The sequence below is a fragment of the Hordeum vulgare genome, chromosome 3H (genome assembly GCF_904849725.1).
Source record: "Hordeum vulgare subsp. vulgare chromosome 3H, MorexV3_pseudomolecules_assembly, whole genome shotgun sequence".
Lineage (NCBI taxonomy): Eukaryota > Viridiplantae > Streptophyta > Magnoliopsida > Poales > Poaceae > Hordeum > Hordeum vulgare.
This window is the reverse complement of record NC_058520.1, coordinates 578,703,746-578,847,924: the sequence shown is the minus strand read 5'-3', so window position 1 is coordinate 578,847,924 and position 144,179 is coordinate 578,703,746. Positions and strand designations below refer to the sequence as shown.

General features: G+C 42.1%; 4 protein-coding genes and 1 pseudogene across 4 annotated transcripts; all 5 read right to left on the bottom strand.

Annotated features, from left to right (window-relative positions):
• Positions 1 to 34,686: 34,686 nt before the first annotated feature.
• On the bottom strand, positions 34,687 to 35,610 carry LOC123440730. Its single transcript, XM_045117277.1, has one exon. It carries the CDS (start codon positions 35,450 to 35,452, stop codon positions 34,847 to 34,849), a length of 606 nt encoding a protein of 201 aa, XP_044973212.1. The 5' UTR covers positions 35,453 to 35,610; the 3' UTR covers positions 34,687 to 34,846.
• An 8,300-nt stretch (positions 35,611 to 43,910) lies between these two features.
• On the bottom strand, positions 43,911 to 44,724 carry LOC123440729. The gene has a single exon (XM_045117276.1). The coding sequence runs from the start codon at positions 44,564 to 44,566 to the stop codon at positions 43,961 to 43,963; it is 606 nt and encodes a 201-aa protein (XP_044973211.1). The 5' UTR covers positions 44,567 to 44,724; the 3' UTR covers positions 43,911 to 43,960.
• Positions 44,725 to 55,686: 10,962 nt separating this feature from the next.
• Positions 55,687 to 56,610, bottom strand: LOC123440728. Its single transcript, XM_045117275.1, has one exon. The coding sequence runs from the start codon at positions 56,450 to 56,452 to the stop codon at positions 55,847 to 55,849; it is 606 nt and encodes a 201-aa protein (XP_044973210.1). The 5' UTR covers positions 56,453 to 56,610; the 3' UTR covers positions 55,687 to 55,846.
• A 6,809-nt stretch (positions 56,611 to 63,419) lies between these two features.
• Positions 63,420 to 64,343, bottom strand: LOC123440727. The gene has a single exon (XM_045117273.1). It carries the CDS (start codon positions 64,183 to 64,185, stop codon positions 63,580 to 63,582), a length of 606 nt encoding a protein of 201 aa, XP_044973208.1. The 5' UTR covers positions 64,186 to 64,343; the 3' UTR covers positions 63,420 to 63,579.
• Positions 64,344 to 71,167: 6,824 nt separating this feature from the next.
• On the bottom strand, positions 71,168 to 72,070 carry LOC123440726 (annotated as a pseudogene).
• Positions 72,071 to 144,179: the final 72,109 nt, after the last annotated feature.

The window sequence follows — 144,179 nt, the reverse complement described above, 5'->3', positions numbered from 1 at the left end:
CCTATTTTTGATGAACTGCTACTTTACTCTACCGCACTTTAAACTGTTTAGTATAGGTGCAGCAGTAATCCCCTTTGCCCATTTTGTTGGGGAACGTTGTATGGGAAACAAAAAAATTCATACGCACACGAAGACCTATCATGGTGATGTTCATCTAAGAGAGGGAGATCGAATCAACATACCCTTGTAGATCGTTAAGCGGAAGCGTTAATAAACGCGGTTAATGTAGTGGTACGTCTTCACGATCCATCCCACGAACCGTCCCACGATCCGTCTCATGATTCGTCCCTCGATTCGTCCTGATCAAGTGCCGAATGGACTGCACCTCCGCGTTCCACACACGTACAGCTCGATGACGATCTCCGCCTTCTTGATCCAGCAAGAGAGACGGGGAAGTAGATGAGTTCTCCGGCAGCGTGACGGCGCGCCGGTGATGGTGATGATTGAAAGTGCATTATATCGACTAGAGGGGGGTGAATAGGAGATTATTAGAATTTCATCACTGAGGAAATTCCTTTTGAGGAAATTCCTCACTGATGACAAACTTACAGCGGAAACAGTAAAGGATTAGGAGTTCAAAGTTTCACTACAGCAGTTTTTCAGTATGAGGAATGTGAAAAACAGATTGCACAGTAAGCAAGCACGCAGAAAACAAATGAGGATTAACTTGCATGAAGAATTTGGGGTTGAGGAATTGCAGAGAAAGTCTTCAGCAAATTCTTCAAACATTGACAGTTAAAGTCATCAACACATAATCTGAGGAATATAAAGAGTTGAGGAATTAGAACCCGTTTCACAGCGAAGACAGTAGTTGATGACCCAGTTCCAACTGTTGTGACAGTTGTACATGTGGTTTGGACCATCTTGGTATTGAAACCAAAAGACACACAGTCCCGGGACACACATTCCCTACCGTATTCTCCATGGGCTCAGAACACACAGTCCTCGCCCAACACTCGTGGTAAGTCTTCAGGGCAGACTTCCAAACCCTCACAAACTTGGTCACCCGACGATCCACAATTGACTGCTGGATTGCTCTAGACCATGATGTGTTGGGGATATTGCCTGCAGTTATGACCCGCCGAATATGGGCCGGGTCACTGTTAAGGCGATTCATCCCTTGAAGCTAGTTGGGTCTCTGTCCGGGCAGTTGAAGTTACAGGATGGTTATGATTTGTGGAAGGACTCCGGGTTCGCAAGACGGCGACTTAAAGACCGCGGTGGTCACGATTTGTAAACCGGCTGGGACTCTTGTAAACCCTAAGGCTTCGACCTATATATATAAAGGCGAGTCTGGAGGGGGAGAGGTAGGTTAGAAATCATCGAGTGCTAGGTTAGGGCGAGTTACGCCTTCCTTGTAATCGAATCCATATCAATACACACAAAGCAGGACGTAGGCTATTACCTCTTCTCGAGGGGCCGAACCTGGGTAAATCGCCGTGTCTCTCCCGCTTAACCCCTTTGAGTCGCCACCAAGGTGCGATGGCTCCAGTACTGAGTCCTTTCACGAGGACATCTGCCGTGACAAAACCACGACAGTTGGCGCCCACCGTGGGGCCTGCGCACGATGGAGTTGAGTTCTCAAAGGGAGCCCTACCAGGGTCTGGGAGTTATGCGGCGGCGCTCATGACTTGGAGCCGACGCGGCATAGCCTACATCGACAACAGGCGATGGGGACCTGAAGCAAATTCTCTCGAATCAGGCTACACGGTCCCCTTCGGCAAGATCAACGTCTTCATCGGCATGATCGGATCACCCGTTCCTAAGCCGGACACCTCCTCCGACATCGTCGAGCCGGCCAGGTACGTCTGCCCAGTCATCACCCGGAAACTGACCCGCCCGGTCTTTGTGGGCTTCACACAGGGATCGGAGGAACCAGAGCGCGCGGCGGCTCCGGAGGTCACCCCCGTCAACTCTGACGACGAGTCATCCATGGGCGAGTCCAACTCCATCCAGTCCCTCCACGGAGACGAACTTGGGGGCTTGTCATTGGCCATGGATCCGGAAATCCTTGATCGAACCCGTCGCCAGATCGCCATCTACATGGCTGGGGCGACTCAACCCGCGCCAAACCCCGCCGGGGGCGACGGAACCGGCGGGACGTCCAGAAGTGCGTCAGCAGTCCTAGTGGCGTTAGCGGCGGAAATCACCAGGCTAATGTCAACCCCCCTCACGCCGGAGAACCAGGGGGAGATAAATGCGGAGCTAGCGAAACTGAGGGAGGCGGTGGCAAAGGCCCATCAGGATGCTGAGACAGAGTCCGCCAGGATGGAAACTCGACAGGCCCAGGTTACGGCCGAAAGAATGCGGTTGAGCACCGACAATTGGCGGCTCGAAAGACAGCAGCGCGCATCCGATGCTGTCCATCAGCGGAGGCACCAAGGACGCCTACCCCATGATCTCAATCCGACTCGCCTGTTCGACACTCCCCAGACGCCCGGGACGGGAGCCGCTCCAGCAGGAGGGATGGGCCGCCCTCCTAACCCGCCGATTCAGCCGATTGAGGGTCAAATCCCTCGGTTCCGCACCCCCCGAGGCCACTTCTCTAACCCGGTGGATAACGTACTCGCCGCAACTCGCCATCTGGAGTCCCTCCCGATCCACGGCAACACCCCAGTTGAGATCGAAGCAAGGAACGCCATCGAGATGTTGAAAACAGCGGTGGTACAAAACGCGCAGTTCTCACACAGCCCCGAGCGATTGCACTCCACCCCCCAGGCGAGCTATACCAGGGGTTGGCCGGAGGACCAGCCGGCCGTGAACAGCACCCCGCGACACCCCCCGCAGGACAACCCGCCCGAGCGGGACCCGCCGGGCAGAGGCCCACCCAACACTCAGGAGGCCCAGACTCCTCCCGTGGGGACCGGAGGGCGAGTCGGGGTGCCCTTCTTGTCCCTGGCCCTTCGAAACAAAAGAATGCCCAAGGATTTCAAAGGACCAAGAAAGGTGCCAAACTACACACCAGATCTCGAACCGACATCTTGGATCGAGGGCTATGAGATCGCCATGGACATGCTCGACGTAAACGAGGCGGTTTGCGCCAGATATTTCACCATGATGCTCGAAGGATCGGCACGCACCTGGTTAAAAAATTTACCCCCCAACTCTATACAGTCCTGGGCCGAGTTAAAAGAGCGTTTTATCAAAAACTTCCGGGGAACCTGTAAACGGCCGATGACAATCGTCGACTTACAACACTGCGTGCAACGCCCGGATGAGTCGGCGCATCATTGGTCGCGGCGAGTCGCAGAAATTATCCATTCATCGGATGGCATCACGGCACCGCAAGCCGTGCTTATCCTCGAGCACAACTGCCACTACGAACCGCTGGTCCAGAAGCTGGGGCGACTCAAACGGAAAGTTCAGGATATGGGCGAGCTGATGGATACCCTCACTAGGTACGCCGAAGCCGACGATACCAAGGATCCCGGCGAAGACGGCAAGGGTAGCTCGCCCAAGAAGGGCGATCCAACGAATAAGCATGCCCGCCTCCAGGGCCGCAACCGTCATAACCAGGGGACCAACGGCAAACGTAGGCCGCATGAGGAGCCCTCGGATCTGGTTGCCAACACCAACGCCAACGACGGCAAAAAGAAGAATCGAGGCTTCAGCGGGAAAAGACCGCGCAACTACGAAGAACTACTCAAAGGCCCTTGCCCGCACCACGCCACGGCCGATGGCCCGGCGGGTCACTCCTGGGAGAACTGCTTCGTGATGCGGGAGTTTCGGGCCGAGGCAATCAAGAAGAGCCAGAGCGAAGACCCGAACCGTCGCCAAGACCAACTCGCCGCGCCCAACCAAAGGCACAACCCCTTCGGCGGTTTTCCCAAACAGGAGGCCCAGGGGGGGGGCCGCAGCCAGGCGGCGGCCAGTACCCGGTACACCACCACCGGTGGTACAACCCGCCGGGAGTCTTCCAGCAGCAACCCCCGCAGGAGGCTCCGCAGGACCAGGATGACCATGGGGGCTTCCGCAACAATCCTAAACAGCTAAGTAATGGGCAATATCATGTTTTCACCACTAATGCTTGCAGACGTGATAAAAAGGTAAATCACCGGGCGTACAGCGTAATTGAGCCGGCAGTTCCCAGATATCTCCACTGGTCCGAACAGACCATAACATGGGGCAGAGAGGATCACCCGCCGAGAATAGATAACCCGGGCGACCTGGCCTTGGTCGTGGCTCCCCAAGTGGCGGGTTACACTCTATCGAAAGTACTAATGGATGGCGGCAGCAGCATTAATATCCTATACTTCGACACCTTCCGGAGGATGAATCTATTAGAGAAAGACTTGATGCCTTCAACCACAGTTTTCCACGGCATCGTCCCGGGCAAATCCGCTTATCCGATTGGCCGAGTCAGGCTCTCAGTAGCGTTTGGAACTGCACAGAACTACAGGTCGGAGTCTCTGGTCTTCGAGGTGGTCAAATTAAAAAGCCCGTACCATGCGCTGTTCGGACGACCGGCTTACGCTCGCTTCATGGCCCGCCCATGCTACGTCTACCTCAAGCTCAAAATGCCCAGGCCTAAAGGGCCTATCACGGTCGACGGAGATAGAAGGATTGCAAAAGAGTGTGAGGAAGGAGACGCAGCCTACGCGGAAGTCGCCTGCGCGGCGGAAGAGCTCAAAAACCACCGGGCCAATGTTGACCCGGCGGACATGACACCACTCAAGAAACCGACTACAGACTCCGAGTCGCCCCTCAAGTTCAAACCAACGGATGACACGAAGACAGTCGATTTCGTCCCTGGCGATTCGTCCAAGCAGTTTACCATTGGGACGGGTCTGGACCCCAAATAGGAAAACGCGCTCATCGAATTCATCCGTGAGAACCAGGACATCTTCGCATGGAAACCCTCTGACATGTCGGGTGTACCGAGAAAATTCGCTGAGCACCATCTTAATATTGACCCAAAATGCAGACCTGTTCAACAATACCTCCGCCGGTTTAACGAGGAGCGACGGAAGGCGATTGGAGAGGAAGTCGCCCGTCTGTTAGCCGCCGGGTTCATCATGGAAGTCTTTCACCCCAAATGGCTAGCTAACCCGGTATTAGTACTCAAGAAGAATGGCACCTTCCGTATGTGCATTGACTATACGGACCTCAACAGAGCTTGCCCCAAGGATCCTTTCGCTCTTCCCCGCATCGACCAAATCATTGACTCGGTGGCGGGATGCGAACGATTGTGCTTTTTGGACGCTTACTCAGGTTATCATCAGATCAAAATGGTTGTGGAAGATCAAGAAAAGACTGCTTTCATAACTCCCTTCGGGGCCTTTTGCTATGTGTCCATGCCGTTCGGACTCAAGAGCGCAGGGGCGACCTACCAACGTTGCATCCAAAATTGTCTCCACAGCCAAATTGGCCGCAACGTCCACGCTTATGTTGACGACATTGTTATCAAGACCCGCCGGGAGGAGACACTTCTAGAAGACCTTAAGGAAACCTTTGATAATTTACGGGTATATCAGATGAAGCTAAACCCTACCAAGTGCGTTTTCGGCGTACCTGCGGGGAAACTACTGGGTTTCTTGGTATCGGAGCGCGGCATCGAGGCTAACCCGGACAAAATTGAAGCGGCTGCCTCCCTCGGCAAGCCGACGAACGTTAACCAAGTCCAGCGATTGGCGGGTCGTATCGCGGCTCTCAGTCGTTTTGTAAGCCGCCTTGGAGAAAAGGCGATTCCGCTCTATCAATTGTTGAGGAAGTCTGACTGATTCGTGTGGACAGAGGAAGCCGACGAGGCACTTCAGGCCTTGAAACGTCAGCTGGTTAACCCGCCGGTCCTGGCGGCCCCGACTGAAAAAGAGCCCATGCTCCTGTATATCGCCGCGAATTCCAAAGCGGTCAGCGTGGCCGTGGTCGTCGAAAGAAAGGAGGAAGGAAAGGAATACCCGGTGCAACGCCCGCTGTACTTTATCAGTGAGGTGTTAACTCTCTCCAAACAACGATACCCCCATTGGCAAAAACTGGTCTACGGGGTGTTCATGGCGAGTCGGAAGCTTAAACATTATTTCCAAGAACACCCAATCACCATGGTAAGTTCCGCGCCCCTCGGCGACGTCATCCAAAACCGCGAGGCGACAGGGCGAATCGCCAAATGGGCGATAGAACTTGGGTCGCATCACATCCAGTATACCCCCCGCACAGCCATCAAGTCCCAGGCGCTGGTTGATTTCGTCAATGATTGGACGGAGCTTCAGGCTCCGGAAGATCGCCCCGACCTTACCTATTGGACTATTTATTTTGATGGATCCAGGCAGTTGGAGGGCTCGGGGGCTGGTGTGGTCTTGATATCCCCCCAAGGAGATAAGTTCTGCTACGTCCTCAGGCTCATGTTCCCTTGTACAAATAATGCGGCGGAGTATGAAGCTCTGCTCCACGGTTTGCGACTAGCAAAGGAGATGAACCTAACCCGAGTCAGATGTTTCGGGGACTCAGATCTGGTGGCACAACAGGTTTCGGGCACCTGGGATTCTCGAGATCCTATGATGGCGGCTTACAGACGAGCCGTATCTGATGTGGCGGGCTATTTTCATGGATACCAGGTTGACCATGTTGATCGACGACTCAATGAAGCAGCTGATGCCCTCTCGCGACTCGGCTCACAGAGAAAACCGGTCCCCCCTAATGTCTTCTTGGATATCTTGCATAAACCATCCGTGGCTGTACCCACGGAGGAAGAATTGGCAATTCCAGATCCCGAGTCTCAGCTGGTGGCGGCTCTCCATGTCGCTCCGGATTGGGCTCTTCCTTATCTAGCTTACCTTGCCTGTGGCGAGTTACCCACTGACGAAGTCTTAGCTCGCCAGATTGTTCGGCCTAGCAAGTCCATGGTCATCATTAATGGCGAGTTACATAAGCGAAGTGCTTCAGGGGTCTTTCAGCGGTGCGTCTCTTCCGAGGAAGGATGCGCGATCCTTAATGACATCCATTCTGGAGACTGCGGACATCACGCCGGGTCACGCTCTTTGGTGTCAAAGGCCTTTCGACACGGTTTCTTCTGGTTGACGGCTCACGCAGATGCGGAAGATATAGTACGGCGGTGTGAGGGATGCCAACGTTACGGGAGACAGGCTCATGTGCCGGCTCAGGAATTAAGGATGATCCCCATTACTTGGCCTTTCGCGGTCTGGGGGCTGGACATGGTCGGTCCCTATAAGATGTCCTCCAACAAGAAAACTCACTTGTTAGTGGCGGTTGATAAATTCACTAAGTGGATCGAGGCGGAGCCAGTTGGGGCCTGCGACGCGGAGACTGCGGTAAAATTTCTGAAAAAGCTGATTTTCTGTTTTGGATATCCGCACAGTATCATCACAGACAATGGTACTAACCTGTCCCAAGGAGCGATGCTGGATTTCTGTCGCCGCGAACATATCCGGCTTGATATCTCTGCGGTTGCTCACCCGCAGTCAAACGGACAGGCCGAGCGGGCGAATCAGGAAGTTTTGCGAGGGATCAAACCTCGGCTCATGGTTCCCCTGGAAAGAACTCCAGGATGTTGGGTGGAGGAGTTACCTTCGGTATTATGGAGCATCCGAACCACCCCAAATCGGTCCACGGGGTTCACCCCTTTCTTCTTGGTCTATGGTGCGGAGGCCGTTCTCCCTACTGACATAAGGCATGATTCTCTTAGAGTCGCTGCATATGTGGAGCATGACAACGAGCTGGCGCGTCAGGACTCTTTGGACGCCTTGGAAGAAGCACGTGACTTAGCAGCGGCTCGTTCGGCGATCTATCAGCAAGATCTGCGGCGTTATCATAGTCGCCGGGTGAAGAGTCGTACCTTCCAGGAAGGCGATTTGGTGCTTCGACTGATACAAGATCGGACGGGCATGCACAAACATTCACCCCCTTGGGAGGGACCTTTCGTTGTCAGCAAAAACCTCCGCAATGGTTCTTACTACTTGATGGATCTTCGGTCTGATCGACCGACTACGGGGGCTGAGTCAACTCGCCCTTGGAATATTGCCCATTTGCGGCCTTACTACACTTGAGTTCTTAAAACTCCATGCTTTGGAAGTTTTTCAGTTTTTCTTATGGAATAATATAATGCTTCCCTGACTCGGGGGGCTTCTTCTTTAAAGAAAGAGCAATTTTCATGATACCCTGTTGCGACCTTATGAGCCGACAGCACATGCATTAAGGGTGGGTGCACGAGCTTTCTGACTCGCCTCCCCCTGTCACGACCGTATGAGCCGACGAAACCTGCATTAAGGGTGGGTGCACGAGCTTTCTGACTCGCCTCCCCCTGTCGCGACCGTATGAGCCGACGAAACCTGCATTAAGGGTGGGTGCACGAGCTTTCTGACTCGCATCCCCCTGTCGCGACCGTATGAGCCGACGAAACCTGCATTAAGGGTGGGTGCACGAGCTTTCTGACTCGCCTCCCCCTGTCGCGACCGTATGAGCCGACGAAACCTGCATTAAGGGTGGGTGCACGAGCTTTCTGACTCGCCTCCCCCTGTCGCGACCGTATGAGCCGACGAAACCTGCATTAAGGGTGGGTGCACGAGCTTTCTGACTCGCCTCCCCCTGTCGCGACCGTATGAGCCGACGAAACCTGCATTAAGGGTGGGTGCACGAGCTTTTTGACTCGCCTCCCCCTGTCGCGACCGTATGAGCCGACGAAACCTGCATTAAGGGTGGGTGCACGAGCTTTTTGACTCGCCTCCCCCTGTCGCGACCGTACGAGCCGACGAAACCTTCATTAAGGATAATGTGCTCAAGGTTTTCATCCTTGGCGGGTTAAGCATTTCAGGCGACTCTAATAAAGGTTGACCAAATATTTTAAACCGCCCTAAAAGCGGTATAGGAGTTTTTTGTAGAAGAAGTCGTCAAAAGATAGTACTGACTATTACATGGCTCTTGAGCCAAAGTCAAGGAAAATCTATTCTGCTAAGTTCTGGCGTGAGCTCTGACCGGCTTCGATTTATAAATCGCCCAAGACCCAGTTGCATCGGGACAAAGAGGCGAAATCGTCTTCATCAATGAAGATTGATGCCAGGTCCGTTTCCCAGTCAAAGGGATTCTTGGGTCGCCGAGGGATAAGGTTGGTCACCACGAAGGTTGGCGGGCTGATTTTCTTATTCTTGTCATCGTAAGCCGCCTGATATTTTGTCAAGTCAAGGCTGGCGGCGAGTTGGGTCGCGGCCAGTCGAGAATCCTTGACAACCTTCTGGTAGTCTTCCTCCACGAACTCCGAGCCGTCATCTTTGAGCTGAGGAAAGCCGGCAGCTACTTCTTCCAAGTTGATTTCTGGAGCGTACGCCAGGCAGCGACTCAGAGCCGTCAGGACACCCTTCCGGGCGGCTGATCGGGTTAACTCGCCGATCTGGGGAGGCAGTGTGCATAGATATCCAAGCACCTTCTTGATAGAAGTTATGGGCTCCTTGGCACCAATCACAGCTTTGACGGTCAGCACACTGCCTGTGTACAGCTGTTCCGTCAGCATATAGATCGCCTTCAGCATCAACACGCTGTCATCTTGCAGATTGGCGACTCTCGAGCCTGTGATCAAATAACCGGTAAGTTAAACATTGAGGAATTTTGCCTAAGAAAGAGGATAAGATTGGCGAGTGAGGTAAAGCTTACCAAAGATGGCTTGAGTCATGTTGGAAATATGGCGCTTTAAGCCGGATAGCTCCTGCTGCACAGTTGCCAGCTTTGTTTCTGCTTTTTCGGCTCTCGTCAAAACCGCGCTGTGGTCAGCCTGAGTTCTTTCTAACTCGGCTTTGAGTTTTTCCAGTTCAACCAGAGCCAGCTTATATTTGTCTTCCGACTGAGCTCGAGCATCTTGTTGGTCAGCCAAGTTCTTCCTTAAGTCGCCCAGGGCCAGTTCGGTCTGGGCAAGGTTTTCCTGTTCAGAATTTTAAAATAGAGACAAGTCTCAGAATTATTGCAAGGCAATACCCCTGACACTTGGGGGCTAATGTATAATTTTTTAAGGGAAATTATACAGAAGTCAAGACCCGGCTCATCATTTTACTGATGACCCGGCCCTTGGGGGTTACTGGTCGCGATGCTTTTACAAGACCCGGATCATCATTTTACTGATAACCCGGCCCTTGGGGGCTAATGTATAATTTTTTAAAGGGAAATTATACAGAAGTCAAGACCCGGCTCATCATTTTACTGATGACCCGGCCCTTGGGGGTTACTGGTCGCGATGCTTTTAAAAGACCCGGATCATCATTTTACTGATGACCCGGCCCTTGGGGGTTACTGAGGATAATATAAAGTATGAAATTTTAACATCTTCAGCAGATTCTTTTCCATCTCGTAACTCGCTTCCAGGCGACTTGCGAAGCCAGAACAGAGTTCTTTAAACTCCAGACCTGCATAGTCAGAAAGTTTCGCCTTGGAAGGCCCAGACTCGAGAATTGATGGAGAAGGGGATGCTGTATGCTTGGAAAGGATTGTATCTGCCGGCTTGGAGAAACCAAAACCAGTAATAACCACAGCATCTGGGTCATCAGTTGTCGCTATTACGACTGGTGATCTAGGGACATCCGTCGATCCTTTGGGCAACTCAGGAGGGTTTGCATGAGTTATCGGCTCGTTTTGACTCGGATCCTCTTGAGTCGGAGTAGCTTTCCTTGGAGGTTCAGGAGTGGCGTCAGGGTTTGATCCACTGGTCTTTCTCTTTTTGGCTTGCGCCCTAATGAAAGAGATAGGCGTATTAAAAAAGAAATTATTATTAAAAAAGAATGTTATTCTCAAGGATCAGGACAAGGAACTTACCCCGGGACTCGGATCATTGGTGGAAGGGTCGACATCACTGAGTCGCCAGAAGTGGGGGGAGAATCCTGTAAGAATTGGTACGTCGATAATACTGGCGGGTTAGGACTGTGATCCAGAGCAGCACAAACAAAGGTTGCTAGCATAAGAAAAGGAGGTACCTCGCTTGGTTTTCTTTTGTTCCTTGTTGGCAAGCCAGGTGTCAGGTCGCCAGAATGACTTCGCGTTTTCCGTTTTAAGGCGTGCTGCGTTTTCTTCAGTAAGAAATTTGGGTCCAAATGGGCATTTGGATGTGAGAGAGGTACCTTTCCACATATTCGCCGGGCCGGCTTAGGTGGAGAAGGAGATGAATCGGAAGAGACGGAAATTACCTCGACAGAGTCTTCGTGGCTTTCGTTATCTTCATTCTGTTATAAAAGGAGCGGGAGATAAATGAAAGATAAAAAGGTGATGAATGGCGAGTGAAGATGAGAACGGTTTGGTACCTCTGAGAGTGCGTCGCCGGCTTGAGACTCGTCGACTTCAGATGGCTCGGCCGCGGCCGATTTGCCTTTGCCTTTGTTTTTCTTGGAAGGCGGCTTAGCGCTCTTCATGGCTTGTTTCTTAGGTCTTCTAGACCAGAACTTGTCACCTTTCTGGAAGGGGATATGGCATGAAGTCATGATGACTGTAAACCAGATGAAGTAAAAATTGAGGGCGAGTTAACTTTGGTTACCTTGGGTGCCGGGTTGATCTTGCAGAAGGGTTTAAGGCCGATTTGGCCGCATTTCGCTGCAGGTTCACCGGTCAGCTTCCTGATGATGGTGACTATGTCTTTTTCCGTCAACGCTGTGTGGAAGTAGCATTGGGGATGATCCAGGGTACCGTCAAAATCGCACATCAGGCCGTCTCGGCGGCTCAGAGGAAGGATCCGCCATTCGACCCAGCAGCGAATCAAGTCAACCCCGGTGAGGCCGTTATTCGTCAAAGATCTCAGTTCGGACAGGATTGGGACGAATTCCGACTCTTCTTCCTCGGTGAGCTTGTCAGGGAGCTTGAAGTTGACTGGGAGGCGGCTTGGCCTGTAACCCTGAAGTTTGTTTTCACCGGCGGGGGATGTTTCCTTGCAATAGAACCAAGATTCACCCTAGCCCTTGGGATGGCTAGGCATGGTGAGCGCAGGGAACGGACTGTCCCGGCGACGCTAGACATTGACCCCGCCAAGTTCCAAACTAGGACCGTTGTGGAATTCTGTCTGGCGATTCAAGTGGAAGAAGTACCAGAACAGAGGGACGGAAGGCTCGATCCGCAAATAAGCTTCGCAAAGGACTTGGAATTGACTCAGGTTGCTTATGGAATTGGGTCCCAAATCCTGGAGTCGGACGTTCATAAAGTTCAAGGCGTCTCTAAGGAATTTAGATCCGGACGGTTTAAAACCCCGCTCTAAGTGTTCCACAAAAACTACTATCTCTCCTTCCTTAGGGTTGGGTAGGTCTTCTCCTAACCCGGTGCGCCATCCAATGACGTCTTGAGGATCCAAGCAGCCCGCTTTCACGTAATTCGCCAAAACAGCGTCGTCAACTTTGGTGGGGAGCCAATCACTCTTGAAAACGGCACCCATGCTACAAGTAGGCAAGAAAATGGTATTACGTGTCTCGAGCATTTATTATGTAAGTCGGAACTAGAGTCTGTTTAACTCGCCGAATTGGGAGGCCGGTTTGGATTGATGTGGCGACCTATCGGAGCTGGGCTATTTTCAGAAGCAACGTTGCTATGGGTGGTAGTGTTTTCCGAAACACTAAGGGAAGAACGAGGTTCCCAAACAGCTTTTTGCAAACGGTAAAAGAGGAGTGGATCTATCCAACAGATATAACATCTTACGGACCTGGCTAAAATATGAGCGGTGTGTGAACAGGATGGTGCCTCATGTTCAAAAAGACTAGTCTGTTGCGAAAATCCGCAAGGACATAGATGGATAGCATTGTCCGAAACACTGGGTGCCCAAATGGCGCTCTAATTAATCAGTTCAATAGCTAAAATGGTGGCGAACGTAGAACTTCGAAGCTATGGCAATGGCGGCGGCAAGAACAAGAACTAAATCTACCCTTCGAGAAGGAGGCAGTGGCCTAACCTGAAGATCTTGGTCGAAGAAGGTTGGTGGCGATGGAGCCTGGCGACGGTGACGATGTGCGGGCGGCGCTGGAATCCCTCGAACGGCGCCGGAGCTCTTAGAAACGGCAACAACTTGCAGGCGGCGCCGGAGTTCTTCGGACGGCAGCGGCTTGCGGGTGGCGCCGGAGCTTCTCAGGCGGCGACGGCCTGCGGGCAGCACCGGAGGTCTCGGGCGGCGACGGCCTGCGGGCGGCACCGGAGTTCTTTGGACGAAGGCAGAAATTGCGGCCGGCGGCGGAGCTTTCGGGATGCGGGGCGTCTTTTCCTCGCTGTGATGATGGTGGAGAAGTCGACGGGACTGGTAGGTGGAGGGTGTCAGCCCTGTCCCTTCCGCCTATTTATAAGGATGGGCGCGGGGATCGAGGCGCCGTGAGCGGGAACCGTTGAAAAAGACAAGATTTGCCATGATGACATCCAAAATTTTTGGGATAATGATGCGCCCAAAAGATCCGTTAAGATTGTGTTGGGGTTCCCGAAAATCGAGGGCTAAGGAGAATACTGATGGGAAATGCGTTGGCGGCTCAGAGATTTTTTTCCGACACCAATTGGCGAGTTAAAGTTTCTGGTGCAAGAAGGAACACAGAAGGATGAACCGCCTTCGACTAAAATGAAGGTATTGGCATGAAGATTCAAGTCAATTCGGGGGCTAATGTTGGGGATATTGCCTGCAGTTATGACCCGCCGAATATGGGTCGGGTCACTGTTAAGGCGATTCATCCCTTGAAGCTAGTTGGGCCTCTCTCCGGGCAGTTGAAGTTACAGGATGGTTATGATTTGTGGAAGGACTCCGGGTTCGCAAGACGGCGACTTAAAGACCGCGGTGGTCACGATTTGTAAACCGGCTGGGACTCTTGTAAACCCTAAGGCTTCGACCTATATATATAAAGGCAAGTCTGGAGGGGGAGAGGTAGGTTAGAAATCATCGAGTGCTAGGTTAGGGCGAGTTACGCCTTCCTTGTAATCGAATCCATATCAATACACACAAAGCAGGACGTAGGCTATTACCTCTTCTCGAGGGGCCGAACCTGGGTAAATCGCCGTGTCTCTCCCGCTTAACCCCTTTGAGTCTCCACCAAGGTGCGATGGCTCCAGTACTAAGTCCTTTCACGAGGACATCTGCCGTGACAAAACCACGACATGATGCCTAACCGTCTGGAGGATGCACAGTCCTCAACGGTAAAAGGCCTCAGTCCCACACAGGAACAACCTCTTCAGTGATGCTCAATCACTTGGTTCTAGGTTTGTAGTTTGGTGTTTGGGGTATTTCCTTACTGATGAATTACTCTCGAAGACTCTGAGGAATTGGGTTGCTCTTATGACAAGTGTCAGTTTCTAACGGAGCAGCCAACCAGCTAATGGTTGTGGGGGCGGCTATTTATAGCCTCGGAGCATCCCGACATGATTTGACACTAATGCCCTTAAATAATATGACCGTTGGTGTGGATAAGACCAATGATGTGGCGTGGCTATCGACACGGTCGGAACCCTCAACTGTGAGAGTCCTCATGTCACTCGTATTCCTCACTTGAGGCTTTTGGTAGGATTAGGCTTGGGTTGAGCATCATGAGGAAATTCATTCCAAAGTGTAACTTTGACCCCCTTTAAGAGTACGGTGTTCCTATTACTCAAGTGTGAAGAAAACAAAACAGAAAGAGTAAATCTTCATGCTTCAAAGTCTTTAGAATGATTTTCTTCAGGACACGCCGAATTCCTCAATTTCAATATCTTCATGAGGAATATCAATTTCATCGCAGATTCTTCGCGATTCAGTTCTTCAGCTTCAGGCCAATTTCTTCAACCGATGATATACATTTTTAGGGGTCGATATTCATCAAATATTTCAAACTCCTCGGTGACTTATAGATCATGTGTACACTCATGAACACATTAGATACTTAACCTATAAGTCTTCAAACTACCAAAATCACTAAGGGGCTCTAGATGCACTTACAATCTCCCCCTTTTTGGTGGTTGATGACAATTAGGTTAAGTCTTCAACAGGAATAAAAATATGAAGTGTAAATACTCATTTGAGGAATTTGAAATCAAGATTCAGGGAGACTCCCCCTGAAGATGTGCATATCTTGAGGATTTTGCTTTTCACAGCAAATGCACATTGATGACTTATATCATGGAGATCTCCCCCTGAGTCTTGTAAATCATGCATACATATGACATATAGTATGAAGAAATTGAGGATGCATGATGACAAATCGTATCTGACGAATTCCAGCATGCGTGCATTAAAAATTTGAGGAATAAGCATGCGAAGTAAAACGTTCAAAAGCGTCAGAGTACCATCAGGCTTAAGTTACAACTCATTACATAAACACTTCAGAAGAGCCAAGAGTTTGTAACTTAAATATAGTTCATAAGCCCCAAAATATCTCGCTTGAAGACTAAATCTCAAGTTTCTCCCCCTTTGTCATCAAGTGACAAAAAGGGACAAACTGAGGACTAATGCCCGTGAAGACTTCACTCCTTGGCAGTTGATGAAGACGCGTGAGGATTCTTGGGAGTAGTCTTCTTCCTTGGACCGGTGGCAGTGTCTTGTTGTTCTTCATCAGATTCAGCAGTGCGGAATGAAGAAAAAGAACTGTCTTCAAGGTCTGGAACTGGAATTGGCCTGAACTACTTCTTGGGTTGCCACGACCAGTCAAAGTCTCGCTCAAACTCCAATTCTTCAAGTTCTGCCGGAGTCTTCAGATGAGCAAGTGTAGCCCAGGTGCGATCAAAAACCTCATGAAGATAGTGATGGTTAAGCTTCACAGAATTCTGTGTTTCAGTGAGGGTTTTCACAATGGCGCCGAACTGGCGTTTGACCCACTTGGATTGCGATCCACCGTCTGGTGAAGACTGAGGAGAAGCTCTCTGGTATTCAGCACGTGAGGAGCAACAGGGCTTGGAGGATGAGTCTCAGTATCATCCCATGAAGAATATGGCTCAGGCTCTTTGAACTGTCCATCAAGGGGCCTACTGCCTTCATCAATGACAGACTTGCCTTTTCCTTCAACAGGCTCGAAAATCTTCTTGTTGACCCGGATAGGAGGCATGTAACCAACATGGTTGTTGTAATCAGCCTGAAAGTTGATGCATGTCCTTTTCCTGATGAATCTCATGATCCATGGAGCATATATCTTGTGGTCAAAAGGACACATTGCATTGTCGGCCAAAGTCCTCAAGAAGAAATCATGGATGTTGATAGGAATACCATGAATGATGTTGAAGAGAATATTCTTCATGAGGCCTACAACATCTTCTTCATCATCGTGTCCCTTGATTGGCGCAAGGACGCTGCAGAGGATTCTGTAAACACGCCTTGGTTCATATTTGAGCTCATGGACGAGGAAGGTTTTTCTCGGTGGTTGTCCTTTAGCCAAAGGCTTCATGAGGACTTCCATCATTCCGTTGGGCATCTCACGCTCATCATAAAGCTTCACGGCTTGCTCTGAGGGAATTGACACTGGCAGTTCACGCTGGAGCTCAATGGCAGGAGCCTTGTGATGTGTTGTTTGCGTCATCCAGTCAAACACCCAAGTGTTGATATCTGTTGGATCCCCAGATATGTGAAGAGTGGCACAAAATTGAAGAATAAGCTCACTGTTCCAATCACAGATATCAGAGCACATTGGGAGAAGTCCAGCTTCATGAAGGAAGTTGAGGACTGGAGCTAGACATGGTATTGCTTCAAGCTCAACATGAGGAATATGCCTGTGCTGAAAAATCTTGTTTCTTCCACACAACACAGAGGCATATTAATTGAGTTGTGTCCTTGTCCAAAACTTCAGATGCCTGATTTGAGGTTTGTCATAGGGATTTTCTCCAATGAAGTACATGCGTTCTTCAAAGAAGTTCTCCTTTTGAAACTTTGGCCGCTTGGAGAAGGGCTGACGCTGCATTGGCTGAAGATTTTGCTGTTGGACTTGAGGGGATACAACAATTGCAGACTCTGGGTTGGGCACGACGAATGCATTGTCTGGATCTGGGGCATTTTCCTCAGCATGGTCCTCAGGGTGAGGAATCTCATCAGCTTGAGCTTCAGGCTGATGTGCATGCTCTTGTTGGGCTTCAGGTTGAGGAATGGGATCTGGCTGATCTTCAGGCTAAGGAATGTGATCCGGCTGGACCTCAGGCTGAGGAATGTCGTCAACTAGAGCATCATGTTGAGGGTTTTGCTCCGGAGGAGGAATGGGTTCATCCTGAGCCTCAGTTTGAGGATCTTGCTCAGGAGGAGTTGGGTCAGCCTGATCCTCAGGGTGAGGATTTTGCTTAGGGCTCTGAATTTCAAAAGCTTGAGGATTTTCACTTTGTTCTTCCTCAGCTTGCTTGGTGACAGAGCCAGATTTATCAGCTGGTGCAGCTGATCCTTGTGTAGTTTCTTCATGAGGAATGGAGGGCCGAGGACTGTCGTCAATGCGAATTTCTTCGTCAGTATGTTCCTTAGATGCAGCATCCTTCATTTCCTCATCCGGCCCTTTCTCCTGGTCTTCAAAGGTGACCATTTCATAAGATGGAGCGATGTTAAGAGGCAGAGGGTCCAGTGGAGCATTTTCTTCAAGTGCTTTGAGGCGCTTGGCCTCTGTGTGTTCTTCTGCTGAGGAGGCCTTTCTCTTCTTGGCTTCCTTTTCAGCAACCCTTGTCTTCTTCACGTCTGATGCAGACGGAGTCATCTTCTTCACCTTTGAAGCTTTTGGTGAAGGTGTTTTCTCAGCAGATTCATCAGCTAGCCTTGAGGAACCAGCTAGAGCAGAGTCATCAGCTGGCTTGGAAGCATCAGCTAGAGCAGATTCAGTCTCACCAGCTGTGGCAGATTCATCAGCTGGCTTGTCCGTGGTGATTTCCTCAATTACGGGTTCATCCGCATAGCTTTCTCGAGGGATTTCCTCAGCTTGAGGAGTTTCATCAGCTGGTTCTTCAATCAGAGGCTGAGGAGTTGGTACTGGAGGGGGAGCTTTCTTGTTGTAGTCATTAACAGCTTCAGTGCAAGTTTGATGAAATTGCTTTTGAGACTTTGACGATCAGAAAGCTTGGAGTACTTATCTGTCAAATTCTTCAACTCTGCCTGTGTTGATACAAGATCATCAGGCGTCAGATTGAGGAGATTCTGCTTGAGGAATTTCTCCTTCTTCAGCTTAGCCACCTTGGCCTGTTTAGCTTGCTGCTCCTTCCACTTGGCCTCGTTGATGAATGTGGCCACCATGTGGCTGATGCCAGGGGGAAGTTTCAAATCATCAAGCGGAGTGTTGGGGTCCTCATACCAGATATTGATGTAGTCTAGGAGGACTTTTGGGTCCATGGCGAGAGGAATCGAGCTGCCAGAAGCTTGAGCTACCCTTTCCTGCTTGTTTCTGATCATTGCTTGCAAAGTTTCATCATCATATTCATCACTACCCTCTGATGCAGAAGGGACCGTGATGATTTTGCTTGGGCTGGGTCTTGTTCCTCTCCCAACAGTCACCTTAGTCTCCAGAGGAGTTGGTGAAGACTTTGTCTCCGAGCTGGTTGCAGCTGGGAGTGAGGAGCTGGAGGTAGCTAGCAGTGGCTTCATTATCGGCTTCTGTTCAGGTTTTGAAGCCTCTAGTGGTGCTAAGGATTTTGGAGCTGAGGGTTTTGGCGCAGATGGTTTTGTTGCTGATGCTGGAGCTGATTTCTCTTGAGGCTTTGAAGCCTTTGGTTTTGATGGCACTGACTTTTGTTGAGGAATTGTCGAGCCAGAAGTCTCAGCAGCAAAGGAAGTATCGGCAGTTGAAGCAGCGGCAGATGATTCATTAAATTTCCTCACAGCAGCATCTGCCTGCTTCTTGAGCTTTGCCAAGTGCTTTTCCTTTTCATCTGGATAGTCATCAAGGGTCTTGAGGCTTGAGAGATGTGCTTCTTGATAATCCTCAAGTGGAGCCCGTTTGCCAGGAGGCTTCAGAGCGAATTTCTTCGCATATTTGGGAGTGACGAATCTGTACTCCTTCCACTCCTTAGCCCATCGGCGTTCTATCTTCTAAAGCCGAATTTTTCTCTTGGCCATAGTTTCATGTTCATCAGGGGTGCAGTAATCCAGGTATATATCCTCAGGGATGTCTAAGGTTGTATTCTACTCAAGTTTCTTGCCTCCCTTTTGCTTCCTGTCATCCTCCAATTTCTTCAACTGAGGATTTTGCAGATGAGATTGAACTCTTGGGGACTCTGATGAGACTTGAAGATTTTCTTCAAGAAATGCTGCAAATGAGTTAATTTGATGAGAACCGAGAGATTCATCAGCTGACATGTGTGTACCTGTGAACAGAGTATAGTTGCGAGGAATTTGGAGAGGTCATATGCGTTCTCAGATTTGAAGAAAATGAAAAAATTTGACAGTTGAGGAATTTGACCAGTGGTTGAGGAATTTGCCTAAGCATACTGTTCTTGGGTTCCAGAGTTGTACAGATCCAAAAATTCACACAATTGAGGAATCTCGTGAAAATCTTAGATGCTTAGTGAAGTTCATCAATAGTGTGGTGTTAGGCAGTGTTTGAGGAATCAGATGCATATGGATTCTTGAGGAAAAACATATTTCACATCTCAGAGGTAAAATAGTAGATCAAACTTGCTGTAAAAATAGGGTTTTTATTTACCCTAGATGGCGCGCACGAAGAACAGAGAAGAGTTGCAGGGAGAGGCTCTTTCGGTGCGTGTCCAATGCGCCCTAACCCGCAAGCAGGGGGCGTCTATGGCGGCGGCGGACGAGGATGGTCCGACTCCGGCGTGGTTTCGGCGACGGAAAAGTCGAGGCAGTGAAGCTCTTCTTCGCCGGCGACGAGACTTCCAGCGGTGGCGCTAGGGTTCGGTGCTTTTGCTGTAGTAGGAGTGCGATGGAGCGAAGAAGTGTTTTACCGAGGGGGATGGGGACATATTTATAGCCGGACAGTTACTGTTGGCGCGAAGAAATCGCACCAAATAGCCCCTGCCTCTACGTCTCCGCAGGACACGTGTAGTTTACGGGCAAAGCGGTGGAGATCGTGGAGATCGTGGTTATCCGAACGAGGAAAGTGGGGTTCAGTTACTGTTCATTAAAAAAATATTTTTGAAGATTTGAGGATTTTGTTACAAAATCATCAGCTGACAAGGAGGCAGTGAGGATTTCGAAGAAAGTTTCAAGTAGAACGCATATGAAGAATTGAATAGACTCGATGAGAATAGCACAGAGGGAAAGTAGGGTCCGATCACATTCACTTAGATGAAATTTCAACTTGAAGAAATAGCTATAAGTGAATGATGTTGAGGACTTGAAATCACAGTCTATCTAGGTAAACGAAAGTCATCAAGTGTTTTTGAAGATTTGACTAACTTGAGGATTTTGTTATAAATCGTCACAATGAAGAACAACTGTTTTGAAGAAAATCAAATTTGGAGGAAATGGAACTTTGAAGAAAATCAACTTGAGGAAATTCATGTTGGGCGGTGGCTGTTGGAAATATGCCCTAGAGGCAATAATAAATTAGTTATTATTATATTTCTTAGTTCATGATAATCGTTTATTATCCATGCTATAATTGTATTGATTGGAAACACAATACTTGTGTGGATACATAGACAAAACACTGTCCCTAGTAAGCCTCTAGTTGACTAGCTCGTTGTTCAAAAGATGGTCAAGGTTTCCTAGCCATAGGCAAGTGTTGTCACTTGATAACGGGATCACATCATTAGGAGAATCATGTGATGGACTAGACCCAAACTAATAGACGTAGCATGTTGATCGTGTCATTTTGTTGCTACTGTTTTCTGCGTGTCAAGTATTTATTCCTATGACCATGAGATCATATAACTCACTGACACCGGAGGAATGCTTTGTGTGTATCAAACGTCGCAACGTAACTGGGTGACTATAAAGATGCTCTACAGGTATCTCCGAAGGTGTTAGTTGAGTTAGTATGGATCGAGACTGGGATTTGTCACTCCGTGTGACGGAGAGGTATCTCGGGGCCCACTCGGTAATACAACATCACACACAAGCCTTGCAAGCAATGTAACTTAGTGTAAGTTACTGGATCTTGTATTACGGAACGAGTAAAGAGACTTGCCGGTAAACGAGATTGAAATAGGTATGCGGATACTGACGATCGAATCTCGGGCAAGTAACATACCGAAGGACAAAGGGAATGACATACGGGATTATACGAATCCTTGGCACTGAGGTTCAAACGATAAGATCTTCGTAGAATATGTAGGATCCAATATGGGCATCCAGGTCCCGCTGTTGGATATTGACCGAGGAGTCTCTCGGGTCATGTCTACATAGTTCTCGAACCCGCAGGGTCTGCACACTTAAGGTTCGACGTTGTTTTATGCGTATTTGAGTTATATGGTTGGTTACCGAATGTTGTTCGGAGTCCCGGATGAGATCACGGACGTCACGAGGGTTTCCGGAATGGTCCGGAAACGAAGATTGATATATAGGATGACCTCATTTGGTTACCGGAAGGTTTTCGTGCATTACCGAAAAAGTTTCGGGCTCATCGGTAGTGTACCGGGAGTGCCGGGAGGGGTGCCGGGGACCATCGGGAGGGGTGTCACGCCCCAAGGGGTCTCATGGGCTATGGGAAGAGATAAACCAGCCCCTAGTGGGCTGGAATAAGTTCCCACTAAGGCCCATAAGGTTTGAGAAGGAAAAAACACAAGGTGGAAAGAGTTTCCAAGTGGGAAGGTGGAATCCTACTCCAAGTAGGATTGGAGTAGGACTCCTCCACCCCCAATTTCGGCCAAACCTTTAGGTTTTGAGGCTGCCTCCTCCCCTCCCTCCCACCTATATATACGGAGGTTTTAGGGCTGATTTGAGACGACTTTCTCACGGCTGCCCGACCACATACCTCCATAGTTTTTCCTCTAGATCGCGTTTCTGCGGAGCTCGGGCGGAGCCCTGCTGAGACGAGATCATCACCAACCTTCGGAGCACCGTCACGCTGCCGGAGAACTCTTCTACCTCTCCGTCTCTCTTGCTGGATCAAGAAGGCCGAGATCATCGTCGAGTTGTACGTGTGCTGAACGCGGAGGTGCCGTCCGTTCGGTACTAGATCGTGGGACTGATCGCGGGATTGTTCGCGGGGCGGATCGAGGGATGTGAGGACGTTCCACTACATCAACCGCGTTCTCTAACGCTTCTGCTGTGCGATCTACAAGGGTACGTAGATCACTCATCCCCTCTCGTAGATGGACATCACCATGATAGGTCTTCGTGCGCGTAGGAAAATTTTTGTTTCCCATGCGACGTTCCCCAACAGTGGCGTGACCCACCATATAAGAATGTTGATTACAGACGCCGCGTACAATTGTCATAGGGCCCTGAGAATCAATTTCTTCGTCGATTTCTTCACATTCAGAGTGATATTCTTCATCAGTTGAAGAAAATCGATTCATCATGTGTTCACATCTAAGTCATCAATTTTGCATAAGTGTTAGGATGTGTGCATGTTTTTACAAAACATTTAAAGATTCTAAGATATTTAGCTCACACCGCAACTTGCAAAACCTTTTCTCATCCAAGGGCTTAGTGAAGTTATGTTCGAGTTGATCATCAGTCTTCACATGGTCGATGAGGATATTGCCCTTGAGGACATGGTCCCGAAGAAAATGATGACGAATCTGGATGTGCTTAGTCTTCGAGTGTTGTACTAGGTTATATGCAATCTTGATTGTACTCTCATTGTCGCAGTAGAGAGGCACATTCTTCATGTTGATGCCGTAGTCCTTGAGGGTTTGCTTCATCCACAGCAATTGAGCACAGCATGAACCCGCAGCAATGTACTCAGCTTCAGAAGTGGAGAGTGATACGTAGTTCTGTTTCTTTGAGGACCAGCAAACTAGTGATCTTCCGAGGAAATGGCATGTGCCAGATGTTGACTTGCGATCCACACGGTCACCAGCATAGTCAGAATCAGAATATCCTACCAGATGAAGATTTGAGCCCTTGGGATACCATAATCCTAGTGTTGGTGTGTGAGCTAAGTATCGAAGAATATGCTTCACAGCCTTATGGTGTGATTCCTTCGGTTTTGCTTGAAAACGTGCACACATGCAAACACTAAGCATTATATCTGGCCTAGATGCAGATAGATACAATAAAGAGCCAATCATAGAGCGATATACCTGCTGATCGAATTCTTTACCATTTTCATCAGTGCCGAGGTGGTCGTTGGTAGGCATTGGAGTCTTGGCACCTTTGCATTCATGCATGTCGAATTTCCTCAGAACATCCTTGAGGTATTTCTCCTGTGATATGAAGATTCCATTGCGTTGTTGAAAAATTTGAAGACCTAAGAAGAATTTCAGCTCCCCCATCATAGACATCTGATATTCTTCACTCATCATGTAAGCAAATTCATCACTGTATCGTTTGTCAGTACAGCCAAATATAATGTCATCGACATATATCTGGCACACGAATAGCTCATTATCATAGGATTTAGTAAAAAGAGTTGGATCGAGTGAACCAGGTTTGAAGCCTTTCTTGATGAGGAATTCCTTCAATGTATCATACCATGCCCTAGGGGCTTGCTTGAGGCCATAGAGCGCCTTTTTGAGTCTGAAGACTTTGTCTGTATTCTTTGGATCCTCAAAACCTAGAGGCTGAGCAACATATACTTCTTCCTCAAGCTTATGATTGAGGAATGCACTTTTCACATCCATTTGATATAATATGATGTTATGATGATTAGCATAAGCAAGTAGTATTCGAATAGCTTCAAGTCTAGCAACAGGTGCAAAAGTTTCATAGAAATCTATTCCTTCAACCTAGGTGTAGCCTAATTTTTTCATTTGTGAATAATTTTTTCATTTGTGAATAATTTTTGAGTTAATGTTCTTTTCCAAATGAGTGAACATTTTCATGAATTCATGCACATTTTTCTGAACTCACCAACATCTTTGAACTCGTGATTTTTGTTTGACTTCATAACCATTTATTTGGATTCAAGAACATTTGTTTGAATTTCACGACATTGTTATGACTTAAAAACGACCTAGATAAAAAAGTAGGTAAAAAACTGACCTAAGAAAAAAAAATAGGTGTGAAAAAAGAGTATGTGATCTTGTGCCAGGTGATTAACTGATGGCTATGACGATTCCCTGATACCATTAGTGGTCGATCTGGCATTAGCACGCGCATTGAGCGATATACAACAACACTTGAAGGTGTCTTCCTCTTCTGGGTTGACTTGTCCGACTAGCTACTATTCTTATTCCTCCTCCTCTAGTTCCTTCCTTATATTCCCCAAATTCTCTAGTTCCTTCCTTAGGTTCCCCAAATTCTCTAGTTCGCTGATCCAACCACCTAAGCTTGTAATTTGATATTGATTGAGTGAACTAGTGCATTGGGTTGCCAACACATTATTTGGATTTATCTCATCGCCATTTTAGCAAATATAAACCGCATAATACATTACCTTATATATATAGAGTAATGCTAAGTTACAGATCATCTAATTTCATTATGCGAGGGAGACGTTCTGGTGCAATACAAACATTATGGCATTTGAGACTCACAGAGAAAAGTATTCCGAGTAGCGCCCTTTTATTCATTGGTTTAGAATAGAGAACACAAAAAGAAGCCAGGTGATTAACGCCCTTTTCATAAGTAGGAGGATAAAGAGAGGAAACAAAACAAAAACATCACTAACAGAAAAGGAAAAGAACAGGGGAGCAAAAAAGAACTAGTGCACATCGCTTCGCCCGTAATTGCTAGGTGCGCAAAATGACTATTAGGTGCACCATGAGCAGAATAAAATTATTCCAATTGGATGGCTTACTCGATGGCAGACCCTATGCAGTGGCCTACCTGCTAGAAACTTTGAAATCAATTGTTAAGGGGTATCCCTTGTAAAGGACACCATCACCTTCTCAGGCTCTTACATGTGGTGCATTGCATGTGCGCCACTTGTTGCACCGAGGTGTCTTTCTTTTTTTCTAGATTTGTTTGTTCAAAATTTTTATTTCTTGAACCATGCATCTAAAGCCATAGCCGGTTTCACCGTTGGATTTGTCGCATCGAGATTTTTCAAACTAGATCACATGTTAATAGGTTTTGACGAAAAAAATCGCAAAGAAACCAAGAAAAGCCAGAAACCTAAAAAACAAAAAAGAGGAAAAATGAAAACAAAAAAGTTAGAAAAAAACCAGAACCCGGAAATAGGGTTGCGGTTTTCTCTTTTTTCTCTTTTCGAGAATCACGTATGTTATCCCGAGTTGTGATTCTCGCACAAGCAAATATGTGCTTCCGCAAGAAATAAAATCGTGTTTTTCATGGAAGCACATTTTTGCATTTTTCGAAGAAGCAAAAGAAGTATGTGCTTCCATAAGAGGCAAATAGTGTTTCTTGTGGAAGCACTATTTTTTCCCTTTTAAAAGAAACAGTTTCGTTTCGCGTAAAAACAAATCTTTGTTTCCCTTGGAAGCACTGTTTTTGTCATTTTCCAAAAAGCACACATGTTTAAAAAAATCTAATAACGTTCACAAATTACAACAAAATGAAAATTTAATAAATATTGTTTGCACTTTATGAAAAAAAATTAAAATCCAAGAACAATTTTTTCATTTGTGAATAATTTTTGAGTTAATGTTCTTTTTCAAATGAGTGAACATTTTCATGAATTCATGCACATTTTTTTGAACTCACCAGCATCTTTGAACTCATGATTTTTTTTGGACTTCATAACCATTTATTGGGATTCAAGAACATTTGTTTGAATTTCACGACATTGTTATGACTTAAAAACGACCTAGATAAAAAAGTAGGTAAAACCTGACCTAAGAAAAAAAAAGTGTGAAAAAAGAGTATGTGATCTTGTGCCAGGCGATTAACTAATGGCTATGACGATTCCCTCATACCATTAGTGGTCGATCTGGCATTAGCACGCACATTGAGCGATATACAACAACACTTGAAGGTGTCTTCCTCTTCTTGATTGACTTGTCTGACTGGCTACTATTCTTATTCCTCCTCCTCTAGTTCCTTCCTTAGGTTCCCCAAATTCTCTAGTTCCTTCCTTAGGTCCCCCAAATTCTCTAGTTCGCTCATCCAACCACCTAAGCTTGTAATTTGAGCTTGATTGAGTGAACTAGTGCATTGGGTTGCCAACACATTATTTGGATTTATCTCATCGCCTATTTAGCAAATATAAACCGCATAATACATTACCCTATATATATCGAGTAATGCAAAGTTACAGATCATCTAATTTCAGTATGTGAGGGAGATGTTCTGGTGCAATTCAAACATGACATTTGAGACTCAGAGAGAAAAGTATTCCGAGTAACGCCCTTTTATTCATTGGTTTAGAATAGAGAACACAATAAGATGAATAGAAGCATTTTCAATTTGCAAAAATAAATAAAAAATTAATAAATAATAGAGGTATGGCAATTGTGTAACAAAATATGGTTATCACATATTTTCATATTTTCATATTTGAATTAAAATTGTTCATTGCGTAAGAAATTCTTCAAGTCATTAAAACATTGAAAAGGGAAAAATATCTAAGGAATGAAAAGCCGAAAATGAAAACATGGTCATTGCATTTTAAAAATGTTCATCATATATTTTATAAATGTTCATCCGGTAATAAAAGATAATCTATGAAAAGGAAACATCGTAAAAATTAAGTAAGAAAAAACAAAGGGTAAAGGAAAAAACAAGAAATAAGTAGGAGGATAAAGAGAGGAAACAAAACAAAAACATCACTAACAGAAAAGGACAAAAAAAGGGGAGCAAAAAAGAACTAGCGCACATCGATTCGCCCGTAATTGCTAGGTGCGCAAAATGACTATTAGGTGCACCATGAGAGGAATAGAATTCTTCCAATTGTATGGCTTACTCGATGGCAGGCCCTATGCAGTGGCCTACGTGCTAGAAACTTTGAAATCAATTGTTATGGGGCATCCTTCGTAAAGGACACCATCACGTTCTCAGGCTTTTACATGTGGTGCATTGCATGTGCGCTACTTGTTGCAACCAAGTGTCTTTCTTTTTTTCGTAGATTTTTTTGTTTAAAATGTTTATTTCTTGAACCAAGCATCTAAAGCCATAGCCGGTTTGACCGTTGGATTTGTCGCGTCCAAATTTTTCAAACTAGATCACATGTTAATAGTTTTTGACGAAAAAAATCGCAAAGAAACCTACAAAAGCCAGAAACCTAAAAAACAAAAAAAGAGGAAAATGAAAACAAAAAAGTTAGAAAAAAACCGGAACCCGGAAATAGGGTTGCGGTTTTCTCTTTTTTCTCTTTACGAGAATCACATATGTTATCCCGAGTTGTGATTCTCGCACAAGCAAATATGTGCTTCCGTAAGAAATAAAATCATGTTTTTCATGGAAGCACATTTTTGCATTTTTCAAAGAAGCAAAAGAAGTATGTGCTTCCATAAGAGGCAAATAGTGTTTCTTGTGGAAGTACAATTTTTTTCCCTTTTCAAAGAAACAGTTTTGTTTCGCGTAAAAAGAAATCTGTGTTTCCCTTGGAAGCACTGTTTTTGTCATTTTCCAAAAAGCACACATGTTTAAAAAAATCTAATAATGTTCACGAATTAAAACAAAATGAAAATTTAATAAGTATTGTTTGCACTTTTCAAAAAATATTTAAAATCCAAGAACATTTTTTTCATTTGCGAATAATTTTTGAGTTAATGTTCTTTTTCAAATGAGTGAACATTTTCATGAATTCATGCACATTTTTCTGAACTCACCAACATCTTTGAACTCGTGAATTTTTTTGAATTCATAACCGTTTATTTGGAGTCAAGAACATTTGTTTGAATTTCACGACATTGTTATGACTTAAAAACGACCTAGATAAAAAAGTAGGTAAAAAACTGACCTAAGAAAAAAAAATAGGTGTGAAAAAAGAGTACGTGATCTTGTGCCAGGTGATTAACTGATGGCTATGATGATTCCCTGATACCATTAGTGGTCGATCTGGCATTAGCACGCGCATTGAGCGATATACAACAACACTTGAAGGTGTCTTCCTCTTCTGTGTTGAGTTGTCCGACTAGCTACTATTCTTATTCCTCCTCCTCTAGTTCCTTCCATAGGTTTCCCAAATTCTCTAGTTCCTTCCTTAGGTTCCCCAAATTCTCTAGTTCGCTGATCCAACCACCTAAGCTTGTAATTTGAGATTGATTGAGTGAACTAGTGCATTGGGTTGCCAACACATTATTTGGATTTATCTCATCGCCATTTTAGCAAATATAAACCGCATAATACATTACCCTATATGTATAGAGTAATGCAAAGTTACAGATCATCTAATTTCAGTATGCGAGGGAGACGTTCTGGTGCAATTCAAACATTATGGCATTTGAGACTCACAGAGAAAAGTATTCCGCCCTTTTATTCATTGGTTTAGAATTGAGAACACAAAAAGATGAATACATGCGAACACATGAATAAATCAATATGGTAGAATACAAGCATTTTCAATTTGCAAAAATAAATAATAAATAGATGCATTTTCGAGCGACTTTGGCCTAGCCAAGTGTCGGGTTAGAAGAAATCAGCTTGCATGTATCGCGACACTTGTTATCTGAGCTATCCTTTTCCTTTGAGCAACGCTTAAAGCAATCCATGTCTTGCTCTATGGCTTTCTTATTGGCGGCGGTGGCCATGATGTAGCCAAATCTCGCAGCCATGTATGGGCAGTCGAGGTTGCAGTGGTCGGTGCGCAAAAAAGAACTAGCACACATCGATTCGCCCGTAATTGCTAGGTGCGCAAAATGACTATTAGGTGCACCATGAGCAGAATAGAATTCTTCCAATTGTATGGCTTACTCGATGGCACCCCTATGCAGTGTCCTACATGCTAGAAACTTTGAAATCAATTGTTTAGGGGTATCCTTTGTAATGAACACCATGGCCTTCTCAGGCTCTTACATGTGGTGCACTACATGTGCGCCAATTATTGCACCGAGGTGTCTTTCTTTTTTTCGTAGATTTTTTGTTTAAAATGTTTATTTCTTGAACCATGCATCTAAAGCCATAGCCGGTTTCACCGTTGGATTTGTCGCGTCGAGATTTTTAAAACTAGATCACATGTTAATAGGTTTTGACGAAAAAAATCGCAAAGAAACCTAAAAAAACAAAAAAGAGGAAAAATGAAAACAAAAAAGTTAGAAAAAAACCGGAACCCGGAAATAGGGTTGCGGTTTTCTCTTTTTTCTCTTTTCGAGAATCACATATGTCATCCCGAGTTGTGGTTCTCGCACAAGCAAATATGTGCTTCCGTAAGAAATAAAATCGTGTTTTTCATGGAAGCACATTTTTGCATTTTTCAAAGAAGCAAAAGAAGTATGTGCTTCCATAAGAGGCAAATAGTGTTTCTTGTGGAAGTACTATTTTTTCCGTTTTCAAAGAAACTATTTTGTTTCGCGTAAAAACAAATCTTTGTTTCCCTTGGAAGTTGTTTTTGTCATTTTCCAAAAAGCACACATGTTGGAAAAAAATATAATAAAGTTCACAAATTACAACAAAATGAAAATTTAATTTATATCGTTTCCACTTTTCAAAAAATATTTAAAATCCAAGAACAATTTTTTCAATTGTGAATAATTTTTGAGTCAATGTTCTTTTTCGGACGACTGAACATTTTCATGAATTCATGCACATTTTTCTGAACTCACCAACATCTTTGAACTCGTGAATTTTTTTTTGAATTCATAACCATTTAGTTGGATTCAAGAACATTTTTTTGAATCTCGAGACATTGTTCTGACTTAAAAACGACCTAGATAAAAAACTAGGTAAAACCTGACCTAAGAAAAAAAAAGGTGTGAAAAAAGAGTATGTGATCTTGTGCCAGGCGATTAACTAATGGCTATGACGATTCCCTCATACCATTAGTGATCGATCTGGCATTAGCACGCGCATTGAGCGATATACAACAACACTTGAAGGTGTCTTCCTCTTCTTGATTGACTTGTCCGACTGGCTACTATTCTTATTCCTCCTCCTCTAGTTCCTTTCTTAGGTTCCCCAAATTCTCTAGTTCCTTCCTTAGGTTCCCCAAATTCTCTAGTTCGCTGATCCAACCACCTAAGCTTGTAATTTGAGCTTGATTGAGTGAACTAGTGCATTGGGTTGCCAACACATTATTTGGATTTATCTCATCGCCTATTTAGCAAATATAAACCGCATAATACATTACCCTATATATAGAGAGTAATGCAAAGTTACAGATCGTCTAATTTAATAAATATCGTTTCCACTTTTCAAAAAGTATTTAAAATCCAAGAACATTTTTTTCATTTGCGAATAATTTTTGAGTCAATGTTCTTTTTCGGACGACTGAACATTTTCATGAATTCATGCACATTTTTCTGAACTCACCAACATCTTTGAACTCGTGAATTTTTTTTTGAAATCATAACCATTTATTTGGATTCAAGAACATTTGTTTGAATCTCAAGACATTGTTCTGACTTAAAAACGACCTAGATAAAAAAGTAGGTAAAACCTGACCTAAGAAAAAAAAGGTGTGAAAAAAGAGTATGTGATCTTGTGCCAGGTGATTAACTAATGGCTATGACGATTCCCTCATACCATTAGTGGTCGATCTGGCATTAGCACGTGCATTGAGCGATATACAACAACACTTGAAGGTGTCTTCCTCTTCTTGATTGACTTGTCCGACTGGCTACTATTCTTATTCCTCCTCCTCTAGTTCCTTCCTTAGGTTCCCCAAATTCTCTAGTTCCTTCCTTAGGTTCCCCAAATTATCTAGTTCGTTGATACAACCACCTAAGCTTGTAATTTGAGCTTGATTGAGTGAACTAGTGCATTGGGTTGCCAACACATTATTTGGATTTATCTCATCGCCTATTTAGCAAATATAAACCGCATAATACATTACCCTATATATATAGAGTAATGCAGAGTTACAGATCATCTAATTTCAGCATGCGAGGGAGATGTTCTGGTGCAATTCAAACATGATATTTGAGACTCAGAGAGAAAAGTATTCCGAGTAACGCCATTTTATTCGTTGGTTTAGAATAGAGAACACAAAAAGATGAATAGAAACATTTTCAATTTGCAAAAATAAATAAATAACTAATAAATAATAGAGGTATGGCAATTGTGTAACAAAATATGGTCATCACATATTTTAATATTTTCATAGTTGAATTAAAATTGTTCATTGCGTAAGAAATTCTTCAAGTCATTAAAACATTGAAAAGGGAAAATTATCTAAGGAGTGAAAAGCCGAAAATGAAAACATGGTCATTGCATTTTAAAAATGTTCATCATATATTTTATAAATGTTCATCCGTTAATAAAAGATAATATATGAAAAGGAAACATTGTAAAAATTAAGTAAGAAAAAACAAATGGTAAAGGAAAAAACAAGAAAGAAGTAGGAGGATAAAGAGAGGAAACAAAACAAAAACATCACTAACAGAAAAGGACAAAAAAAGGGGAGCAAAAAAGAACTAGCGCACATCGATTCGCCCGTAATTGCTAGGTGCGCAAAATGACTATTAGGTGCACCATGAGAGGAATATAATTCTTCCAATTGTATGGCTTACTCGATGGCAGACCCTATGCAGTGGCCTACGTGCTAGAAACTTTGAAATCAATTGTTATGGGGTATCCTTCGTAAAGGACACCATCACCTTCTCAGGCTTTTTCATGTGGTGCATTGCATGTGCGCTACTTGTTGCAACCAGGTGTCTTTCTTTTTTTTCGTAGATTTTTTTGTTTAAAATGTTTATTTCCTGAACCATGCATCTGAAGCCATAGCCGGTTTGACCGTTGGATTTGTCGCGTCCAGATTTTTCAAACTAGATCACATGTTAATAGTTTTTGACGAAAAAAATCGCAAAGAAACCAAGAAAAGCCAGAAACCTAAAAAACAAAAAAAGAGGAAAAATGAAAACAAAAAAGTTAGAATAAAACCGGAACCCGGAAATAGGGTTGCGGTTTTCTCTTTTTTCTCTTTTCGAGAATCACATATGTTATCCCGAGTTGTGATTCTCGCACAAGCAAATATGTGCTTCCGTAAGAAATAAAATCATGTTTTTCATGGAAGCACATTTTTGCATTTTTCGAAGAAGCAAAAGAAGTATGTGCTTCCATAAGAGGCAAATAGTGTTTCTTGTGGAAGTACTATTTCTTCCCTTTTCAAAGAAACAGTTTTGTTTCGCGTAAAAAGAAATCTGTGTTTCCCTTGGAAGCATTGTTTTTGTCATTTTCCAAAAAGCACACATGTTTAAAAAAAATCTAATAACGTTCACAAATTACAACAAAACGAAAATTTAATAAATATTGTTTGCACTTTATAAAAAATATTTAAAATCCAAGAACAATTTTTTCATTTGTGAATAATTTTTGAGTTAATGTTCTTTTTCAAATGAGTGCACATTTTCATGAATTCATGCACATTATTCTGAACTCACCAACATCTTTGAACTCGTGATTTTTGTTTGACTTCATAACCATTTATTTGGATTCAAGAACATTTGTTTGAATTTCACGACATTGTTATGACTTAAAAACGACCTAGATAAAAAAGTAGGTAAAAAACTGACCTAAGAAAAAAAATAGGTGTGAAAAAAGAGTATGTGATCTTGTGCCAGGTGATTAACTGATGGCTATGACGATTCCCTGATACCATTAGTGGTCGATCTGGCATTAGCACGCGCATTGAGCGATATACAACAACACTTGAAGGTGTCTTCCTCTTCTGGGTTGACTTGTCCGACTGGCTACTATTCTTATTCCTCCTCCTCTAGTTCCTTCCTTAGGTTCCCCAAATTCTCTAGTTCCTTCCTTAGGTTCCCCAAATTCTCTAGTTCGCTGATCCAACCACCTAAGCTTGTAATTTGAGATTGATTGAGTGAACTAGTGCATTGGGTTGCCAACACATTATTTGGATTTATCTCATCGCCATTTTAGCAAATATAAAACGCATAATACATTACCTTATATATATAGAGTAATGCTAAGTTACAGATCATCTAATTTCAGTATGCGAGGGAGACGTTCTGGTGCAATTCAAACATTATGGCATTTGAGACTCACAGAGAAAAGTATTCCGAGTAACGCCCTTTTATTCATTGGTTTAGAATAGAGAACACAAAAAGAAGCGAGGTGATTAACGCCCTTTTCATAAGTAGGAGGATAAAGAGAGGAAACAAAACAAAAACATCACTAACAGAAAAGGAGAAAACAGGGGAGCAAAAAAGAACTAGTGCACATCGATTCGCCCGTAATTGCTAGGTGCGCAAAATGACTATTAGGTGCACCATGAGCAGAATAGAATTATTCCAATTGGATGGCTTACTCGATGACAGCCCCTATGCAGTGGCCTACCTGCTAGAAACTTTGAAATCAATTGTTAAGGGGTATCCTTTGTAATAGACACCATCACCTAATCAGGCTCTTACATGTGGTGCATTGCATGTGCGCCACTTGTTGCACCTAGGTGTCTTTCTTTTTTTCTAGATTTGTTTGTTTAAATTTTTTATTTCTTGAACCATGCATCTAAAGCCATAGCCGGTTTCACCGTTGAATTTGTTGCATTGAGATTTTTCAAACTAGATCACATGTTAATAGGTTTTGACGAAAAAAATCGCAAAGAAACCAAGAAAAGCCAGAAACCTATAAAACAAAAAAGAGGAAAAATGAAAACAAAAAAGTTAGAAAAAAACCGGAACTCGGAAATAGGGTTGCGGTTTTCTCTTTTTTCTCTTTTCGAGAATCACGTATGTTATCCCGAGTTGTGATTCTCGCACAAGCAAATATGTGCTTCCGCAAGAAATAAAATCGTGTTTTTCATGGAAGCACATTTTTCCATTTTTCGAAGAAGCAAAAGAAGTATGTGCTTCTATAAGAGGCAAATAGTGTTTCTTGTGGAAGCACTATTTTTTCCCTTTTAAAAGAAACAGTTTTATTCGCGTAAAAACAAATCTTTCTTTCCCTTATAAGCATTGTTTTTGTCATTTTCCAGAAAGCACACATGTTTAAAAAAATCTAATAACGTTCACAAATTACAACAAAACGAAAATTTAATAAATATTGTTTGCACTTTATAAAAAATATTTAAAATCCAAGAACAATTTTTTCATTTGTGAATAATTTTTGAGTTAATGTTCTTTTTCAAATGAGTGCACATTTTCATGAATTCATGCACATTATTCTGAACTCACCAACATCTTTGAACTCGTGATTTTTGTTTGACTTCATAACCATTTATTTGGATTCAAGAACATTTGTTTGAATTTCACGACATTGTTATGACTTAAAAACGACCTAGATAAAAAAGTAGGTAAAAAACTGACCTAAGAAAAAAAATAGGTGTGAAAAAAGAGTATGTGATCTTGTGCCAGGTGATTAACTGATGGCTATGACGATTCCCTGATACCATTAGTGGTCGATCTGGCATTAGCACGCGCATTGAGCGATATACAACAACACTTGAAGGTGTCTTCCTCTTCTGGGTTGACTTGTCCGACTGGCTACTATTCTTATTCCTCCTCCTCTAGTTCCTTCCTTAGGTTCCCCAAATTCTCTAGTTCCTTCCTGAGGTTCCCCAAATTCTCTAGTTCGCTGATCCAACCACCTAAGCTTGTAATTTGATATTGATTGAGTGAACTAGTGCATTGGGTTGCCAACACATTATTTGGATTTATCTCATCGCCATTTTAGCAAATATAAACCACATAATTCATTACCCTATATGTATAGAGTAATGCAAAGTTACAGATCATCTAATTTCAGTATGGAAGGGAGACGTTCTTGTGCAATTCAAACATTATGGCATTTGAGACTCACAGAGAAAAGTATTCCGAGTAACGCCCTTTTATTCATTGGTTTAGAATTGAGAACACAAAAAGATGAATACATGGGAACACATGAATAAATCAATACGGTAAAATACAATCATTTTCAATTTGCAAAAATAAATAATAAATAGATGCATTTTCAAGCGACTTTGGCCTAGCCAAGTGTCGGGGTAGAAGAAATCAGCTTGCATGTATCGCGACACTTGTTATCTGAGCTATCCTTTTCCTTTGAGCAACGCTTAAAGCAATCCATGTCTTGCTCTATGGCTTTCTTATTGGCGGGGGTGGCCATGATGTAGCCAAATCTCGCAGCCATGTATGGGCATTCGACGTTGCAGTGGTCGGTGCAAGTAGGTTCCATGCATGCCTTGTCACAGTCGGCGCCGCATTGGGTAGAATAGTCCTTGACGGTCTTGTTGCCGGGGCAGCCACCATGCTTGTCGATGGATTCTTTCAGGGCACGCTGCCCTCCAGACGTTTGTATATTAAAGGCTTCTTCCTTCTTTTCCCCGACCTCGGCGAGCTCCGTGAACAAGCGCTCGATGAAGGTGACGCTGGTTGCCTCAGTGCCGCATGCCTTGTCGACCATGGCGGTGCACGCGACGTCCTTTTTCTCGCCCTTGCCACAGAGCTTGGAGTACTCGGTGAGGCAGGTGGGAGCAGCCTTCTCATCCCCGGAGGCCACCGGCACACATGATGTGGCCACCGCCACCACAAGGATGACGACTAGCAGCGACCCGGCCTTTCGCTTGGCGGCCATCTTGTTGTCGATTTCTCTTTGATAGCTAGACCACCAACACTAGTATTGATCGAGATGCTAGCATTGCATTACATTTATATAGGAGGTGAATCAGGGTCGGGGCGAGTGGTGTGATAGTGAGGCCATGACCCATTAGAGCTCCATAGACGCTAAATTTGGTGAATGCATTTCTACAAGACCGGCCAGAACATCCACCGACCTAGGTCCAATTTCTATTCAGGGAGCAAGCTCTAATTTTAGTACTAAAAGCATGCCTATATATATGTGAGGTGTGTATTTTTCTACTTATGTCTTTTAAGAAAAATCCTTGGATTTTCTATAGACGTAAATTAGGCGTGGTATGCATCTTTTGTTACTAAATTTAGCTCGCTAGACCTCCTTTCCTGACTGAGACCGTTCCCTCGTCGTGAACCGATGTGACACTTCTCCTTTCTTGGACGAGACCTCCTATTTCATGCCGAGGCACTCGCCAATTAAAAATTGAGCACGTCAAACTTGTAATGGGATGTCGTGTAGCAATTGTGTAGCAAAATATGGTCATCACATATTTTAATATTTGCACAGTTAAATTTAAATTGTTCATTGCGTAAGAAATTCTTCAAGTCATTAAAACATTGAAAAGGGAAAACTATCTAAGGAATGAAAAGCCGAAAATGAAAACATGGTCATTGCATGTTAAAAATGTTCATCATATATTTTATAAATGTTCATCCGGTAATAAAAGATAATATATGAAAAGGAAACATCGTAAAAAGTAAGGATGAAAAAACAAAGGGTAATGGAAAAAACAAGAAATAAGTAGGAGGATAAAGAGAGGAAACAAAACAAAAACATCACTAACAGAAAAGGACAAAAAAAGGGGAGCGAAAAAGAACTAGCGCACATCGATTCGCCTGTAATTGCTAGGTGCGCAAAATGACTATTAGGTGCACCATGAGCGGAATAGAATTCTTCCAATTGTATGGCTTACTCGATGGCAGCCCCTATGCACTGTCCTACCTGTTAGAAACTTTGAAATCAATTCTTTGGGGGTATCCTTTGTAATGAACACCATGGCCTTCTCAGGCTCTTACATGTGGTGCACTACATGTGCGCCAATTGTTGCACCGAGGTGTCTTTCTTTTTTTCGTAGATTTGTTTGTTTAAAATGTTTATTTCTTGAACCATGCATCTAAAGCCATAGCCGGTTTCACCGTTGGATTTGTCGCGTCGAGATTTGTCAAACTAGATCACATGTTAATAGGTTTTGATGAAAAAAATCGCAAAGAAACCTAGAAAAGCCAGAAACCTAAAAAACAAAAAAGAGGAAAAATGAAAACAAAAAAGTTAGAAAAAAACCGGAACCCGAAAATAGGGTTGCGGTTTTCTCTTTTTTCTCTTTTCGAGAATCACATATGTTATCCCGAGTTGTGATTCTCGCACAAGCAAATATGTGCTTCCGTAAGAAATAAAATCGGGTTTTTCATGGAAGCACATTTTTGCATTTTTCAAAGAAGCAAAAGAAGTATGTGCTTCCATAAGAGGCAAATAGTGTTTCTTGTGGAAGCACTATTTTTTCCGTTTTCAAAGAAACAATTTTGTTTTGCGTAAAAACAAATCTTTGTTTCCCTTGGAAGCACTGTTTTTGTCATTTTCCAAAAAGCACACATGTTGGAAAAAAATCTAATAAAGTTCAGAAATTACAACAAAATGAAAATTTAATAAATATTGTTTTCACTTTGCAAAAAATATTTAAAATCCAAGAACATTTTCTTCATTTGCAAATAATTTTTGCGTTAATGTTCTTTTTCGGACGAGTGAACATTTTCAAGAATTCATGCACATTTTTCTGAACTCACCAACATCTTTGAACTCGTGAATTTTTTTTTGAATTCATAACCATTTATTTGGATTCAAGAACATTTGTTTGAATCTCAAGACATTGTTCTGACTTAAAAACGACCTAGATAAAAAAGTAGGTAAAACCTGATTTAAGAAAAAAAAGGTGTGAAAAAAGAGTATGTGATCTTGTTCCAGGTGATTAACTGAATGCTATGACGATTCCCTCATACCATTAGTGGTCGATCTGGCATTAGCACGCGCATTGAGCGATATACAACAACACTTGAAGGTGTCTTCCTCTTCTTGATTGACTTGTCCGACTAGATACTATTCTTATTCCTCCTCCTCTAGTTCCTTCCTTAGGTTCCCCAAATTCTCTAGTTCCTTCCTTAGGTTCCCCAAATTCTCTAGTTCGTTGATCCAACCACCTAAGCTTGTAATTTGAGCTTGATTGAGTGAACTAGTGCATTGGGTTGCCAACACATTATTTGGATTTATCTCATCGCCTATTTAGCAAATATAAACCGCATAATACATTACTCTATATATAGAGTAATGCAGAGTTACAGATCATCTAATTTCAGCATGCGAGGGAGATGTTCTGGTGCAATTCAAACATGATATTTGAGACTCAAAGAGAAAAGTATTCCGAGTAACGCCATTTTATTCGTTGGTTTAGAATAGAGAACACAAAAAGATGAATAGAAGCATTTTCAATTTGCAAAAATAAATAAATAACTAATAAATAATAGAGGTATGGCAATTGTGTAACAAAATATGGTCATCACATATTTTAATATTTTCATAGTTGAATTAAAAAAATTCATTGCGTAAGAAATTCTTCAAGTCATTAAAACATTGAAAAGGGAAAAATTTCTAAGGAATGAAAAGCCCAAAATGAAAACATGGTCATTGCATTTTAAAAATGTGCATCATATATTTTATAAATGTTCATCCAGTAATAAAAGATAATATGTGAAAAGGAAACATCGTAAAGAGTAAGGAAGAAAAAACAAAGGGTAAAGGAAAAAGAAGAAATAAGTAGGAGGATAAAGAGAGGAAACAAAACAAAAACATCAATAACAGAAAAGGACAAAAAAAGGGGAGCAAAAAAGAACTAGCGCACATCGATTCGCCCGTAATTGCTAGGTGCGCAAAATGACTATTAGGTGCACCACGAGCGGAATAGAATTCTTCCAATTGTATGGCTTACTCGATGGCAGCCCCTATGTAGTGGCCTACCTGCTAGAAACTTTGAAATCAATTCTTTGGGGGTATCCTTTGTAATGAACACCATGGCCTTCTCAGGCTCTTACATGTGGTGCACTACATGTGCGCCAATTGTTGCACCGAGGTGTCTTTCTTTTTTTCGTAGATTTGTTTGTTTAAAATGTTTATTTCTTGAACCATGCATCTAAAGCCATAGCCGGTTTCACCGTTGGATTTGTCGCGTCGAGATTTTTCAAACTAGATCACATGTTAATAGGTTTTGATGAAAAAAATCGCAAAGAAACCTAGAAAAGCCCGAAACCTAAAAAACAAAAAAGAGGAAAAATGAAAACAAAAAAGTTAGAAAAAAATCGGAACCCGGAAATAGGGTTGCGGTTTTCTCTTTTTTCTCTTTTCTAGAATCACATATGTTATCCCGAGTTGTGATTCTCGCACAAGCAAATATGTGCTTCCGTAAGAAATAAAATCGTGTTTTTCATGGAAACACATTTTTGCATTTTTCAAAGAAGCAAAAGAAGTATGTGCTTCCATAAGAGGCAAATAGTGTTTCTTGTGGAAGCACTATTTTTTCCCTTTTCAAAGAAACAGTTTTGTTTCGCGTAAAAACAAATCTTTTTTCCCTTGGAAGCACTATTTTTGTCATTTTCCAAAAAGCACACATGTTGAAAAAAATATAATAAAGTTCACAAATTACAACAAAATGAAAATTTAATAAATATCGTTTCCACTTTTCAAAAAATATTTAAAATCCAAGAACATTTTTTTCATTTGCGAATAATTTTTGAGTCAATGTTCTTTTTCGGACGACTGAACATTTTCATGAATTCATGCACATTTTTCTGAACTCACCAACATCTTTGAACTCGTGAATTTTTTTTTGAATTCATAACCATTTAGTTGGATTCAAGAACATTAGTTTGAATCTCAAGACATTGTTCTGACTTAAAAACGACCTAGATAAAAAAGTAGGTAAAACCTGACCTAAGAAAAAAAAAGGTGTGAAAAAAGAGTATGTGATCTTGTGCCAGGCGATTAACAGATGGCTATGACGATTCCCTCATACCATTAGTGGTCGATCTAGCATTAGCACGCGCATTGAGCGATATACAACAACACTTGAAGGTGTCTTCCTCTTCTTGATTGACTTGTCCGACTGGCTACTATTCTTATTCCTCCTCCTCTAGTTCCTTTCTTAGGTTCCCCAAATTCTCAAGTTCCTTCCTTAGGTTCCCCAAATTCTCTAGTTCGCTGATCCAACCACCTAAGCTTGTAATTTGAGCTTGATTGAGTGAACTAGTGCATTGGGTTGCCAACACATTATTTGGATTTATCTCATCGCCTATTTAGCAAATATAAACCGCATAATACATTACCCTATATATATAGAGTAATGCAGAGTTACAGATCATCTAATTTCAGCATGCGAGGGAGATGTTCTGGTGCAATTCAAACATGACATTTGAGACTCAGAGAGAAAAGTATTCCGAGTAACGCCCTTTTATTCATTGGTTTAGAATAGAGAACACAAAAAGATGAATAGAAGCATTTTCAATTTGCAAAAATAAATAAAAAATTAATAAATAATAGAGGTATGGCAATTGTGTAACAAAATATGGTCATCACATATTTTAATATTTTCATAGTTGAATTAAAATTGTTCATTGCGTAAGAAATTCTTCAAGTCATTAAAACATTGAAAAGGGAAAATTATCTAAGGAGTGAAAAGCCGAAAATGAAAACATGGTCATTGCATTTTAAAAATGTTCATCATATATTTTATAAATGTTCATCCGTTAATAAAAGATAATATATGAAAAGGAAACATTGTAAAAATTAAGTAAGAAAAAACAAATGGTAAAGGAAAAAACAAGAAAGAAGTAGGAGGATAAAGAGAGGAAACAAAACAAAAACATCACTAACAGAAAAGGACAAAAAAAGGGGAGCAAAAAAGAACTAGCGCACATCGATTCGCCCGTAATTGCTAGGTGCGCAAAATGACTATTAGGTGCACCATGAGAGGAATATAATTCTTCCAATTGTATGGCTTACTCGATGGCAGACCCTATGCAGTGGCCTACGTGCTAGAAACTTTGAAATCAATTGTTATGGGGTATCCTTCGTAAAGGACACCATCACCTTCTCAGGCTTTTTCATGTGGTGCATTGCATGTGCGCTACTTGTTGCAACCAGGTGTCTTTCTTTTTTTTCGTAGATTTTTTTGTTTAAAATGTTTATTTCCTGAACCATGCATCTGAAGCCATAGCCGGTTTGACCGTTGGATTTGTCGCGTCCAGATTTTTCAAACTAGATCACATGTTAATAGTTTTTGACGAAAAAAATCGCAAAGAAACCAAGAAAAGCCAGAAACCTAAAAAACAAAAAAAGAGGAAAAATGAAAACAAAAAAGTTAGAATAAAACCGGAACCCGGAAATAGGGTTGCGGTTTTCTCTTTTTTCTCTTTTCGAGAATCACATATGTTATCCCGAGTTGTGATTCTCGCACAAGCAAATATGTGCTTCCGTAAGAAATAAAATCATGTTTTTCATGGAAGCACATTTTTGCATTTTTCGAAGAAGCAAAAGAAGTATGTGCTTCCATAAGAGGCAAATAGTGTTTCTTGTGGAAGTACTATTTCTTCCCTTTTCAAAGAAACAGTTTTGTTTCGCGTAAAAAGAAATCTGTGTTTCCCTTGGAAGCATTGTTTTTGTCATTTTCCAAAAAGCACACATGTTTAAAAAAATCTAATAATGTTCAGAAATTAAAACAAAATGAAAATTTAATAAGTATTGTTTGCACTTTTCAAAAAATATTTAAAATCCAAGAACATTTTTTTATTTCGAATAATTTTTGAGTTAATGTTCTTTTTCAAATGAGTGAACATTTTCATGAATTCATGCACATTTTTCTGAACTCACCAACATCTTTGAACTCGTGAATTTTTTGAATTCATAACCATTTATTTGGTGTCAAGAACATTTGTTTGAATTTCACGACATTGTTATGACATAAAAACGACCTAGACAAAAAAGTAGGTAAAAAACTGACCTAAGAAAAAAAAATGGTGTGAAAGAAGAGTATGTGATCTTGTGCCAGGTGATTAACTGATGGCTATGACGATTCCCTGATACCATTAGTGGTCGATCTGGCATTAGCACGCGCATTGAGCGATATACAACAACACTTGAAGGTGTCTTCCTCTTCTGGGTTGACTTGTCCGACTGGCTACTATTCTTATTCCTCCTCCTCTAGTTCCTTCCTTAGGTTCCCCAAATTCTCTAGTTCCTTCCTTAGGTTCCCCAAATTCTATAGTTCGCTGATCCAACCACCTAAGCTTGTAATTTGAGATTGACTGAGTGAACTAGTGCATTGGGTTGCCAACACATTATTTGGATTTATCTCATCGCCATTTTAGCAAATATAAAACGCATAATACATTACCTTATATATAGAGAGTAATGCTAAGTTACAGATCATCTAATTTCAGTATGCGAGGGAGACGTTCTGGTGCAATTCAAACATTATGGCATTTGAGACTCACAGAGAAAAGTATTCCGAGTAACGCCCTTTTATTCATTGGTTTAGAATAGAGAACACAAAAAGAAGCCAGGTGATTAACGCCCTTTTCATAAGTAGGAGGATAAAGAGAGGAAACAAAACAAAAACATCACTAACAGAAAAGGAGAAAACAGGGGAGCAAAAAAGAACTAGTGCACATCGATTCGCCCGTAATTGCTAGGTGCGCAAAATGACTATTAGGTGCACCATGAGCAGAATAGAATTATTCCAATTGGATGGCTTACTCGATGACAGCCCCTATGCAGTGGCCTACCTGCTAGAAACTTTGAAATCAATTGTTAAGGGGTATCCTTTGTAATAGACACCATCACCTAATCACGCTCTTACATGTGGTGCATTGCATGTGCGCCACTTGTTGCACCTAGGTGTCTTTCTTTTTTTCTAGATTTGTTTGTTTAAATTTTTTATTTCTTGAACCATGCATCTAAAGCCATAGCCGGTTTCACCGTTGAATTTGTTGCATTGAGATTTTTCAAACTAGATCACATGTTAATAGGTTTTGACGAAAAAAATCGCAAAGAAACCAAGAAAAGCCAGAAACCTATAAAACAAAAAAGAGGAAAAATGAAAACAAAAAAGTTAGAAAAAAACCGGAACTCGGAAATAGGGTTGCGGTTTTCTCTTTTTTCTCTTTTCGAGAATCACGTATGTTATCCCGAGTTGTGATTCTCGCACAAGCAAATATGTGCTTCCGCAAGAAATAAAATCGTGTTTTTCATGGAAGCACATTTTTGCATTTTTCGAAGAAGCAAAAGAAGTATGTGCTTCTATAAGAGGCAAATAGTGTTTCTTGTGGAAGCACTATTTTTTCCCTTTTAAAAGAAACAGTTTTATTCGCGTAAAAACAAATCTTTCTTTCCCTTATAAGCATTGTTTTTGTCATTTTCCAGAAAGCACACATGTTTAAAAAAATCTAATAACGTTCACAAATTACAACAAAACGAAAATTTAATAAATATTGTTTGCACTTTATAAAAAATATTTAAAATCCAAGAACAATTTTTTCATTTGTGAATAATTTTTGAGTTAATGTTCTTTTTCAAATGAGTGCACATTTTCATGAATTCATGCACATTATTCTGAACTCACCAACATCTTTGAACTCGTGATTTTTGTTTGACTTCATAACCATTTATTTGGATTCAAGAACATTTGTTTGAATTTCACGACATTGTTATGACTTAAAAACGACCTAGATAAAAAAGTAGGTAAAAAACTGACCTAAGAAAAAAAAATAGGTGTGAAAAAAGAGTATGTGATCTTGTGCCAGGTGATTAACTGATGGCTATGACGATTCCCTGATACCATTAGTGGTCGATCTGGCATTAGCACGCGCATTGAGCGATATACAACAACACTTGAAGGTGTCTTCCTCTTCTGGGTTGACTTGTCCGACTGGCTACTATTCTTATTCCTCCTCCTCTAGTTCCTTCCTTAGGTTCCCCAAATTCTCTAGTTCCTTCCTTAGGTTCCCCAAATTCTCTAGTTCGCTGATCCAACCACCTAAGCTTGTAATTTGATATTGATTGAGTGAACTAGTGCATTGGGTTGCCAACACATTATTTGGATTTATCTCATCGCCATTTTAGCAAATATAAACCACATAATACATTACCCTATATGTATAGAGTAATGCAAAGTTACAGATCATCTAATTTCAGTATGGAAGGGAGACGTTCTTGTGCAATTCAAACATTATGGCATTTGAGACTCACAGAGAAAAGTATTCCGAGTAACGCCCTTTTATTCATTGGTTTAGAATTGAGAACACAAAAAGATGAATACATGGGAACACATGAATAAATCAATACGGAAAAATACAATCATTTTCAATTTGCAAAAATAAATAATAAATAGATGCATTTTCAAGCGACTTTGGCCTAGCCAAGTGTCGGGGTAGAAGAAATCAGCTTGCATGTATCGCGACACTTGTTATCTGAGCTATCCTTTTCCTTTGAGCAACGCTTAAAGCAATCCATGTCTTGCTCTATGGCTTTCTTATTGGCGGGGGTGGCCATGATGTAGCCAAATCTCGCAGCCATGTATGGGCATTCGACGTTGCAGTTGTCGGTGCAAGTAGGTTCCATGCATGCCTTGTCACAGTCGGCGCCGCATTGGGTAGAATAGTCCTTGACGGTCTTGTTGCCGGGGCAGCCACCATGCTTGTCGACGGATTCTTTCAGGGCACGCTGCCCTCCAGACGTTTGTATATTAAAGGCTTCTTCCTTCTTTTCCCCGACCTCGGCGAGCTCCGTGAACAAGCGCTCGATGAAGGTGACGCTGGTTGCCTCAGTGCCGCATGCCTTGTCGACCATGGCGGTGCACGCGACGTCCTTTTTCTCGCCCTTGCCACAGAGCTTGGAGTACTCGGTGAGGCAGGTGGGAGCAGCCTTCTCATCCCCGGAGGCCACCGGCACACATGATGTGGCCACCGCCACCACAAGGATGACGACTAGCAGCGACCCGGCCTTTCGCTTGGCGGCCATCTTGTTGTCGATTTCTCTTTGATAGCTAGACCACCAACACTAGTATTGATCGAGATGCTAGCATTGCATTACATTTATATAGGAGGTGAATCAGGGTCGGGGCGAGTGGTGTGATAGTGAGGCCATGACCCATTAGAGCTCCATAGACGCTAAATTTGGTGAATGCATTTCTACAAGACCGGCCAGAACATCCACCGACCTAGGTCCAATTTCTATTCAGGGAGCAAGCTCTAATTTTAGTACTAAAAGCATGCCTATATATATGTGAGGTCTGTATTTTTCTACTTATGTCTTTTAAGAAAAATCCTTGGATTTTCTATAGACGTAAATTAGGCGTGGTATGCATCTGTTGTTACTAAATTTAGCTCGCTAGACCTCCTTTCCTGACTGAGACCGTTCCCTCGTCGTGAACCGATGTGACACTTCTCCTTTCTTGGACGAGACCTCCTATTTCATGCCGAGGCACTCGCCAATTAAAAATTGAGCACGTCAAACTTGTAATGGGATGTCGTGTAGCAATTGTGTAGCAAAATATGGTCATCACATATTTTAATATTTGCACAGTTAAATTTAAATTGTTCATTGCGTAAGAAAAAAAAAAGGTGTGAAAAAAGAGTATGTGATCTTGTGCCACGTGATTAACTGATGGCTATGACGATTCCCTCATACCATTAGTGGTCGATCTGGCATTAGCACGCGCATTGAGCGATATACAACAACACTTGAAGGTGTCTTCCTCTTCTTGATTGACTTGTCCGACTGGCTACTATTCTTATTCCTCCTCCTCTAGTTCCTTCCTTAGGTTCCCCAAATTCTCTAGTTCCTTCCTTAGGTTCCCCAAATTCTCTAGTTCGTTGATCCAACCACCTAAGCTTGTAATTTGAGCTTGATTGAGTGAACTAGTGCATTGGGTTGCCAACACATTATTTGGATTTATCTCATCGCCTATTTAGCAAATATAAACCGCATAATACATTACCCTATATATAGAGAGTAATGCAGAGTTACAGATCATCTAATTTCAGCATGCGAGGGAGATGTTCTGGTGCAATTCAAACATGATATTTGAGACTCAAAGAGAAAAGTATTCCGAGTAACGCCATTTTATTCGTTGGTTTAGAATAGAGAACACAAAAAGATGAATAGAAGCATTTTCAATTTGCAAAAATAAATAAATAACTAATAAATAATAGAGGTATGGCAATTGTGTAACAAAATATGGTCATCACATATTTTAATATTTTCATAGTTGAATTAAAATTGTTCATTGCGTAAGAAATTCTTCAAGTCATTAAAACATTGAAAAGGGAAAAATTTCAAAGGAATGAAAAGCCCAAAATGAAAACATGGTCATTGCATTTTAAAAATGTGCATCATATATTTTATAAATGTTCATCATATATTTTATAAATGTTCATCCGGTAATAAAAGATAATATATGAAAAGGAAACATCGTAAAGAGTAAGGAAGAAAAAACAAAGGGTAAAGGAAAAAGAAGAAATAAGTAGGAGGATAAAGAGAGGAAACAAAACAAAAACATCAATAACAGAAAAGGACAAAAAAAAGGGGAGCAAAAAAGAACTAGCGCACATCGATTCGCCCGTAATTGCTAGGTGCGCAAAATGACTATTAGGTGCACCATTAGCGGAATAGAATTCTTCCAATTGTCTGGCTTACTCGATGGCAGCCCCTATGTAGTGGCCTACCTGCTAGAAACTTTGAAATCAATTCTTTGGGGGTATCCTTTGTAATGAACACCATGGCCTTCTCAGGCTCTTACATGTGGTGCACTACATGTGCGCCAATTGTTGCACCGAGGTGTCTTTCTTTTTTCGTAGATTTGTTTGTTTAAAATGTTTATTTCTTGAACCATGCACCTAAAGCCATAGCCGGTTTCACCGTTGGATTTGTCGCGTCGAGATTTTTCAAACTAGATCACATGTTAATAGGTTTTGATGAAAAAAATCGCAAAGAAACCTAGAAAAGCCCGAAACCTAAAAAACAAAAAAGAGGAAAAATGAAAACAAAAAAGTTAGAAAAAAACCGGAACCCGGAAATAGGGTTGCGGTTTTCTCTTTTTTCTCTTTTCGAGAATCACATATGTTATCCCGAGTTGTGATTCTCGCACAAGCAAATATGTGCTTCCATAAGAAATAAAATCGTGTTTTTCATGGAAGCACATTTTTGCATTTTTCAAAGAAGCAAAAGAAGTATGTGCTTCCATAAGAGGCAAATAGTGTTTCTTGTGGAAGCACTATTTTTTCCCTTTTCAAAGAAACAGTTTTGTTTCGCGTAAAAACAAATCTTTTTTCCCTTGGAAGCACTGTTTTTGTCATTTTCCAAAAAGCACACATGTTGAAAAAAATAAAATAAAGTTCACAAATTACAACAAAATGAAAATTTAATAAATATCGTTTCCACTTTTCAAAAAATATTTAAAATCCAAGAACATTTTTTTCATTTGCGAATAATTTTTGAGTCAATGTTCTTTTTCGGACGACTGAACATTTTCATGAATTCATGCACATTTTTCTGAACTCACCAACATCTTTGAACTCGTGAATTTTTTTTTGAATTCATAACCATTTAGTTGGATTCAAGAACATTTGTTTGAATCTCAAGACATTGTTCTGACTTAAAAACGACCTAGATAAAAAAGTAGGTAAAACCTGACCTAAGAAAAAAAAGGTGTGAAAAAAGAGTATGTGATCTTGTGTCAGGCGATTAACTGATGGCTATGACGATTCCCTCATACCATTAGTGGTCGATCTAGCATTAGCACGCGCATTGAGCGATATACAACAACACTTGAAGGTGTCTTCCTCTTCTTGATTGACTTGTCCGACTGGCTACTATTCTTATTCCTCCTCCTCTAGTTCCTTTCTTAGGTTCCCCAAATTCTCAAGTTCCTTCCTTAGGTTCCCCAAATTCTCTAGTTCGCTGATCCAACCACCTAAGCTTGTAATTTGAGCTTGATTGAATGAACTAGTGCATTGGGTTGCCAACACATTATTTGGATTTATCTCATCGCCTATTTAGCAAATATAAACCGCATAATACATTACCCTATATATATAGAGTAATGCAGAGTTACAGATCATCTAATTTCAGCATGCGAGGGAGATGTTCTGGTGCAATTCAAACATGACATTTGAGACTCAGAGAGAAAAGTATTCCGAGTAACGCCCTTTTATTCATTGGTTTAGAATAGAGAACACAAAAAGATGAATAGAAGCATTTTCAATTTGCAAAAATAAATAAAAAATTAATAAATAATAGAGGTATGGCAATTGTGTAACAAAATATGGTCATCACATATTTTAATATTTTCATAGTTGAATTAAAATTGTTCATTGCGTAAGAAATTCTTCAAGTCATTAAAACATTGAAAAGGGAAAATTATCTAAGGAGTGAAAAGCCGAAAATGAAAACATGGTCATTGCATTTTAAAAATGTTCATCATATATTTTATAAATGTTCATCCGTTAATAAAAGATAATATATGAAAAGGAAACATTGTAAAAATTAAGTATGAAAAAACAAAGGGTAAAGGAAAAAACAAGAAAGAAGTAGGAGGATAAAGAGAGGAAACAAAACAAAAACATCACTAACAGAAAAGGACAAAAAAAGGGGAGCAAAAAAGAACTAGCGCACATCGATTCGCCCGTAATTGCTAGGTGCGCAAAATGACTATTAGGTGCACCATGAGAGGAATATAATTCTTCCAATTGTATGGCTTACTCGATGGCAGACCCTATGCAGTGGCCTACGTGCTAGAAACTTTGAAATCAATTGTTATGGGGTATCCTTCGTAAAGGACACCATCACCTTCTCAGGCTTTTTCATGTGGTGCATTGCATGTGCGCTACTTGTTGCAACCAGGTGTCTTTCTTTTTTTTCGTAGATTTTTTTGTTTAAAATGTTTATTTCTTGAACCATGCATCTGAAGCCATAGCCGGTTTGACCGTTGGATTTGTCGCGTCCAGATTTTTCAAACTAGATCACATGTTAATAGTTTTTGACGAAAAAAATCGCAAAGAAACCAAGAAAAGCCAGAAACCTAAAAAACAAAAAAAGAGGAAAAATGAAAACAAAAAAGTTAGAAAAAAACCGGAACCCGGAAATAGGGTTGCGGTTTTCTCTTTTTTCTCTTTTCGAGAATCACATATGTTATCCCGAGTTGTGATTCTCGCACAAGCAAATATGTGCTTCCGTAAGAAATAAAATCATGTTTTTCATGGAAGCACATTTTTGCATTTTTCGAAGAAGCAAAAGAAGTATGTGCTTCCATAAGAGGCAAATAGTGTTTCTTGTGGAAGTACTATTTCTTCCCTTTTCAAAGAAACAGTTTTGTTTTGCGTAAAAAGAAATCTGTGTTTCCCTTGGAAGCACTGTTTTTGTCATTTTCCAAAAAGCACACATGTTTAAAAAAATCTAATAATGTTCAGAAATTAAAACAAAATGAAAATTTAATAAGTATTGTTTGCACTTTTCAAAAAATATTTAAAATCCAAGAACATTTTTTTCATTTCGAATAATTTTTGAGTTAATGTTCTTTTTCAAATGAGTGAACATTTTCATGAATTCATGCACATTTTTCTGAACTCGCCAACATCTTTGAACTCGTGAATTTTTTTTTGAATTCATAACCATTTATTTGGATTCAAGAACATTTGTTTGAATCTCAAGACATTGTTCTGACTTAAAAACGACCTAGATAAAAAAGTAGGTAAAACCTGATTTAAGAAAAAAAAGGTGTGAAAAAAGAGTATGTGATCTTGTTCCAGGTGATTAACTGAATGCTATGACGATTCCCTCATACCATTAGTGGTCGATCTGGCATTAGCACGCGCATTGAGCGATATACAACAACACTTGAAGGTGTCTTCCTCTTCTTGATTGACTTGTCCGACTAGATACTATTCTTATTCCTCCTCCTCTAGTTCCTTCCTTAGGTTCCCCAAATTCTCTAGTTCCTTCCTTAGGTTCCCCAAATTCTCTAGTTCGTTGATCCAACCACCTAAGCTTGTAATTTGAGCTTGATTGAGTGAACTAGTGCATTGGGTTGCCAACACATTATTTGGATTTATCTCATCGCCTATTTAGCAAATATAAACCGCATAATACATTACTCTATATATAGAGTAATGCAGAGTTACAGATCATCTAATTTCAGCATGCGAGGGAGATGTTCTGGTGCAATTCAAACATGATATTTGAGACTCAAAGAGAAAAGTATTCCGAGTAACGCCATTTTATTCGTTGGTTTAGAATAGAGAACACAAAAAGATGAATAGAAGCATTTTCAATTTGCAAAAATAAATAAATAACTAATAAATAATAGAGGTATGGCAATTGTGTAACAAAATATGGTCATCACATATTTTAATATTTTCATAGTTGAATTAAAAAAATTCATTGCGTAAGAAATTCTTTAAGTCATTAAAACATTGAAAAGGGAAAAATTTCTAAGGAATGAAAAGCCCAAAATGAAAACATGGTCATTGCATTTTAAAAATGTGCATCATATATTTTATAAATGTTCATCCAGTAATAAAAGATAATATGTGAAAAGGAAACATCGTAAAGAGTAAGGAAGAAAAAACAAAGGGTAAAGGAAAAAGAAGAAATAAGTAGGAGGATAAAGAGAGGAAACAAAACAAAAACATCAATAACAGAAAAGGACAAAAAAAGGGGAGCAAAAAAGAACTAGCGCACATCGATTCGCCCGTAATTGCTAGGTGCGCAAAATGACTATTAGGTGCACCACGAGCGGAATAGAATTCTTCCAATTGTATGGCTTACTCGATGGCAGCCCCTATGTAGTGGCCTACCTGCTAGAAACTTTGAAATCAATTCTTTGGGGGTATCCTTTGTAATGAACACCATGGCCTTCTCAGGCTCTTACATGTGGTGCACTACATGTGCGCCAATTGTTGCACCGAGGTGTCTTTCTTTTTTTCGTAGATTTGTTTGTTTAAAATGTTTATTTCTTGAACCATGCATCTAAAGCCATAGCCGGTTTCACCGTTGGATTTGTCGCGTCGAGATTTTTCAAACTAGATCACATGTTAATAGGTTTTGATGAAAAAAATCGCAAAGAAACCTAGAAAAGCCCGAAACCTAAAAAACAAAAAAGAGGAAAAATGAAAACAAAAAAGTTAGAAAAAAATCGGAACCCGGAAATAGGGTTGCGGTTTTCTCTTTTTTCTCTTTTCTAGAATCACATATGTTATCCCGAGTTGTGATTCTCGCACAAGCAAATATGTGCTTCCGTAAGAAATAAAATCGTGTTTTTCATGGAAACACATTTTTGCATTTTTCAAAGAAGCAAAAGAAGTATGTGCTTCCATAAGAGGCAAATAGTGTTTCTTGTGGAAGCACTATTTTTTCCCTTTTCAAAGAAACAGTTTTGTTTCGCGTAAAAACAAATCTTTTTTCCCTTGGAAGCACTATTTTTGTCATTTTCCAAAAAGCACACATGTTGAAAAAAATATAATAAAGTTCACAAATTACAACAAAATGAAAATTTAATAAATATCGTTTCCACTTTTCAAAAAATATTTAAAATCCAAGAACATTTTTTTCATTTGCGAATAATTTTTGAGTCAATGTTCTTTTTCGGACGACTGAACATTTTCATGAATTCATGCACATTTTTCTGAACTCACCAACATCTTTGAACTCGTGAATTTTTTTTTGAATTCATAACCATTTAGTTGGATTCAAGAACATTAGTTTGAATCTCAAGACATTGTTCTGACTTAAAAACGACCTAGATAAAAAAGTAGGTAAAACCTGACCTAAGAAAAAAAAAGGTGTGAAAAAAGAGTATGTGATCTTGTGCGAGGCGATTAACAGATGGCTATGACGATTCCCTCATACCATTAGTGGTCGATCTAGCATTAGCACGCGCATTGAGCGATATACAACAACACTTGAAGGTGTCTTCCTCTTCTTGATTGACTTGTCCGACTGGCTACTATTCTTATTCCTCCTCCTCTAGTTCCTTTCTTAGGTTCCCCAAATTCTCAAGTTCCTTCCTTAGGTTCCCCAAATTCTCTAGTTCGCTGATCCAACCACCTAAGCTTGTAATTTGAGCTTGATTGAGTGAACTAGTGCATTGGGTTGCCAACACATTATTTGGATTTATCTCATCGCCTATTTAGCAAATATAAACCGCATAATACATTACCCTATATATATAGAGTAATGCAGAGTTACAGATCATCTAATTTCAGCATGCGAGGGAGATGTTCTGGTGCAATTCAAACATGACATTTGAGACTCAGAGAGAAAAGTATTCCGAGTAACGCCCTTTTATTCATTGGTTTAGAATAGAGAACACAAAAAGATGAATAGAAGCATTTTCAATTTGCAAAAATAAATAAAAAATTAATAAATAATAGAGGTATGGCAATTGTGTAACAAAATATGGTCATCACATATTTTAATATTTTCATAGTTGAATTAAAATTGTTCATTGCGTAAGAAATTCTTCAAGTCATTAAAACATTGAAAAGGGAAAATTATCTAAGGAGTGAAAAGCCGAAAATGAAAACATGGTCATTGCATTTTAAAAATGTTCATCATATATTTTATAAATGTTCATCCGTTAATAAAAGATAATATATGAAAAGGAAACATTGTAAAAATTAAGTAAGAAAAAACAAATGGTAAAGGAAAAAACAAGAAAGAAGTAGGAGGATAAAGAGAGGAAACAAAACAAAAACATCACTAACAGAAAAGGACAAAAAAAGGGGAGCAAAAAAGAACTAGCGCACATCGATTCGCCCGTAATTGCTAGGTGCGCAAAATGACTATTAGGTGCACCATGAGAGGAATATAATTCTTCCAATTGTATGGCTTACTCGATGGCAGACCCTATGCAGTGGCCTACGTGCTAGAAACTTTGAAATCAATTGTTATGGGGTATCCTTCGTAAAGGACACCATCACCTTCTCAGGCTTTTTCATGTGGTGCATTGCATGTGCGCTACTTGTTGCAACCAGGTGTCTTTCTTTTTTTTCGTAGATTTTTTTGTTTAAAATGTTTATTTCCTGAACCATGCATCTGAAGCCATAGCCGGTTTGACCGTTGGATTTGTCGCGTCCAGATTTTTCAAACTAGATCACATGTTAATAGTTTTTGACGAAAAAAATCGCAAAGAAACCAAGAAAAGCCAGAAACCTAAAAAACAAAAAAAGAGGAAAAATGAAAACAAAAAAGTTAGAATAAAACCGGAACCCGGAAATAGGGTTGCGGTTTTCTCTTTTTTCTCTTTTCGAGAATCACATATGTTATCCCGAGTTGTGATTCTCGCACAAGCAAATATGTGCTTCCGTAAGAAATAAAATCATGTTTTTCATGGAAGCACATTTTTGCATTTTTCGAAGAAGCAAAAGAAGTATGTGCTTCCATAAGAGGCAAATAGTGTTTCTTGTGGAAGTACTATTTCTTCCCTTTTCAAAGAAACAGTTTTGTTTCGCGTAAAAAGAAATCTGTGTTTCCCTTGGAAGCATTGTTTTTGTCATTTTCCAAAAAGCACACATGTTTAAAAAAAATCTAATAATGTTCAGAAATTAAAACAAAATGAAAATTTAATAAGTATTGTTTGCACTTTTCAAAAAATATTTAAAATCCAAGAACATTTTTTTATTTCGAATAATTTTTGAGTTAATGTTCTTTTTCAAATGAGTGAACATTTTCATGAATTCATGCACATTTTTCTGAACTCACCAACATCTTTGAACTCGTGAATTTTTTGAATTCATAACCATTTATTTGGTGTCAAGAACATTTGTTTGAATTTCACGACATTGTTATGACATAAAAACGACCTAGACAAAAAAGTAGGTAAAAAACTGACCTAAGAAAAAAAAATGGTGTGAAAGAAGAGTATGTGATCTTGTGCCAGGTGATTAACTGATGGCTATGACGATTCCCTGATACCATTAGTGGTCGATCTGGCATTAGCACGCGCATTGAGCGATATACAACAACACTTGAAGGTGTCTTCCTCTTCTGGGTTGACTTGTCCGACTGGCTACTATTCTTATTCCTCCTCCTCTAGTTCCTTCCTTAGGTTCCCCAAATTCTCTAGTTCCTTCCTTAGGTTCCCCAAATTCTATAGTTCGCTGATCCAACCACCTAAGCTTGTAATTTGAGATTGATTGAGTGAACTAGTGCATTGGGTTGCCAACACATTATTTGGATTTATCTCATCGCCATTTTAGCAAATATAAAACGCATAATACATTACCTTATATATTGAGAGTAATGCTAAGTTACAGATCATCTAATTTCAGTATGCGAGGGAGACGTTCTGGTGCAATTCAAACATTATGGCATTTGAGACTCACAGAGAAAAGTATTCCGAGTAACGCCCTTTTATTCATTGGTTTAGAATAGAGAACACAAAAAGAAGCCAGGTGATTAACGCCCTTTTCATAAGTAGGAGGATAAAGAGAGGAAACAAAACAAAAACATCACTAACAGAAAAGGAGAAAACAGGGGAGCAAAAAAGAACTAGTGCACATCGATTCGCCCGTAATTGCTAGGTGCGCAAAATGACTATTAGGTGCACCATGAGCAGAATAGAATTATTCCAATTGGATGGCTTACTCGATGACAGCCCCTATGCAGTGGCCTACCTGCTAGAAACTTTGAAATCAATTGTTAAGGGGTATCCTTTGTAATAGACACCATCACCTAATCACGCTCTTACATGTGGTGCATTGCATGTGCGCCACTTGTTGCACCTAGGTGTCTTTCTTTTTTTCTAGATTTGTTTGTTTAAATTTTTTATTTCTTGAACCATGCATCTAAAGCCATAGCCGGTTTCACCGTTGAATTTGTTGCATTGAGATTTTTCAAACTAGATCACATGTTAATAGGTTTTGACGAAAAAAATCGCAAAGAAACCAAGAAAAGCCAGAAACCTATAAAACAAAAAAGAGGAAAAATGAAAACAAAAAAGTTAGAAAAAAACCGGAACTCGGAAATAGGGTTGCGGTTTTCTCTTTTTTCTCTTTTCGAGAATCACGTATGTTATCCCGAGTTGTGATTCTCGCACAAGCAAATATGTGCTTCCGCAAGAAATAAAATCGTGTTTTTCATGGAAGCACATTTTTGCATTTTTCGAAGAAGCAAAAGAAGTATGTGCTTCTATAAGAGGCAAATAGTGTTTCTTGTGGAAGCACTATTTTTTCCCTTTTAAAAGAAACAGTTTTATTCGCGTAAAAACAAATCTTTCTTTCCCTTATAAGCATTGTTTTTGTCATTTTCCAGAAAGCACACATGTTTAAAAAAATCTAATAACGTTCACAAATTACAACAAAACGAAAATTTAATAAATATTGTTTGCACTTTATAAAAAATATTTAAAATCCAAGAACAATTTTTTCATTTGTGAATAATTTTTGAGTTAATGTTCTTTTTCAAATGAGTGCACATTTTCATGAATTCATGCACATTATTCTGAACTCACCAACATCTTTGAACTCGTGATTTTTGTTTGACTTCATAACCATTTATTTGGATTCAAGAACATTTGTTTGAATTTCACGACATTGTTCTGACTTAAAAACGACCTAGATAAAAAAGTAGGTAAAAAACTGACCTAAGAAAAAAAAATAGGTGTGAAAAAAGAGTATGTGATCTTGTGCCAGGTGATTAACTGATGGCTATGACGATTCCCTGATACCATTAGTGGTCGATCTGGCATTAGCACGCGCATTGAGCGATATACAACAACACTTGAAGGTGTCTTCCTCTTCTGGGTTGACTTGTCCGACTGGCTACTATTCTTATTCCTCCTCCTCTAGTTCCTTCCTTAGGTTCCCCAAATTCTCTAGTTCCTTCCTTAGGTTCCCCAAATTCTCTAGTTCGCTGATCCAACCACCTAAGCTTGTAATTTGATATTGATTGAGTGAACTAGTGCATTGGGTTGCCAACACATTATTTGGATTTATCTCATCGCCATTTTAGCAAATATAAACCACATAATACATTACCCTATATGTATAGAGTAATGCAAAGTTACAGATCATCTAATTTCAGTATGGAAGGGAGACGTTCTTGTGCAATTCAAACATTATGGCATTTGAGACTCACAGAGAAAAGTATTCCGAGTAACGCCCTTTTATTCATTGGTTTAGAATTGAGAACACAAAAAGATGAATACATGGGAACACATGAATAAATCAATACGGTAAAATACAATCATTTTCAATTTGCAAAAATAAATAATAAATAGATGCATTTTCAAGCGACTTTGGCCTAGCCAAGTGTCGGGGTAGAAGAAATCAGCTTGCATGTATCGCGACACTTGTTATCTGAGCTATCCTTTTCCTTTGAGCAACGCTTAAAGCAATCCATGTCTTGCTCTATGGCTTTCTTATTGGCGGGGGTGGCCATGATGTAGCCAAATCTCGCAGCCATGTATGGGCATTCGACGTTGCAGTTGTCGGTGCAAGTAGGTTCCATGCATGCCTTGTCACAGTCGGCGCCGCATTGGGTAGAATAGTCCTTGACGGTCTTGTTGCCGGGGCAGCCACCATGCTTGTCGACGGATTCTTTCAGGGCACGCTGCCCTCCAGACGTTTGTATATTAAAGGCTTCTTCCTTCTTTTCCCCGACCTCGGCGAGCTCCGTGAACAAGCGCTCGATGAAGGTGACGCTGGTTGCCTCAGTGCCGCATGCCTTGTCGACCATGGCGGTGCACGCGACGTCCTTTTTCTCGCCCTTGCCACAGAGCTTGGAGTACTCGGTGAGGCAGGTGGGAGCAGCCTTCTCATCCCCGGAGGCCACCGGCACACATGATGTGGCCACCGCCACCACAAGGATGACGACTAGCAGCGACCCGGCCTTTCGCTTGGCGGCCATCTTGTTGTCGATTTCTCTTTGATAGCTAGACCACCAACACTAGTATTGATCGAGATGCTAGCATTGCATTACATTTATATAGGAGGTGAATCAGGGTCGGGGCGAGTGGTGTGATAGTGAGGCCATGACCCATTAGAGCTCCATAGACGCTAAATTTGGTGAATGCATTTCTACAAGACCGGCCAGAACATCCACCGACCTAGGTCCAATTTCTATTCAGGGAGCAAGCTCTAATTTTAGTACTAAAAGCATGCCTATATATATGTGAGGTCTGTATTTTTCTACTTATGTCTTTTAAGAAAAATCCTTGGATTTTCTATAGACGTAAATTAGGCGTGGTATGCATCTGTTGTTACTAAATTTAGCTCGCTAGACCTCCTTTCCTGACTGAGACCGTTCCCTCGTCGTGAACCGATGTGACACTTCTCCTTTCTTGGACGAGACCTCCTATTTCATGCCGAGGCACTCGCCAATTAAAAATTGAGCACGTCAAACTTGTAATGGGATGTCGTGTAGCAATTGTGTAGCAAAATATGGTCATCACATATTTTAATATTTGCACAGTTAAATTTAAATTGTTCATTGCGTAAGAAAAAAAAAAGGTGTGAAAAAAGAGTATGTGATCTTGTGCCACGTGATTAACTGATGGCTATGACGATTCCCTCATACCATTAGTGGTCGATCTGGCATTAGCACGCGCATTGAGCGATATACAACAACACTTGAAGGTGTCTTCCTCTTCTTGATTGACTTGTCCGACTGGCTACTATTCTTATTCCTCCTCCTCTAGTTCCTTCCTTAGGTTCCCCAAATTCTCTAGTTCCTTCCTTAGGTTCCCCAAATTCTCTAGTTCGTTGATCCAACCACCTAAGCTTGTAATTTGAGCTTGATTGAGTGAACTAGTGCATTGGGTTGCCAACACATTATTTGGATTTATCTCATCGCCTATTTAGCAAATATAAACCGCATAATACATTACCCTATATATAGAGAGTAATGCAGAGTTACAGATCATCTAATTTCAGCATGCGAGGGAGATGTTCTGGTGCAATTCAAACATGATATTTGAGACTCAAAGAGAAAAGTATTCCGAGTAACGCCATTTTATTCGTTGGTTTAGAATAGAGAACACAAAAAGATGAATAGAAGCATTTTCAATTTGCAAAAATAAATAAATAACTAATAAATAATAGAGGTATGGCAATTGTGTAACAAAATATGGTCATCACATATTTTAATATTTTCATAGTTGAATTAAAATTGTTCATTGCGTAAGAAATTCTTCAAGTCATTAAAACATTGAAAAGGGAAAAATTTCAAAGGAATGAAAAGCCCAAAATGAAAACATGGTCATTGCATTTTAAAAATGTGCATCATATATTTTATAAATGTTCATCCGGTAATAAAAGATAATATATGAAAAGGAAACATCGTAAAGAGTAAGGAAGAAAAAACAAAGGGTAAAGGAAAAAGAAGAAATAAGTAGGAGGATAAAGAGAGGAAACAAAACAAAAACATCAATAACAGAAAAGGACAAAAAAAAGGGGAGCAAAAAAGAACTAGCGCACATCGATTCGCCCGTAATTGCTAGGTGCGCAAAATGACTATTAGGTGCACCATTAGCGGAATAGAATTCTTCCAATTGTATGGCTTACTCGATGGCAGCCCCTATGTAGTGGCCTACCTGCTAGAAACTTTGAAATCAATTCTTTGGGGGTATCCTTTGTAATGAACACCATGGCCTTCTCAGGCTCTTACATGTGGTGCACTACATGTGCGCCAATTGTTGCACCGAGGTGTCTTTCTTTTTTCGTAGATTTGTTTGTTTAAAATGTTTATTTCTTGAACCATGCACCTAAAGCCATAGCCGGTTTCACCGTTGGATTTGTCGCGTCGAGATTTTTCAAACTAGATCACATGTTAATAGGTTTTGATGAAAAAAATCGCAAAGAAACCTAGAAAAGCCCGAAACCTAAAAAACAAAAAAGAGGAAAAATGAAAACAAAAAAGTTAGAAAAAAACCGGAACCCGGAAATAGGGTTGCGGTTTTCTCTTTTTTCTCTTTTCGAGAATCACATATGTTATCCCGAGTTGTGATTCTCGCACAAGCAAATATGTGCTTCCATAAGAAATAAAATCGTGTTTTTCATGGAAGCACATTTTTGCATTTTTCAAAGAAGCAAAAGAAGTATGTGCTTCCATAAGAGGCAAATAGTGTTTCTTGTGGAAGCACTATTTTTTCCCTTTTCAAAGAAACAGTTTTGTTTCGCGTAAAAACAAATCTTTTTTCCCTTGGAAGCACTGTTTTTGTCATTTTCCAAAAAGCACACATGTTGAAAAAAATAAAATAAAGTTCACAAATTACAACAAAATGAAAATTTAATAAATATCGTTTCCACTTTTCAAAAAATATTTAAAATCCAAGAACATTTTTTTCATTTGCGAATAATTTTTGAGTCAATGTTCTTTTTCGGACGACTGAACATTTTCATGAATTCATGCACATTTTTCTGAACTCACCAACATCCTTGAACTCGTGAATTTTTTTTTGAATTCATAACCATTTAGTTGGATTCAAGAACATTTGTTTGAATCTCAAGACATTGTTCTGACTTAAAAACGACCTAGATAAAAAAGTAGGTAAAACCTGACCTAAGAAAAAAAAGGTGTGAAAAAAGAGTATGTGATCTTGTGTCAGGCGATTAACTGATGGCTATGACGATTCCCTCATACCATTAGTGGTCGATCTAGCATTAGCACGCGCATTGAGCGATATACAACAACACTTGAAGGTGTCTTCCTCTTCTTGATTGACTTGTCCGACTGGCTACTATTCTTATTCCTCCTCCTCTAGTTCCTTTCTTAGGTTCCCCAAATTCTCAAGTTCCTTCCTTAGGTTCCCCAAATTCTCTAGTTCGCTGATCCAACCACCTAAGCTTATAATTTGAGCTTGATTGAATGAACTAGTGCATTGGGTTGCCAACACATTATTTGGATTTATCTCATCGCCTATTTAGCAAATATAAACCGCATAATACATTACCCTATATATATAGAGTAATGCAGAGTTACAGATCATCTAATTTCAGCATGCGAGGGAGATGTTCTGGTGCAATTCAAACATGACATTTGAGACTCAGAGAGAAAAGTATTCCGAGTAACGCCCTTTTATTCATTGGTTTAGAATAGAGAACACAAAAAGATGAATAGAAGCATTTTCAATTTGCAAAAATAAATAAAAAATTAATAAATAATAGAGGTATGGCAATTGTGTAACAAAATATGGTCATCACATATTTTAATATTTTCATAGTTGAATTAAAATTGTTCATTGCGTAAGAAATTCTTCAAGTCATTAAAACATTGAAAAGGGAAAATTATCTAAGGAGTGAAAAGCCGAAAATGAAAACATGGTCATTGCATTTTAAAAATGTTCATCATATATTTTATAAATGTTCATCCGTTAATAAAAGATAATATATGAAAAGGAAACATTGTAAAAATTAAGTAAGAAAAAACAAATGGTAAAGGAAAAAACAAGAAAGAAGTAGGAGGATAAAGAGAGGAAACAAAACAAAAACATCACTAACAGAAAAGGACAAAAAAAGGGGAGCAAAAAAGAACTAGCGCACATCGATTCGCCCGTAATTGCTAGGTGCGCAAAATGACTATTAGGTGCACCATGAGAGGAATATAATTCTTCCAATTGTATGGCTTACTCGATGGCAGACCCTATGCAGTGGCCTACGTGCTAGAAACTTTGAAATCAATTGTTATGGGGTATCCTTCGTAAAGGACACCATCACCTTCTCAGGCTTTTTCATGTGGTGCATTGCATGTGCGCTACTTGTTGCAACCAGGTGTCTTTCTTTTTTTTCGTAGATTTTTTTGTTTAAAATGTTTATTTCCTGAACCATGCATCTGAAGCCATAGCCGGTTTGACCGTTGGATTTGTCGCGTCCAGATTTTTCAAACTAGATCACATGTTAATAGTTTTTGACGAAAAAAATCGCAAAGAAACCAAGAAAAGCCAGAAACCTAAAAAACAAAAAAGAGGAAAAATGAAAACAAAAAAGTTAGAATAAAACCGGAACCCGGAAATAGGGTTGCGGTTTTCTCTTTTTTCTCTTTTCGAGAATCACATATGTTATCCCGAGTTGTGATTCTCGCACAAGCAAATATGTGCTTCCGTAAGAAATAAAATCATGTTTTTCATGGAAGCACATTTTTGCATTTTTCGAAGAAGCAAAAGAAGTATGTGCTTCCATAAGAGGCAAATAGTGTTTCTTGTGGAAGTACTATTTCTTCCCTTTTCAAAGAAACAGTTTTGTTTCGCGTAAAAAGAAATCTGTGTTTCCCTTGGAAGCATTGTTTTTGTCATTTTCCAAAAAGCACACATGTTTAAAAAAAATCTAATAATGTTCAGAAATTAAAATAAAATGAAAATTTAATAAGTATTGTTTGCACTTTTCAAAAAATATTTAAAATCCAAGAACATTTTTTTATTTCGAATAATTTTTGAGTTAATGTTCTTTTTCAAATGAGTGAACATTTTCATGAATTCATGCACATTTTTCTGAACTCACCAACATCTTTGAACTCGTGAATTTTTTGAATTCATAACCATTTATTTGGTGTCAAGAACATTTGTTTGAATTTCACGACATTGTTATGACATAAAAACGACCTAGACAAAAAAGTAGGTAAAAAACTGACCTAAGAAAAAAAAATGGTGTGAAAGAAGAGTATGTGATCTTGTGCCAGGTGATTAACTGATGGCTATGACGATTCCCTGATACCATTAGTGGTCGATCTGGCATTAGCACGCGCATTGAGCGATATACAACAACACTTGAAGGTGTCTTCCTCTTCTGGGTTGACTTGTCCGACTGGCTACTATTCTTATTCCTCCTCCTCTAGTTCCTTCCTTAGGTTCCTCAAATTCTCTAGTTCCTTCCTTAGGTTCCCCAAATTCTATAGTTCGCTGATCCAACCACCTAAGCTTGTAATTTGAGATTGATTGAGTGAACTAGTGCATTGGGTTGCCAACACATTATTTGGATTTATCTCATCGCCATTTTAGCAAATATAAAACGCATAATACATTACCTTATATATAGAGAGTAATGCTAAGTTACAGATCATCTAATTTCAGTATGCGAGGGAGACGTTCTGGTGCAATTCAAACATTATGGCATTTGAGACTCACAGAGAAAAGTATTCCGAGTAACGCCCTTTTATTCATTGGTTTAGAATAGAGAACACAAAAAGAAGCCAGGTGATTAACGCCCTTTTCATAAGTAGGAGGATAAAGAGAGGAAACAAAACAAAAACATCACTAACAAAAAAGGAGAAAACAGGGGAGCAAAAAAGAACTAGTGCACATCGATTCGCCCGTAATTGCTAGGTGCGCAAAATGACTATTAGGTGCACCATGAGCAGAATAGAATTATTCCAATTGGATGGCTTACTCGATGACAGCCCCTATGCAGTGGCCTACCTGCTAGAAACTTTGAAATCAATTGTTAAGGGGTATCCTTTGTAATAGACACCATCACCTAATCACGCTCTTACATGTGGTGCATTGCATGTGCGCCACTTGTTGCACCTAGGTGTCTTTCTTTTTTTCTAGATTTGTTTGTTTAAATTTTTTATTTCTTGAACCATGCATCTAAAGCCATAGCCGGTTTCACCGTTGAATTTGTTGCATTGAGATTTTTCAAACTAGATCACATGTTAATAGGTTTTGACGAAAAAAATCGCAAAGAAACCAAGAAAAGCCAGAAACCTATAAAACAAAAAAGAGGAAAAATGAAAACAAAAAAGTTAGAAAAAAACCGGAACTCGGAAATAGGGTTGCGGTTTTCTCTTTTTTCTCTTTTCGAGAATCACGTATGTTATCCCGAGTTGTGATTCTCGCACAAGCAAATATGTGCTTCCGCAAGAAATAAAATCGTGTTTTTCATGGAAGCACATTTTTGCATTTTTCGAAGAAGCAAAAGAAGTATGTGCTTCTATAAGAGGCAAATAGTGTTTCTTGTGGAAGCACTATTTTTTCCCTTTTAAAAGAAACAGTTTTATTCGCGTAAAAACAAATCTTTCTTTCCCTTATAAGCATTGTTTTTGTCATTTTCCAGAAAGCACACATGTTTAAAAAAATCTAATAACGTTCACAAATTACAACAAAACGAAAATTTAATAAATATTGTTTGCACTTTATAAAAAATATTTAAAATCCAAGAACAATTTTTTCATTTGTGAATAATTTTTGAGTTAATGTTCTTTTTCAAATGAGTGCACATTTTCATGAATTCATGCACATTATTCTGAACTCACCAACATCTTTGAACTCGTGATTTTTGTTTGACTTCATAACCATTTATTTGGATTCAAGAACATTTGTTTGAATTTCACGACATTGTTCTGACTTAAAAACGACCTAGATAAAAAAGTAGGTAAAAAACTGACCTAAGAAAAAAAAATAGGTGTGAAAAAAGAGTATGTGATCTTGTGCCAGGTGATTAACTGATGGCTATGACGATTCCCTGATACCATTAGTGGTCGATCTGGCATTAGCACGCGCATTGAGCGATATACAACAACACTTGAAGGTGTCTTCCTCTTCTGGGTTGACTTGTCCGACTGGCTACTATTCTTATTCCTCCTCCTCTAGTTCCTTCCTTAGGTTCCCCAAATTCTCTAGTTCCTTCCTTAGGTTCCCCAAATTCTCTAGTTCGCTGATCCAACCACCTAAGCTTGTAATTTGATATTGATTGAGTGAACTAGTGCATTGGGTTGCCAACACATTATTTGGATTTATCTCATCGCCATTTTAGCAAATATAAACCACATAATACATTACCCTATATGTATAGAGTAATGCAAAGTTACAGATCATCTAATTTCAGTATGGAAGGGAGACGTTCTTGTGCAATTCAAACATTATGGCATTTGAGACTCACAGAGAAAAGTATTCCGAGTAACGCCCTTTTATTCATTGGTTTAGAATTGAGAACACAAAAAGATGAATACATGGGAACACATGAATAAATCAATACGGTAAAATACAATCATTTTCAATTTGCAAAAATAAATAATAAATAGATGCATTTTCAAGCGACTTTGGCCTAGCCAAGTGTCGGGGTAGAAGAAATCAGCTTGCATGTATCGCGACACTTGTTATCTGAGCTATCCTTTTCCTTTGAGCAACGCTTAAAGCAATCCATGTCTTGCTCTATGGCTTTCTTATTGGCGGGGGTGGCCATGATGTAGCCAAATCTCGCAGCCATGTATGGGCATTCGACGTTGCAGTTGTCGGTGCAAGTAGGTTCCATGCATGCCTTGTCACAGTCGGCGCCGCATTGGGTAGAATAGTCCTTGACGGTCTTGTTGCCGGGGCAGCCACCATGCTTGTCGACGGATTCTTTCAGGGCACGCTGCCCTCCAGACGTTTGTATATTAAAGGCTTCTTCCTTCTTTTCCCCGACCTCGGCGAGCTCCGTGAACAAGCGCTCGATGAAGGTGACGCTGGTTGCCTCAGTGCCGCATGCCTTGTCGACCATGGCGGTGCACGCGACGTCCTTTTTCTCGCCCTTGCCACAGAGCTTGGAGTACTCGGTGAGGCAGGTGGGAGCAGCCTTCTCATCCCCGGAGGCCACCGGCACACATGATGTGGCCACCGCCACCACAAGGATGACGACTAGCAGCGACCCGGCCTTTCGCTTGGCGGCCATCTTGTTGTCGATTTCTCTTTGATAGCTAGACCACCAACACTAGTATTGATCGAGATGCTAGCATTGCATTACATTTATATAGGAGGTGAATCAGGGTCGGGGCGAGTGGTGTGATAGTGAGGCCATGACCCATTAGAGCTCCATAGACGCTAAATTTGGTGAATGCATTTCTACAAGACCGGCCAGAACATCCACCGACCTAGGTCCAATTTCTATTCAGGGAGCAAGCTCTAATTTTAGTACTAAAAGCATGCCTATATATATGTGAGGTCTGTATTTTTCTACTTATGTCTTTTAAGAAAAATCCTTGGATTTTCTATAGACGTAAATTAGGCGTGGTATGCATCTGTTGTTACTAAATTTAGCTCGCTAGACCTCCTTTCCTGACTGAGACCGTTCCCTCGTCGTGAACCGATGTGACACTTCTCCTTTCTTGGACGAGACCTCCTATTTCATGCCGAGGCACTCGCCAATTAAAAATTGAGCACGTCAAACTTGTAATGGGATGTCGTGTAGCAATTGTGTAGCAAAATATGGTCATCACATATTTTAATATTTGCACAGTTAAATTTAAATTGTTCATTGCGTAAGAAAAAAAAAAGGTGTGAAAAAAGAGTATGTGATCTTGTGCCACGTGATTAACTGATGGCTATGACGATTCCCTCATACCATTAGTGGTCGATCTGGCATTAGCACGCGCATTGAGCGATATACAACAACACTTGAAGGTGTCTTCCTCTTCTTGATTGACTTGTCCGACTGGCTACTATTCTTATTCCTCCTCCTCTAGTTCCTTCCTTAGGTTCCCCAAATTCTCTAGTTCCTTCCTTAGGTTCCCCAAATTCTCTAGTTCGTTGATCCAACCACCTAAGCTTGTAATTTGAGCTTGATTGAGTGAACTAGTGCATTGGGTTGCCAACACATTATTTGGATTTATCTCATCGCCTATTTAGCAAATATAAACCGCATAATACATTACCCTATATATAGAGAGTAATGCAGAGTTACAGATCATCTAATTTCAGCATGCGAGGGAGATGTTCTGGTGCAATTCAAACATGATATTTGAGACTCAAAGAGAAAAGTATTCCGAGTAACGCCATTTTATTCGTTGGTTTAGAATAGAGAACACAAAAAGATGAATAGAAGCATTTTCAATTTGCAAAAATAAATAAATAACTAATAAATAATAGAGGTATGGCAATTGTGTAACAAAATATGGTCATCACATATTTTAATATTTTCATAGTTGAATTAAAATTGTTCATTGCGTAAGAAATTCTTCAAGTCATTAAAACATTGAAAAGGGAAAAATTTCAAAGGAATGAAAAGCCCAAAATGAAAACATGGTCATTGCATTTTAAAAATGTGCATCATATATTTTATAAATGTTCATCCGGTAATAAAAGATAATATATGAAAAGGAAACATCGTAAAGAGTAAGGAAGAAAAAACAAAGGGTAAAGGAAAAAGAAGAAATAAGTAGGAGGATAAAGAGAGGAAACAAAACAAAAACATCAATAACAGAAAAGGACAAAAAAAAGGGGAGCAAAAAAGAACTAGCGCACATCGATTCGCCCGTAATTGCTAGGTGCGCAAAATGACTATTAGGTGCACCATTAGCGGAATAGAATTCTTCCAATTGTATGGCTTACTCGATGGCAGCCCCTATGTAGTGGCCTACCTGCTAGAAACTTTGAAATCAATTCTTTGGGGGTATCCTTTGTAATGAACACCATGGCCTTCTCAGGCTCTTACATGTGGTGCACTACATGTGCGCCAATTGTTGCACCGAGGTGTCTTTCTTTTTTCGTAGATTTGTTTGTTTAAAATGTTTATTTCTTGAACCATGCACCTAAAGCCATAGCCGGTTTCACCGTTGGATTTGTCGCGTCGAGATTTTTCAAACTAGATCACATGTTAATAGGTTTTGATGAAAAAAATCGCAAAGAAACCTAGAAAAGCCCGAAACCTAAAAAACAAAAAAGAGGAAAAATGAAAACAAAAAAGTTAGAAAAAAACCGGAACCCGGAAATAGGGTTGCGGTTTTCTCTTTTTTCTCTTTTCGAGAATCACATATGTTATCCCGAGTTGTGATTCTCGCACAAGCAAATATGTGCTTCCATAAGAAATAAAATCGTGTTTTTCATGGAAGCACATTTTTGCATTTTTCAAAGAAGCAAAAGAAGTATGTGCTTCCATAAGAGGCAAATAGTGTTTCTTGTGGAAGCACTATTTTTTCCCTTTTCAAAGAAACAGTTTTGTTTCGCGTAAAAACAAATCTTTTTTCCCTTGGAAGCACTGTTTTTGTCATTTTCCAAAAAGCACACATGTTGAAAAAAATAAAATAAAGTTCACAAATTACAACAAAATGAAAATTTAATAAATATCGTTTCCACTTTTCAAAAAATATTTAAAATCCAAGAACATTTTTTTCATTTGCGAATAATTTTTGAGTCAATGTTCTTTTTCGGACGACTGAACATTTTCATGAATTCATGCACATTTTTCTGAACTCACCAACATCTTTGAACTCGTGAATTTTTTTTTGAATTCATAACCATTTAGTTGGATTCAAGAACATTTGTTTGAATCTCAAGACATTGTTCTGACTTAAAAACGACCTAGATAAAAAAGTAGGTAAAACCTGACCTAAGAAAAAAAAGGTGTGAAAAAAGAGTATGTGATCTTGTGTCAGGCGATTAACTGATGGCTATGACGATTCCCTCATACCATTAGTGGTCGATCTAGCATTAGCACGCGCATTGAGCGATATACAACAACACTTGAAGGTGTCTTCCTCTTCTTGATTGACTTGTCCGACTGGCTACTATTCTTATTCCTCCTCCTCTAGTTCCTTTCTTAGGTTCCCCAAATTCTCAAGTTCCTTCCTTAGGTTCCCCAAATTCTCTAGTTCGCTGATCCAACCACCTAAGCTTGTAATTTGAGCTTGATTGAATGAACTAGTGCATTGGGTTGCCAACACATTATTTGGATTTATCTCATCGCCTATTTAGCAAATATAAACCGCATAATACATTACCCTATATATATAGAGTAATGCAGAGTTACAGATCATCTAATTTCAGCATGCGAGGGAGATGTTCTGGTGCAATTCAAACATGACATTTGAGACTCAGAGAGAAAAGTATTCCGAGTAACGCCCTTTTATTCATTGGTTTAGAATAGAGAACACAAAAAGATGAATAGAAGCATTTTCAATTTGCAAAAATAAATAAAAAATTAATAAATAATAGAGGTATGGCAATTGTGTAACAAAATATGGTCATCACATATTTTAATATTTTCATAGTTGAATTAAAATTGTTCATTGCGTAAGAAATTCTTCAAGTCATTAAAACATTGAAAAGGGAAAATTATCTAAGGAGTGAAAAGCCGAAAATGAAAACATGGTCATTGCATTTTAAAAATGTTCATCATATATTTTATAAATGTTCATCCGTTAATAAAAGATAATATATGAAAAGGAAACATTGTAAAAATTAAGTAAGAAAAAACAAATGGTAAAGGAAAAAACAAGAAAGAAGTAGGAGGATAAAGAGAGGAAACAAAACAAAAACATCACTAACAGAAAAGGACAAAAAAAGGGGAGCAAAAAAGAACTAGCGCACATCGATTCGCCCGTAATTGCTAGGTGCGCAAAATGACTATTAGGTGCACCATGAGAGGAATATAATTCTTCCAATTGTATGGCTTACTCGATGGCAGACCCTATGCAGTGGCCTACGTGCTAGAAACTTTGAAATCAATTGTTATGGGGTATCCTTCGTAAAGGACACCATCACCTTCTCAGGCTTTTTCATGTGGTGCATTGCATGTGCGCTACTTGTTGCAACCAGGTGTCTTTCTTTTTTTTCGTAGATTTTTTTGTTTAAAATGTTTATTTCCTGAACCATGCATCTGAAGCCATAGCCGGTTTGACCGTTGGATTTGTCGCGTCCAGATTTTTCAAACTAGATCACATGTTAATAGTTTTTGACGAAAAAAATCGCAAAGAAACCAAGAAAAGCCAGAAACCTAAAAAACAAAAAAAGAGGAAAAATGAAAACAAAAAAGTTAGAATAAAACCGGAACCCGGAAATAGGGTTGCGGTTTTCTCTTTTTTCTCTTTTCGAGAATCACATATGTTATCCCGAGTTGTGATTCTCGCACAAGCAAATATGTGCTTCCGTAAGAAATAAAATCATGTTTTTCATGGAAGCACATTTTTGCATTTTTCGAAGAAGCAAAAGAAGTATGTGCTTCCATAAGAGGCAAATAGTGTTTCTTGTGGAAGTACTATTTCTTCCCTTTTCAAAGAAACAGTTTTGTTTCGCGTAAAAAGAAATCTGTGTTTCCCTTGGAAGCATTGTTTTTGTCATTTTCCAAAAAGCACACATGTTTAAAAAAATCTAATAATGTTCAGAAATTAAAACAAAATGAAAATTTAATAAGTATTGTTTGCACTTTTCAAAAAATATTTAAAATCCAAGAACATTTTTTTCATTTCGAATAATTTTTGAGTTAATGTTCTTTTTCAAATGAGTGAACATTTTCATGAATTCATGCACATTTTTCTGAACTCGCCAACATCTTTGAACTCGTGAATTTTTTGAATTCATAACCATTTATTTGGTGTCAAGAAGATTTGTTTGAATTTCACGACATTGTTATGACATAAAAACGACCTAGACAAAAAAGTAGGTAAAAAACTGACCTAAGAAAAAAAAATGGTGTGAAAGAAGAGTATGTGATCTTGTGCCAGGTGATTAACTGATGGCTATGACGATTCCCTGATACCATTAGTGGTCGATCTGGCATTAGCACGCGCATTGAGCGATATACAACAACATTTGAAGGTGTCTTCCTCTTCTGGGTTGACTTGTCCGACTGGCTACTATTCTTATTCCTCCTCCTCTAGTTCCTTCCTTAGGTTCCCAAATTCTCTAGTTCCTTCCTTAGGTTCCCCAAATTCTCTAGTTCGCTGATCCAACCACCTAAGCTTGTAATTTGAGATTGATTAAGTGAACTAGTGCATTGGGTTGCCAACACATTATTTGGATTTATCTCATCGCCATTTTAGCAAATATATACCGCATAATACACTACCTTATATATATAGAGTAATGCTAAGTTACAGATCATCTAATTTCAGTATGCGAGGGAGACGTTCTGGTGCAATTCAAACATTATGGCATTTGAGACTCACAGAGAAAAGTATTCCGAGTAACGCCCTTTTATTCATTGGTTTAGAATAGAGAACACAAAAAGAAGCCAGGTGATTAACGCCCTTTTCATAAGTCGGAGGATAAAGAGAGGAAACAAAACAAAAACATCACTAACAGAAAAGGAGAAAAATAGGGGAGCAAAAAAGAACTAGTGCACATCGATTCGCCCGTAATTGCTAGGTGCGCAAAATGACTATTAGGTGCACCGTGAGCAGAATAGAATTATTCCAATTGGATGGCTTACTCGATAACAGCCCCTATGCAGTGGCCTACCTGCTAGAAACTTTGAAATCAATTGTTAAGGGGTATCCTTTGTAATAGACACCATCACCTTCTCAGGCTCTTACATGTGGTGCATTGCATGTGCGCCACTTGTTGCACCTAGGTGTCTTTCTTTTTTTCTAGATTTGTTTGTTTAAATTTTTTATTTCTTGAACCATGCATCTAAAGCCATAGCCGGTTTCACCGTTGAACTTGTTGCATTGAGATTTTTCAAACTAGATCACATGTTAATAGGTTTTGACGAAAAAAATCGCAAAGAAACCAAGAAAAGCCAGAAACCTATAAAACAAAAAAGAGGAAAAATGAAAACAAAAAAGTTAGAAAGAAACCGGAACTCGGAAATAGGGTTGCGGTTTTCTCTTTTTTCTCTTTTCGAGAATCACGTATGTTATCCCGAGTTGTGATTCTCGCACAAGCAAATATGTGCTTCCGCAAGAAATAAAATCGTGTTTTTCATGGAAGCACATTTTTGCATTTTTCGAAGAAGCAAAAGAAGTATGTGCTTCTATAAGAGGCAAATAGTGTTTCTTGTGGAAGCACTATTTTTTCCCTTTTAAAAGAAACAGTTTTATTCGCGTAAAAACAAATCTTTCTTTCCCTTATAAGCATTGTTTTTGTCATTTTCCAGAAAGCACACATGTTTAAAAAAATCTAATAACGTTCACAAATTACAACAAAACAAAAATTTAATAAATATTGTTTGCCATTTATAAAAAATATTTAAAATCCAAGAACAATTTTTTCATTTGTGAATAATTTTTGAGTTAATGTTCTTTTTCAAATGAGTGAACATTTTCATGAATTCATGCACATTTTTCTGAACTCACCAACATCTTTGAACTCGTGATTTTTGTTTGACTTCATAACCATTTATTTGGATTCAAGAACATTTGTTTGAATTTCACGACATTGTTATGACTTAAAAACGACCTAGATAAAAAAGTAGGTAAAAAACTGACCTAAGAAAAAAAATAGGTGTGAAAAAAGAGTATGTAATCTTGTGCCAGGTGATTAACTGATGGCTATGACGGTTCCCTCATACCATTAGTGGTCGATCTGGCATTAGCACGCGCATTGAGCGATATACAACAACACTTCAGGGTGTCTTCCTCTTCTGGGTTGACTTGTCCGACTAGCTACTATTCTTATTCCTCCTCCTCTAGTTCCTTCCTTAGGTTCCCCAAATTCTCTAGTTCCTTCCTTAGGTTCCCCAAATTCTCTAGTTCGCTGATCCAACCACCTAAGCTTGTAATTTGAGATTGATTGAGTGAACTAGTGCATTGGGTTGCCAACACATTATTTGGATTTATCTCATCGCCATTTTAGCAAATATAAACCGCATAATACATTACCCTATATGTATAGAGTAATGCAAAGTTACAAATCATCTAATTTCAGTATGCGAGGGAGACGTTCTGGTGCAATTCAAACATTATGGCATTTGAGACTCACAGAGAAAAGTATTCCGCCCTTTTATTCATTGGTTTAGAATTGAGAACACAAAAAGATGAATACATGCGAACACATGAATAAATCAATATGGTAGAATACAAGCATTTTCAATTTGCAAAAATAAATAATAAATAGATGCATTTTCGAGCGACTTTGGCCTAGCCAAGTGTCGGGTTAGAAGAAATCAGCTTGCATGTATCGCGACACTTGTTATCTGAGCTATCCTTTTCCTTTGAGCAACGCTTAAAGCAATCCATGTCTTGCTCTATGGCTTTCTTATTGGCGGGGGTGGCCATGATGTAGCCAAATCTCGCAGCCATGTATGGGCATTCGACGTTGCAGTGGTCGGTGCAAGTAGGTTCCATGCATGCCTTGTCGCAGTCGGCGCCGCATTGGGTAGAATAGTCCTTGACGGTCTTGTTGCCGGGGCAGCCACCATGCTTGTCGACGGATTCTTTCAGGGCACGCTGCCCTCCAGACGTTTGTATATTAAAGGCTTCTTCCTTCTTTTCCCCGACCTCGGCGAGCTCCGTGAACAAGCGCTCGATGAAGGTGACGCTGGTTGCCTCAGTGCCGCATGCCTTGTCGACCATGGCGGTGCACGCGACGTCCTTTTTCTCGCCCTTGCCACAGAGCTTGGAGTACTCGGTGAGGCAGGTGGGAGCAGCCTTCTCATCCCCGGAGGCTACCGGCACAAATTGATGTGGCCACCGCCACCACAAGGATGACGACTAGCAGCGACCCGGCCTTGCGCTTGGCGGCCATCTTGTTGTCGATTTCTCTTTGATAGCTAGACCACCAACACTAGTATTGATCGAGATGCTAGCATTGCATTACATTTATATAGGAGGTGAATCAGGGTCGGGGCGAGTGGTGTGATAGTGAGGCCATGACCCATTAGAGCTCCATAGACGCTAAATTTGGTGAATGCATTTCTACAAGACCGTCCAGAACATCCACCGACCGAGGTCCAATTTCTATTCAAGGAGCAAGCTCTAATTTTAGTACTAAAAGCATGCCTATATATATGTGAGGTGTGTATTTTTCTACTTATGTCTTTTAAGAAATATCCTTGGATTTTCTATAGACATAAATTAGGCGTGGTATGCATCTATTGTTGCTAAATTTAGCTCGCTAGACCTCCTTTCCTCACTGAGACCGTTCCCTGGTCGTGAACCGATGTGACACTCCTCCTTTCTTGGACGAGACCTCCAATTTCATGTCGAGGCACTCGCCAATTAGAAATTGAGCACATCAAACTTGTAATGGGATGTCGTGCTTATGAAAATTGTTTGTCACCTATTTGAAAGAATAAAATGTCAATTCTGTATTAAAGAACTGTGGTCGAAATTTGGAAATAATCATCACATATTTGACAATCTGTGAATTTCCGATTAGAGGTATGGCAATTGTGTAACAAAATATGGTCATCACATATTTTAATATTTTTATAGTTGAATAAAAATTGTTCATTGCGTAAGAAATTCTTCAAGTCATTAAAACATTGAAAAGGGCATAATATCTAAGGAATGAAAAGCCGAAAATGAAAACATGGTCATTGCTTTTTAAAAATGTTCATCATATATTTATAAGTGTTCATGTGGTAATAAAAGATAATATATGAAAAGGAAACATCGTAAAAAGTAAGGAAGAAATAACAAAGGGTAAAGGAAAAAACAAGAAATAAGTAGGAGGATAAAGAGAGGAAACAAAACAAAAACATCACTAACAGAAAAGGACAAAAAAAGGGGAGCAAAAAAGAACTAGCACACATCGATTCGCCCGTAATTACTAGGTGCGCAAAATGACTATTAGGTGCACCATGAGCGGAATAGAATTCTTCGAATTGTATGGCTTACTCGATGGCAGCCCCTAGGCAGTGGCCTACCTGCTAGAAACTTTGAAATCAATTGTTATGGGGTATCCTTCGTAAAGGACACCATCACCTTCTCAGGCTCTTACATGTGGTGCATTGCATATGCGCTACTTGTTGCACCGAGGTGTCTTTCTTTTTTTCGTAGATTTTTTTGTTTAAAATGTTTATTTCTTGAACCATGCATCTAAAGCCATAGCCGGTTTGACCGTTGGATTTGTCGCGTCCAGATTTTTCAAACTAGATCACATGTTAATAGTTTTTGACGAAAAAAATCGCAAATAAACCTAGAAAAGCCAGAAACCTAAAAAACAAAAAAGAGGAAAAATGAAAACAAAAAAGTTAGAAAAAACCGGAACCCGGAAATAGGGTTGCGGTTTTCTCTTTTTTCTCTTTTCGAGAATCACATATGTTATCCCGAGTTGTGATTCTCGCACAAGAAAATACGTGCTTCCGTAAGAAATAAAATCATGTTTTTCATGGAAGCACATTTTTGCATTTTTCGAAGAAGCAAAAGAAGTATGTGCTTCCATAAGAGGCAAATAGTGTCTCTTGTGGAAGTACTATTTTTTTCCCTTTTCAAAGAAACAGTTTTGTTTCGCGTAAAAAGAAATATGTGTTTCCCTTGGAAGCATTGTTTTTGTCATTTTCCAAAAAGCACACATGTTTAAAAAAATCTAATAAAGTTCAAAAATTAAAACAAAATGAAAATTTAATAAGTATTGTTTGCACTTTTCAAAAAATATTTAAAATCCAAGAACAATTTTTTCATTTGCGAATAATTCTTGAGTTAATGTTCTTTTTCAAATGAGTGAACATTTTCATGAATTCATGCACATTTTTCTGAACTCACCAACATCTTTGAACTCGTGAATTTTTTTGAATTCATAACCATTTATTTGGAGTCAAGAACATTTGTTTGAATTTCACGACATTCTTATGACTTAAAAACGACCTAGACAAAAAAGTAGGTAAAAACTGACCTAAGAAAAAAAAATGGTGTGAAAGAAGAGTATGTGATCTTGTGCCAGGTGATTAACTGATGGCTATGACGATTCCCTCATACCATTAGTGGTCGATCTAGCATTAGCACGCGCATTGAGCGATATACAACAACACTTGAAGGTGTCTTCCTCTTCTGGGTTGACTTGTCCGATTGGCTACTATTCTTATTCCTCCTCCTCTAGTTCCTTCCTTAGGTTCCCCAAATTCTCTAGTTCCTTCCTTAGGTTCCCCAAATTATCTAGTTCGCTGATCCAACCACCTAAGCTTGTAATTTGAGATTGATTGAGTGAACTAGTGCATTGGGTTGCCAACACATTATTTGGATTTATCTCATCGCCATTTTAGCAAATATAAACCGCATAATACATTACCTTATATATATAGAGTAATGCTAAGTTACAGATCATCTAATTTCAGTATGCGAGGGAGATGTTCTGGTGCAATTCAAACATTATGGCATTTGAGACTCACAGAGAAAAGTATTCCGAGTAACGCCCTTTTATTCATTGGTTTAGAATAGAGAACACAAAAAGAAGCCAGGTGATTAACGCCCTTTTCATAAGTAGGAGGATAAAGAGAGGAAACAAAACAAAAACATCACTAACAGAAAAGGAAAAAACAGGGGAGCAAAAAAGAACTAGCGCACATCGATTCGCCCGTAATTGCTAGGTGCGCAAAATGACTATTAGGTGCACCATGAGCCTAATAGAATTATTCCAATTGGATGGCTTACTCGATGGCAGACCCTATGCATTGGCCTACCTGCTAGAAACTTTGAAATCAATTGTTAAGGGGTATCCCTTGTAAAGGACACCATCACCTTCTCAGGCTCTTACATGTGATGCATTGCATGTGCGCCACTTGTTGCACCGAGGTGTCTTTCTTTTTTTCTAGATTTGTTTGTTTAAAATTTTTATTTCTTGAACCATGCATCTAAAGCCATAGCCGGTTTCACCGTTGGATTTGTCGCATCGAGATTTTTCTAACTAGATCACATGTTAATAGGTTTTGACGAAAAAAATCGCAAAGAAACCAAGAAAAGCCAGAAACCAAAAAAACAAAAAAGAGGAAAAATGAAAACAAAAAAGTTAGAAAAAAACCGGAACCCGGAAATAGGGTTGCAGTTTTCTCTTTTTTCTCTTTTCGATAATCTCGTATGTTATCCCGAGTTGTGATTCTCGCACAAGCAAATATGAGCTTCCGCAATAAAATAAAATTGTGTTTTTCATGGAAGCACATTTTTGCATTTTTCGAAGAAGCAAAAGAAGTATGTGCTTCCATAAGAGGCAAATAGTGTTTCTTGTGGAAGCACTATTTTTTCCCTTTTAAAAGAAACAGTTTTGTTTCGCGTAAAAACAAATCTTTGTTTCCTTGGAAGCACTGTTTTTGTCATTTTCCAAAAAGCACACATGTTGAAAAAAATCTAATAACGTTCACAAATTACAACAAACTGAAAATTTAATAAATATCGTTTGCACTTTATAAAAAATATTTAAAATTCAAGAACAATTTTTTCATTTGCGAATAATTTTTAAGTCAATGTTCTTTTTCAAATGAGTGAACATTTTCATGAATTCATGCACATTTTTTTGAACTCACCAACATCTTTGAACTCATGATTTTTTTTTTGACTTCATAACCATTTATTGGGATTCAAGAACATTTGTTTGAATCTCACGACATTGTTATGACTTAAAAACGACCTAGATAAAAAAGTAGGTAAAAACCTGACCTAAGAAAAAAAAATAGGTGTGAAAAAAGAGTATGTGATCTTGTGCCAGGTGATTAACTGATGGCTATGACGATTCCCTGATACCATTAGTGGTCGATCTGGCATTAGCACGCGCATTGAGCGATATACGACAACACTTGAAGGTGTCTTCCTCTTCTTGATTGACTTGTCCGACTGGCTACTATTCTTATTCCTCCTCCTCTAGTTCCTTCCTTAGGTTCCCCAAATTCTCTAGTTCCTTCCTTAGGTTCCCCAAATTCTCTAGTTCGTTGATCCAACCACCTAAGCTTGTAATTTGAGCTTGATTGAGTGAACTAGTGCATTGGGTTGCCAACACATTATTTGGATTTATCTCATCGCCTATTTAGCAAATATAAACCGCATAATACATTACCCTATATATATAGAGTAATGCAGAGTTACAGATCATCTAATTTCAGCATGCGAGGGAGATGTTCTGGTGCAATTCAAACATGATATTTGAGACTCAAAGAGAAAAGTATTCCGAGTAACGCCATTTTATTCGTTGGTTTAGAATAGAGAACACAAAAAGATGAATAGAAGCATTTTCAATTTGCAAAAATAAATAAATAACTAATAAATAATAGAGGTATGGGAATTGTGTAACAAAATATGGTCATCACATATTTTAATATTTTCATAGTTGAATTAAAATTGTTCATTGCGTAAGAAATTCTTCAAGTCATTAAAACATTGAAAAGGGAAAAATTTCTAAGGAATGAAAAGCCCAAAATGAAAACATGGTCATTGCATTTTAAAAATGTGCATCATATATTTTATAAATGTTCATCCTGTAATAAAAGATAATATATGAAAAGGAAACATCGTAAAGAGTAAGGAAGAAAAAACAAAGTGTAAAGGAAAAAGAAGAAATAAGTAGGAGGATAAAGAAAGGGAACAAAACAAAAACATCAATAACAGAACAGGACAAAAAAAAGGGGAGCAAAAAAGAACAAGCGCACATCGATTCGCCCGTAATTGCTAGGTGCGCAAAATGACTATTAGGTGCACCATGAGCGGAATAAAATTCTTCCAATTGTATGGCTTACTCGATGGCAGCCCCTATGCAGTGGCCTACCTGCTAGAAACTTTGAAATCAATTCTTTGGGGGTATCCTTTGTAATGAACACCATGGCCTTCTCAGGCTCTTACATGTGGTGCACTACATGTGCGCCAATTGTTGCACCGAGGTGTCTTTCTTTTTTTCGTAGATTTGTTTGTTTAAAATGTTTATTTCTTGAACCATGCATCTAAAGCCATAGCCGGTTTCACCGTTGGATTTGTCGCGTCGAGATTTGTCAAACTAGATCACATGTTAATAGGTTTTGATGAAAAAAATAGCTATGAAACCTAGAAAAGCCAGAAACCTAAAAAACAAAAAAGAGGAAAAATGAAAACAAAAAAGTTAGAAAAAAACCGGAACCCGGAAATAGGGTTGCGGTTTTCTCTTTTTTCTCTTTTCGAGAATCACATATGTTATCCCGAGTTGTGATTCTCGCACAAGCAAATATGTGCTTCCGTAAGAAATAAAATCGTGTTTTTCATGGAAGCACATTGTTGCATTTTTCAAAGAAGCAAAAGAAGTATGTGCTTCCATAAGAGGCAAATAGTGTTTCTTGTGGAAGCACTATTTTTTCCCTTTTCAAAGAAACAGTTTTGTTTCGCGTAAAAACAAATCTTTTTTCCCTTGGAAGCACTGTTTTTGTCATTTTCCAAAAATCACACATGTTGGAAAAAAATCTAATAAAGTTCACAAATTACAACAAAATGAAAATTTAATAAATATTGTTTGCACTTTTCAAAAAATATTTAAAATCCAAGAACATTTTTTTCATTTGCGAATAATTTTTGAGTTAATGTTCTTTTTCGGACGAGTGAACATTTTCATGAATTCATGCACATTTTTCTGAACTCACCAACATCTTTGAACTCGTGAATTTTTTTTTGAATTCATATCCATTTATTTGGATTCAAGAACATTTGTTTGAATCTCAAGACATTGTTCTGACTTAAAAACGACCTAGATAAAAAAGTAGGTAAAACCTGACCTAAGAAAAAAAAGGTGTGAAAAAAGAGTATGTGATCTTGTGCCAGGTGATTAACTGATGGCTATGACGATTCCCTCATACCATTAGTGGTCGATCTGGCATTAGCACGCGCATTGAGCGATATACAACAACACTTGAAGGTGTGTTCCTCTTCTTGATTGACTTGTCCGACTGGCTACTATTCTTATTCCTCCTCCTCTAGTTCCTTCCTTAGGTTCCCCAAATTCTCTAGTTCCTTCCTTAGGTTCCCCAAATTCTCTAGTTCGTTGATCCAACCACCTAAGCTTGTAATTTGAGCTTGATTGAGTGAACTAGTGCATTGGGTTGCCAACACATTATTTGGATTTATCTCATCGCCTATTTAGCAAATATAAACCAAATAATACATTACCCTATATATATAGAGTAATGCAAAGTTACAGATCATCTAATTTCAGCATGCGAGGGAGATGTTCTGGTGCAATTCAAACATGACATTTGAGACTCAAAGAGAAAAGTATTCCGAGTAACGCCATTTTATTCGTTGGTTTAGAATAGAGAATACAAAAAGATGAATAGAAGCATTTTCAATTTGCAAAAATAAATAAATAACTAATAAATAATAGAGGTATGGCAATTGTGTAACAAAATATGGTCATCACATATTTTAATATTTTCATAGTTGAATTAAAATTGTTCATTGCGTAAGAAATTCTTCAAGTCATTAAAACATTGAAAAGGGAAAAAATTCTAAGGAATGAAAAGCCCAAAATGAAAACATGGTCATTGCATTTTAAAAATGTGCATCATATATTTTATAAATGTTCATCCAGTAATAAAAGATAATATATGAAAAGGAAACATCGTAAAGAGTAAGGAAGAAAAAACAAAGGGTAAAGGAAAAAGAAGAAATAAGTAGGAGGATAAAGAGAGGAAACAAAACAAAAACATCACTAACAGAAAAGGACAAAAAAAAGGGGAGCAAAAAAGAACTAGCGCACATCGATTCGCCCGTAATTGCTAGGTGCGCAAAATGACTATTAGGTGCACTATGAGCGGAATAGAATTCTTCCAATTGTATGGCTTACTCGATGGCAGCCCCTATGCAGTGGCCTACCTGCTAGAAACTTTGAAATCAATTCTTAAGGGGTATCCTTTGTAAAGGACACCATCACCTTCTCAGGCTCTTACATGTGGTGCATTGCATGTGCGCCACTTGTTGCACCAAGGTGTCTTTCTTTTTTCGTAGATTTGTTTGTTTAAAATGTTTATTTCTTGAACCATGTATCTAAAGCCATAGCCGGTTTCACCGTTGCATTTGTCGCGTCGAGATTTTTCAAACTAGATCACATGTTAATAGGTTTTGACGAAAAAAATCGCAAAGAAACCTAGAAAATCCAGAAACCTAAAAAACAAAAAAAGAGGAAAATGAAAACAAAAAAGTTAGAAAAAACCGGAACCCGGAAAAAGGGTTGCGGTTTTCTCTTTTTTCTCTTTTCGAGAATCACATATGTTATCCCGAGTTGTGATTCTCGCACAAGCAAATATGTGCTTCCGTAAGAAATAAAATCGTGTTTTTCATGGAAGCACATTTTTGCATTTTTCGGAGAAGCAAAAGAAGTATGTGCTTCCATAAGAGGCAAATAGTATTTCTTGTGTAAGCACTAATTTTTCCCTTTTCAAAGAAACAGTTTTGTTTCGCGTAAAAACAAATCTTTTTTGCCTTGGAAGCACTGTTTTTGTCATTTTCCAAAAAGCACACATGTTTAAAAAAATCTAATAACGTTCACAAATTACAACAAAATGAAAATTTAATAAATATTGTTTGCACTTTTCAAAAAATATTTAAAATCCAAGAACAATTTTTTCATTTGCGAATAATTTTTGAGTTAATGTTCTTTTTCAAATGAGTGAACATTTTCATGAATTCATGCACCCCTAAGCCCAACCGTCGCGGAGTAAATCCGCAGAAGATGTCCCGCGCGGAGGCCGAGGGGGCGTCGTGGCGGGACCCAGGGCCAAGGCTGTTGGGGATATTATCTATTGATAACCCGTCCTAGTTGGGCCGGGTCACCAAATCTGGCGATTCATCTAAGAATGGTTCAGGCCTTGGCCTGGAAAGATCAAAGGTTGTATGGTGGTTTATAACTTCCGGAAGGTTTCCATGCTTTGGAAAGATGGCGACTTAGAGATCGTAAGAGTCACGGTTTGTAGAAAGGAAAGGACTCTTGTAAACCCTAAGGGCTCGACCTGTATATAAAGGCGAGTCCCAGGGAAGGAGAGGGCAGGTTAGAAATCATCGAGTGCTAGGTCTGGCGAGTTACACCCTCCTTGTAATCGAAACTCCATCGATACAACTCAAAGCAGGATGTAGACTTTTACCTCCTCACGAGGGGCCGAACCTGGGTAAATCGCCGTCTCACTCCCGTTCAATCCCTTTGAGTCGCCACCAAAGTGCGATGGCTCCAATACTAAGTCCTTTCACGAGGACATCTGCCGTGACAAAACCACGACAGTTGGCGCCCACCGTGGGGCCTGCGCACGGTGGAGTTGAGTTCTCAAAGGGAGCCCTACCAGGGTTTGGGAGCTACGCGACGGGGCTCATGACTCGGAGCCGCCGTGGGAAGTACTACATCAACAACCTGCTGTGGGGGCCCGAGGCGGATTCGATCGAATCTGGTTATAGGGTCCCCTTCGGCAAGATCAGCGTCTTCATCGGCATGATTGGATCTTCCGTGCCTGAGCCGGACATCTCCACCGACATCGTCGAGCCGGCCAGGTACGTCCGCCCAGTGGTGACGCCAAATCTAACTCGCCCGGTCTTTGTTGGATTCACGCAGGGATCAGAGGAACCAGAACACTCAGCGACCCAGGAAACCACACCGGTCAACACTGATGACGAATCGTCCATGGGCGATTCGGATTCAATCCAGTCTCTACATGGGGATTGTCTTGGAGGCTTGTTGCTGGACATGGACCCCGAAGTCCTTGACCGAACCCGCCGTCAGATCGCCATTTACATGGCTGGGGCGACTCAACCCGCGCCAAACCCGGCAGGCGGGGATGGAACTGGCGAGACATCTAGAAGCCCGGCCGCTGTCTTGGTGGAATTAGCAGCGGAAATTACAAGGCTCATGGCGACCCCCATCACGCCGGAAAACCAGGAGGCGGTAAACGCGGAATTGACAAAACTAAGAGAAGCAGTGGCGAAGGCTCAGTGGGATGCCGAGGCGGAGTCCGCCAGGATCGAGACCCGAAAAGCTCAAATTACCGCGGAGATAACTCGCTTAAATACTGACAACTGGCGGCTCGAAAGAAACCAGCGCGCACCTGACGCCGTCCATCAGCGGAGGCACCAGGGTCGCCTGCCACCTGATCTCAACCCGACCCGCTTGTTCGATACTCCGTGAACTCCCGGGACGGGAGCCGCCCCGAGGAGAGGACTGGGTCAACCGCCTAACCCGCCGGTTCAACCAATTGTGGATCGCATCCCCCAATTCCGGACACCTCAAGGTCACTTTTCTAACCCGGTGGACAACGTCCTTGCTGCAACTCGCCATTTGGAATCCCTTCCGATTCACGGCAATACTCCGCCGAGATAGAGGCAAGGAACGCCATTGAAATGTTGAAGACGGCGGTGGTCCAAAGCGCCCAGTTCTCGCTTAGCCTAGATAGGCTGCATTCCACTCCCCAGGCGAGTCACACCAGGAGTCGGCCAGAGGACCAGCCCGCTATAAACAGCGGACCGCGGCTCATCCCCCAGGACAACCCGCCTGATCACCAAAGTCCGCCAAGCCGGGATCTCCTGGACATCCAAGGCGCCCCAGCCCCTCTTGTCGAGAGCGGCGGACGAGTGGGGGTGCCGTGCTTGGCCCCCGCCCTTTGCAACGAACGAATGCCCAAGGATTTTAAAGGACCAAGAAAGGTGCCTAACTACACCCCGGACCTTGAGCCGGCGTCGTGGGTCGAGAGTTATGAAATCGCCATGGACATGCTCGACGTAAATGAAGCAGTTTGCGTCAGATACTTCACGATGATGCTCGAAGGGATAGCGCGTACTTGGTTAAAAAACTTACCTCCCAACTCCATCCAGACCTGGGCTGAATTGAAAGAGCGTTTCATCAAAAACTTTCGAGGAACCTGCAAACGTCTGATGACGATTGTCGATCTGCAGCACTGCGTTCAGTGCCCCGATGAGTCGGCCCACCACTGGTCACGGCGGGTCGCGGAAATTATTCATTCATCAGACGGTATCACGGCGCCTCAGGCTGTGTTGATCCTCAAGAAAAATTGCCACTACGAACCTCTTGTACAGAAGTTGGGGCGACTCAAGCGAAAGGTCCAAGACATGGGGGAGCTAATGGATACCCTCACTAGATACGCTGAGGCGGAGGACACCAAAGATCCCGGTGAGGACAGTAAAGCTAACTCGCCAAGGAAGGGCGAGTCATCCAAAAATCATACCCAGTTCCAGGGACGTAACCGCCACAATCAGGGAGCGAATGTCAAGAGAAGGCAGCAGGAAGAATCTTCGGATTTAGTCGCCAATACCAACACCAATAACGGCAACCAACGCCAGAAGAAAGGTAGGGGATACAGTGGTAAAAAGCCGCATAACTATGAAGAGTTACTCAAGGGCCCCTGCCCGCACCACGCCATGGCAGACGGACCAGCGACTCACTCCTGGGAGAACTGTTACGTGATGCGGGAGTTTCGGGCGGAGGCGATTAAAAAGGGCAAAATGGCGACCCGGACCAACGGCAGGAGCAGTTTACCGCACCCAACCAACGTCAGAACCCCTTTGGCGGTTTTCCCGAGCCGGGGGCTCAGGGGGGCTCACAGCCGAGCAGCGGCCAGTATCCGGTGCATCACCAGCGACGGCATAACCCGCCCGGAGTTTTTCAGCAACCACCCCCACAGGGGGCTTCGCAGGGCCAAGATGACAACGGCGGCTTCCGCAGCAACCCCAAACAGTTAAGCAACGAGCAGTACCACGTTTTCACCACCAATACTTGCAGGCGTGATAAAAAGGTGAGTCACTGGGCGTATCGTGTGTCTGAGCCGGCACTCCCCAGGTACCTCCACTGGTCCGAACAGACCATATCATGGAGTAGGGAGGATCATCCGCCAAGAGTTGACAATCCTGGCGACTTAGCGTTGGTCGTAGCTCCCCAAGTTGGGGGGTATACCCTGTCGAAAGTACTAATGGATGGTGGCAGTAGCATTAATATTTTGTATTTTGACACCTTCCAAAGGATGAACCTATTGGAAAAGGATTTGATGCCTTCGACCACGGTATTCCACAGAATCGTCCCAGGCAAGTCGGCGTACCCCATTGGCCGAGTCAGACTCACAGTTGCATTTGGAACATCATATAACTACGGGAGTGAGTCGTTGATGTTTGAGGTGGTCAAATTGAAAAGCCCCTATCATGCGCTGTTTGAGCGGCCAGCTTACGCCCGGTTCATGGCTCGCCCATGCTATGTTTACCTTAAACTCAAGATGCCTGGTCCTAAGGGACCCATCATGGTTGACGGTGATAGAAGGATTGCAAGGGAATGTGAAGAAGGGGACGCGGCTTATGCGGAAGTCACCTGCGCTGCAGAGGAGCTCAAACATCATCGGGCCAATGTTGACCCAGCTGACATGTCACCCTTAAAAAAGCCAACTGCAGATGCTGAGCCGCCCCTCAAGTTCAAACCAACGGATGACACTAAAACGGTTGATTTCGTTCCTGGCGATTCATCCCAGTAGTTCACCATTGGGACGGGTCTGGATCCCAAATAGGAAAGCGCGCTCATCGAATTCATCCGTGAGAAACGGGACATCTTCGCATGGAAACCTTCTGACATGCCTGGTGTGCCGAGAGAATTCACTGAGCACCATCTTAATGTTGACCCAAAGGCAAAACCTATCCAGCAGTATCTTCGTAGGTTTAACGAGGAACGGCGCAAGGCAATCGGGGAAGAGGTTGCCCGTCTCTTGGCTGCAGGATTCATCGTAGAAGTTTGTCACCCCAAATGGTTGGCTAACCCGGTCTTGGTACTTAAAAAGAATGGTACTTTCCGTATGTGCATTGATTACACGGACCTCAACAGAGCTTGTCCAAAAGATCATTTCGCTCTTCCCCGCATCGACCAGATTATTGACTCGGTGGTGGGATGCGAACACTTGTGCTTCTTGGACGCCTACTCTGGATATCACCAAATCAAGATGGTCGTAGAGGATCAAGAGAAAACAGCTTTTATAACCCCCTTTGGGGCTTTTTGCTACGTGTCCATGTCGTTTGGACTCAAGAGTGCGGGGGCGACTTATCAGCGCTGCATCCAGAATTGCCTCCGTAGCCAAATCGGACGTAACTTCCATGCCTATGTCGATGACATTGTGATTAAAACCCGCCGGGGGGAGACGCTACTGGAAGATCTCAAGGAAACTTTTGATAATCTGCGGGTGTATCAGATGAAGCTGAATCCCACCAAGTGTGTTTTTGGTGTTCCTGCAGGGAAATTATTGGGCTTCCTGGTGTCCGAGCGTGGCATTGAAGCTAACCCGGACAAAATCGAAGCAGTTACATCCCTTGGAAAACCAGCAAATGTTAACCAAGTCCAACGAATGGCGGGTCGCATTGCGGCTTTAAGTCGTTTCATAAGCCGCCTAGGAGAAAAGGTGATTCCCCTCTATCAACTGCTAAAGAAATCTGACCATTTTGTTTGGACAGATGAAGCTTTCGAAGCCTTGAAACGGCAACTGGTTAACCCGCCGGTCTTGGCCGCCCCGACCGAGAAAAAACCCATGCTTTTGTATATTGCGGCAAACTCTAAAGCAGTAAGTGTGGCGGTGGTCGTTGAAAGGAAGGAGGAAGGAAAGGAATACCCAGTGCAGCGCCCGGTGTATTTTGTTAGCGAAGTGCTAACTCTTTCCAAGCAACGGTACCCACATTGGCAGAAGTTAGTGTATGGGGTGTTTATGGCGAGTCGGAAGCTTAAACATTATTTTCAAGAACATCCCATCACGGTGGTTAGTTCCGCCCCCCTCGGGGACATCATCCAGAATCGGGAGGCAACGGGGCAGATTGCCAAGTGGGCGATTGAGCTTGGGCCGCATCACGTACGATACACCCCTCGCACAGCCATCAAATCTCAGGCCTTAGTTGATTTCGTCAATGATTGGACCAAGTTGCAGGCCCCGGAAGACAGGCCTGATCTGACATACTGGACTATTTATTTTGATGGATCCAGACAGTTGAAAGGCTCGGGGGCTGGTGTGGTACTGGTGTCCCCTCAAGGAGATAAATTCTGTTATGTCCTCCGACTCATGTTTCCGTGCACCAACGATGCTGCAGAATATGAAGCTTTGTTGCACGGCTTGCGACTCGCCAAGGAGATGAACCTTACGCGGGTCAGATGTTTTGGCGACTCAGATCTGATGGCTCAGCAAGTTTCAGGCACTTGGGATTCTCGAGACCCCGTGATGGCGGCTTACAGAAGAGCTGTGTCCGATGTGGCGGGTCATTTCCATGTCTATCAGGTTGATCACATTGACCGGCGCCTTAACGAGGCAGCTGATGCCCTTTCACGTCTTGGTTCCCAGCGAAAGCCGGTTCCCCCCAATGTTTTCCTGGATATTTTGCATAATCCCTCCGTGAGTTTGCCATCAGAGGAGGAGTTGGCGATACCAGATCCTGAGTCTCAATTCGTGGCGGCTCTCCACGTCACGCCGGATTGGGTTCTTCCCTACCTGGCCTATCTCGCCCGGGACGAGTTACCAACAGATGAAGTTTTGGCCCGCCAAATTGTTCGGCGAAGCAAATCCATGGTGATCATCAACGGTGAATTATATAAGCGGAGTGCCTCTGGGGTTCTTCAACGATGTGTTTCCTTCGAAGAAGGATGCATAATCTTAAATGACATTCATTCCGGAGATTGTGGGCATCACGTCGGGTCATGTTCTTTGGTTTCAAAGGCATTCCATCATGGTTTCTTTTGGTTGACGGCTCATGCAGATGCAGAAGAGATAGTTCATCGATGCGAGGGGTGCCAACGTTATGGACGACAGGCTCATGTGCCGGCTCAAGAATTAAGAATGATTCCCATCACTTGGCCTTTCGCGGTCTAGGGGTTAGACATGGTTGGCCCCTTTAAAATGTCATCCAACAAGAAAACCCATTTGCTGGTGGCGGTTGATAAGTTCACCAAGTGGGTTGAGGCAGAGCCTGTTGGAACTTGCGATGCGGAGACAGCGGTCAAATTCTTGAAAAAGCTCATCTTTCGGTTTGGATATCCACATAGTATCATTACTGATAATGTCACTAATCTGTCTCAAGGGGCGATGCAGGAGTTTTGCCGTCAAGAGCATATCCGGCTTGATGTTTCTGCGGTTGCTCACCCACAATCTAATGGGCACGCGGAACGGGCGAATCAGAAATTTTTACAGGGAATCAAGCCCCGACTCATGGTTCCCTTGGAAAAAACCCCGGGATGTTGGGTTGAGGAGTTGCCTTCAGTGCTATGGAGCATCCGTACCACCCCGAACCGGTCCACGGGTTTTACCCCTTTTTCTGGTCTATGGAGCAGAAGCTGTTCTTCCCACTGACATAAGGCATGACTCGGCTAGGGTCGCCGCTTATGTGGAACAACACAACGAACTGGCGCGTCAAGACTCTTTGGACGCCTTAGAGGAGGCGCGTGACTTGGCTGCGGCCCGATCGGCCATTTATCAGCAGGATTTACGGCGTTATCAAAGCCGCCGGGTCAAGAGCAGAACCTTTCAGGAAGGCGACTTAGTGCTTCGGCTGATACAGGATCGTGCTGGCATGCATAAGTTATCACCACCTTGGGAAGGACCATTCGTCGCCAGCAAAAATCTTCACAACGGCTCTTACTATCTGGTGGATCTCCGGCCTAACCGGCCAACCACGGAGGCTGAGTCGACTCGCCCCTGGAATATTGCCCACTTGCGGCCTTATTACACTTGAGCTTTTAAGCTCTGCATTTTGTAAGTTTTTCAGTTCTTATTATAAAGCAATAAAATTAAAACGCTTCCCGACTTGGGGGCTTCTTCTCATTGAGATCAATTTTATTACCCATTTGGCCTATGAAATTATTATCTTGGGTGGCACTTGAGCTTGTTTGACTCGCCCTATCCTGTCGCGACCTTATGAGCCGACGAAATTATTATCTTGGGTGGCGCTTGAGCTTGTTTGACTCGCCATATCCTGTCGCGACCTTATGAGCCGATGAAATTATTATCTTGGGTAGCGCTTGAGCTTGTTTGACTCGCCCTATCCTGTCGCGACCTTATGAGCCAACGAAATTATTATCGTGGGTGGCGCTTGAGCTTGTTTGACTCGCCCTATCATGTCGCGACCTTATGAGCCGACGAAATTATTATCTTGGGTGGCGCTTGAGATTGTTTGACTCGCCCTATCCTGTCGCGACCTTATGAGCCGACGAAATTACTATCGTGGGTGGCGCTTGAGCTTGTTTGACTCGCCCTATCCTGTTGCGACCTTATGAGCCGACGAAATTATTATTTTAGGTGGAGCTTGAGCTCGTTTGACTTGCCCTATCCTGTCGCGACCCTATGAGCCGACAAAGTTGCTATTTTACCTCCCTGGCATTGCTACAAGGTTTTTCAGACTTTTTTTTCTGACTCGTCTCAAAATATTTTGGGGCGACTACTATTTGTTATCCCTTATTACTCACTGAGATGGTTTAATATATGTTTTCAAGCTTAGAACAAGTTGATGATCAAAATCACTCTAGCCATGGCGGATTAAGCATCATAAAAAGGCCTCAACGACGGATCAAGCATTTCAAAGCACCTTAAGGGCGACATAAGGATTTTTTAAAGGAGTCACAGAAGCAGTGTTGATTCCTAAAAGAGACCTATTACATGTCTCTCATGGCCAATTCAATGAAATTTTATTCTGCTGATGCCCTTGGATCAGCCTACTGCGAGCTTTGGCCAACCTCAATCTGCAAGTCGCCCAGTACCCAGTTACACTTGGATAAAGCGGCAAATTCATCTTCATCGGTCAGGATTGATGAGAGATCCGCGTCCAAGTCAAAAGGATTCTTGGGTCGACGTGGAGTTAAGCTGGTCGTCACAAAGGTTGGCGGGTTGACCTTCTTGTTCTTATTGTCATAGGCGGCTTGGTATTTTGATAAGTCCAGACTTGCAGCAAGCTGAGTCGCCATGAGACGGGAGTCCTTGACAACACGCTGGTAGTCCTCTTCGACGAATTCTGACCCATCATCGTTGAGTTGAGGAAAGCCCGCCGCTACTTCTTCTGGGTTTATCTCTGGAGCATATGCTAAACATCGACTTAGTGTAGTTAGCACTCCTTTCCGGGCGGCTGACCGAGTTAACTCGCCAATCTGGGGAGGAAGAGTGGATAGGAAGCCAAGCATCTTCTTTATTGATGTTATAGGCTCCTTGGCGCCCATCACCGCTTTCACAGTCAGTACACTGCCGGTATATAGTTGCTCCGTCAGCGTGTAAATCGCCTTCAGCGTCAGGACACAATCATCCTGAAGGTTGGCGGCTCTCGGACCTGTATACGGGATAATGATGATCAGTGACTCACATAAAAGTTATTTGTTTACAAAGGTCAAGAATTAGCTTTTTACCAAAGATGGCTTGCGCCATATTTGAGATATGACGTTTTAAGCCGGACAGCTCTTGTTGTACAGTATCCAACTTGGCTTCAGCTTTTTCTGCTCGCTTTGTTAAAACATCTTGGTCAGCTTGAGCCCTTTTTAAGTCGGCTTTTAGCTTTTCCATCTCAGCTAAGACCAGTTGATACTTCTCCTTCGATTTGGCCCAGGCATCCTGCTGATCAGATAAGCTTTTCTTCAAGTCGCCAAGTGCTAATTCAGTCTGGATTAGAGATTCTTTTTGAAGCATATGGTTAAGGGGCAAGTCTCAGAACTATTGCAAGCAACATCCCTGACACTTGGGGGCTAATGTATACTTTTTTTTCAGACAAAATTATACAACATCAAGACCCGGCTCATCTTTTCACTGATGACCCGGCCCTTGGGGGTTACTGGTCGCAAGTTTTAGAGTCATCAAGACCCGGCTCATCTTTTTACTGATGACCCGGCCATTGGGGGTTACTAGTCGCAAGTTTTAAAGTCATCAAGACCCGGCTCATCTTTTTATTGATGACCCGGCCCTTAGGGGTTACTGGTCGAAAAAATTTAAAGTCATCAAGACCTGGCTCATCTTTTTACTGATGACCCGGCCCTTGGGGGTTACTGGTCGCAAGTTTTAAAGTCATCAAGACCCGGCTCATCTTTTTACCGATGACCCGGCCCTTGGGGGTTACTGGTCGAAAAAATTTAAGTCATCAAGACCCGGCTCATGTTTTTACTGATGACCCGGCCCTTGGGGGTTACTGGTCGAAAATTTCTAAGTCATCAAGACCCGACTCATCTTTTTACTGATGACCCGGCCCTTGGGGGTTAATGGAGAGAATATAATATACAACAAAACGTACCTCATGTTTGTTTTTCAGCATCCTAAGCAGGCTTTTCTCCATCTCATAACTTGCCTCCAGGCGACTTGCAAAACCAGAGCAAAGTTCTTTGAATTCCAGATGTTCATATTGAGAGAGCTTAGCCTTGGAGAGTTCATACGCAGGAACAGTTTGAGCTGATGATGATACATGCTTCGATAAAACCGTTGTGGCCGGTTTAGAGAAGCTAGTACCAGTGATAATTACAGCGTCCGGGTCTTCTGCTGTTGTCAATGGACTTGGCGGCTTGGGTGCATCCATTGTTTCCTTGGGAGAGCTAGGGAGATCCACTTGATCCTCAGGTTTGTCTTGGTCCGGGTTGTCTTGGATCGGCGCCGGCTTTTCGATAGGCTCCGAGATTATGATGGGAGTAGACCCGCCAGTTTTCCTTTTCTTCGCATGTGCCCTGAAAGGAGAAGGGGGTACGTTTAAAGGACTGAAAATTTATCACCGTCAGATTCAAAGTAAAAATTATCAAAAGACTTACCCAGGGACACAGATCATTGGCGGAAGTGCTGACATTACCGAGTCGCCAGATGTAGGAGGAGAACTCTGCAAGAATTGTACGTCGAAGATATAAGCAGGTTACAAATACGATCCAAAAAGACATGAAGAAGTGTCGTTAAAAGATACCTCATTTGGCCTTTTCTTGTTCCTTGTTGGTAAACCGGACACCAGATCGCCGGAATGACTTCGGGTCTTCCGATTTGAAGTGTGTTGTGCTTTCTTCAAAATAAAATTTGGGTCCAAACAAGCATTTGGGTGTGAGAAGGGAACTTTCCCACAAATTCGCGTGGCCAGCTTAGGTGGAGAAGGAGATGAATCGGAGGAAACTGAAATTACCTCTACGGAATCCTCCTGGCTTTCATTGTCTTCATTCTATTCAAGAGATGCAGAGGTATAAATACAAAGTTATCACTAATGGATGGAGAGTTAAGAAAGTATAGGTTTTTACCTCCGAAAGTGCGTCGCCGACTTGGGATTCATCGGCCTCGGATGGTTCGGTCACAACAGCTTTGCCCTTGCCCTTGGATTTCTTCTTTGGAGGCGGCCTAGCTTGCTTCATGGCTGAATTTTTTGGCCTCTTGGACCAAAATTTATCACCTTTCTGAAATGGCATATTTTATAAGAGGCCATAGTTCGAATGAGACATAAGAAGTAAAAGACAAAAGGCGGGTTAAAGTTGTTTACCTTGGGTGCCGGATTAATCTTGTAGAAAGGTTTGAGACCTATTTGGCCGCATTTTCCAGCGGGCTCGCCGGTCAGCTTCTTGATGATGGTGACAATATCACTTTCCGTTAGAGCTATGTGGAAGTAGCATTGAGGATGATCTAGAGTGCCGTCGAATTCACACATTAACCCGTCCCGGCGACTTAAAGGGAGGATGCGCCATTCGACCCAGCAGCGGATCATGTCAACTCCAGTAAGGCCGTTGTTTGTCAAAGATCTTAACTCGGACAATACTGGGATAAAATCTGACTCCTCCTCTTCGGTGAGCTTGTCCGGGAGCTTGAAATTCGTTGGAAGGCGATCTTCCCTATAACCGAGAAGTTTGTTTTCACCTACAGGCGAGGTCTCTTGACAATAGAACCAAGACTCGCCCCAGCCTTTGGGGTGGCTTGGCATGGCGAGTGACGGAAATTGGCTGTCCCTGCGGCGCTGAACATTTACACCGTCGAGCTCCAGGCAGGGGCCATTGTGAAATTCTGTTTGGCGATTTAAGTGGAAGAAATACCAAAATAAGGGAACTGAGGGTTCCATCCGCAAATAAGCCTCACAAAACACGTGGAACTGGCATAGGTTGCTTATCGAGTTGGGCCCTAGATCTTGGAGGCGGACATTCATGAAAGCCATGGCGTCTCTGAGGAACTTCGATCCAGGCGGCTTAAAACCCCGCTCAAGGTGTTCAACGACAACAACTATTTCCCCTTCTTTGGGATTGGGTATCTCTTCTCCGAACCCGGTACGCCAACCGATAACATCCTGAGGGTCCAAATTTCCCGTTTTCACATAATCCTCTAGTATGGCATCATTAACCTTGGTAGGAAGCCAGTCACTTTTGAAGACGGCGCCCATGCTACAAAGGGATAAAGTATGGGTGAATTGACACGCCAAAACATCTACTGTAAGAGGTGAAACGATTTCATTTGACTCGCCAAGTAATTTGTCCGCTGGCTGAGGAATTTTTTTGATCCGCCAATGAAGGCCCGGGTCAGGTTGCTAGGGCGACTTACGAAACTTTGGCTACTTAAGGGGGCAGTGTTTCAAGGCATCAGAGGCATTTATCCAAAAATGGCGAAGTATGAAGACTACAAACAGTTTTCACATAACAAGCGGTAGATTATGGATCTACTGGACATATGGAAATAAACACGGAAAATGACCGGATACGGCAACCTACGACTAAGATGGGATAATACTGTTGATTTGGTGAAGTACTACTCTAAGTGTGCAAATCGAGAGTGGACAGATAAAGGTATCAAAGACATTGGATTTCTCGTCATCGTCGCCATCAATTAATCAGGAACAAGTAACAACTATTCGGGAAGCGCCAAGAACGTGGCAGTGATGAACTTCGAAAGAGGACTGGGATCTGCTCTTGAATAAACGGAAACCTAACCTGGTGGATTCGGCTGGAGATGGTCGACAGCGATGAAGGGTTCCGAATGGGCGCGAAAACCTTGGGCGACGACGAAGTATTCGGCAGCGACGAAGTGTTCGGTGGCGACGAGGTGTTCGACGACGACGAGATGGTCGGTAACGGCGAACTGCTCGGCCGCGGCGAAGTGCTTGGCAGCAACAAGGTCCTCAGGCGGCACCAAAGTTTTCGGACGACAGCGAGAACCACGGTTGGTGGCGGAGCTCTCGGAAGACGATGAGGGTTTTTCGCTGCGATAATGGGGAGAAGGGCGACAAGACTGGTAGGTGGAATGCGCCCAGTCCTCTCCCCCCACCTATTTAACAGGGCAGGCGCTAGAATCGAGGTGCCGCGAGCGGGAACCACCAAAAGATAAAGATTCGCTATGATGGCGCTCCAAAAATTTTGGGATAACATACCGAAGGATCCGTTGGGATTACGTCATTATCTTTTCCAGAATTCAAGGGATAAGAAGGTACCAACGAGAAATGGTTAGGCGACTTAATTATTTCTGCAACAGATGGCTGGTTAAGTTCATGGCGTATAAAAGAGGATGAAAAATGAATCGCCCTTAATTGAGTAAGAATATTGGCGTGAAGAAAATTCAAGTCAATCTAGGGCCTAATGTTGGGGATATTATCTATTGATAACCCGCCCTAGTTGGGCCGGTCACCAAATCTGGCGATTCATCTAAGCATGGTTCAGGCCTTGGCCTGGAAAGATCGAAGGTTGTATGGCGGTTTATAACTTCCGGAAGGTTTCCAAGCTTTGGAAAGATGGCGACTTAGAGATCATAAGAGTCACGGTTTGTAGAAAGGAAAGGACTCTTGTAAACCCTAAGGGCTCGACCTGTATATAAAGGCGAGTCCCAGGGAAGGAGAGGGGAGGTTAGAAATCATCGAGTGCTAGGTCTGGCGAGTTACGCCCTCCGTGTAATCGAAACTCCATCAATACAACTCAAAGCAGGACATAGGCTTTTACCTCCTCACGAGGGGCCGAACCTGGGTAAATCGCCGTCTCACTCCCGTTCAACCCCTTTGAGTCGCCACCAAAGTGCGATGGCTCCAATACTAAGTCCTTTCACGAGGACATCTGCCGTGACAAAACCATGACACAGGCCCAGTCCCGTCAAGCAGTAATCGCCATCATTACGCTAGGTGGAGCCTGGCACGTGGCGCTCCCCGGGCCAGTTACGACTGGACCGAAGCGTCGCTTCGAAGCTGCCCGGCTCCGAAGTCGGTGCCCTTCACCGCAAACAACAGCCAAAATATCAAGACAAGACAACAAGCCGGTGAGGCCGCCCACCCGCAGGCGGCAGGCCTCGCCAGCTTCGGGGACTATTGTCGGGGGGACAACCCCGGGGTAGGCTCATCAAGCCTGCTCCTTCATTTCCGGCCCAAGGGACATGAAGATATGGAGACTCCCAAGGCCCAAGTCTTCTGACCGGCTAGGCATCCCCTGCCGGTTGGAAGACGAGGCGGCCACCTTTCTGGCCGGCCCGGCATCCCCTGCCGGCTAGAACGCAGGCGGCCTCCCCTTCAGAGCCGGCCTGGTGCCGCCAGCCGGACTGGGGAGGAGGCGGCCACCCGCGAGCCGGCTAGCAAAGCAGGCTAGCCGGCCGAGGATCACCAGTCACATCAGATCATAGGTCAGGAAAGGACCTCACGATTAAAGGTAGCTACGCGTCAGCAAAGGTACTGGATCGGGGCACCCGGCAGGTACGAGCGTCGGCGGCCACGCCGCTGACCTACCCCGGCTCTGATCCATCACCTAGCCTGATGTCGGACCGTCACACTCCCACTCCATTACTGTACTCGGCGTGGGGAATAGTGGAGGCGGTCGTACAGCCTGCCCATGAAGAATCTCGCGGGGCGACGCTTGACGTACAACGCGTGCCCAGTGTCAACCTTACGCAGGAGCCCCATTGGCCAGCCGGCGGGTCCCACGGGTAAACGAGACCATGCAGCCGGCGGGCCCCTCATCGACAAGACAAGACCCTTGTGGGCCCCTGGCCAGCCGGCGAAGCAGCCAGCCAGGTCCCACACTTGTACCCTTTATCCATATTGTAGCCCGGCGGGTTCGTCTATAAAACCCCCCGGCCGCCCCCCATGCAAGGGGACCGATCACTTGCCAGTCATTCAACACTACACACTCACCAACCAACAGAGAGCGAGGTAGAGACGAGCCGGCTGCTCCCCTCTTTCTCCTCCCAACACAGCTCCAGGAGCGACATTGTACTATGTTCCCAAACATCAAACACACAAGCAGGATTAGGGGTGTTATCTCTACGGAGAGCCCTGGACCTGGGTACATCGTGCGTCCCATGCGTGTACCAACCTCGTTCCCAGCGTCCACCTTTGTCCCTTTGGTTCTCACCGACTTTAGCCTACCTATGGCATATGTTGTGAGTATTCACCGACAGGAGTCGAATCTCCGATGGGAGAAAGCGGCTCGAAAGATGGCTGAAGGCCAACCTCAACCCAGCCGGGCCGAGAAGCCCGCCAAGGAAAGGCGGTCAAAGACGAGGCATGACCCCGCCCCGCGGACGCGCGTGGAGAATCCGGCTTGCGAGCCGATCCCGAACCGCATCGAGGGGGCGAGATAACTAGGACCATCGAGCCGGCACCCTCCACGCCGGTGGATCTTGATGTGATCCCCAACGCGCCTGAAGCTGACGTAGACGGCGCGCTGGAGATGACAATGGAGGCGCCGGAGGCGAAGATGGAGGCGCCGGAGACAGCAAGTCCACCTCCGGTCGTGGAGACGGCATTGACCGAAGTGTCAAGGGATCCGGCCGCAAGCCCATCGCCCGGAGACGGCACCATAATCATAGCCAACAGCGGCCCGTCCGCGCCTGGAGCCGGCCCCAACTTCGAGATCCGACCCATGAAGACCTGGCGCGTGGCCAACGCCGAACGTGCGACTCTGCCCCCAGGCACCGAACTCAGCGGCATTCTGGCACTGGTAGCAAAATTCTCCCGCAGACGCGAGAAGCTGTCTCATGCGGCCCTGATGGCCAAATGTGACTTGGATCGCCTCGAGGGACGAACTACAGTAAGTTTTCAAGCCTTTGCCTTTTATTTGCTTCGACTATGCTTTTTCTCCTTGTTCTTGCATCAGTGGGGGTGCGCGAACGCACCCACTGGGTGTAGCCCCCGAGAATCAGGCCGACTGAGAATTAGCCAGGCCGAATCTCACTTTTGCCTTGCTCGTAGTTTCTTTTTTAGTGGGGGCACGCCAGCGCACCCATTGGATGTAGCCCTCGAGAATCGGACCGGCTGAGAGTTAGCCGGGCCGAATCTCAATTTTTTCTTTTTTTGCATTGTTTGTAGGAACTCCACGACGCCCAGGTGCACGCATACAACGCACTGCTGGCCCGGATCCAGGGGGCCGAAGGCCGAACTGGCGACCTTTAGAGCCGGCTGGACGCAGCCGTCTCGGAGCGAGATGCCCTGCGCAAGGCGGACAAGCAGCTCCACCTACAGTTGGATCTTCTCCAGATGGAGAAGAAGGACCGCGAGAAGGCCCGCCTGAAAGAGCTGGAGCAGCTGCGCGCCGCCCTGCAGGAGAAGGATTCCTCCCACACCATCGGCCTGGAGCGCCTGGAGAAGGTCCATCTCAAGGAAGCGAAACGTAAGGACGCCGCCCTGAAGGAGAAAGACGCCGCCTTGACCCAGGTACAGGCTCAGCTGGCGAAGGAGACCGAGGCTGCCCAGGCCCTCGAAGGCGAGGTCACCCGCCTGGCTCAAGAGAGCGCGACGCGGGATCGCGGCACCCTAGAGGAGGGCCGTGAAACCGACATCCACTTCAACCGTGAGTCTTTTTTGTCTTGATTTGATCTTTATTTTTGCTGATGTTTCCCCTCCTTCCCCTTCATACCACACCCCCATCCCAAGGGTTCTTCCTCGGCACACGGGAAGCAGCAGAAGCAGCTGTAGAGACCAGTCGTGCACAGCATCGCGCCGTTGGTGAAGGAATGGATGCCAACGTCGGCTGGTCCGTTGAGGAGATAGCCACCGGCGCCAAGGCCCGCTTGCATGAGCTGGCGCGTTCCCTGGAGCGGCTCCAGAGCGCGGGATTGGACATGGTGACAACACTGTGGCCTGATGTGGTGGAGCCGGCGTCCATGAGCCAGCTATCCCGCTGGCTTGAGGCCGGCAGCTCTCGCCTCGACGCCTGGCGCGCATCAGCCGCGCGTGCTGGAGCATACATGGCACTCCACCTGGCCAAGTCCTCGTACCAAAACCTGGACTTGGGAAAGCTCGCAGCATAGCGCGAAGGCTCGGAAGCGGAACTGGTGGCCCTCGAGGACCAGCAACAGGTGAGAGCCAGCGACATCGCCTCCTTTCCCCCTGGGACGAGTTTGGCTTGGAGCGCGATGCATACAGCAACGTGGTCCCTAAGGACCCGTTCCATCTGCAGCCTTACAATGCCGAAGGCAGCTCTGCCGAGACAACCTTTGAGGAGGAGGGTGCCGATTCCACCAGCGAGGCCTACGCGGACTCGACCATGAAGGTGTTGGAAATATGCCCTAGAAGCAATGATAAAACAGTTATTATTATATTTCCTGTTTCAAGATATTCGTTTATTATCCATGCTATAATTGTATTGAATGAAAAAATAAATGAATGTGTGGATATATAGACAAAACTATGTCCCTAGTAAGCCTCTAGTTGACTAGCCAGTTGATCAAGGATGGTTGAGGTTTTCTGGCCATATGCAAGTGTTGTCACTTGATGACTGGATCACATCATTGGGAGAATGGTGTGATGGACAGGACCCAAACTATTAAATGTAGCATGTGATCGTGTCATTTTGTTGCTATTATTTTCTGTGTGTCAAGTATTCATTCCTATGACCATGAGATCATGTAACTCACTGACACCGGAGGAATACCTTGTGTGTATCAAACATCGCAACGTTAGTGGGTGACTATAAAGATGCTCTACACGTATCTCCGAAGGTGTCCGTTGAGTTAGCATGGATCAAGACTGGGATTTGTCACTCCATGTGACGGAGAGGTATCTTGGGGCCCACTCGGTAATACAACATCACATATAAGCCTTGCAAGCAATGTGGCTAAAGTGTTAGTCACAGGATCTTGTATTACGGAACGAGTAAAGAGACTTGTCCGTAACGAGATTGAAATAGGTATGGGGATAACAACGATCAAATCTCGGGCAAGTAACATACCGAAGGACAAAGGGAATGGTATACGGGATTATATGAATCCTTGGCACAAAGGTTCAACCGATAAGATCTTCGTAGAATATGTAGGATCCAATATGGACATCTATGTCCTGCTGTTGGATAATGACCGAGGAGTGTCTCAGATCATGTTTGCATAGTTCTCGAACCCGCAGGGTCTGCACACTTCAAGTTCGGTGACGTTTCGGTATAGTTGAGTTATAGGTGTTGGTGACCGAAGGTTTGTTCGGAGTCTCGGATGAGATCACGGACGTCATGAGGGTTTCCGAAATCGTCCGAAAAAGAAGATTGATATATAGGATTGTTTTATTTGGCCTCCGAAAAGATTTCGGGCATTGCCGACAGTGTACCAGGAGTGACCAATGGGTTCCGGGTTTTTACTGGGAGGGGGCCACCCACCTGGGAGAGAACCTAATAGCCCATGGGTGGCGCACCAGCCCTTGGTGGGCTGCTGAGGCCAGTCCAATAGGGCTATTTCGGCTATGGGAAAAAACAAAGGAGAAAAGGAAAATAAGAGGGGAGGTGGGAAGGAAGGAAGGGACTCCTCCTTCCCAAACCGAATTGGAGTTGGAGTCCCTCCTCCTCCACTCGGCCGACGTCCTAGGGGCTCTATTGATCCCCAAGTCTAGCCCCTCCCCTCCTCCTATATATACTAGAGGTTTTAGGCTTTTTGAGACACAACTTTTTCCACGTGCAACCCTAAACCTCTATTTCGTAGTTCTTCTTCTAGATCGGTTTTCTGCGGAGCTCGGGCGAAGCCCTGCAGGAATAGATCAACACCATCACCGGTGCACCGTCATGCTACCGGAGAACTCATCTACTTCCCTATCTCTCTTGCTGGATCAAGAATGCGGAGATTGTCATCGAGTTGTACGTGTGCTGAACGCGGAGGTGCCATCTGTTCGGTGCTAGATCGGGACGGATCATGGGACGACGGTGATTTGAATCACGAAGCTATTCCACTACATCAACCACGTTTCTTAACGCTTCCCGCTTAGCGATCTACAAGGGTATGTGGATCCGATATCCCTCTCGTAGATGAACATCACCATGATAGGTCTTCGTGTGCGTAGGAAATTTTTTGTTTCCCTTGCAACGTTCCCCAAAATAGTGGATCATGAGCTAGGTTCATGCGTAGATGTAATCTCGAGTAGAACACAAAAGTTTTTGTGGGTGTTAATTATCGATTTTCTGCCCTCCTTAGTATTTTATCGATTCGGCAGTATTGTTGGATTGAAGTGGCCCGGACCAACATTACTCATACGCTTACGAGAGACCAGTTTCATCGACTAACATGCAACTTGTTGCATAAAGATGACTGGCGGGTGTATGTTTATTCAACTTTAGTTGAATTGGTTTTGACCGAGGCGGTCCTTGGAGAGAGGTTAAATAGAAATTTGCACATCACAGTTGTGGTTTTGCGTAAGTAAGATGTGATCATACTAGATACCCATAGCAGCCATGTAAAACATGCAACAACAAATTAGAGGACGTCTAACTTTTTTTGTATGGTATGCATGTGATATGGCCAAAGACATGATGTGATATATTGGATGTATGAGATGATCATGTTGTAATAGTTAAATATCGACTTGCATGTCGATGCTACAGCAACCGGCAGGAGCCATAGGGTTGTCTTTAAACTAACGTTTGTGTTTGCAGATGCGTTTACTATATTGCTAGGTTGTAGCTTTAGTAGTAATAGCATAGATAGCACGACAACCTCGACGGCGGCACGATTATGGAGATCATGGTGTGGCGCTGGTGACAATGAAGATCATGTCGGTGCTTTGGTGATGAAGATCAAGAAGCACAAGATCATGGCCATATCATGTCACTTATGAATTGCATGTGATGTTAATCCTTTTATGCACCTTATCTTGCTTAGAACGACGGTAGCATTATAAGGTGATCCCTCACTAAATTTTCAAGATAAAATTGTGTTCTCCCCGACTGTGTACCGTTGCGACAGTTCGTCGTTTCAAGACACCACGTAATGATCGGGTGTGATAGACTCAACGTTCACATACAACGGGTGCAAAATAGTTGCACGCGCGTAACACTCGGGTTAAACTTGACGAGCCTAGCATGTGCAGACATGGCCTCGGAACACAAGAGACCGAAAGGTCGAGCATGAATCGTATGGTTGATATGATTAACATAGAGATGTTTACCACTGAACTGCACTCAACTCACGTGATGATCAGACTTGAGTTAGTGAATTTGGATCATGACACACTCAAATAACTAGAGGGATGTCTATTTGAGTGGGAGTTTATCAGTAATATGATTAGCTAAACTCTAATTGTCTTGAACATAGTCTAAGTCCACTTTGCAATATTTTATGGTGTAGATCAATGGCTCACGCAGTAGCAACCCTGAATTTCAATACGTTCCTGGAGAAAGCTAAGCTGAAAGATGATGGTAGCAACTTTGTAGACTGGGCTCGTAATCTGAGGCTCATCCTACAAGCTGGGAAAAAGAATTATGTCCCTGATGCAGCGCGAGGAGATGAACCACCCGCTACGTCTGATCAAGATGTTTTGAACGCTTGGCAAGCACGTAAGGAGGACTACTCAGTAGTTCAATGTGCAGTCTTGTATGGCTTAGAACCGGGACTTCAATGATGCTTTGAACATCATGGAGCATATGAGATGTTCCAGGAGTTGAAGTTTATCTTTCAGAAGAATGCTCGGATCGAGAGGTATGAGACCTCCGATAAATTCTATGCTTGCAAAATGGAGGAGAATTCGTCTGTCAGTGAACATGTGCTCAAAATGTTTGGGTACTCAAACCGTCTAGCTGAGCTCGGGATTGAACTCCCGCAAGAGGCTATCACTGACAGAATTCTTCAATCACTGCCACCTAGCTACAAGAGATTTGTGTTGAACTATAACATGCAAGGGATGAATAAGTCGCCCGGTGAGTTATTCGCGATGCTGAAAGTCGCAGAGTCAGAACTCCGGAAAGAACATCAAGTGTTGATTGTAAATAAGACCATTGGTTTCAAGAAAAGCGGCAAAGGCAAGAAGGGTATCTCCAAGAAGAGCGGCAAATTTGTTGCTCCTCCGACGAAGAAACCCAAGGCTGGACCAAAGCCGGAAACTGAGTGCTATTATTGCAAGGGGATGGGTCACTGGAAGCGCAACTGCCCCAAGTATTTGGCTAATAAGAAGGCGGCCGACGCCAAACCAGGTATATGTGATATACATGTTATTGATGTGTACCTAACCAACACTCGTAGTAGTGCATGGGTATTTGATACCGGTTCTGTTGCTCATATTTGCAACTAGAAGCAGGAACTGCGAAATAAACGAAGGCTGACGAAGGATGAAGTGACGATGTGCATGGGAAATGGTTCCAAGGTTGATGCAATCGCCGTCGGCACGGTCTCACTTCAGTTACCATCAGGATTAGTTATGAACTTAAATAATTGTTATTTAGTGCTTGTGTTAAGCATGAACATTATATCTGGATCTTGTTTATTGCGAGACGGATACTCATTTAAGTCAGAGAATAATGGTTGTTCTATTTTTGTGAGTAATATCTTTTATGGTCATGCACCCAATGTGAGGGGTTTGTTCATATTGAATCTTGATTGTGATGACACACATATCCATAACATTGAGACCAAAATATGTAGAGTTAACAATGATAGCGCCACCTTTTTGTGGCACTGCCTCTTAGGTCGTATTGGTGTAAAGCGCATGAAGAAACTCCATGTTGATGGACTTTTGGAGTCACTTGATTTCAAATTGCTTGACACATACGAACCATGCCTCATGGGCAAGATGACTAAGACTCTGTTCTCCGGAACAATGGAGCGTGCAAGTGACTTGTTGGAGATCATACATACTGATGTGTGCGGTCCAATGAGTGTGGAGGCGCACGGCGGATATCGTTATTTTCTCACCTTCACTGTTGATTTGAGTAGGTATGGATATATCTACTTGATGAAGCACACGTCTGAAACGTTTGAAAAGTTCAAGCAATTTCAGAGTGAAGTTGAAAATCATCGTAACAAGAAGATCAAGTTCCTACGATCTGATCGAGGGGGGAATATCTGAGTTTCGAGTATGGTGTTCACTTAAGACAATGTGGAATCGTTTCACAGTTGACACCGCCTAGAACACCACAGCGTAATGGTGTGTCCGAATGTCGTAATCGTACTTTGTTAGATATGGTGCTATCTATGATGTCTCTTACTGATTTGCCATTATCGTTTTGGGGTTATGCATTAGAAATAGCTGCATTCACTTTAAATAGGGCACCATCAAAATACGTTGAGACGACACCATATGAGCTATGGCATGACAAGAGGCCAAAGTTGTCGTTTCTTAAACTTTGGGGATGCGATGCTTATGTCAAAAAGCTTCAGCCTGAAAAACTGGAACCAAAGCAGAAAAGTGTGTCTTCATAGGTTACCCAAAAGAGAAAGTTGGGTATACCTTCTATCTTAGATCTGAGGGCAAAGTGTTTGTTGCTAAGAACGGAGCTTTTCTTGAGAAAGAGTTTCTCTCGAAAGAATTGAGTGGGAGAAAGATAGAACTTGATGAGCTTTTGGAACCTCTGCTCCCTCTAGATGGTGGCACGGGGCAGAGGGAAATCTCTGTCCAGGCAACACCGGTTGAGGAGGAAGCTAATGATGATGATCATGAGTCTTCGGATCAAGTTGCTATCGGACCTCGCAGATCGACAAGATCATGTACTGCTCCTGAGTGGTACGGGAATCTTGTCTTATCTATCATGTTGTTAGACAACAATGAGCCTGTGAATTATGAAGAAGCAATGGTGGGCCCGGATTCCAACAAATGGTTAGAGGCCATGAAGTACGAGATAGGATCTATGTATGAAAACAAAGTGTGGACTTTGGAAGTATTACCTGAAGGTCGTAAGGCTATTCAGAACAAATGGATCTTCAAGAAGAAGATGGACGCAGACGGTATTGTGACCGTTTATAAAGCCCGACTTGTGGGAAAGGGTTTTTCACAAGTTTAAGGAGTTGACTACGATGAGACATTCTCACCGGTAGCGATGCTTAAGTCCGTCCGAATCATGTTAGCAATAGATGTATTTTTCGATTATGAAATCTGGCAGATGGATGTCAAAACGGCGTTCCTTAATGGTTTTCTTAAGGAAGAGTTGTATATGATGCAACCCGAAGGTTTTGTCGATCCAGAGAATGCTAACAAAGTATGCAAGCTCCAACGATCCATTTATGGACTGGTGCAAGCATCTCGGAGTTGGAATAAGCGCTTTGATGAGGTGATCAAGGCGTTTGGGTTTATACAAGTTGTTGGAGAATCTTGTATATACAAGAAAGTGAGTGGGAGCTTTGTAGCGTTTCTAATATTATATGTGGATGACATATTGCTGATTGAAAACAATGTGGAGTTTTTAGAGAGCGTAAAGGATTACTTGAACAAATGTTTTTCAATGAAAGACCTAGGAGAAATTGCTTACATGTTAGGCATTAAGATCTATAGAGATAGATCGAGGCGCCTAATAGGACTTTCACAAAGCACATACCTTGATAAAATTTTGAAGAAGTTCAAAATGGAGCAATCCAAGAAGGGGTTCTTGCCGTGGTTACAAGGTATAAAGTTGAGTAAGACTCAGTGTCCGGTAACTGCAGAAGATAGAGAAAAGATGAGTACCTTCCCCTATGCTTCAGCCATAGGGTCTATCATGTATGCAATGATGTGCACAAGACCGGATGTTAGCTTGGCCATAAGTATGGCAGACAGGTTTCAAAGTGATCCAAGAGTGGAACACTGGGCGGCGGTCAAGAATATTCTGAAGTACCTGAAAAGGACTAAGGAAATGTTTCTCGTTTATGGAGGTGAGGAAGAGCTCGTCGAAAGGGTTATGTCGATGCAAGCTTTGACACTGATCTGGATGACTCTAAGTCCCAAACCGGATACATATTTATTCTTAATGGGTGTGCGGTAAGCTAGTGCAGTTCCAAGAAAACGTTATAGAATATTCTACATGTGAAGCAGAGTACATGGCTGCCTCAGAGGCGGCTAAGGAGGGTGTCTGGATGAAGCAGTTCAAGACGGATCTTGGAGTTGTGCCGAGCGCACTAAATCCAATAACTCTGTTCTGTGACAACACTAGTTCCATTGCTCTAGCCAAGGAACCAAGGTTTCACAAGAAGACCAGACACATCAAACGACGCTTCAACCTCATCCGCGACTATGTCGAAGCAGAGGACGCAAATATTTGCAAAGTGCACACGGATCTGAATGTTGCAGATCCGCTGACTAAATCTCTTCCACGAGCGAGGCATGATCAACACCAGAACTGTATGGGTGTTAGATTCATTCCAATGTAAATCGCATAGCGATGTGAGACTAGATTATTGACTCTAGTGCAAGTGGGAGACTGTTGGAAATATGCCCTAGAAGCAATGATAAAACAGTTACTATTATATTTCCTGTTTCAAAATAATCGTTTATTATCCATGCTATAATTGTATTAAATGAAAACATAAATTGATGTGTGGATATATAGACAAAACTATGTCCCTAGTAAGCCTCTAGTTGACTAGCCAGTTGATCAAGGATGGTTGAGGTTTTCTGACCATATGCAAGTGTTGTCACTTGATGACTGGATCACATCATTGGGAGAATGATGTGATGGACAAGACCCAAACTATTAAACGTAGCATGTGACCGTGTCATTTTGTTGCTATTGTTTTCTGCGTGTCAAGTATTCATTCCTATGACCATGAGATCATGTAACTCACTGACACCGGAGGAATACCTTCTGTGTATCAAACGTCGCAACGTTGCTAGGTCACTATAAAGGTGCTCTACAGGTATCTCTGAAGGTGTCCGTTGAGTTAGCATGGATCAAGATTGAGATTTGTCACTCTGTGTGACGGAGAGGTATCTCGGGGCCCACTCCATAATACAACATCACATATAAGCCTTGCAAGCAATGTGGCTAAATTGCTAGTCACGGGATCTTGTATTATGGAACGAGTAAAGAGACTTCCCGGTGACGAGATTGAAATAGGTATGGGATACCGATGATCAAATCTCGAGCAAGTAACATACCGAAGGACAAAGGGAATGGTACACAGGACTATATGAATCCTTGGCACAGAGGTTCAACCGATAAGATCTTCATAGAATATGCAGGATCCAATATGGACATCCAGGTCCCAATGTGTGATACTGACCGGGGAGTGTCTCAGGTCATGTCTGCATAGTTCTCGAACCCGCAGGGTCTGCACACTTAAGGTTCGGTGACATTTCGGTATAGTTGAGTTATAGGTGTTGGTGACCGAAGGTTTGTTCGGAGTCCCGGATGAGATCATGTACGTCACGAGGTTTTCTGTAATGGTCTGGGAACGAAGATTGATATATAGGATTGTTTCATTTGGCCTCCGGAAAGATTTCGGGCATTGCCCATAGTGTACCGGGAGTGACGAATGGGTTTCGGGTTTTTACCGGGAGGGGCCACCCACCCGGGAGAGAACCTAATAGCCCATGGGTGGCGCACTAGCCCTTGGTGGGCTGGTGAGGCCAGCCCAATAGGGCTATTTCGTCTAAGGGAAAAATCAAAGGAGAAAAAGAAAAAAAAAGGGAGGTGGGAAGGAAGGAAGGGACTCGTCCTTCCCAAACCGAATTGGAGTTGGAGTCCCTCCTCCTCCACTTAGCCCACGCCCTAGGGGCTTGATACGTCCATTTTGCATCATGCTTTTATGTTGATATTTATCGCTTTATGGGCTGTTATAACACTTCACGATACAATACTTATGCCTTTTCTCTCTTATTTTGCAAGGTTTACATGAAAAGGGAGAATGCCGGCAGCTGGAATTCTGGCCTGAAGAAGGAGCAACTTTGAGATACCTATTCTGCGCAACTCCAAAAGCCGGGAAAATCAACAAGGAATTATTTTGGAATTTATAAAAATACTGGACGGAAGAAGTACCAGAGGGTAGCCACCAGGAGGCCACAAGCCTGCTAGGCGCGGCCTACCCCCTGGCCGCGCCTAGGGGGCGTGTGGGCTCCCAGTTGGCCCTCTGGCCCCCCTCTTTTTCTATAAGGAGGGATTCATTCCAGAAAAAAATCAAGAGGAGGCTTTTGGGAGGAATCGCCGCCACCACACGGCAGAACTTGAGCAGAACCAATCTAGAGCTCCGGCAGGATCGTCCTGCCGAGGAAACTTCCCTCCCGGAGGGGGAAATCGTCGCCATCGTCATCACCAACACTCCTCTCATCAGAGGGGACTCGTCACCATCAACATCTTCATCAGCACCATCTCATCTCCAAACCCTAGTTCATCTCTTGTAACCAATCTCCGTCTCGCGACCCGATTGTTAATTACTCTTTGTAGTTGATGCTAGTAGGATTACTCGGTGGAAGATTATATGTTCAGATCCTTGATGCTATTCAATACATCTCTGGTCATGAACATAATTATGCTTTGTGAGTAGTCACTTTTGTTCCTGAGGACATGGGATAAGTCATGCTATAAGTAGTAATGCGAATTTGGTATTTGTTCGATATTTTGATGTGTTGTATGTTGTTTTTCCTCTAGTGGTGTTATGTGAACGTCGACTATATAACACTTCACCATTATTTGGGCCTAGAGGAAGGCATTGGGAAGTAGTAAGTAGATGATGGGTTGCTTGAGTGACAGAAGCTAAAACCCTAGTTTATGCGTTGCTTCGTAAGGGGCTGATTTGGATCCACTAGTTTAATGCTATGGTTAGACTTTGTCTTAATTCTTCTTCCGTAGTTGCGGATGCTTGTGAGAGGGGTTAATAATAAGTGGGATGTTTGTCCAATTAAGGGCAGCACCCAAGCACCGGTCCACCCACGTATCAAACTATCAAAGTAGCGAACGCGAATCATATGAACATGATGAAAACTAGCTTGATAGAAATTCCCATGTGTCCTCGGGAGCGCTTTACCTCCTATAAGAGTTTGTCCAGGCTTGTCCCTTGCTACAAAAGGGATTGGGCCACTTTTCTGCACCGTTGTTACTATTGTTACTTGCTACTTGCTACGAATCATCTTACCACACAACTTTATGTTACCGATAATTTCAGTGCTTGTAGAGAATACCTTGCTGAAAACCACTTGTCAGATCCTCTGCTCCTCGTTGGGTTTGACACTCTTACTTATCGAAAGGACTATGATAGATCCCCTACACTTGTGGGTCATCAAGACTCTTTTCTGGCGCCGTTGCCGGGGAGTGAAGCGCCTTTGGTAAGTGGAATTTGGTAAGGAAACATTTATATAGTGTGCTGAAATTTATTGTCACTTGTCACTATGGAAACTAATCCTTTGAGGAGCTTGTTCGGGGTATCTTCACCTCGAACGGAAGCACAAGGAGTTGCTCCTCAACCTGCTGCACCTACTAAAAATATTTTCTATGAATTTCCTTCGGGTATGCTTGAGAAACTGCTAGCTAATCCTTTTACACGAGATGGAACATCACATCCCGACTTGCATCTAATCTATGTAGATGAAGTTTGTGGTTTATTTAAGCTTGCAGGTTTGCCCGAGGATGAGGTCAAGAAGAAGGTCTTTCCCTTATATTTGAGGGATAGAGCATTGACATGGTATAGGCTATGTGATGATACTGGATCATGGAACTACAACCGATTGAAATTGGAATTTCATCAAAGGTTTTATCCTATGCATTTGGTACATCGTGATCGTAATTATATTTATAATTTTTGGCCTCGTGATAGAGAAAGTATAGCTCAAGCTTGGGGAGGCTTAAATCAATGTTAATTCATGCCCCAACCATGAGCTCTCGAGATAAATTATCATTCAGAACTTCTATGATCGGCTTTCTCATGATAATCACACCATGCTTGACACTTCTTGTACCGGTTCTTTTATGAAGAGAGATTGACTTCAAATGGAATTTATTGGAAAGAATTAAATGCAACTCTGAAGATTGGGAGTTTGGTGAAGGTAAAGAGTCAGGTATGAATCTCAAGTTTGATTGCGTTAAATCCTTTGTTGAAACAAATACTTTTTGTGATTTTAGCGCTAAATTTGGACTTGACTCTGACATAGTAGCTTCATTGTGTGAATCATTTGCTGCTCATATTGATCTCCCTAAAGAGAAGTGGTTTAAATATCATCCTCCCATAGAAGTCAATGTAGTTAAACCCAATCCAGTTGAGGAGAAACTCATTGCTTATAATGATCCTATTGTTCCTATTGCTTACATTGAGAAACCACCTTTCCCTGTTAGGATAAAGGATCATTCTAAAGCTTCAACTGTGATATGTAGGGGCTACATTAGAACACCTACACCCCCTGAGAAAATTAGAATTGAACCTAGCATTGCTATTATCAAAGATCTCCTGTCCGACAATGTTGATGGCCTGATATTCACTTCTGTGAAGATACTGCTAGAATTGCTAAACCACATGCTAGAGACAAACATAGGCCTGTTGTTGGCACGCCGGTTGTTTCTCTTAAGATAGGAGACCATTGTTATCATGGTTTATGTGACGTGGGTGCTAGTGTTAGTGCAATACCTCAATCCTTATATGATGAAATTAAAGACGAGATTGCACCTGTGGAGATGGAACATATTGATGTCACTATTCAGCTTGCCAATAGAGATACTATCTGCCCTTTGGGAATTGTTAGAGTTGTTGAAGTCTTGTGTGGTAAAACGAAGTATCCTGCTGATTTTCTCGTTCTTGCTACCACACAAGATAGCTTTTGTCCCATCATATTTGGCAGACCTTTCCTCAATACTGTCAACGCTCATATTGACTGTGAGAAGCAAACTGTCACTGTTGGCTTTGAAGGTGTGTCACATGAGTTCAATTTCTCCAAGTTTGGTAGACAACCTCATGAAAAAGAATTGCCTAGTAAGGATGAAATTATTGCCCTAGCTTATATTGTTGTGCCTCCTACTGATCCTTTAGAGCAATACTTGCTTGAGCATGAAAATGATATGCATATGGATGAAAGGAATGAGGTAGATAGAGTTATCTTTGAACAACATCATATCCTTAAGAATAATTGGCATGTTGAACTGCTGGGAGATCCACCCCCACCAAAGGGTGATCCTGTGTTCGAGCTTAAGCAGTTACCTGATTCTCTTAATTATGCTTATCTTGATGAAAAAGAGATATATCCTGTTATTATTAGTGCTAGCCTCTCAGAGCATGAAGAAAAGAAGTTACTAAAAACTCTCAGGAAGCATCGTTCTGCTATTGGATATACTCTTGATGATCTTAAGGGCATTAGTCCCACTCTATGCCAGCACAAAATTAAAACCGATCCTGATTCCAAACCAGTTGTCGATCATCAACGGAGATTAAATCCTAAGATGAAAGAGGTAGTAATAAAAGAAATCCTAAAGCTCCTAGTAGCAGGTATTATCTATCATGTTGCTCATAGTGATTGGATGAGTCTGGTGCATTGCGTCCCTAAGAAGGGAGGTATTACCGTTGTCCCTAATGATACGGATGAATTGATCCCACAGAGGATTATTACTTGCTATAGGATGGTGATTGATTTTAGGAAATTGAATAAGGCCACTAGGAAAGATCATTACCCTTTGCCTTTTATCGACCAAATGCTAGAAAGACTGTCTAAACACACACACTTCTGCTTTCTATATGGTTATTCTGGTTTCTTCCAAAAACCAGTTGCACAATCTGATCAGGAGAAAACCACTTTCACTTGCCCTTTCGGTACCTTTGCATACAGACGTATGCCTTTTGGCTTATGTAATGCACCTTCTACCTTTCAAAGATGTATGATGGCTATATTCTCTGACTTTTGTGAAAAGATTGTTGAGGTTTTCATGGATGACTTCTCCATTTACGGGTCTTCTTTTGATGATTGCCTCAGCAACCTTGATCGAGTCTTGCACAGATGTAAAGACACCAACCTTGTCTTGAATTGGGAGAAGTGTCACTTTATGGTTAATGAAGGCATTGTCTTAGGACATAAAATTTCCGAAAGAGGTATTGAAGTCGATAAGCCTAAGGTTGATGCGATCGAAAAAATGCCATGCCCTACAGATATCAAAGGTATAAGAAGTTTCCTTGGTCATGGTGGTTTCTATAGAAGGTTCATTAAGGACTTTTCTAAGATTTCTAGGCCTCTTACCAATCTCTTGCAAAAGGATATTCCTTTTGTTTTTGACGATGATTGTGAGGAAGCCTTCGAAATACTTAAAAAGTCCTTGATAACTGCGCCAATTGTTCAACCACCTGATTGGAACTTACCTTTTGAAATCATGTGTGATGCTAGTGATTATGCTGTTGGTGTTGACCTAGGACAAAGATTTGATAAGAAGTCGAATGTTATTCACTATGCTAGTAAAACTCTAGAGAGTGCCCAAAGGAACTATGCTACTACTGAAAAGGAATTTTTAGCAGTCGTGTTTGCATGTGAAAAGTTCATATCATACATAGTTGATTCCAAAGTCACTATTCACACTGATCACACTGCTATTAAATACCTCATGGAAAAGAAAGACGCTAAACCTAGACTTATCAGATGGGTTCTCTTGCTACAAGAATTTGATTTGCATGTTGTCGATAGGAAGGGTGTTGAAAACCCCGTAGCAGATAACTTGTCTAGGTTGGAGAATGTTCTTGATGACCCACAACCTATTGATGATAGCTTTCCTGATGAGCAATTGAATGTCATCAATGCTTCACGTAGTACATCGTGGTATGCTGATTATGCAAACTATATCGTTGCCAAATATATACGACCTAGTTTCACATACCAGCAAAATAATAAATTCTTCTTTGATTTGAGACATTAATTTTGGGATGATCCTCACCTTTATAAGGCAGGAATAGATGGTGTTATTAGACGTTGTGTACCTGAACACGAACAGGGATAGATCCTACAGAAGTGTCACTCCGAGGCTTACGGAGGACACCATGCGGGAGATAGAACTGCACACAAGGTATTGCAATCAGGTTTCTATTGGCCCACTCTCTTCAAGGATGCCCATAAGTTTGTCTTGTCTTGTGACGAATGTCAAAGAATAGGTAATATCGATAAACGTCAGGAAATGCCTATGAACTATTCACTTGTCATTGAACCATTTGATGTTTGGGGCTTTGATTATATGGAACCTTTTACAAAATCCAACGGGTATACTTATATCCTAGTTGTTGTTGATTACGTTACTAAGTGGGTAGAAGCTATCCCAACTAGTAGTGCTGATCACAACACCTCTATCAGGATGCTTAAAGAAGTTATTTTCCCTAGATTTGGAGTCCCTAGATATCTAATGACTGATGGTGGTTCACATTTTATTCATGGCGCCTTCCGTAAAACGCTTGCTAAGTATGATGTCAACCATAGAATTGCATCTCCCTATCACCCTCAGTCTAGTGGTCAAGTAGAGCTAAGCAATAGAGAGATTAAACTAATTCTGCAAAAGACTGTCAATAGGTCTAGAAAGAATTGGTCTAAGAAGCTCGATGATGCACTGTGGGCTCATAGAACTGCTTATAAGAATCCCATGGGCATGTCTCCGTACAAAATGGTTTACGGTAAAGCATGTCATTTACCTCTTGAGCTAGAGCATAAGGCTTATTGGGCAATCAAAGAGCTCAACTTTGATTTCAAACTTGCTGGTGAGAAGAGGTTAGTTGATATTAGCTCGCTTGATGAATGGAGAGCTCAGGCATATGAAAATGCCAAGTTGTTTAAAGAAAAGGTTAAGAGGTGGCATGATAAAAGGATACAAAAACGTGAGTTCAATGTAGGTGATTATGTCTTGCTATATAATTCTCGTTTAAGATTTTTTGCACGCAAACTTCTCTCTAAATGGGAAGGTCCTTACATTGTTGAGGAAGTATATCGTTCCGGTGCCATCAAGATCAACAACACGGAAGGTAATTTTCCGAGAGTGGTAAATGGGCAAAGAATCAAGCATTATATCTCAGGTACTCCCATAAATGTTGAAAGCAATATTATCAATACCATAACTCTGGAGGAGTACATAAGGGATATTTAGCAGCCTGTTTCAGACTCCGAAAACGAAGAGGTATGTGATTCGGTAAGTAAACCAACTCCAAAACTTTTCCATTAGGAATTTTTCTCTGTTTTGGAATTTTTAGAAAAATAGAAAAATTTAAAGTAGTCCAGAAAGCGCACGAGGAGGCGACAAGCCTGCCAGGCACGGGCCACCCCCCTGGCTGCGCCTGGGGGGCTAGTGACCATCTCGTGTGCCTCCCGGACTCCGTTTTCTTGCCGAGTACCCCTTCTGGTCAGAAAAAAATCATTATATATTCTCCCGAAAGGTTTGACCCTCGTATAACGCAAATTTCATCTGTTTTCGTTTCGAGCTGTTGTGCAGACAGATCTAGATCGCTACGGTGTCCCCAAAAGCTTCGAAGGACAAGATCTTCGAGAAGGTCATCAATCCCTACCTCGCGGGAGTGCTGCAACACCCTCAATCTATCGAGAGGCGTGAGGGGGTGCTGCACATCCGTGATGTTGAGGGTCCTAAGAAGACCGGAAGCGTGGAGGTGAGCCTCGAAGCAATGGAGCAACAAGTCTTCAAGTGCCAAGGGATGGTGGAACGCGGACTCAACGCCAACCACATGATGATCACGGAGTTCACCAACAAGCACAAGTAGATGCCAATGACATCGGGAAACATCTCTCCAGGCTCTATGACAGAATTGATCACCTCCAAGCCCAGATCTATGACCTGCAGAACCAAAACTATGAGTATGAGTATAGATTTAAATCAATACGGTTGGCTGCAGATTTGAGGATTCCGGAGACTCGATCATATTTCCATGATGGAGCACCTATGCCTTGGAAGACGGAGGATCAAACCCAGGATGCAACAACTCCACCACCATCACCTCCAAAGGAAGACAACTAAGCACGGGTATGGGCAACCCCCTTGGCTTGTGCCAAGCTTGGGGAGTTGCCCCGGGATCGTATCACCATCACATCTTTTACCTTTACCTTTTCTTAGTTCGATCCTTTTTGGTTTTATCTTTCTCTAGTAGAATAAAGTTCTTAGTGTTTTAGGCTTGAGTTTTGCTTTGTGTCACCCCCGATGTATTCCAGTTCGTGAGTCATATAATAAAGAGTGCCTTAGTTAAGGGTCTTGCTTCGTGCCATGATCTAAAGAAAAGAATAATAAGAGAACAAAAGCATGAAAGATCATATAATGATCTTATGGGAAGTGATGGCTTCACATATAAAAAGAATGTTGATTGAAACTTGTTGTGGGTGGACAAACGTAGACCTTGGTCATTGCTACAATTAATAGGAAGTAATAAGGAAGGAGAGGTTCACATATAAATATATCATCTTGGGAACCATCTATGATTGTGAACACTCACTAAACTATTACATGCTTAGAAGTAGATGTTGGACAAGGAATACAACATAATGAATTATGTTTGCTTGGTTCTGAATAATGTTATATGACTAGAGATCCCTTAGCATGTGGCGCTTGCTTCCACCTCATATCAGCCAAAACTTCCGCACTAAGTAGAGATACTACTTGTGCATCCATAAACCTCCAACCTAGTTTTGCCATGAGAGTCCACCATACCTACCTATGGATTGAAGAAGATCCCTGAAGTAAGTTGTCATCGGTGCAAGCAATAAAAATTGCTCCCTAATTATGTATGATCTATTAGTGTGTGGAAAATAAGCTTTGTACGAACCTGTGATGAGGAAGACATAAAAGCGACAGACTGCATAATAAAGTTCTTTATCACGGGAGGCAATATAAAGTGATGTTCCTTCACACTAAGAGGTCACACATCCAAACCTCAAAAGCGCATGACAACCTCTGCTTCCCTCTACGAAGGGCCTATCTTGTACCTTTACTTTTTGCCCTTGAAAGAGTCATGGTGATCTACACCAATTCCTTATTTCGCCTTTATCTTGGCTAACGTCATATGCTAGGGAAAGATCTATATTCTTATGTCAACTTGGAAGTAAGTATTCATGAATTATTATTGTTGATATTACCCTTGAGGTAAATAGTTGGGAGGCGAAACTATAAGCCCCTATCTTTCTCTGTGTCCGACTGAAACTTTGATCTCAAGAGTACCACGTGAGTTGTAGCAATTGTAGAAGACGAAAGGATGATTGAGTATGTGGATTTGCTTTACAAGATCTTATTTGACTCTTTCTGATGTTATGATAAATTGCGGTTGCTTCAATGACTAAAGGCTATTGGTTGTTAATTCTCAATAAGGTTCTTGATCCAGACTTTACTTTGTGAAGGAATTATCACTTTAGCATAAGAGATGATATGATGATATTGCTGTTCTAACTATGATCATGATGCCTGCATGTCCGTATTTTGTTTTGTCGACACCTCTCTCTCTAAACATGTGGGCATATTTATTGATCTCGGTTTCGGCTTGAGGACAAGCGAAGTCTAAGCTTGGGGGGGTTGATACGTCCATTTTGCATCATGCTTTTATGTTGATATTTATCGCTTTATGGGTTGTTATTACACTTCACGGTACAATACTTATGCCTTTTCTCTCTTATTTTGCAAGGTTTACATGAAGAGGGAGAATGCCGGCAGCTGGAATTCTGGCTTGAAAAAGGAGCAAGTTTGAGATACCTATTCTGCGCAACTCCAAAAGTCGTGAAAGTCTCACGAGTACCCTGGCTGAATACCAAGTTATAAATCATCCTCTTATCATTATCTTTATCAAGAAAATCATGGCGAACCATGCTATCATAATCTAAATATCTCTCAGGAAGAAGCATCTCTTCTTCCTCGTACAGTCTAATAGGTATCTCAAAATGTTTAGCAAGACGGTAGCATAGATACCTCCATAAACAACGCCTTTAGTACGGTTCGTGTTCAACCGTTGAGCCACTATAGCTCCCAAGCTATAAGTTTTATCATTATAAAGAGCTTCGCGCAAAACCGCAAGATCTGGGAAGCTAAGAGCCCCAGCTTTCCCACGGCCAATCAAACATTTTCCCACGAATAATGAGAGATACCGAAGCACGGGAAAATGTATGCTAGCAACTCTAGAGCAAGACACTCCTCTCTCCTCTCCTACAGCAATAGTATCAATGAAAGCCTCCAAGTCCCGTGGACGAGGTTCATGAATATCCCCAACATAAGGTAAATTGCAAACATTGCAGAAATCATGAAGTGACATGCGCTGGGGGATATCATATAACTTGAACTCAACCATAGGAGGACTCTTCCTTGGATAGAAATTAAAGCTTTGCACGAAAATATTAGTGAGGAGGAGGTATTGTGGACACTTATCTTTGACAAATGCGGTAAGGCCTGCGTTCTCAACCAAGTAACAAAAATCCTCATAAAGACCGGCGGCGTGTATGAACACATCGCTTGGCCACTCGCATGCTCGAACTTCTGCAACTCGGGGGACCGGATACTTGGGTTTCTTCTTCTCATTTTCATCTTCCTTGGGGTCACGGCTTGAAGAGCCTCTTAGGAACCTCCTCATCTTTTCCTTTTTCTTTCTCTGAAAATTTCTGAAATTTTTAGTGACTCGCAAGAAAAGTGAACATGGCTCAACAAAACTCATAGCAACTACTCCTACAAGTGTCTAGAGGTCATATCATGCATCAAAACTACTTGGGACCAACTAAAATTAACATGCAAAGCTCAAGAACAGGGTCATTGTGATAGCCTGGCTTATTAGGGATGATAGACTACTCATATTAATAAGGAATTCCTTCTTTTCCGGGAGCCCATTCAAACAGAACTCTCAAGTTAAGCGTGCTCGGCTTGGAGTAGTTCTAGGATGGGTGACCGATCGGGAAGTTGATCCCGGGTGCGCATGAGTGAGGACAAACTGCACAGAAAAGACTATTATTGATATGTGGGGCCAGTCTAGATCCCGCCAGCAGCAACGACCACCGGCGGGTGTGTCCGGGGCGTTACAAGTTTGGTATTAGAGCCGACCCTCGCAGTTACACGGATGTTTGCGGACAGGTGTGCGGTCATGTTGTTCATGATGTTTGTGACCCGTCGTGGCACATGGCATGGTACATGTACTGGACTGGATGCACAGACGTTTGTACCAAGAGGGAACGCTCATGTGGCCCGACGAGGACGTCGGTTCCTCTGAGTGGTGGTGTATGTGATAGCCTCGCTTATTAGGGATGATAGACTACTCATATCAATAAGGAATTCCTTCTTTTCCGGGAGCCCATTCAAACAGAACTCTCAAGTTAAGCGTGCTCGGCTTGGAGTAGTTCTAGGATGGGTGACCGATCGGGAAGTTCATCCCGGGTGCGCATGAGTGAGGACAAAGTGCGCAGAAAAGACTAGTATTGATATGTGGGGCAGAAAAGACTAGTTCAGATCCCGCCAGGAGTAACGACCACCGGCGGGTGTGTCCGGGGCATTACAGTCACCAAGGCAGCAAAAATATGCAACGAATAAAGCACTAGAACAAAAACTAATTGGACCAATGGAGGAGTCACATACCAAGGAACAATTCCCCAAAACAGTTTGGTGAATGGGGCTTTGCACAAGGAGATCGAAAAATGCAGCAAGAACACGGGTTTGAGCTGTGGAATGATTTTTTCTGGAGGTAGAAGAAGGAGATGGGAGCTGGAATAAGTGGAGGGGGCCACGTGGGGCCCACAAGCCTGCCAGGCTCGCCTAGGGGGGTGGTCGCGCCTCATAGGCTTGTGGCCCACTCGTGCATCCCCCTGACTAGCTTTCTATCTCAGAAATTTTCAAATATTCCAGAAAAATCATACTCGAATTTTAGGGCATTTGGAGAACTTTTATTTTCGCGTCACTTTTCTAAGGAATGGAAAAAAGGAGAAAACATGAAAATAAAGCTAAATTTATTATTTTTCTTCTAAACAACAGAAAGTAAAAGTTGGGAACAGAAGATTGTGACTTCTAGATTCATCCATCTCATGATCATCAAAAGAAATCTGTCAATGAGGTTGATTAAGTCTTCTTGACAAACTTTTTTCGAATCACATAAAACCGAATTTTCAAATAATCACTAGGTTACCTCAACGGGGATGTGCATATACCCAACAAGTAAAACATACTTCATCTTGACACTAGGTATAGGGCATTCAAAGCTTCCAATAAGATTTGATGAAGTTTTTTCAATAGCATTGATGCAATGAACTCGATATTGTTTCTTCGGAAAGTGCACCGTGTGCTCATTACCATTAACATGGAAAGTGACATTCCTTTGTTGCAATCAATAACAGCCCCTGCAGTGTTTAAAAAGGGTCTTCCAAGGATGACCGCCATGGCATCATCCTCGGGAATATCAAGAATAACAAAGTCCGTTAAGATAGTAACATTTGCAACCACAACAGGCACATCCTCGCAAATGCCGATGGGAAAAGCAGTTGATTTGTCGGCCATTTGCAAAGAAATTCCAGTAGGTGTCAACTTATCCAATTCAAGTCTACGATATAAAGAGAGAGGCATAACACTAACACCAGCTCCAAGATCACATAAAGCAGTTCTAAGATAATTTCCTTTAATGGAGCAAGGTATAGTGGGCACTCCGGGATCACCTGGTTTCTTAGGAGTCCCACCCTTGAAGGTATAATTAGCAAGCATGGTGTAAATCTCAACCTCGGGTATCTTCCTTCTATTAGTCACGATATCTTTCATGTACTTAGCATAAGGAGACATTTTAAGCATATCAGTCAAACGCATTTGCAAAAAGATAGGTCTAATCATTTCAACAAAGCGCTCAAAATCCTCATCATCCTTTTTCTTGGATGGTTTGGGAGGAAAGGGCATGGGTTTCTAAACCCATGGTTCTCTTTCTTTACCATGCTTCCTAGCAATAAAATCATTCTTATCATATCTCCTATTATTAGGTTGTGGGTTATCAAGATCAACAACAGGTTCAATCTCCACATCCTTATCATTACTAGGTTGAGCATCAACATGAACACCACTATCAATATTATCACTAGGCTCATGTTCATCACCAGATTGTGTTTCGGCATCAGAAACAGAGACATCATTTGGATTCTCGGGTGTAACAACAACAGGTTTGCTAGCATGCAAGTTCCTATCATCTTTCTTTTTCTTCCTAATACCAGTATGACTAGGTGCATCAGTGTCAGCTCCTTGAGAATCTTGCTCAATTCTCTTAGGATGGCCCTCAGGATATAAAGGTTCCTGAGTCATTCTATCACCTCTAGTGACAACTCTAACAGAATTGTCATTCAACTCATTAAGCAAGTCATTCTGAGCCTTAAGTACTTGTTCTACTTGAGTAGTGACCATAGAAGCATGTTTACCCAAAAGCTTAAGATCATTGACATTTCTATCCACACAAGCACTTATATGATTAATCATACGAGCATTTTGTCTCAATTGTCTGCTAACATAGTCATTGAAACTTTGTTGTTTGGCAACGAAGTTATCAAATTCATCTAAGCATAAGCTAGCAGGTTTATCATAAGGAATATCTCTCTCATTGAATCTACGAAGAGAATTTACCTCTACTACCTGTGTCGGGTTATCAAGACCATGTATTTCTTCAATAGGTGGTAGATTCTTAACATCTTCAGATTTAATACCTTTCTCTTGCATAGATTTCTTGGCTTCTTGCATATCTTCAGGACTGAGGAATAGAATACCTCTTTTCTTCAGAGTTGGCTTCGGAGGTGGTTCGGGAATAGTCCAAGCATTATCATTGCTCAAGATATTATTCAATAGAATTTCAGCTTGTTCCACAGTTCTTTCCCTAAAAACACAACCAGCACAACTATCTAGGTGGTCCCTAGAAGCATCGGTTAGTCCATTATAAAAGATATCAAGTATTTCATTTTTCTCGAAAGGATGATCAGGCAAAGCATTCAGTAACTGGACAAGCCTCCCCCAAGATTGTGGGAGACTCTCTTCTTCAACTTGCACAAAGTTATATATATCCTGCAAGGCAGCTTGTTTCTTATGGGAAGGAAAATATTTCTCAGAGAAGTAGTATATCATATCCTCAGGACTACGCACACAACCAGGAGCAAGAGAAGTAAACCAAGTTTTAGCATCACCCTTTAGTGAGAAAGGAAACAACTTAAGGATATAGTAATGGCAAATTTTTTCATCATTCGTGAATAGGGTGGGTATATCATTCAGTTTAGTAAGATGTGCTACAACCGTTTCAGATTCATAACCATGAAAAGGATCAGATTCAACCAAAGTGATTAACTCATGATCGACAGAGAATTCATAATCCTTATAGGTAACAAAGATGGGTGAAATAGCAAACTTAAGATCATATTTCATTCTAGCATTCAGGGATTTTTCTTTGCACTTGTGTAATAAATTCTCAAGATCATAGCTATCCTTACAAGCAAGAAAGTCTTCAGCTACCTCTCCCTCCATAACATAACCCTTAGGTATATCAGGCAATTCATATCTAGGAGATCTAGGTCTAACAGGTGTAACAGCAGGTTCCACTTCAATAATTCCATCAGTTTTAGAAGTATCATCACATTCAGCAGTAACTCTAGCAATTTGTGCATCAAGAAATGCACCTAGTGGCATATCATTATCAAGCAAAGCATCATCATAAGCATCATGGATAGCAGAAGTAGCATCATCAAGCACATGCGACATATCAGCATTACCCATAGGTGGTGGTGTCGCAAATTTACTCATAACTGAAGGTGAATCAAGTGCAGAGCTAGATGGCAGTTCCTTACCTGTCCTCGTAGTTGAGGGCAACACTTTAGTTTTTGGATCTCTCGGATTCCTCATAGTGATCAACAGACGTAAATCCCAAGTGACTCAGAGAATAGAGCTATGCTCCCCGGCAACGGCGCCAGAAAAAGGTCTTGATAACCCACAAGTATAGGGGATCACAACAGTTTTTGAGGGTAGAGTATTCAACCCAAATTTATTGATTTGACACAAGGGGAGCCAAAGAATATTCTCGAGTATTAGCAGTTGAGTTGTCAATTCAACCACACCTGAAAGACTTAGTATCTTTAGCAAAGTTTTAGTAGCAAAGTAGTGTGATAGTGACGGTAACAGCGGTAACAGTAGAAGTAGTGATTTGTGTAGCAAGTGTGACAACAGTAGCGGTAAAGTAACTTAGCAAGGACCAGTATAGGAAAAGCTCGTAGGCATTGCATCGGTGATGGATAATTATGTCGGATGACATTCATCATGTAACAGTTATAACATAGGGTGATATGTAACTAACTCGAGTTCGTCAATGTAATGTAGGCATGTATTCCGTATTTAGTCATACATGCTTATGGAAAAGAACTTGCATGACATCTTTTGTCCATCCCTCCCGTGGCAGCGGGGTGCTAATGGAAACTAAGGGATATTAAGGTCTCCTTTTAATAGATAACCGGAACAAAGCATTAGCACATAGTGAATACATGAACTCCTCATACTATGGTCATCTCCGGGAGTGGTTCCGGCTATTGTCACTCCGGGGTTGTCGGGTCATAACACATAGTAGGTGACTACAACTTGCAAGATAGGATCAAGAACACACATATGTTGATGAAAACATAATAGGTTCAGATCTTAAATCATGGCACTCGGGCCCTAATGACAAGCATTAAGCATAGCAAAGTAGTAGCAACATCAATCTTAGAACATAGTGGATACTAGGGATCAAACCCCATCAAAACTAACTCGATTACATGATAGATCTCACCCAACCCATCACCGTCCACCAAGCCTACGATGAGATTACTCACGAACGATGAAGACCATCATTGAATTGGCGATGAAGGATGGTTGATGATGACGACGGCGTCGATTTCCCCTCTCCGGAGTCCAGAACGGACTCCAGATCTGCCCTCCCAAGGAAGAACAGGTGGTGGCGGCGGCTCCGTGTCGTGAAACGCGATGAACTCTTCTCTCTTAATTTTTTCTGGGTGAGAGAGACTTTATAGAGTTGGAATTGGAGGCTGCGGAGCTACATGGGCCCCACAAGCCTGCCAGGCGCGCCCTAGGGGGGCCGCGCCTCCTGGGCTTGTGGGCTCCTGGCTCCGTGTCTTCAGGTAATTCTTGCGCCAGTATTTTTTATATATTCCACAAAAAATCCTCGTAAGTTTCCAGGTCATTCCGGGAACTTTTATTTCTGCGCAAAAACAACACCATGGCAATTCTACTGAAAACAGCCTCAGTCTGGGTTAGTTCCATTCAAATCATGCAAATTAGAGTCCAAAACAAGGGCAAAAGAGTTTGGAAAAGTAGATACGATGGAGACGTATCACCCCTCTAGACATAATTCCGATCCTACATCTATTAAAATATGTGCGAGTGCAAAGAAGTGGCAACATGGATAGATCTTTCGGGGCATGTGAGGATTTTATTTCTCACATTGCAATACATGGGCATATCTATTCGTCACCCAGGATGAAGAATTGTTATTCTTCACCCCACCTCCTCACACACCCTATAGTCAACATAAGAACCAAAATGCATGTGAGGTAATATTATGGTGTAGTTAAGGGCTTCTTAACATCCACCGTGAGAAACAAATTTTTCATGCATGTGAGGTAATATTATGGCATGCATGTGTGAGGCGAGGTAAAATTATAACACATCGGTGAGAATTCAACCATTGCGAGGTAAGATTATGAATTGCGTGTGAGGTAAAATTACAACATCCAACAAAAATCATGTCTTGAGAGAGTTGTACACCGGGGTGTAGAATTACTTATTCTTCACCTAGGATGAAAAATAGACTTTATATATATATACATCCTACCACCTAGGGGTAGTTACCCCCACATGTCTCATATACTATTAAGTGGTACTATATATAATACTTTATCATTCTAAATATGTTCATATATTATATATAAGATAATTCAAAGTGAGTTACATGAAAAAATTGCAAGTTGACCCGTTTGAATTTTATTTTATTTGTGAAATACGTACATACTTGTATGTAAAAAGAAGCATACTTAAAATACGGTACATACTACATGAAAAGTACTATATATACTATTTAATCATTATTATATACTACACACTACGCATATATATTCTCCGATTTGATAGATACTACATACAACATACAAAACTCAAGTGGTGGTAATTACCACCGATGGTATCAAAAACTTGTCCTGTATATATCGTTAAAGGGGATTATGCACACATGCAATGGTACGTTGATGGTAGGCTCATCCATTATGTACGTCGATGGTAGGCAAGTTGGTTTAATAGCCATCACTGAACAAACGTGTTCATCCAATCAGACTACTTCAGATCTTCAATCAAACTAGATCATTAATGACGCGCGTTGCCGTGCCCGTGTATTCATAGACTAAAAGATAAGGGGTTTATAAATATATGGGCACACTAAACATATTATTGTTGTGCAAACATAACCTTATATTAGGCAATCATCAACGAAATCTCATATATACTCGTGAAAAAGCAAGATTTACATATCAAATTGGCTTCATATGAGAACATACACAACAATGTAGTAGTATGCAGTAAATACAACCAATCAATTAGCCAAGACAAGCAACGTCAAGAATAAACATGTAACAGGAGACACAACTATCGTTATAGATTGAATATATGGTGCATTAATGAAATCTTACAAGGACTCTCTACCCAAATGGCCACCATGTTCGGCAACAAAGAAGAATTAGTCGAGCTCGGTGCACCTAGGCGTTTCTTGTGGAGTGCATCACATTCATGGAGAAGAGTGCTAACAAGGATTTCAATTAGTTAGGAAATGAAAAAATGATATACTAAATACCATACAAGCAGCTGTAGGGATTGAGGTAGCTAAATAGAACACCTTCGATAGAATTCGGTGGAATGATAGAAATATATTTAAATAAACATACAATTATTTTATCTCTATTTTCAGTGGAACACTTGACTTCTACTTCATTTCACATACTCAAATGAGTGACCGATCATACATGATGTCTTCCTTCTATATTTCTCAGCTTATCCTATTGTTCCGACGGCTGCGGCGAGGACAAGCCTATGCAGACCACACCTCTTCCAAGGCCTCTGACACAACCATGTATATTACAACTGTAAGATCTCATGTCTAATTTGGTCTGCAACACACTTCCTGACTCCTGGGCCAGAAGTTCTACAGAACTGCTTCTCCAGAGGAAACTTTGGAGCAGTCAACAAGAGTTCACAAGAGTCAATTAGTCGGTCGTTTTGAGAAAGAAGACAAGAGGATCGGCGAGCCAATGCTGACTGAGATCCCCCTTCCTTCTTGGCAATTCTACAACATAATAAAGATGTCAGAATGAGCCGCACTTGGTCATACATTACAAACTTAATTATATGAAAGGAATGCAACACGTAATTGTTCTTGCCACTGCATCAGCTACTGAATCAATGGAAATTTTTGTTGTTTCAGTGGATGCATAGCAATAATCATCGATCTTCCACTAAATATAACTGAAAAACACACAAAGTGAGCACTAAACAATGATGCAATATAAAGACTATATTATGATATAATTTTTACATGCATTTTCGTGGCATTACACTACAGTAGGTTACTAAGAAGAAAAACATACCACCCTCTCTGAGAAAAGCATTACCACTACAGTAGATTACCTTTTTATGCTCAATACTTCTTTGCATAGTCCTTCTGAAATCATTTGGTTCATGTCGACATGTTTCTAACAGAACACAAGCCAACTCTGTTATGTATGATGACATCATCTAAAGAAAAGGCAAGCATTCAGAAATATATAGAGCAAGTTTTTTGTGTTGCTACATGGTCCAAGTTAAAGGCATAATCTATCTTCTTGTGTTTCTTCTATGGACTGTCAGATATTTCCGTTTGTTTCTTCATAGTTTCTATCAAATATTTGATTTGCTCTATACGCTCCATAGATCTCCTCTAGTGTTTCTTTGTACTTCTTACAAAAGAAGTTGGTAGTCTATTCATGATTCCTTACTTTACAAAGCAATCGTCTATCTATGATGCCATCATTTTTGTTGGTCTTTATAATAATATGTATTTTGTCTGAAATAAAAAATATAGTCTAATCATCTATCTACGCACCAGGTTACCTCTTGCCTGATGTCCTCGTGACTACCACAATAGTTTACTAAATCATCCTTTGGCATTCCTTTCATCTAAATCTAGGAAAAACACTAAGCTCGAGCCAGGACTCATGCCCGAGAGGATGGTGAAGTGGAAAGCCACAGACAAATAGATCAACACAGATCCATCCAAGCGAGAGGTGTAAGGATCACACTACTTTGCTCATAATCCCTTTCATTGCCCAGACACCATATGCTCTCTTGGGTGGATCAAGAACTATAGTGATAGATTGGACCAAAATTATTAAAGTTCCTGATTCAACCACGTCACACTTTGTCAAGCAGGGGAGATTCCTCCTCAAAATCATCAGGACAGTACACACACAACACCTAGAAATCGCGGCTCAGAGAAAGAATGAGGCACCGGGTGAGCAAAAATACCATAGAGTTGTGAAGTTATTGGGGAACCAGAGTGGTGGGGAACGGCGGCGGCGGCGGCTCCATCCCAATCGCCTCTGGTGCTGCAAGAGAAGGCTCTTCGCTTCCTATTCGTGCTGACCTGCAAGCCAAAAATACAGAGGGGAATTAGGGAGTTGGGTTGAATCCATGGGGAAAACTTGGATTAGCACCAGGGGAGAATGGATCCAGTGGCGGCATCCTTCCCCTCGTTGGTGGCGTACTTGAGGAAATCGATCTGAGCAGGGGAACGAGAGAAGACGTGCACTCGTGTTTGCCGGGGTGCCATCTTTGCTCGTGCGAGACAATCAATCCCTGGATGGAACCGGCCCACCGGCGCTCCTCTCTGCGGCTCGGCCGCATCGGTGCTCCTGCCGGCGACTGGATTCTGGACTGGAGTCGATGCGTTCTCGCTCTCTCAACCTCGAATGGATTGGATTCAGCGGGGGTTCGCGAGTGGATCACGCGATCGCTCATCCCAGCAGTGGGCCGGCTAGCGGAAGGCCCAATGCACCAGAGGCGTTGGTTTTGGCCCATGGATCAGCATCCCACAGGACAGATGGGCTAGATTCAACATACTACGGATTAGATCGGCCTAAACAGTAAATCCGGCGGCCAGAAATTCCCAGATCGCCAAAACGAACGGTCGAAAATGCTAAGCGTTGAGAGGGCAGGAATTAGGTGCAGTTTTACTGTCCTTAATTTGTATTCGTTGATCGCTATGTACTCCATATATAGCTTCAATCAAATCCAAACGTGTTCATCCACGAAGGTAACAAATTACGTAAGCCAGTTAAAATTGGTATTCGTTGATTGCTATGTACTCCATATATAGCTTGAATGAAACAAAAAACATGGATTTCCTCTTAAAAAATTGTTTCATATCATAGGGATCTCATAGAGGTTGGTAGAACATACACTGAACTCTTGGTTTCAGATTTGTTAGTATCGGACTACTAATCCTATTTTATTTCTACCGAGAACAACGAACAAGTTAAATCCTGTGACCATTCTTTATTATATTTGTAAATTGAACTGGTTCTTTCTATATTTGTGTACAATGTTCTCGTTGAGGAGGGAGTAGTCGAAGCACATCCCCACTGTGATACTCCAAACTTCCACTAAATTGCATAGTTAATGTTTCAAATTTAGCATCTCATAATATGTCCAGTTACTTTCAACTAATTTTATTCGTATATGGTGATCTTTGTAATCTATAGAAGATTTTTCGTATATATCACGACTACGTTGTAATGTTTGCTTACCGTTTTTGTAGGGCAGTAGTTTCTGCTATCACTTGCAATAACACCGGTGAGTTAATATGTTAGTGGAATTGTTGGTACCTCATCTGATTTTTATGGGGGCTTGCTCATGTTCTAAAAAAATACCAATACCCACATCAAAAAAATTCAAATGTTCCGGGGTATATAATATGTGTCGTGTTTTAGAATTGTACTGCAACCATACTTGAAAAGTAGTTTCTACATGCCAATACAACCTGTGTTTCAGACATACTTGAAGAAACACCACGATTTAAACTATTTGTCCATGCAATTCAAGTTAAGGGCCTCAATTAGGAAACTAGCACATACAATTCAACTTCTTTGTCAAGTTATGGCCTCTATTTTCTAGAAAAGCACAAGGGTTCGCAATACATCAATCAACTTACTTTTAGTGATGATCAAGACTCCCAAAAATGCCTTTTTCATGGTGAAAAATGCTCATGCACATCATTGTCAGTTTTTCTCATGCTATGCTTGGTCTGTAACTAAATCTGGAAACTTCAGTGGAAGTTTCACAAGTGTGCAACCAAACGTGTATGTCATACTTATGTAAAAAGGATGGTTTCTTCTACCAGATAAAAAGTGATAATGGTAAAAAATATTTTCTTTGGGCAGTCTCCATGTCCAGAATGTTGGAACGTTAAGATATTAGGAAGTGTGCATTTGTATAAAAGATTATTAGAAGCTAGCGGTGGCTCAAATGTGCTCCCCGCGGAATATCGACGGCGAACGAATGAGAATAATGACATGAACTCCAAATTTTTATGATGTGTTTGTATTTGAATTGAAGAAAAACTAAGATAATAAAAATCGTTATATACCTTGATAAAAGTTTAAAGGAATAAGGACAAGAATGTACACACATCACCACCACCACCACCACACATGGATGGGTAACATAACTCTTCTAACCATTCAACTACCGGTTGGGTTCAATAACATTCTTTTAGTTTTCAATAACATATTATTTTGTTTGATGGTACGGCGTGCTTTAGCTGATTGTCAATAAAAAAAGATGTGTATTAACTATTTTGTCAATAAATGCAGGTTCTTTTTCTTGGTCAATCAGACCTCGGTTCCAACAGGTTGGCTGATTCTACTGCATTGCAAGGTGAGTCCCTGCTTTCATATTCAATGATTTCTTGCCTGAGATTAATATGCTTAAGCACAACATCTTCCAATTGCTCATAGTGCTAATTGTTACAGTGTGAGAGTTTTTGTTCGGGTCCAATATTCTTTCACACAGTGCATAGTTGACTTTGAGTAACCCTGTTCTATTCAGCTTTTCTATTATAAATAAACGACATGAGGACGGTGCATATCAGCGTCTTCTATTTGAAGGTACTTCTTATACATAGATATACTCTTATTTGTCCTGTAATTTTCAAGTCCACTCTGTATTTCGCCACGCCTCACTTTCTATGGATGCAAAGTTGTTTGAACTTAGTTCTCATTTGGTGCACGTATTTGGATTGCTTGTAGAGTGATTTTTAAAATTGAATTACTCATCAGAACTAAAGGATAAGCCCAGCGGTCAAAACGAGGGAATAGAAAAAACATAGAGCCAAGCACTTGTTAATGGTATTTATGTTGGTAAACTTGTACAACACAATTTCCTCTTTGTTCATGTTCATTGTAATCCACAGACCTCATCTATGGTGTTGGAGCCTGATTCAGGTGGATTGACTCGGGAATTGCAATGGTTGTCGAACCAGGTTAGTATGTATCCACTGCAATATGTCATCTTCCTACTTCAAGATCTCTCAGTGCGTGAATGGATTTAGTTAGTTAAATTTTATGCTATCGTCTATGTGTGGTTCAAACCATGCTTTGCTGGATCGCAACTTTGGTTCCTATTTGTCAGTAACGTTGTTATGTGGCCAAAGCACATCATGATTTCCTTTTGTTGGATCAATGACTATATATGTGAGTTTGAAGGCAAGCTCTCTAACTTTGTGTGTGTGTGAGAGTGTGTTTCAGTTTTATTACCTTCATTTGATTAGAAATTATGTAGGCGTTCACCAACATTGCTTAAAATTATTTTCTCACTAACTTTATGCATATTTCACTTTCTTCAGGTGTAGAAAAAAAATCCAAGTTTCTTCATCCAACAAAAAGGCTCGTGCATGTAATGTGGTACTCGGGATGATCATTTGTCTTACCTAGCTACCTTTTCCTTCTTCTTTTTTTACTTTTATCGGGCCATGTGTATTCTAAATGTAACGTATGTTTTCTTTCTTGTTCTCCAACATAATGTAAATTTGAATCCCTAATTGAATTGTTTATGTACCCAGGTGCACGTGTTAGGATCTTCAACCTACACTCTCTTACTATTTTATCATTTTTGTTTCATGCATCAGCTGGCCATGACAAGTGTTCTATGTATGTGTGCAACGTCCATGTCAATAGGGAAGATAAAATAAAGTCATCGGATTAACGGAAAATCAATCATGTGGACAGATTCAGTATAGATGTTCGTCAAAGATTTAAATTTATAATTGGTCTATAGCCAAGTAGTACCTGTAGGCAAACTGAGGGATAGTGCAAAAGGAATCAACAAATAATTCGTGTACTAAAATTTACCTGTAGATAAAGGGTTATCAATTCACTTGTCCAGAACGAATTTATTCAATTTGAAGCACTGCTTTCGATTGGGCTGGTTGCATGTGCAGCGCACAAAAAGACCCATGCCAGCCAAACTGAAACAATGTCACCTTTATTATGTCAAGAAATAAAACCAACTCCATGTTTGTAACATTGCAACCCTTTTTTATTCAAGATTCCTAATAAACGGGCACGGCAACGCGTGCCATTCACAATCTAGTATAGATATAAAACTACTCGAAATCGTCACTGTGGGTGCTGTCCGAGGTAGATAGAAACGCGTCCTCCCAACGTTCATCGTTGGAACTAAAGATGGACGGCAAACCGCTTTCGACAGCCCCGAACTGCAATATGGCGAGTAACTTGCGCCGACGCCTGTACTGCCGCTCCGCGCGACGCCTTGTCGTCCTCTCCGCCCAGTAGGCGTTCTCGGCGGCTACGTCCTCCAGGTAGGGTCGGCGCCACTCCGCCATGGCTCGCTCGTCCTCCTCGGCGACGAGGAGCCGGCGTTGCTGCCGACGGTGCTCCTGACGGTCTTGCTCCATGATCAGACGAGGGGGAGGGGCGAGGTCCTACGCCTGCTTGCGCGTGTAGACGTCCTGGAAGTTCATTTGCGCGCGAGGCCGCCCTAGCCGCCACGCCGCCGTGTCGAACGCACCGGCGGCCTCGTGCGCGGTCTAGAACGTGCCGAGGCCGAGGCGGACGTCGCCGGACCGGATCTCGGTGTAGTAGGTGCCGGAGGGGAGACCGCGGACGCCGCGGTAGCCCGAGGATGAATGGTGGCGTGGCGGTATGGTGGCAGAGGGAGCGGCGAGGGACAGGCACAGGAAGAGTCAAGAAAGCGGCGAGGGAGAGGCGCGTGGCTATGGGCAGCCGCGTGGCGGTCGCGACATTTTATAGCGCGCTGAAAGCGGTGCGCCAAATCTGGCGCACAGTCGCCCGCTTTCTCCCGCGCGCGCAAAAGTTTACCGTGCGCGCGTTTTTGCCTCGTCCGCTGAAGCGCGCGAATTCGTCCCGCGCGCGCTAAAAGTCGTGTTTACCGCGCGCGTTTTTTGCGGCCACTGTTAGAGATGCTCAGCGTGGACGCGTGGTAAGGCTGGTCATAGTGGGGAGTAACATATAGTAGTATCATGCATATGATACTATTGTATGATACTAGCTTCATAGTGCATAGTATCATAAACTAGTATCATAGATGATCTTATTTATTCACATGCATGACACAAAGTAGCATAGCATTTAACATGATACGGTATCTACCTATGTTACTCTAACCTTCTCTTTCTTCTTTAATTCTCTGCCACATCAACGTGTTTGCTATTCCGAGTATATGTTACTAACTAAGATATTGTTATGATTAATTAATTATGTTAATCCTTGCTTTTCTTAATTACCAAGGCAATTACTTCTAAGATATTGTTATGATTAATTAATTATGTTAATCCTTGCTTTTCTTAATTACCAAGGCAGTTACTTCTGGCATGTCGGTTGCTCATGTCCCTTTGTAGAGACACCCCTTGGAGGCACCCTTTGTAATCCTATATAAGACATCATCATCAATGAAAAGGATACAGTTGAATCATTTGTTGTCTCTCTCGTTTGTTTCTCGATTCGATTCAACACGTTATCAGCACTGCTTTCTGGCAAGAGCGATTCCATCGACGCAGCGTTTCCTGGCTACTGCATCGCCCCCTCAGCCTGACGGAAAGGCCAGACGAAATAGAAAACCGGCATGGAGGAGGCAGCAACTCCGGCGGTCCTGACCTCCTGTGACCCTCGATTCCACGGGATTGGCCTCGAGAAAGAGAGAAGTCGGAGTTAGATGAACTGATTACTACATGAACGAGGTGCTAATTTCCATTTTACTTTTGCAAATAACAAAAGCTATCGGGAGGAATTAGTACGTTTGGCATTCAGGGAGCCGAATACGCTCCGTGTCTCTTCACGCAAGCCTCACGGCCCGGTCTCCATCGCGCGAGAGGCTGTGGTTAGAGGTCGTGGCAGCCATGACCTTCGGCCTCGGCGAGAGACGAAGGTGCAGACAACGAGGGCAGTGCTCTGCACAGGTGGCTACGCCGCATCGCGGCCGCAGGTGCCGCCTCCGTGCGCCGCGCCCTGTGCTGGACCGCCTCCCTCCGCCGCCCCGCGTCCGGCCGCCCTGCGCGCGCCCGTGGCCGCGCGGCCTCCACCCGGCGGCGACACCCGTGACTACTCATCCGCGCCCGCCGCCGGATCCCCCGAGCACCGGTGTCCCTGGCGCCGCTCAGGCCGGCGGCCATGGCGAGGCCTTCCCGACTGTTGTAGCGGGTCCCTTTCTCTGGAGAGGTCCCTACCACGCGTTACGCTCGCGCCCGTGGTACACCGCGGTGTCGGTCCTCCAACGCGAGGGACCGCACGCGAGATCCTTCAATGGTGTTAACCACACGAAGAGACAGAGATATGGAATCTTATCCTTTCGTGACATTTGCAATTTAGGCTTCCTACTTTATTGTATGTCCGGATAAGCCCTTGCATTTCTTTTGTTGGGCTCTTATTAATGACAATACTATTATTTTAGTATTGTATTCTGTTGAATACTATGTATTCCAGATCATAAATGTGATGTAATATATTTCCATGTTTCTTACATGTTGAGATTAACTACATCTACTATTTACGATTAAGATTAAGTTTTTCTCGCACAGCAATATCGATTTGCGATTGAGAAAATATATTTTTCTTCGCGAAACAATCTCATTGTGATTGAGATTAATTTTCTCTGGCAAAATATTAATTCACTTTGCTGAATTATCTTGCAACTTGATATAAGATCATCTCATTTAATTTGAGGTCTATACAATTCAAGTTTTTCACTTAAACATCAAGTTTGCAACATCATTACTATTCATTACAATAGTAGTGTATTTCCGTTGAGTACGATGTATTCCGGAATGTATGTATCTCCATGTTCGCTACATGTTGAGATTAATACGTTTTTTTTGCAATTGAGATTTTCAATTTCTTGCAAATACGTATGCAAAATTCAAGGTGATTTCTTCAAATTGGTGCTTGGGATCACAAGGTAGTCATATGGATCTACTGCCTACGTAGGTTATCATTGACTACTGATAAAGCCTACATTTTGTCGCATCAACATTATAATTGCTTTACAAAGTGCTCTCCCCCACACATTTTACTAAGTCATGACATAAGGCATTAGGAGTGAGTATCTACTGATTTCATCAGATTATACTTTCTATTGCTACGAGATCTACTCCATTTTGAAGATTATCTTCAAGGTGTCATCCTTAGCAATTTGAGATTCACACATTTTACTAAGTCATGATTTTGCAACATTGTGATATATTTATATTACGCAATCTGTAATATAAATAAATTACCGATTTTCCACCGGAGGTGATATGTTGTGTGTGTTTACCACATTGCCATTTTTCATGAACATGTCTTAGCGGTCGAGATTTATTCCCCCCCCCCCCCGCACAACAGATGATATGTTCTATGTGTCTACCACATCGCCATTTTTCATGAACATGTCTTAGCGCTCGAGATTGATTTCTCCCACACAACAGACTTGTAAATTTTTAACAATTACATCTCCCTCATTATATTAGGAAAATACTAGGTAATGAGTTCGATCTACTGCCCATGTGCAGACTATCACTCTTACGGAGAGGCCTGCGTTTTGTCAATCTCAACAAACGATTACCTCCAACGTGTTTTTCCTAATAATGAAATTGTGACATACACAAGGTAATAGAACCATGTGCATCTACTGACATTGTCACATTATGAGCCTATTACATTGAGATCTATATGATCTTCAACGTGTTATGTTCCCACAAAGCTTGAGCATTTTCAAGTTATACACTTGAGTCAAATTTTTGCATTATTTATTACAAACCATGATGGTTTTAAATTTACTACTGCTAAAGTAACCATCTCTGGTTTGCCCCTATAAGTAGTCGATGGCTAACAATTGGAGGCTCTTGCCCTCAATGGCCACAACTTACTTAAGCGGGTAATGGACATCAAGATCAGTATTGCATCCCATTGGATAGCGCATGCAATCGAAGCCATGCCTCCGGGACGCAAAGGACCTCAAGGGTAATGGTTTGAAACTCACTTCAAACCCTCAACTTGACACCATCAAGCTATCACGGGACCCTATGAGCATGGAGAGCATGATGGTTGAATATGCTTCAACCGAAATGTTTGGAGACTATGCATTTAGTCCCTTAGTCTCCTTAGTGATCTATTTATTTATGTCCATTTATGATGTCCTAATAAGAACATAGTTATTGTTTTCATCATATATTGTATATCACAATATATTGTATCAGCACTTTGGTACAAATATATTTATATGTATTATATATATCTGACAGTGATTTTCATATTGAGAGTCTTCATGTCTATATATAGATTTCTATGAGAGTCAATCCAATGAAAGATGATATGTGCCTTGTGGACATATGCACCACAAACTCTATACTCAGGGAAATCCAATGTTTTCACTCTCGTTGAGAGAAAGGATATATTTTAAAATCGCTAGACGTGATGAGGTATTTGTTGGCTCAATTTGAGTCATATTTACTATCCCTCTGGGTACTCGAGTAACGCCATGATGCTTTATTGCTTCCTAGTTTAACTCGTACCTTACTAAACTATAGAGGTATCCGTCAAAATAGTCTCCATAGTGAAACTTATGATGACGACAAAGAGGACTAACTTCTCTTTATCCTATGCAACGGATATGGTTGGCACATTCTCTATGTATCATCAGGATTGGACTACAGATACTGCAAAACCCGTATCACATGTTGCATACAAGATAGTTTTCCAGAGTGTCTTGTACATGACAACTTGGCATTCTCGCCTTGGTCATCGAGACATTGGGTTGAAAGCGAAAATAACAATAATTCCAATAGTTTAGGATTATTATTATGCTCAATTCTAACAATATTTGGATTTTGTGTGCATTACATGTGACACGGGGAAGCTAATTTTAAGGCTCGCGCACCTTAAAGTCTACGCTGAACCACTCAGACTCCTTGAATGCATCAAGTCGAGGTAAGTGGCTCTTTCCATCCATTGACTAGACCATTCAGGTACTCCATGGTTCTAAAAGACATATCTATATGATTGTCTCAAATGTGATTTATCCACATGAAACCATTGGCTCATTATCCTGACATCAATTTCAAGAAAATCAAATGGATAACATTGCAAAATTCTCCTTGAGTGCCTTTTCTATGGTCCTTGGATTGAAGTTTGCAATTTGTCCTAATGTCTAGACTCAAAATGGTTTGGTAGAATCCTTTATCCAAAGAATTAAGCTCATTGTATTATCTTTACTTTGGAATTGCAACTTACCGACTTCACGTTGGAGTCATGTAGTTTTACACGCTCATGACAAAACTGCATAATATCATTCCCCCTCTATCTTTGGTACGTGGAAATCTATCGAGTATTTCCCATCTACGGTAATTCGGTTGTATACCGATATCACCACTCGGCATACATCATTGGCCCCTCAACATACAGTTATATCTATGTGAGGAATAACTGTATTTCCGTCAATACCTCCAGCCCCTTGCATGGGGAGTTATTCAAGGCCAGTATGCTGATTCATGAGGAATATTTCCAGCCATTAGGGGGAGATTTCAAGTACCATAAAGAATGTCAGGAAATAGTGGAATGTTCAACACATTTCTGCCTCAAATCTATGTACTCAAAGAACTGAACCATGCGTTCAGAAGGTTTGCAACACATTGCAAATAACCTGCCAGATTCATTTACTGAATATAAAGGTGTCACACAATCCTACAATCCTGGCAAAGTACGCCTGAAAGAGTGGAGGTACCAACAAAAACCACTCCACTCCCCGTTCGATGCAACAGGGGGAGATGTATGGCAAAAGTACATCAGGATTGAGCTTCCCGCAAGCAAGGATATCAAGGCTTGTGAATCAGTAAATGCAAGTCAACTTCACGTTGACAGACACCTAATGGGTAGTATACCCAGTGGATAGGAAACCTCCACCAACCCAGGTCATAGTGCACACAATGACTGGGACATCGGAATACCTGACTTAGTCGCATTGGGAAATCGCGAGCAGTCACCATGGGTAACGATATTTCCATCAACTATATACTGATATATAGATTCTGGAGAATCATATAACCGAAAGTCTACAATTGTTGACATACATTTCTCAACTAGATTGCAAAACCTTTCACATGATTCGGATCCAAAGACCATGGCCATGGCAAAGTGTGAACAACACTCGGATTGAACTCAAGCAAAGGGTATAATCTAGGTAGAAATAATCTTGATCAACAATGGAAAGGTATTCATAAGCAATACCTACACCAGTTTTCTTCTGGAAACAGAATTGAGAACAATGAGGTGGTGAAACAAAGAGCAAGTATTGTAGCACAAGGGTTCACGCAGATACCCGACTATTCTCCAGAGGTGGAATCTTGATGACCCACAAGTATAGGGGATCAATCGTAGTCCTTTCGATAAGTAAGAGTGTCGAACCCAACGAGGAGCAGAAGGATCTGACAAGTGGTTTTCAGCAAGGAAAAATCTGCAAGCACTGAAATTGTCGGTAACAAGTGATTGTGTGGTGAGATGATTCGTGGCAAGCACAAGTAACAAAAGTAGCAGCGGTGCAGCAAAGTGGCCCAATCCCTTTTGTAGCAAGGGACAAGCGTGGACAAAGTCTTATAGGAGGAAAAACATTCCCGAGGACACACGGGAATTTCTGTCATGCTAGTTTTCATCATGTTCATATGATTCGCGTTCGTTACTTTGATAGTTTGATATGTGGTGGACCGGCGCTTGGGTACTGCCCTTACTTGGACAAGCATCCCACTTATGATTAACCCCTCTCGCAAGCATTCGCAACTACGAAATAAGAATTAAGACAAAGTCTAACCATAGCATTAAACTAGTGGATCCAAATTAGCCCCTTACGAAGCAACGCATAAACTAGGGTTTAAGCTTCTGTCACTCTAGCAACCCATCATCTACTTACTACTTCCCAATGCCTTCCTCTAGGCCCAAATAATGGTGAAGTGTTATGTAGTCGACGTTCACATAACACCACTAGAAGAAAAACAACATACAACATATCAAAATACCGAACGAATACCAAATTCACATGACTACTATTAGCATGACTTATCCCATGTCCTCAGGAACAAAAGTAACTACTCACAAAGCATAATCATAATCATGATCAGAGAGGTAATGAGTAGCATCAAGGATCTGAACATAAACTCTTCCACCAAGTAATCCAACTACCATCAACTACAAAGAGTAATCAACACTACTAGCAACCTTACAAGTACCAATCGGAGTTGCGAGACGGAGATTGGTTACAAGTGATGAACTAGGGTTTGGAGATGAGATGGTGCTGATGAAGATGTTGATGGTGATGAGTCCCCTTCAACGAGAGGAGTGTTGGTGATGACGATGGCGACGATTTCCCCCTCCGGGAGGGAAGTTTCCCCGGCGGGATCGTCTTGCCGGAGCTCTAGATTGGTTCTGCTCAAGTTCCGCCTCGTGGCGGCGGCGAAACCACGAAAAAGCTCCTCCCTTATTTTTTTTTTCCTGCACGAAACCCTTCATATAGCAAAAGAGGGGGGCAAGTGGGCCTGCAGGGTGCCCACAAGCCCTCATGGCGCGGCCTAGGGGGTGGCCGCGTCGTGCAGGCTTGTGGCTACCTGCACGTCCCCCTCTAGCACTTCTTCGGCCCAGTATTTTTGATAAATCGGGAAAAAAATCCTCGTTGATTTTTACGGCGTTTAGAGTTGCGCAGAATAGGTATCTCAGACTTGCTCCACTTTCAGGCCAGAATTCCAGTTGCCGGTATTCTCCCTCTTCATGTAAACCTTGCAAAATAAGAGATAAAAGGCATAAGAATTGTACCGTGAAGTGAAATAACAGCCCAAGAAGCGATAAATAATAACATGAAAACATGATGCAAAATGGACGTATCAACTCCCCCAAGCTTAGACCTCGCTTGTCCTCAAGTGAAAGCCTAGCTCAATAAATATGTCCACATGTTTAAGGAGCAAGGTGTCGACAAAACAAGCTACGAACATGCATGCATCATGATCAAGCTCAGAACAGCAATACCAACATATAATCCCTCATGCTAAAGTGATAATTCCTTCACAAAGTAAAGCATGGATCAAGAACCTTACCGAGAAGTAACAACCGATAGCCTTTAGTCATTGAAGCAATTGCAATTTATTACAACATCAGAAAGAGTCAAATAAGAGCTTGTAAAGAAAATCCACATACTCAATCATTCTTTCGTTCTCTATAATTGCTACAACTCATGTGGTACTCATGAGATCAAAGTTTCAGCTGGACACAGAGAAAGATAGGGGCTTACAGTTTTGCCTCCCAACTGCTTACCTCAAGGGTAATGTCAACAATAACAATTCATGAATACTTACTTCCAAGTTGACATATGAATATAGATCTTTCCCAAGCATATGACGTTAGCCAAGATAAAGGCGAGATAAGGAATTGGTGAAGATCACCATGACTCTTTCAAGGGCAAAAAGTAAAGGTACAAGATAGGCCCTTCGCAGAGGGAAGCAGAGGTTGTCATGCGCTTTTGAGGTTTGGATGCGTGTCCTCTTAGTGCGGAGGAACGTCACTTTATATTGCCCCCTGTGATAAAGAACTTTATTATGCAGTCTGTCGCTTTTATGTCTTCCTCATCACAGGTTCGTATAAAGCTTATTTTCCACACACTAATAGATCATACATATTAGAGAGCAATTTTTATTGCTTGCACCGATGACAACTTACTTGAGGGATCTTATTCAATCCATAGGTAGGTATGGTGGACACTCATGGCAAAACTGGTTTTAAGGTTTATGAATGCACAAGTAGTATCTCTACTTAGTGCGGGAGGTTTGGCTATTGTGAGGTGGAAGAAATCGTCACATGCTAAGGGATATCTAATCATATAACATTGTTCGGAGCCAAGCAAACACAATTCATTATGTTGTCTTCCTTGTCCAACATCTACTTCTAGGCATGAATAGTTTAGTGAGTGTTCACAATCATAGATGGTGTCAGAGATGATATATTTATATGTGAACCTCTCCTTCTTTATCACTTACTATTAATTGCAACCATGACCAAGCTGTACGTTTGCCTACCCTCAACAAGTTTCAATCCTCATTCTTTTTATATGTGAAGCCATCACTTCCCATAAGATCATTACATGATCTTTCATGCTTTTCTTCTATTCTCACTCTTTTGATCATGGCAAGAGGCAAAGCCCTTCAACTAAGACACTCTTTATTATATGGCTCATGAGCTCGAATACATCAGGGATGACACAAAGCAAAACTCAAGACTAAAACACTAAGACTTTTAATCTACTAGAAAAAGAGAAAACTGAAAAGGAAAACTAAAACAAAGGTAAAGGCAAAAGATGTGATGGTGATACGATACCGGGGCAACTCCCCCAAGCTTGGCACAAGCCAAGGGGATTGCCCATACCAATGCTCAGTTGTCTTCCTTTGGTGGTGAAGGTGGTGTTGTTGCAACATGGGCTTGATCCTCCGTCTTCCAAGGCATAGGTGCTCCATCATGGAAAGATGAACGAGTCTCCGCAATCCTCAAATCTGTAGCCAACCATATTGATTTAAATCTACACTCATACTCACAGTTTTGGTTCTGCAGGTCATAGATCTGGGCCTGCAGTTGATCAATCCTGTCATAGAGCCTGGAGAGGTGCTTCCCAATGTCATTGGCATCAATCATGTGCTTGCTGGTGAACTCCGTGATCATCATGTGGTTGGCGTTGAGTCCACGCTCCACCATCCCTTGGCACTTGAAGACTTGTTGCTCCATTGCTTCGAGCCTCGTCTCCATGCTTCCGGTCTTCTTAGGCCCCTCAACATCACAGATGTGCAACATCCCCTCACGCATCTCGATAGATTGAGGGTGTTGCAGCACTACCGTGAGGTAGGGATTGATGACCTTCTCGAAGATCGTGTCCTTCGGAGTTTTTGGGGAAGTCATGGCGATCTAGATCTGCAACAGAAACAGGCTTGAAACGAAAACAGAGGAAATCTGCGTGATGCAGGGGTCAGACCAAACGGGAGTATATATAATGATTTTTTTCAGACCAGAAGGAGTACCCCGCACGAAAACGGAGTCCGGGAGGCGCACGAGGTGGCCACAAGCCCTCACGACGCGGCCAGGGGGTGGGTCCGCGCCGTGCAGGCTTGTCGCCTCCTCGCGCACTTTCCGGACTACTTCCATTTTTTGTATTTTTTCAAATATTCCAAAACGGAGAAAATTTCCTACTGGAAAAGTTTTGGACTCTGTTTTCTTACCGAATCACATACCTCTTCATTTTCGGAGTCTGAAACACGCTGATAAATGTCCCTTAGGTATTCTTCCAGAGTTATATATTGATAATATTGCTTTCAACATTTATGGGAGTACTTGAGATATAATGCTTGATTCTCTGCCCATTTACCACTCTCGGACAATTAACTTCCATGTTGTTAATCTTGATAGCATTGGAACGGTATACTTCCTCAACAACATAGGGACCTTCCCATTTAGAGAGAAGCTTGCCTGCAGATAATCTTAAACGAGAGTTATATAGCAAGACATAATCACCTACATTGAACTCATGCTTTTGTATCCTCTTATCATGCCACCTCTTAACCTTCTCTTTGAACAACTTGGCATTCTCATATGCCTGAGTTCTCCACTCATCAAGCGAGCTAATATCAAATAACCTCTTCTCACCGGAAAGTTTGAAATCAAAGTTGAGCTCTTTGATTGCCCAATAAGCTTTATGCTCTAGCTCAAGAGGTAAATGACACGCTTTAACGTACACCATTTTGTACGGAGACATGCCCATGGGATTCTTATAGGCAGTTCTATAAGCCCACAGTGCATCATCGAGCTTCTTAGACCAATTCTTTCTAGACCCGTTGACAGTCTTTTGCAGAATCAGTTTAATCTCTCTGTTGCTTAGCTCTACTTGACCACTGGACTGAGGGTGGTAGGGAGACGCAATTCTATGGTTGACATCGTACTTAGCAAGCGTTTTACAGAAAGCACCATGAATGAAGTGTGAACCACCGTCGGTCATTAAATATCTAGGGACTCCAAATCTAGGGAACATAACTTCTTTCAGCATCTTGATAGAGGTGTTGTGATCAGCACTACTAGTGGGGATAGCTTCTACCCACTTAGTGACGTAATCAACAGCAACTAAGATGTGAGTATACCCATTGGATTTGGGAAAAGGTTCCATATAATCAAAGCCCCAGACATCAAATGGTTCAATGACAAGTGAATAGTTCATAGGCATTTCCTGACGTTTGCTAATATTACCTATTCTTTGACATTCGTCACAGGACAAGACAAACTTACGGGCATCCTTGAAGAGAGTGGGCCAATAGAAACCTAATTGCAATACCTTGTGTGCAGTTCTATCTCCCGCATGGTGTCCTCCGTAGGCCTCGGGGTGACACTTCTGTAGGATCTGTCCATGTTCATGTTCAGGCACACAACATCTAATAACACCATCTACTCCTTCCTTATAAAGGTGAGGATCATCCCAAAAGTAGTGTCTCAAGTCAAAGAAGAATTTCTTCTTTTGCTGGTACGTGAAACTAGGTGGTATGTATTTGGCAATGATATAGTTTGCGTAATCAGCATACCACGGTGCACTACGTGAAGCATTGATGACATTCGATTGCTCGTCGGGAAAGCTATCATCAATAGGTTGTGGGTCATCAAGAACGTTCTCCAACCTAGACAAGTTATCTGTTACGGGGTTATCAGCACCCTTTCTGTCGACAACGTGCAAATCAAATTTTTGTAGCAAGAGAACCCATCTGATAAGTCTAGGTTTAGCGTCCTTCTTCTCCATGAGGTACTTAATAGCAGCATGATCAGTGTGAATAGTGACTTTGGAATCAACTATGTAAGACCTGAACTTTTCACATGCAAACACGACTGCTAAAAATTCCTTCTCCGTAGTAGCATAGTTTCTCTGGGCACTTCCTAGAGTTTTACCAGCGTAGTGAATAACAATCAACTTCTTATCAACTCTTTTCCCTAGAACAACACCAACAGCATAATCACTAGCGTCACACATGATCTCAAAAGGTAAGTTCCAATAGGTGGTTGAACAATAGGTGCAGTTATCAAAGCCCTCTTAAGTATTTCGAAGGCTTCCTCACAATCATCGTCAAAAACAAAAGGAATATCCTTTTGCAAGAGATTGGTAAGAGGCCTAGAAATCTTAGATAAGTCTTTGATGAACCTTCTATAGAAACCAGCATGACCAAGGAAACTTCTTATACCTTTGATATCTGTGGGGTATGGCATTTTCTCGATTGCATCAACCTTAGCCTTATCGACTTCAATACCTATTTCAGAAATTTTATGTCCTAAGACGATGCCTTCATTAACCATAAAGTGGCACTTCCCCAATTCAAGACAAGATTTGTGTCTTTACATCTCTGCAAGACTCGATCAAGGTTGCTGAGACAATCATCAAAGGAAGAACCGTAAACGGAAAAGTCATCCATGAAAACCTCGACAATCTTTTCACAAAAGTCAGAGAATATAGCCATCATACATCTTTGAAAGGTGGCAGGTGCATTACATAAGCCAAAAGGCATACGTCTATAAGTAAAGGTACCGAAAGGGCAGGTGAAAGTGGTTTTCTCCTGATCAGATTGTGCAACTGGTATTTGGGAGAAACCAGAATAACCGTCTATAAAGCAGAAGTGTGTGTGTTTGGACAGTCTTTCTAGCATTTGGTCGATAAAAGGCATGGGGTAATGATCCTTCCTATTGGCCTTATTCAGTTTCCTGAAATCGATCACCATCCTATAGCAAGTAATAATCCTCTGTGGGATCAACTCATCCTTATCATTAGGGACAACGGTAATGCCTCCCTTCTTAGGGACGCAATGCACCGGGCTCACCCAATCGCTATGAGCAACAGGATAGATAATACCCGCTTCCAGGAGCTTTAGTATTTATTTTCTTACTACTTCTTTCATCTTAGGATTCAATCTCCTTTGATGATCAGCAACTGGTTTGAAATCAGGATCGGTTTCGATCTTGTGCTGGCATAGAGTGGGACTAATGACCTTAAGATCATCAAGAGTATATCCAATAGCAGCACAGTGCTTTCTCAGAGTTTTTAGTAACTTCTTTTCTTCATGCTCTTAGAGGCTAGCACTAATTATAACAGGATATATCTCCTTTTCATCAAGATAAGCATACTTAAGAGTATCAGGCAATTGTTTAAGCTTGAACACACGATCACCCTTTGGTGGAGGTGGATCCCCAAGCAGTTCAACAGGCAAGTTATTCTTAAGAATAGGATATTGTTCTAAGACAACTCTATCTATTTCATCCCTTTCATCCATGTGCATATCATTTTCATGCTCAAGCAAGTATTGCTCTAAGGGATCAGTAGGAGGCACGACAATAGAAGCTAAGGCAATAGTTTCATCCTTACTAGGCAACTCCTTTTCATGAGGTTGTCTACCAAACTTGGAGAAATTGAACTCATGTGACACACCTTCAAAGCCAACAGTGATAGTTTGCTTCTCACAATCAATATGATCATTGACGGTATTAAGAAAATGTCTGCCAAATATAATGGGACAAAAGCTATCTTGAGCGGTAGCAAGAACGAGGAAATCAGCAGGATACTTTGTTTTACCACACAAGACTTCAACATCCCTAAAGATTCCCACATGGCAGATAGTATCTCTATTGGCAAGCTGAATAGTGACATTAATAGGCTCGATCTCAACAGGTGCAATCTCATCTTTGATTTCATCATATAAGGATTGAGGTATTGCACTAACACTAGCACCCACATCACATAAACCATGATAACAATGATCTCCTATCTTAACAGAAACCACAGGCATGCCAACAACAGGCCTATATTTGTCTCTGACGTGAGGTTTAGCAATTCTAGTAGCAGCATCACAGAAGTGAATATCATGTCCCTCAACATCGTCGGACAGTAGATCTTTGATAATAGCAATGCTAGGTTCAACTCTAATTTTCTTAGGGGGTGTAGGTGTTCTAATGTAGCCTCTACGTATCACAGTTGAAGCTTTAGAATGATCCTTTATCCTAACAGGGAAAGGTGGTTTCTCAATGTAAGCACTGGGTACCAGAGGATCATTATAGGCAATGACTTTCTCTTCAACTGGAGTGGGTTTAACTACATTGACTTCTAAAGGAGGATGATATTTAAACCACTTCTCTTTGGGGAGATCAATATGGGCAGCAAAGGATTCACACAATGAAGCTACTATCTCAGAGTCAAGTCCATACTTAGCGCTAAAGTCACAAAAAGTATTTGTCTCAACAAAGGATTTAACGCAATCAAAAGTGAAATTCATACTTGACTCCTTACCTTCTTCAAGCTCCCAATCTTCAGAGTTGCATTTAATTCTCTCCAATAAATTCCATTTGAAGTCAATATCTCTCTTCTTAAAAGAACCGGTACAAGAAGTGTCAAGCATGGTGCGATCTTCATGAGAAAGCCGAGCATAGAAGTTCTGAATGATAATTTCTCTCGAGAGCTCATGATTGGGGCATGAATATATCATTGATTTAAGCCTCCCCCAAGCTTGAGCGATGCTTTCTCTATCACGAGGCCAAAAATTATAAATATAATTCCGATCACAATGTACTAAATGCATAGGATAAAACTTTTGATGAAATTCCAATTTCAACCGATTGTAGTCCCATTATCCAGTATCATCACATAGCCTATACCATGTCAATGCCTAGTCCTTCAAAGATAAAGGAAAGACTGTTGGAAATATGCCCTAGAGGCAATAATAAAATGGTTATTATCATATTTCCTTGTTCATGATAATCGTCTATTGCTCATGATAAAATGGTTATTATCAATGCATGTGTGAATAAATGGATCACAATGTGTCCCTAGCAATCCTCTAGTTGGCTAGCTCGTTAGACAATAGATGATCATGGTTTCCTGGTCACGGGCATTAGATGTCATTGATAACAGGATCACATCATTGGGAGAATGATGTGATGGACAAGACCCAATCCTAAGCATAGCACTAGATCGTATTGTTCGTATGCTAAAGCTTTTCTAATGTCAAGTGTCTTTTCCTTCGACCGTGAGATTGTGCAACTCCCGGATATCGTAGGAGTGCTTTGGGTGTATCAAACGTCACAACATAACTGGGTGACTATAAAGGTGCACTACGGGTACCTCTGAAAGTGTCTGTTGGGTTGGTACGAATCAAGATCGGGATTTGTCACTCTGCGTGACGGAGAGGTATCTCTGGGCCCACTCGGTAGAACATCATCATGAGCTCAATGTGACTAAGGAGTTAGTCACACGATGACGTGCTACGAAACGAGTAAAGAGACTTACCGGTAACGAGATTGAACAAGGTATAGGTATACCGACGATCGAATCTCAGGCAAGTTCTATACCGACAGACAAAGGGAACTGTATATGGGATTGATTGAATCCTTGACATCGTGGTTCATCCAATGAGATCATCGTGGAGCAAGTGGGAGCCACCATGGGTATCCAGACCCCGCTGATGGTTATTTTCCGGAGAGGTGTCTCGGTCATGTCTGCCTGTCTCCCGAACCCGTAGGGTCTACACACTTAAGGTTCGATGACCCTAGGGTTATAGGGAATTGTTATACGAGGTTACCGAAAGTTGTTCGGAGTCCCGGATGAGATCCCGAACATCACGAGGAGCTCCGGAATGGTTCGGAGGTAAAGATTGATATATAGGATGGATGGTTTTGAACACTGGAAATGTTTCGGGCGTCACCGGTAATGTACCGGGACCACCGGAAATGGTCCCGGGGGTCCACCGGGAGGGGCCACCAGCCCCAAGAGGTAGCATGGGCCAAAAGAGGGAGGGCAACCAGCCCAAAGTGGGCTGGTGTGCCTCCTACAAGGAGGCCCAAGGCGCAAGAGGTGGAGAGGGGGGAAACCCTAGGCGCTGGTGGGCCTAAGGCCCACCTAGGGGTGCGCCACCCCCTCCCCCTGCCCTGGCCGCCGCACCTCCCATCTGGGGGGGCTGCCGCACCACCTAGTGTGGGAACCCTAGGGTGGCAGCCCCTCCCCTCCTCCTATATATAGTGGGGGTTTTGGGGCTGTTTTACACACAGTTTTCCATCTCCCTCGGCGCAGCCCTGCCCCCCTTCTTCCTCCTCTCCCACGGTGCTTGGCAAAGCCCTGCCGGGAGACCTCGTCTCTCCATCGACACCACGTCGTTGTGCTGCCGGAGATCTTCCCCAACCTCTCCCTCCTCCTTGCTGGATCAAGGTGCGGGAGACGTCACTAGGCTGCACGTGTGTTGAACGCGGAGATGCCGTGGTTCGGCACTAGATCGGAATCACACCGCGATCTGAATCGCCGCGAGTACGACTCCATCAACCGCGTTCTGACAACGCTTCCGCTTAGCGATCTTCAAAGGTATGAATATGCATTCACCCCTCTCTCGTTGCTGGTCTCTCCATAGGAAGATCTGAATATGGCTTAGGAAAATTTTGAATTTATGCTACGTTACCCCACAGTGGTATCAAAGCCAGGTTTTCTACGCGTAGATTCTATGCACGAGTAGAACACAAAAGGTTGTGGGCGATGATTTGT

What these genes read in the sequence shown, in the direction of transcription:
- LOC123440729 (XM_045117276.1), bottom strand. Translation starts at nt 44,566, where the DNA reads ATGGCCGCCAAGCGAAAGGCCGGGTCGCTGCTAGTCGTCATCCTTGTG.
- LOC123440730 (XM_045117277.1), bottom strand. Translation starts at nt 35,452, where the DNA reads ATGGCCGCCAAGCGAAAGGCCGGGTCGCTGCTAGTCGTCATCCTTGTG.
- LOC123440728 (XM_045117275.1), bottom strand. Translation starts at nt 56,452, where the DNA reads ATGGCCGCCAAGCGAAAGGCCGGGTCGCTGCTAGTCGTCATCCTTGTG.
- LOC123440727 (XM_045117273.1), bottom strand. Translation starts at nt 64,185, where the DNA reads ATGGCCGCCAAGCGAAAGGCCGGGTCGCTGCTAGTCGTCATCCTTGTG.